Genomic DNA, 140216 nt, shown 5'->3' on the forward strand with positions numbered 1-140216 from the left:
TATATGGACTCTTTGCAGTCAGAACCAGGGGCCCCCGGGCACACCCTTTTTCCATTTTCCCTGGGAAAGAAAACTCAGCAGTCCAGGTTCCTGATGTCAGTTTGTAGGGCTCCCTTGGGTCTATCAGGGCAGCACAAGTTTGAGGTGGAGACAACTTCGGTGTGGGCTCCATCCTTCGATATAAGGATTTTTTGCAGTCAGGGCCAGGGGCCCCTGGGCACATCCGTTTTCCATTTTCCCTGGGAAAGAAAACTCAGCAGTCCAGGTTCCTGATGTCAGTTTGTAGGGCTCCCTTGGGTCTATCAGGGCAGCACAAGTTTGAGGTGGGGACAACTTCGGTGTGGGGTCCATCCTTCGATATAAGGATTTTTTGCAGTGAGGTCTCTGCCCAGGGCCGGGGCCCCCGGGCACATCCTTTTTCCATTTTCCCTGGGAAAGAAAACTCAGCAGTCCAGGTTCCTGATGTCAGTTTGTAGGGCTCCCTTGGGTCTATCAGGGCAGCACAAGTTTGAGGTGGGGACAACTTCGGTGTGGGGTCCATCCTTCGATATAAGGATTCTTTGCAGTCAGGGCCAGGGGCCCCCGGGCACATCCTTTTTCCATTTTCCCTGGGAAAGAAAACTCAGCAGTCCAGGTTCCTGATGTCAGTTTGTAGGGCTCCCTTGGGTGTATCAGGGCAGCACAAGTTTGAGGTGGGGACAACTTCGGTGTGGGGTCCATCCTTCGATATAAGGATTTTTTGCAGTCAGGGCCAGGGGCCCCTGGGCACATCCTTTTTCCATTTTCCCTGGGAAAGAAAACTCAGCAGTCCAGGTTCCTGATGTCAGTTTGTAGGGCTCCCTTGGGTCTATCAGGGCAGCACAAGTTTGAGGTGGGGACAACTTCGGTGTGGGGTCCATCCTTCGATATAAGGATTTTTTGCAGTCAGGGCCAGGGGGCCCCCGGCACATCCTTTTTCCATTTTCCCTGGGAAAGAAAACTCAGCAGTCCAGGTTCCTGATGTCAGTTTGTAGGGCTCCCTTGGGTCTATCAGGGCAGCACAAGTTTGAGGTGGGGACAACTTCGGTGTGGGGTCCATCCTTCGATATAAGGATTTTTTGCAGTCAGGGCCAGGGGCCCCTGGGCACATCCTTTTTCCATTTTCCCTGGGAAAGAAAACTCAGCAGTCCAGGTTCCTGATGTCAGTTTGTAGGGCTCCCTTGGGTCTATCAGGGCAGCACAAGTTTGAGGTGGGGACAACTTCGGTGTGGGGTCCATCCTTCGATATAAGGATTCTTTGCAATGAGGTCCCTACCCAGGTCCAGGGGCCCCTGGGCACATCCTTTTTCCATTTTCCCTGGGAAAGAAAACTCAGCAGTCCAGGTTCCTGATGTCAATTTGTAGGGCTCCCTTGGGTCTATCAGGGCAGCACAAGTTTGAGGTGGGGACAGCTTCGGTGTGGGGTCCATCCTTCGATATAAGGATTTTTTGCAGTCAGGGCCAGGGGCCCCCGGGCACATCCTTTTTCCATTTTCCCTGGGAAAGAAAACTCAGCAGTCCAGGTTCCTGATGTCAGTTTGTAGGGCTCCCTTGGGTCTATCAGGGCAGCACAATTTTGAGGTGGGGACAACTTCGGTGTGGGGTCCATCCTTCGATATAAGGATTTTTTGCAGTCAGGGCCAGGGGACCCTGGGCACATCCTTTTTCCATTTTCCCTGGGAAAGAAAACTCAGCAGTCCAGGTTCCTGATGTCAGTTTGTAGGGCTCCCTTGGGTCTATCAGGGCAGCACAAGTTTGAGGTGGGGACAACTACGGTGTGGGGTCCATCCTTCGATATAAGGATTCTTTGCAGTGAGGTCCCTACCCAGGTCCAGGGGCCCGTGGGCACATCATTTGGCCATTTTCCCTGGGAAAGAAAACTCACCAGTCCAGGTTCCTGATGTCAGTTTGTAGGGCTCCCTTGGGTCTATCAGGGCAGCACAAGTTTGAGGTGGGGACAACTTCGGTGTGGGGTCCATCCTTCGATATAAGGATTTTTTGCAGTGAGGTCCCTGCCCAGGGCCGCGGCCCCTGGGCACATCCTTTTTCCATTTTCCCTGGGAAAGAAAACTCAGCAGTCCAGGTTCCTGATGTCAGTTTGTAGGGCTCCCTTGGGTCTATCAGGGCAGCACAAGTTTGAGGTGGGGACAACTTCGGTGTGGGCTCCATCCTTCGATATAAGGATTTTTTGCAGTGATGGCCCTGCCCAGGGCCAGGGGCCCCTGGGCACATCCTTTGGCCATTTCCCCTGGGAAAGAAAACTCAGCAGTCCAGGTTCCTGATGTCAGTTTGTAGGGCTCCCTTGGGTTCTATCAGGGCAGCACAAGTTTGAGGTGGGGACAACTTCGGTGTGGGGTCCATTCTTCGATATAATGATTCTTTGCAGTGAGGTCGCAGCCCTGGGCCAGGGGCCCCTGGGCACATTCTTTTTCCATTTTCTCTGGGAAAGAATAGTCAGCAGTCCAGGTTCCTGATGTCAGTTTGTAGGGCTCCCTTGGGTCTATCAGGGCAGTACAAGTTTGAGGTGGGGACAGCTTCGGTGTGGGGTCCATCCTTTGATATAAGGATTATTTGCAGTCAGGGCTAGGTGCCCCTGGGCACATCCTTTTTCCATTTTCCCTGGGAAAGAAAACTCAGCAGTCCAGGTTCCTGATGTCAGTTTGTAGGGCTGCCTTGGGTCTATCAGGGCAGCACAAGTTTGAGGTGGGGACAACTTCGGTGTGGGGTCCATCCTTCGATATAAGGATTCCTTGCAGTGAGGACCCAGCCCAGGTCCAGGGGCCCCTGGGCACATCCTTTTTCCATTTTCCCTGGGAAAGAAAACTCAGCAGTCCAGGTTCCTGATGTCAGTTTGTAGGGCTCCCTTGGGTCTATAAGGGCAGCACAAGTTTGAGGTGGGGACAACTTCGGTGTGGGGTCCATCCTTCGATATAAGGATTTTTTGCAGTCAGGGCCAGGGGCCCCTGGGCACATCCTTTTTCCATTTTCCCTGGGAAAGAAAACTCTAGCAGTCCAGGTTCCTGATGTCAGTTTGTAGGGCTCCCTTGGGTGTATCAGGGCAGCACAAGTTTGAGGTGGGGACAACTTCAGTGTGGGGTCCATCCTTCGATATAAGGATTCTTTGCAGTCAGGGCCAGGGGCCCCCGGGCACATCCTTTTTCCATTTTCCCTGGGAAAGAAAACTCAGCAGTCCAGGTTCCTGATGTCAGTTTGTAGGGCTCCCTTGGGTGTATCAGGGCAGCACAAGTTTGAGGTGGGGACAACTTCGGTGTGGGGTCCATCCTTCGATATAAGGATTTTTTGCAGTGAGGTCCCTGCCCAGGGCCAGGGCCCCTGGGCACATCCTTTTTCCATTTTCCCTGGGAAAGAAAACTCAGCAGTCCAGGTTCCTGATGTCAGTTTGTAGGGCTCCCTTGGGTCTATCAGGGCAGCACAAGTTTGAGGTGGGGACAACTTCGGTGTGGGCTCCATCCTTCGATATAAGGATTTTTTGCAGTCAGGGCCAGGGGCCCCTGGGCACATCCTTTTTCCATTTTCCCTGGGAAAGAAAACTCAGCAGTCCAGGTTCCTGATGTCAGTTTGTAGGGCTCCCTTGGGTCTATCATGGCAGCACAAGTTTGAGGTGGGGACAACTTCGGTGTGGGGTCCATCCTTCGATATATGGACTCTTTGCAGTCAGAACCAGGGGCCCCCGGGCACACCCTTTTTCCATTTTCCCTGGGAAAGAAAACTCAGCAGTCCAGGTTCCTGATGTCAGTTTGTAGGGCTCCCTTGGGTCTATCAGGGCAGCACAAGTTTGAGGTGGAGACAACTTCGGTGTGGGCTCCATCCTTCGATATAAGGATTTTTTGCAGTCAGGGCCAGGGGCCCCTGGGCACATCCGTTTTCCATTTTCCCTGGGAAAGAAAACTCAGCAGTCCAGGTTCCTGATGTCAGTTTGTAGGGCTCCCTTGGGTCTATCAGGGCAGCACAAGTTTGAGGTGGGGACAACTTCGGTGTGGGGTCCATCCTTCGATATAAGGATTTTTTGCAGTGAGGTCTCTGCCCAGGGCCGGGGCCCCCGGGCACATCCTTTTTCCATTTTCCCTGGGAAAGAAAACTCAGCAGTCCAGGTTCCTGATGTCAGTTTGTAGGGCTCCCTTGGGTCTATCAGGGCAGCACAAGTTTGAGGTGGGGACAACTTCGGTGTGGGGTCCATCCTTCGATATAAGGATTCTTTGCAGTCAGGGCCAGGGGCCCCCGGGCACATCCTTTTTCCATTTTCCCTGGGAAAGAAAACTCAGCAGTCCAGGTTCCTGATGTCAGTTTGTAGGGCTCCCTTGGGTGTATCAGGGCAGCACAAGTTTGAGGTGGGGACAACTTCGGTGTGGGGTCCATCCTTCGATATAAGGATTTTTTGCAGTCAGGGCCAGGGGCCCCTGGGCACATCCTTTTTCCATTTTCCCTGGGAAAGAAAACTCAGCAGTCCAGGTTCCTGATGTCAGTTTGTAGGGCTCCCTTGGGTCTATCAGGGCAGCACAAGTTTGAGGTGGGGACAACTTCGGTGTGGGGTCCATCCTTCGATATAAGGATTTTTTGCAGTCAGGGCCAGGGGGCCCCCGGCACATCCTTTTTCCATTTTCCCTGGGAAAGAAAACTCAGCAGTCCAGGTTCCTGATGTCAGTTTGTAGGGCTCCCTTGGGTCTATCAGGGCAGCACAAGTTTGAGGTGGGGACAACTTCGGTGTGGGGTCCATCCTTCGATATAAGGATTTTTTGCAGTCAGGGCCAGGGGCCCCTGGGCACATCCTTTTTCCATTTTCCCTGGGAAAGAAAACTCAGCAGTCCAGGTTCCTGATGTCAGTTTGTAGGGCTCCCTTGGGTCTATCAGGGCAGCACAAGTTTGAGGTGGGGACAACTTCGGTGTGGGGTCCATCCTTCGATATAAGGATTCTTTGCAATGAGGTCCCTACCCAGGTCCAGGGGCCCCTGGGCACATCCTTTTTCCATTTTCCCTGGGAAAGAAAACTCAGCAGTCCAGGTTCCTGATGTCAATTTGTAGGGCTCCCTTGGGTCTATCAGGGCAGCACAAGTTTGAGGTGGGGACAGCTTCGGTGTGGGGTCCATCCTTCGATATAAGGATTTTTTGCAGTCAGGGCCAGGGGCCCCCGGGCACATCCTTTTTCCATTTTCCCTGGGAAAGAAAACTCAGCAGTCCAGGTTCCTGATGTCAGTTTGTAGGGCTCCCTTGGGTCTATCAGGGCAGCACAATTTTGAGGTGGGGACAACTTCGGTGTGGGGTCCATCCTTCGATATAAGGATTTTTTGCAGTCAGGGCCAGGGGACCCTGGGCACATCCTTTTTCCATTTTCCCTGGGAAAGAAAACTCAGCAGTCCAGGTTCCTGATGTCAGTTTGTAGGGCTCCCTTGGGTCTATCAGGGCAGCACAAGTTTGAGGTGGGGACAACTACGGTGTGGGGTCCATCCTTCGATATAAGGATTCTTTGCAGTGAGGTCCCTACCCAGGTCCAGGGGCCCGTGGGCACATCATTTGGCCATTTTCCCTGGGAAAGAAAACTCACCAGTCCAGGTTCCTGATGTCAGTTTGTAGGGCTCCCTTGGGTCTATCAGGGCAGCACAAGTTTGAGGTGGGGACAACTTCGGTGTGGGGTCCATCCTTCGATATAAGGATTTTTTGCAGTGAGGTCCCTGCCCAGGGCCGCGGCCCCTGGGCACATCCTTTTTCCATTTTCCCTGGGAAAGAAAACTCAGCAGTCCAGGTTCCTGATGTCAGTTTGTAGGGCTCCCTTGGGTTCTATCAGGGCAGCACAAGTTTGAGGTGGGGACAACTTCGGTGTGGGGTCCATTCTTCGATATAATGATTCTTTGCAGTGAGGTCGCAGCCCTGGGCCAGGGGCCCCTGGGCACATTCTTTTTCCATTTTCTCTGGGAAAGAATAGTCAGCAGTCCAGGTTCCTGATGTCAGTTTGTAGGGCTCCCTTGGGTCTATCAGGGCAGTACAAGTTTGAGGTGGGGACAGCTTCGGTGTGGGGTCCATCCTTTGATATAAGGATTATTTGCAGTCAGGGCTAGGTGCCCCTGGGCACATCCTTTTTCCATTTTCCCTGGGAAAGAAAACTCAGCAGTCCAGGTTCCTGATGTCAGTTTGTAGGGCTGCCTTGGGTCTATCAGGGCAGCACAAGTTTGAGGTGGGGACAACTTCGGTGTGGGGTCCATCCTTCGATATAAGGATTCCTTGCAGTGAGGACCCAGCCCAGGTCCAGGGGCCCCTGGGCACATCCTTTTTCCATTTTCCCTGGGAAAGAAAACTCAGCAGTCCAGGTTCCTGATGTCAGTTTGTAGGGCTCCCTTGGGTCTATAAGGGCAGCACAAGTTTGAGGTGGGGACAACTTCGGTGTGGGGTCCATCCTTCGATATAAGGATTTTTTGCAGTCAGGGCCAGGGGCCCCTGGGCACATCCTTTTTCCATTTTCCCTGGGAAAGAAAACTCAGCAGTCCAGGTTCCTGATGTCAGTTTGTAGGGCTCCCTTGGGTGTATCAGGGCAGCACAAGTTTGAGGTGGGGACAACTTCAGTGTGGGGTCCATCCTTCGATATAAGGATTCTTTGCAGTCAGGGCCAGGGGCCCCCGGGCACATCCTTTTTCCATTTTCCCTGGGAAAGAAAACTCAGCAGTCCAGGTTCCTGATGTCAGTTTGTAGGGCTCCCTTGGGTCTATCAGGGCAGCACAAGTTTGAGGTGGGGACAACTTCGGTGTGGGGTCCATCCTTCGATATAAGGATTTTTTGCAGTGAGGTCCCTGCCCAGGGCCAGGGCCCCTGGGCACATCCTTTTTCCATTTTCCCTGGGAAAGAAAACTCAGCAGTCCAGGTTCCTGATGTCAGTTTGTAGGGCTCCCTTGGGTGTATCAGGGCAGCACAAGTTTGAGGTGGGGACACTTCGGTGTGGGGTCCATCCTTCGATATAAGGATTTTTTGCAGTCAGGGACAGGGGCCCCTGGGCACATCCTTTTTCCATTTTCCCTGGGAAAGAAAACTCAGCAGTCCAGGTTCCTGATGTCAGCTTGTAGGGCTCCCTTGGGTCTATCAGGGCAGCACAAGTTTGAGGTGGGGACAACTTCGGTGTGGGGTCCATCCTTCGATATAAGGATTTTTTGCAGTCAGGGCCAGGGGGCCCCCGGCACATCCTTTTTCCATTTTCCCTGGGAAAGAAAACTCAGCAGTCCAGGTTCCTGATGTCAATTTGTAGGGCTCCCTTGGGTCTATCAGGGCAGCACAAGTTTGAGGTGGGGACAACTTCGGTGTGGGCTCCATCCTTCGATATAAGGATTTTTTGCAGTCAGGGCCAGGGGCCCCTGGGCACATCCTTTTTCCATTTTCCCTGGGAAAGAAAACTCAGCAGTCCAGGTTCCTGATGTCAGTTTGTAGGGCTCCCTTGGGTCTATCAGGGCAGCACAAGTTTGAGGTGGGGACAACTTCGGTGTGGGGTCCATCCTTCGATATATGGATTCTTTGCAGTCAGAACCAGGGGCCCCCGGGCACATCCTTTTTCCATTTTCCCTGGGAAAGAAAACTCAGCAGTCCAGGTTCCTGATGTCAGTTTGTAGGGCTCCCTTGGGTCTATCAGGGCAGCACAAGTTTGAGGTGGGGACAACTTCGGTGTGGGGTCCATCCTTCGATATAAGGATTTTTTGCAGTCAGGGACAGGGGCCCCTGGGCACATCCTTTTTCCATTTTCCCTGGGAAAGAAAACTCAGCAGTCCAGGTTCCTGATGTCAGTTTGTAGGGCTCCCTTGGGTCTATCAGGGCAGCACAAGTTTGAGGTGGGGACAACTTCGGTGTGGGCTCCATCCTTCGATATAAGGATTTTTTGCAGTGAGGGCCAGGGGGCCCCCGGCACATCCTTTTTCCATTTTCCCTGGGAAAGAAAACTCAGCAGTCCAGGTTCCTGATGTCAGTTTGTAGGGCTCCCTTGGGTCTATCAGGGCAGCACAAGTTTGAGGTGGGGACAACTTCGGTGTGGGCTCCATCCTTCGATATAAGGATTTTTTGCAGTCAGGGCCAGGGGCCCCTGGGCACATCCTTTTTCCATTTTCCCTGGGAAAGAAAACTCAGCAGTCCAGGTTCCTGATGTCAGTTTGTAGGGCTCCCTTGGGTCTATCAGGGCAGCACAAGTTTGAGGTGGGGACAACTTCGGTGTGGGGTCCATCCTTCGATATAAGGATTTTTTGCAGTGAGGTCCCTGCCCTGGGCCGGGGCCCCTGGGCACATCCTTTTTCCATTTTCCCTGGGAAAGAAAACTCAGCAGTCCAGGTTCCTGATGTCAGTTTGTAGGGCTCCCTTGGGTCTATCAGGGCAGCACAAGTTTGAGGTGGGGACAACTTCGGTGTGGGGTCCATCCTTCGATATAAGGATTTTTTGCAGTCAGGGACAGGGGCCCCTGGGCACATCCTTTTTCCATTTTCCCTGGGAAAGAAAACTCAGCAGTCCAGGTTCCTGATGTCAGTTTGTAGGGCTCCCTTGGTTCTATCAGGGCAGCACAAGTTTGAGGTGGGGACAACTTCGGTGTGGGGTCCATCCTTCGATATAAGGATTCTTTGCAATGAGGTCCCTACCCAGGTCCAGGGGCCCCTGGGCACATCCTTTTTCCATTTTCCCTGGGAAAGAAAACTCAGCAGTCCAGGTTCCTGATGTCAGTTTGTAGGGCTCCCTTGGGTCTATCCGGGCAGCACAAGTTTGAGGTGGGGACAACTTCGGTGTGGGGTCCATCCTTCGATATAAGGATTTTTTTCAGTGAGGTCCCTGCCCAGGGCCAGGGCCCCTGGGCACATCCTTTTTCCATTTTCCCTGGGAAAGAAAACTCAGCAGTCCAGGTTCCTGATGTCAGTTTGTAGGGCTCCCTTGGGTCTATCAGGGCAGCACAAGTTTGAGGTGGGGACAACTTCGGTGTGGGGTCCATCCTTCGATATAAGGATTCTTTGCAATGAGGTCCCTACCCAGGTCCAGGGGCCCCTGGGCACATCATTTGGCCATTTTCCCTGGGAAAGAAAACTCAGCAGTCCAGGTTCCTGATGTCAATTTGTAGGGCTCCCTTGGGTCTATCAGGGCAGCACAAGTTTGATGTGGGGACAGCTTCGGTGTGGGGTCCATCCTTCGATATAAGGATTTTTTGCAGTCAGGTCCAGGGGCCCCCGGGCACATCCTTTTTCCATTTTCCCTGGGAAAGAAAACTCAGCAGTCCAGGTTCCTGATGTCAGTTTGTAGGGCTCCCTTGGGTCTATCAGGGCAGCACAAGTTTGAGGTGGGGACAACTTCGGTGTGGGGTCCATCCTTCGATATAAGGATTCTTTGCAGTCAGGGCCAGGGGCCCCTGGGCACATCCTTTTTCCATTTTCCCTGGGAAAGAAAACTCAGCAGTCCAGGTTCCTGATGTCAGTTTGTAGGGCTCCCTTGGGTCTATCAGGGCAGCACAAGTTTGAGGTGGGGACAACTTCGGTGTGGGGTCCATCCTTCGATATAAGGATTCTTTGCAGTCAGGGCCAGGGGCCCCCGGCACATCCTTTTTCCATTTTCCCTGGGAAAGAAAACTCAGCAGTCCAGGTTCCTGATGTCAGTTTGTAGGGCTCCCTTGGGTCTATCAGGGCAGCACAAGTTTGAGGTGGGGACAACTTCGGTGTGGGCTCCATCCTTCGATATAAGGATTTTTTGCAGTCAGGGCCAGGGGCCCCTGGGCACATCCTTTTTCCATTTTCCCTGGGAAAGAAAACTCAGCAGTCCAGGTTCCTGATGTCAGTTTGTAGGGCTCCCTTGGGTCTATCAGGGCAGCACAAGTTTGAGGTGGGGACAACTTCGGTGCGGGGTCCATCCTTCGATATAAGGATTTTTTTCAGTCAGGGCCAAGGGCTCCCGGGCACAACCTTTGGCCATTTTCCCTGGGAAAGAAAACTCAGCAGTCCAGGTTCCTGATGTCAGTTTGTAGGGCTCCCTTGGGTCTATCAGGGCAGCACAAGTTTGAGGTGGGGACAACTTCGGTGTGGGGTCCATCCTTCGATATAAGGATTTTTTGCAGTCAGGGACAGGGGCCCCTGGGCACATCCTTTTTCCATTTTCCCTGGGAAAGAAAACTCAGCAGTCCAGGTTCCTGATGTCAGTTTGTAGGGCTCCCTTGGGTCTATCAGGGCAGCACAAGTTTGAGGTGGGGACAACTTCGGTGTGGGGTCCATCCTTCGATATAACGATTATTTGCAGTCAGGGCCAGGGGCCCCCGGCACATCCTTTTTCCATTTTCCCTGGGAAAGAAAACTCAGCAGTCCAGGTTCCTGATGTCAGTTTGTAGGGCTCCCTTGGGTGTATCAGGGCAGCACAAGTTTGAGGTGGGGACAACTTCGGTGTGGGGTCCATCCTTCGATATAAGGATTTTTTGCAGTCAGGGCCAGGGGCCCCCGGGCACATCCTTTTTCCATTTTCCCTGGGAAAGAAAACTCAGCAGTCCAGGTTCCTGATGTCAGTTTGTAGGGCTCCCTTGGGTCTATCAGGGCAGCACAAGTTTGAGGTGGGGACAACTTCGGTGTGGGGTCCATCCTTCGATATAAGGATTCTTTGCAATGAGGTCCCTACCCAGGTCCAGGGGCCCCTGGGCACATCCTTTTTCCATTTTCCCTGGGAAAGAAAACTCAGCAGTCTAGGTTCCTGATGTCAGTTTGTAGGGCTCCCTTGGGTCTATCAGGGCAGCACAAGTTTGAGGTGGGGACAACTTCGGTGTGGGGTCCATCCTTCGATATAAGGATTTTTTGCAGTGAGGTCCCTGCCCAGGGCCAGGGTCCCTGGGCACATCCTTTTTCCATTTTCCCTGGGAAAGAAAACTCAGCAGTCCAGGTTCCTGATGTCAGTTTGTAGGGCTCCCTTGGGTCTATCAGGGCAGCACAAGTTTGAGGTGGGGACAACTTCGGTGTGGGGTCCATCCTTCGATATAAGGATTTTTTGCAGTCAGGGCCAGGGGCCCCTGGGCACATCCTTTTTCCATTTTCCCTGGGAAAGAAAACTCAGCAGTCCAGGTTCCTGATGTCAGTTTGTAGGGCTCCCTTGGGTCTATCAGGGCAGCACAAGTTTGAGGTGGGGACAACTTCGGTGCGGGGTCCATCCTTCGATATAAGGATTTTTTTCAGTCAGGGCCAAGGGCTCCCGGGCACAACCATTGGCCATTTTCCCTGGGAAAGAAAACTCAGCAGTCCAGGTTCCTGATGTCAGTTTCTAGGGCTCCCTTGGGTGTATCAGGTCAGCACAAGTTTGAGGTGGGGACAACTTCGGTGTGGGGTCCATCCTTCGATATAAGGATTCTTTGCAGTGAGGTCCCTACCCAGGTCCAGGGGCCCCTGGGCACATCATTTGGCCATTTTTCCTGGGAAAGAAAACTCAGCAGTCCAGGTTCCTGATGTCAGTTTGTATGGCTCCCTTGGGTCTATCAGGGCAGCACAAGTTTGAGGTGGGGACAACTTCGGTGTGGGGTCCATCCTTCGATATAAGGATTTTTTGCAGTCATGGCCAGGGGCCCCTGGGCACATCATTTGGCCATTTTCCCTGGGAAAGAAAACTCAGCAGTCCAGGTTCCTGATGTCAGTTTGTAGGGCTCCCTTGGGTCTATCAGGGCAGCACAAGTTTGAGGTGGGGACAACTTCGGTGTGGGGTCCATCCTTCGATATAAGGATTTTTTTCAGTGAGGTCCCTGCACAGGGCCAGGGCCCCTGGGCACATCCTTTTTCCATTTTCCCTGGGAAAGAAAACTCAGCAGTCCAGGTTCCTGATGTCAGTTTGTAGGGCTCCCTTGGGTGTATCAGGGCAGCACAAGTTTGAGGTGGGGACAACTTTGGTGTGGGGTCCATCCTTCGATATAAGGATTCTTTGCAGTGAGGTCCCTACCCAGGTCCAGGGGCCCCTGGGCACATCCTTTTTCCATTTTCCCTGGGAAAGAAAACTCAGCAGTCCAGGTTCCTGATGTCAGTTTGTAGGGCTCCCTTGGGTCTATCAGGGCAGCACAAGTTTGAGGTGGGGACAACTTCGGTGTGGGGTCCATCCTTCGATATAAGGATTTTTTGCAGTCAGGGCCAGGGGCCCCTGGGCACATCCTTTTTCCATTTTCCCTGGGAAAGAAAACTCAGCAGTCCAGGTTCCTGATGTCAGTTTGTAGGGCTCCCTTGGGTGTATCAGGGCAGCACAAGTTTGAGGTGGGGACAACTTCGGTGTGGGGTCCATCCTTCGATATAAGGATTTTTTGCAGTCAGGGCCAGGGGCCCCTGGGCACATCCTTTTTCCATTTTCCCTGGGAAAGAAAACTCAGCAGTCCAGGTTCCTGATGTCAGTTTGTAGGGCTCCCTTGGGTCTATCAGGGCAGCACAAGTTTGAGGTGGGGACAACTTCGGTGTGGGGTCCATCCTTCGATATAAGGATTCTTTGCAATGAGGTCCCTACCCAGGTCCAGGGGCCCCTGGGCACATCCTTTTTCCATTTTCCCTGGGAAAGAAAACTCAGCAGTCCAGGTTCCTGATGTCAGTTTGTAGGGCTCCCTTGGGTCTATCAGGGCAGCACAAGTTTGAGGTGGGGACAACTTCGGTGTGGGCTCCATCCTTCGATATAAGGATTTTTTGCAGTGAGGTCCCTGCCCAGGGCCAGGGCCCCTGGGCACATCCTTTTTCCATTTTCCCTGGGAAAGAAAACTCAGCAGTCCAGGTTCCTGATGTCAGTTTGTAGGGCTCCCTTGGGTCTATCAGGGCAGCACAAGTTTGAGGTGGGGACAACTTCGGTGTGGGGTCCATCCTTCGATATAAGGATTTTTTGCAGTGAGGTCCCTGCCCAGGGCCAGGGCCCCTGGGCACAACCTTTTTCCATTTTCCCTGGGAAAGAAAACTCAGCAGTCCAGGTTCCTGATGTCAGTTTGTAGGGCTCCCTTGGGTCTATCAGGGCAGCACAAGTTTGAGGTGGGGACAACTTCGGTGTGGGGTCCATCCTTCGATATAAGGATTCTTTGCAATGAGGTCCCTACCCAGGTCCAGGGGCCCCTGGGCACATCCTTTTTCCATTTTCCCTGGGAAAGAAAACTCAGCAGTCCAGGTTCCTGATGTCAGTTTGTAGGGCTCCCTTGGGTCTATCAGGGCAGCACAAGTTTGAGGTGGGGACAACTTCGGTGTGGGCTCCATCCTTCGATATAAGGATTCTTTGCAGTGAGGTCCCTACCCAGGTCCAGGGGCCCCTGGGCACATCATTTGGCCATTTTCCCTGGGAAAGAAAACTCACCAGTCCAGGTTCCTGATGTCAGTTTGTATGGCTCCCTTGGGTCTATCAGGGCAGCACAAGTTTGAGGTGGGGACAACTTCGGTGTGGGGTCCATCCTTCGATATAAGGATTTTTTGCAGTCATGGCCAGGGGCCCCTGGGCACATCCTTTTTCCATTTTCCCTGGGAAAGAAAACTCAGCAGTCCAGGTTCCTGATGTCAGTTTGTAGGGCTCCCTTGGGTCTATCAGGGCAGCACAAGTTTGAGGTGGGGACAACTTCGGTGTGGGGTCCATCCTTCGATATAAGGATTTTTTGCAGTGAGGTCCCTGCCCAGGGCCAGGGCCCCTGGGCACATCCTTTTTCCATTTTCCCTGGGAAAGAAAACTCAGCAGTCCAGGTTCCTGATGTCAGTTTGTAGGGCTCCCTTGGGTGTATCAGGGCAGCGCAAATTTGAGGTGGGGACAACTTCGGTGTGGGTTCCATCCTTCGATATAAGGATTTTTTGCAGTCAGGGCCAGGGGCCCCTGGGCACATCCTTTTTCCATTTTCCCTGGGAAAGAAAACTCAGCAGTCCAGGTTCCTGATGTCAGTTTGTAGGGCTCCCTTGGGTCTATCAGGGCAGCACAAGTTTGAGGTGGGGACAACTTCGGTGTGGGGTCCATCCTTCGATATAAGGATTCTTTGCAATGAGGTCCCTACCCAGGTCCAGGGGCCCCTGGGCACATCATTTGGCCATTTTCCCTGGGAAAGAAAACTCACCAGTCCAGGTTCCTGATGTCAGTTTGTATGGCTCCCTTGGGTCTATCAGGGCAGCACAAGTTTGAGGTGGGGACAACTTCGGTGTGGGGTCCATCCTTCGATATAAGGATTTTTTGCAGTGAGGTCCCTGCCCAGGGCCGGGGCCCCTGGGCACATCCTTTTTCCATTTTCCCTGGGAAAGAAAACTCAGCAGTCCAGGTTCCTGATGTCAGTTTGTAGGGCTCCCTTGGGTCTATCAGGGCAGCACAAGTTTGAGGTGGGGACAACTTCGGTGTGGGGTCCATCCTTCGATATATGGATTCTTTGCAGTCAGAACCAGGGGCCCCCGGGCACATCCTTTTTCCTTTTTTCCTGGGAAAGAAAACTCAGCAGTCCAGGTTCCTGATGTCAGTTTGTAGGGCTCCCTTGGGTCTATCAGGGCAGCATATGTTTGAGGTGGCGACAACTTCGGTGTGGGTTCCATCCTTCGATATAAGGATTTTTTGCAGTCAGGGCCAGGGGCCCCTGGGCACATCCTTTTTCCATTTTCCCTGGGAAAGAAAACTCAGCAGTCCAGGTTCCTGATGTCAGTTTGTAGGGCTCCCTTGGGTCTATCAGGGCAGCACAAGTTTGAGGTGGGGACAACTTCGGTGTGGGGTCCATCCTTCGATATAATGATTTTTTGCAGTCAGGGCCAGGGGCCCCTGGGCACATCCTTTTTCCATTTTCCATGGGAAAGAAAACTCAGCAGTCCAGGTTCCTGATGTCAGTTTGTAGGGCTCCCTTGGGTCTATCAGGGCAGCACAAGTTTGAGGTGGGGACAACTTCGGTGTGGGGTCCATCCTTCGATATAAGGATTCCTTGCAGTGAGGCCCCAGCCCAGGTCCAGGGGCCCCTGGGCACATCCTTTTTCCATTTTCCCTGGGAAAGAAAACTCAGCAGTCCAGGTTCCTGATGTCAGTTTATAGGGCTCCCTTGGGTCTATCAGGGCAGCACAAGTTTGAGGTGGGGACAACTTCGGTGTGGGGTCCATCCTTCGATATAAGGATTTTTTGCAGTCAGGGACAGGGGCCCCTGGGCACATCCTTTTTCCATTTTCCCTGGGAAAGAAAACTCAGCAGTCCAGGTTCCTGATGTCAGTTTGTAGGGCTCCCTTGGGTCTATCAGGGCAGCACAAGTTTGAGGTGGGGACAACTTCGGTGTGGGGTCCATCCTTCGATATAAGGATTCTTTGCAATGAGGTCCCTACCCAGGTCCAGGGGCCCCTGGGCACATCATTTGGCCATTTTCCCTGGGAAAGAAAACTCACCAGTCCAGGTTCCTGATGTCAGTTTGTATGGCTCCCTTGGGTCTATCAGGGCAGCACAAGTTTGAGGTGGGGACAACTTCGGTGTGGGGTCCATCCTTCGATATAAGGATTTTTTGCAGTCATGGCCAGGGGCCCCCGGGCACATCCTTTTTCCATTTTCCCTGGGAAAGAAAACTCAGCAGTCCAGGTTCCTGATGTCAGTTTGTAGGGCTCCCTTGGGTCTATCAGGGCAGCACAAGTTTGAGGTGGGGACAACTTCGGTGTGGGGTCCATCCTTCGATATAAGGATTTTTTGCAGTCAGGGACAGGGGCCCCTGGGCACATCCTTTTTCCATTTTCCCTGGGAAAGAAAACTCAGCAGTCCAGGTTCCTGATGTCAGTTTGTAGGGCTCCCTTGGGTCTATCAGGGCAGCACAAGTTTGAGGTGGGGACAACTTCGGTGTGGGGTCCATCCTTCGATATAAGGATTTTTTGCAGTCAGGGCCAGGGGCCCCTGGGCACATCCTTTTTCCATTTTCCCTGGGAAAGAAAACTCAGCAGTCCAGGTTCCTGATGTCAGTTTGTAGGGCTCCCTTGGGTCTATCAGGGCAGCACAAGTTTGAGGTGGGGACAACTTCGGTGTGGGCTCCATCCTTCGATATAAGGATTTTTTGCAGTCAGGGCCAGGGGCCCCTGGGCACATCCTTTTTCCATTTTCCCTGGGAAAGAAAACTCAGCAGTCCAGGTTCCTGATGTCAGTTTGTAGGTCTCCCTTGGGTCTATCAGGGCAGCACAAGTTTGAGGTGGGGACAACTTCGGTGTGGGGTCCATCCTTCGATATAAGGATTCTTTGCAATGAGGTCCCTACCCAGGTCCAGGGGCCCCTGGGCACATCCTTTTTCCATTTTCCCTGGGAAAGAAAACTCAGCAGTCCAGGTTCCTGATGTCAGTTTGTAGGGCTCCCTTGGGTGTATCAGGGCAGCACAAGTTTGAGGTGGGGACAACTTCGGTGTGGGGTCCATCCTTCGATATAAGGATTTTTTGCAGTGAGGTCCCTGCCCAGGGCCAGGGCCCCTGGGCACATCCTTTTTCCATTTTCCCTGGGAAAGAAAACTCAGCAGTCCAGGTTCCTGATGTCAGTTTGTAGGGCTCCCTTGGGTCTATCAGGGCAGCACAAGTTTGAGGTGGGGACAACTTCGGTGTGGGGTCCATCCTTCGATATATGGATTCTTTGCAGTCAGAACCAGGGGCCCCCGGGCACATCCTTTTTCCATTTTCCCTGGGAAAGAAAACTCAGCAGTCCAGGTTCCTGATGTCAGTTTGTAGGGCTCCCTTGGGTCTATCAGGGCAGCATATGTTTGAGGTGGCGACAACTTCGGTGTGGGTTCCATCCTTCGATATAAGGATTTTTTGCAGTCAGGGCCAGGGGCCCCTGGGCACATCCTTTTTCCATTTTCCCTGGGAAAGAAAACTCAGCAGTCCAGGTTCCTGATGTCAGTTTGTAGGGCTCCCTTGGGTCTATCAGGGCAGCACAAGTTTGAGGTGGGGACAACTTCGGTGTGGGGTCCATCCTTCGATATAAGGATTTTTTGCAGTCAGGGCCAGGGGCCCCTGGGCACATCCTTTTTCCATTTTCCATGGGAAAGAAAACTCAGCAGTCCAGGTTCCTGATGTCAGTTTGTACGGCTCCCTTGGGTGTATCAGGGCAGCACAAGTTTGAGGTGGGGACAACTTCGGTGTGGGGTCCATCCTTCGATATAAGGATTCCTTGCAGTGAGGCCCCAGCCCAGGTCCAGGGGCCCCTGGGCACATCCTTTTTCCATTTTCCCTGGGAAAGAAAACTCAGCAGTCCAGGTTCCTGATGTCAGTTTATAGGGCTCCCTTGCGTCTATCAGGGCAGCACAAGTTTGAGGTGGGGACAACTTCGGTGTGGGGTCCATCCTTCGATATAAGGATTTTTTGCAGTCAGGGCCAGGGGCCCCTGGGCACATCCTTTTTCCATTTTCCCTGGGAAAGAAAACTCAGCAGTCCAGGTTCCTGATGTCAGTTTGTAGGGCTCCCTTGGGTGTATCAGGGCAGCACAAGTTTGAGGTGGGGACAACTTCGGTGTGGGGTCCATCCTTCGATATAAGGATTCTTTGCAATGAGGTCCCTACCCAGGTCCAGGGGCCCCTGGGCACATCATCTGGCCATTTTCCCTGGGAAAGAAAACTCAGCAGTCCAGGTTCCTGATGTCAGTTTGTATGGCTCCCTTGGGTCTATCAGGGCAGCACAAGTTTGAGGTGGGGACAACTTCGGTGTGGGGTCCATCCTTCGATATAAGGATTTTTTGCAGTGAGGTCCCTGCCCAGTGCCGGGGCCCCTGGGCACATCCTTTTTCCATTTTCCCTGGGAAAGAAAACTCAGCAGTCCAGGTTCCTGATGTCAGTTTGTAGGGCTCCCTTGGGTCTATCAGGGCAGCACAAGTTTGAGGTGGGGACAACTTCGGTGTGGGCTCCATCCTTCGATATAAGGATTTTTTGCAGTCATGGCCAGGGGCCCCTGGGCACATCCTTTTTCCATTTTCCCTGGGAAAGAAAACTCGGCAGTCCAGGTTCCTGATGTCAGTTTGTAGGGCTACATTGGGTGTATCAGGGCAGCACAAGTTTGAGGTGGGGACAACTTCGGTGTGGGGTCCATCCTTCGATATAAGGATTTTTTGCAGTGAGGTCCCTGCCCAGGGCCAGGGCCCCTGGGCACATCCTTTTTCCATTTTCCCTGGGAAAGAAAACTCAGCAGTCCAGGTTCCTGATGTCAGTTTGTAGGGCTCCCTTGGGTCTATCAGGGCAGCACAAGTTTGAGGTGGGGACAACTTCGGTGTGGGGTCCATCCTTCGATATATGGATTCTTTGCAGTCAGAACCAGGGGCCCCCGGGCACATCCTTTTTCCATTTTCCCTGGGAAAGAAAACTCAGCAGTCCAGGTTCCTGATGTCAGTTTGTAGGGCTCCCTTGGGTCTATCAGGGCAGCACAAGTTTGAGGTGGGGACAACTTCGGTGTGGGGTCCATCCTTCGATATAAGGATTTTTTGCAGTCAGGGCCAGGGGCCCCTGGGCACATCCTTTTTCCATTTTCCCTGGGAAAGAAAACTCAGCAGTCCAGGTTCCTGATGTCAGTTTGTAGGGCTCCCTTGGGTCTATCAGGGCAGCACAAGTTTGAGGTGGGGACAACTTCGGTGTGGGGTCCATCCTTCGATATAAGGATTTTTTGCAGTCAGGGACAGGGGCCCCTGGGCACATCCTTTTTCCATTTTCCCTGGGAAAGAAAACTCAGCAGTCCAGGTTCCTGATGTCAGTTTGTAGGGCTCCCTTGGGTCTATCAGGGCAGCACAAGTTTGAGGTGGGGACAACTTCGGTGTGGGGTCCATCCTTCGATATAACGATTCTTTGCAGTCAGGGCCAGGGGCCCCTGGGCACATCCTTTTTCCATTTTCCCTGGGAAAGAAAACTCAGCAGTCCAGGTTCCTGATGTCAGTTTGTAGGGCTCCCTTGGGTCTATCAGGGCAGCACAAGTTTGAGGTGGGGACAACTTCGGTGTGGGGTCCATCCTTCGATATAAGGATTTTTTGCAGTCAGGGCCAGGGGACCCTGGGCACATCCTTTTTCCATTTTCCCTGGGAAAGAAAACTCAGCAGTCCAGGTTCCTGATGTCAGTTTGTAGGGCTCCCTTGGGTCTATCAGGGCAGCACAAGTTTGAGGTGGGGACAACTTCGGTGTGGGGTCCATCCTTCGATATAAGGATTCTTTGCAATGAGGTCCCTACCCAGGTCCAGGGGCCCCTGGGCACATCCTTTTTCCATTTTCCCTGGGAAAGAAAACTCAGCAGTCCAGGTTCCTGATGTCAGTTTATAGGGCTCCCTTGGGTCTATCAGGGCAGCACAAGTTTGAGGTGGGGACAACTTCGGTGTGGGGTCCATCCTTCGATATAAGGATTTTTTGCAGTCAGGGACAGGGGCCCCTGGGCACATCCTTTTTCCATTTTCCCTGGGAAAGAAAACTCAGCAGTCCAGGTTCCTGATGTCAGTTTGTAGGGCTCCCTTGGGTCTATCAGGGCAGCACAAGTTTGAGGTGGGGACAACTTCGGTGTGGGGTCCATCCTTCGATATAAGGATTCTTTGCAATGAGGTCCCTACCCAGGTCCAGGGGCCCCTGGGCACATCATTTGGCCATTTTCCCTGGGAAAGAAAACTCACCAGTCCAGGTTCCTGATGTCAGTTTGTATGGCTCCCTTGGGTCTATCAGGGCAGCACAAGTTTGAGGTGGGGACAACTTCGGTGTGGGGTCCATCCTTCGATATAAGGATTTTTTGCAGTCATGGCCAGGGGCCCCCGGGCACATCCTTTTTCCATTTTCCCTGGGAAAGAAAACTCAGCAGTCCAGGTTCCTGATGTCAGTTTGTAGGGCTCCCTTGGGTCTATCAGGGCAGCACAAGTTTGAGGTGGGGACAACTTCGGTGTGGGGTCCATCCTTCGATATAAGGATTTTTAGCAGTCAGGGACAGGGGCCCCTGGGCACATCCTTTTTCCATTTTCCCTGGGAAAGAAAACTCAGCAGTCCAGGTTCCTGATGTCAGTTTGTAGGGCTCCCTTGGGTCTATCAGGGCAGCACAAGTTTGAGGTGGGGACAACTTCGGTGTGGGGTCCATCCTTCGATATAAGGATTTTTTGCAGTCAGGGCCAGGGGCCCCTGGGCACATCCTTTTTCCATTTTCCCTGGGAAAGAAAACTCAGCAGTCCAGGTTCCTGATGTCAGTTTGTAGGGCTCCCTTGGGTCTATCAGGGCAGCACAAGTTTGAGGTGGGGACAACTTCGGTGTGGGGTCCATCCTTCGATATAAGGATTTTTTGCAGTCAGGGCCAGGGGCCCCTGGGCACATCCTTTTTCCATTTTCCCTGGGAAAGAAAACTCAGCAGTCCAGGTTCCTGATGTCAGTTTGTAGGTCTCCCTTGGGTCTATCAGGGCAGCACAAGTTTGAGGTGGGGACAACTTCGGTGTGGGGTCCATCCTTCGATATAAGGATTCTTTGCAATGAGGTCCCTACCCAGGTCCAGGGGCCCCTGGGCACATCCTTTTTCCATTTTCCCTGGGAAAGAAAACTCAGCAGTCCAGGTTCCTGATGTCAGTTTGTAGGGCTCCCTTGGGTGTATCAGGGCAGCACAAGTTTGAGGTGGGGACAACTTCGGTGTGGGGTCCATCCTTCGATATAAGGATTTTTTGCAGTGAGGTCCCTGCCCAGGGCCAGGGCCCCTGGGCACATCCTTTTTCCATTTTCCCTGGGAAAGAAAACTCAGCAGTCCAGGTTCCTGATGTCAGTTTGTAGGGCTCCCTTGGGTCTATCAGGGCAGCACAAGTTTGAGGTGGGGACAACTTCGGTGTGGGGTCCATCCTTCGATATATGGATTCTTTGCAGTCAGAACCAGGGGCCCCCGGGCACATCCTTTTTCCATTTTCCCTGGGAAAGAAAACTCAGCAGTCCAGGTTCCTGATGTCAGTTTGTAGGGCTCCCTTGGGTCTATCAGGGCAGCATATGTTTGAGGTGGCGACAACTTCGGTGTGGGTTCCATCCTTCGATATAAGGATTTTTTGCAGTCAGGGCCAGGGGCCCCTGGGCACATCCTTTTTCCATTTTCCATGGGAAAGAAAACTCAGCAGTCCAGGTTCCTGATGTCAGTTTGTACGGCTCCCTTGGGTGTATCAGGGCAGCACAAGTTTGAGGTGGGGACAACTTCGGTGTGGGGTCCATCCTTCGATATAAGGATTCCTTGCAGTGAGGCCCCAGCCCAGGTCCAGGGGCCCCTGGGCACATCCTTTTTCCATTTTCCCTGGGAAAGAAAACTCAGCAGTCCAGGTTCCTGATGTCAGTTTATAGGGCTCCCTTGCGTCTATCAGGGCAGCACAAGTTTGAGGTGGGGACAACTTCGGTGTGGGGTCCATCCTTCGATATAAGGATTTTTTGCAGTCAGGGCCAGGGGCCCCTGGGCACATCCTTTTTCCATTTTCCCTGGGAAAGAAAACTCAGCAGTCCAGGTTCCTGATGTCAGTTTGTAGGGCTCCCTTGGGTCTATCAGGGCAGCACAAGTTTGAGGTGAGGACAACTTCGGTGCGGGGTCCATCCTTCGATATAAGGATTTTTTTCAGTCAGGGCCAAGGGCTCCCGGGCACAACCTTTGGCCATTTTCCCTGGCAAAGAAAACTCAGCAGTCCAGGTTCCTGATGTCAGTTTGTAGGGCTCCCTTGGGTGTATCAGGGCAGCACAAGTTTGAGGTGGGGACAACTTCGGTGTGGGGTCCATCCTTCGATATAAGGATTCTTTGCAATGAGGTCCCTACCCAGGTCCAGGGGCCCCTGGGCACATCATCTGGCCATTTTCCCTGGGAAAGAAAACTCAGCAGTCCAGGTTCCTGATGTCAGTTTGTATGGCTCCCTTGGGTCTATCAGGGCAGCACAAGTTTGAGGTGGGGACAACTTCGGTGTGGGGTCCATCCTTCGATATAAGGATTTTTTGCAGTGAGGTCCCTGCCCAGTGCCGGGGCCCCTGGGCACATCCTTTTTCCATTTTCCCTGGGAAAGAAAACTCAGCAGTCCAGGTTCCTGATGTCAGTTTGTAGGGCTCCCTTGGGTCTATCAGGGCAGCACAAGTTTGAGGTGGGGACAACTTCGGTGTGGGCTCCATCCTTCGATATAAGGATTTTTTGCAGTCATGGCCAGGGGCCCCTGGGCACATCCTTTTTCCATTTTCCCTGGGAAAGAAAACTCGGCAGTCCAGGTTCCTGATGTCAGTTTGTAGGGCTACATTGGGTGTATCAGGGCAGCACAAGTTTGAGGTGGGGACAACTTCGGTGTGGGGTCCATCCTTCGATATAAGGATTTTTTGCAGTGAGGTCCCTGCCCAGGGCCAGGGCCCCTGGGCACATCCTTTTTCCATTTTCCCTGGGAAAGAAAACTCAGCAGTCCAGGTTCCTGATGTCAGTTTGTAGGGCTCCCTTGGGTCTATCAGGGCAGCACAAGTTTGAGGTGGGGACAACTTCGGTGTGGGGTCCATCCTTCGATATATGGATTCTTTGCAGTCAGAACCAGGGGCCCCCGGGCACATCCTTTTTCCATTTTCCCTGGGAAAGAAAACTCAGCAGTCCAGGTTCCTGATGTCAGTTTGTAGGGCTCCCTTGGGTCTATCAGGGCAGCACAAGTTTGAGGTGGGGACAACTTCGGTGTGGGCTCCATCCTTCGATATAAGGATTTTTTGCAGTCAGGGCCAGGGGCCCCTGGGCACATCCTTTTTCCATTTTCCCTGGGAAAGAAAACTCAGCAGTCCAGGTTCCTGATGTCAGTTTGTAGGGCTCCCTTGGGTCTATCAGGGCAGCACAAGTTTGAGGTGGGGACAACTTCGGTGTGGGGTCCATCCTTCGATATAAGGATTTTTTGCAGTCAGGGACAGGGGCCCCTGGGCACATCCTTTTTCCATTTTCCCTGGGAAAGAAAACTCAGCAGTCCAGGTTCCTGATGTCAGTTTGTAGGGCTCCCTTGGGTCTATCAGGGCAGCACAAGTTTGAGGTGGGGACAACTTCGGTGTGGGGTCCATCCTTCGATATAACGATTCTTTGCAGTCAGGGCCAGGGGCCCCTGGGCACATCCTTTTTCCATTTTCCCTGGGAAAGAAAACTCAGCAGTCCAGGTTCCTGATGTCAGTTTGTAGGGCTCCCTTGGGTCTATCAGGGCAGCACAAGTTTGAGGTGGGGACAACTTCGGTGTGGGGTCCATCCTTCGATATAAGGATTTTTTGCAGTCAGGGCCAGGGGACCCTGGGCACATCCTTTTTCCATTTTCCCTGGGAAAGAAAACTCAGCAGTCCAGGTTCCTGATGTCAGTTTGTAGGGCTCCCTTGGGTCTATCAGGGCAGCACAAGTTTGAGGTGGGGACAACTTCGGTGTGGGGTCCATCCTTCGATATAAGGATTCTTTGCAATGAGGTCCCTACCCAGGTCCAGGGGCCCCTGGGCACATCCTTTTTCCATTTTCCCTGGGAAAGAAAACTCAGCAGTCCAGGTTCCTGATGTCAGTTTGTAGGGCTCCCTTGGGTCTATCAGGGCAGCACAAGTTTGAGGTGGGGACAACTTCGGTGTGGGGTCCATCCTTCGATATAAGGATTTTTTGCAGTCAGGGCCAGGGGCCCCTGGGCACATCCTTTTTCCATTTTCCCTGGGAAAGAAAACTCAGCAGTCCAGGTTCCTGATGTCAGTTTGTAGGTCTCCCTTGGGTCTATCAGGGCAGCACAAGTTTGAGGTGGGGACAACTTCGGTGTGGGGTCCATCCTTCGATATAAGGATTCTTTGCAATGAGGTCCCTACCCAGGTCCAGGGGCCCCTGGGCACATCCTTTTTCCATTTTCCCTGGGAAAGAAAACTCAGCAGTCCAGGTTCCTGATGTCAGTTTGTAGGGCTCCCTTGGGTGTATCAGGGCAGCACAAGTTTGAGGTGGGGACAACTTCGGTGTGGGGTCCATCCTTCGATATAAGGATTTTTTGCAGTGAGGTCCCTGCCCAGGGCCAGGGCCCCTGGGCACATCCTTTTTCCATTTTCCCTGGGAAAGAAAACTCAGCAGTCCAGGTTCCTGATGTCAGTTTGTAGGGCTCCCTTGGGTCTATCAGGGCAGCACAAGTTTGAGGTGGGGACAACTTCGGTGTGGGGTCCATCCTTCGATATATGGATTCTTTGCAGTCAGAACCAGGGGCCCCCGGGCACATCCTTTTTCCATTTTCCCTGGGAAAGAAAACTCAGCAGTCCAGGTTCCTGATGTCAGTTTGTAGGGCTCCCTTGGGTCTATCAGGGCAGCATATGTTTGAGGTGGCGACAACTTCGGTGTGGGTTCCATCCTTCGATATAAGGATTTTTTGCAGTCAGGGCCAGGGGCCCCTGGGCACATCCTTTTTCCATTTTCCATGGGAAAGAAAACTCAGCAGTCCAGGTTCCTGATGTCAGTTTGTACGGCTCCCTTGGGTGTATCAGGGCAGCACAAGTTTGAGGTGGGGACAACTTCGGTGTGGGGTCCATCCTTCGATATAAGGATTCCTTGCAGTGAGGCCCCAGCCCAGGTCCAGGGGCCCCTGGGCACATCCTTTTTCCATTTTCCCTGGGAAAGAAAACTCAGCAGTCCAGGTTCCTGATGTCAGTTTATAGGGCTCCCTTGCGTCTATCAGGGCAGCACAAGTTTGAGGTGGGGACAACTTCGGTGTGGGGTCCATCCTTCGATATAAGGATTTTTTGCAGTCAGGGCCAGGGGCCCCTGGGCACATCCTTTTTCCATTTTCCCTGGGAAAGAAAACTCAGCAGTCCAGGTTCCTGATGTCAGTTTGTAGGGCTCCCTTGGGTCTATCAGGGCAGCACAAGTTTGAGGTGAGGACAACTTCGGTGCGGGGTCCATCCTTCGATATAAGGATTTTTTTCAGTCAGGGCCAAGGGCTCCCGGGCACAACCTTTGGCCATTTTCCCTGGCAAAGAAAACTCAGCAGTCCAGGTTCCTGATGTCAGTTTGTAGGGCTCCCTTGGGTGTATCAGGGCAGCACAAGTTTGAGGTGGGGACAACTTCGGTGTGGGGTCCATCCTTCGATATAAGGATTCTTTGCAATGAGGTCCCTACCCAGGTCCAGGGGCCCCTGGGCACATCATCTGGCCATTTTCCCTGGGAAAGAAAACTCAGCAGTCCAGGTTCCTGATGTCAGTTTGTATGGCTCCCTTGGGTCTATCAGGGCAGCACAAGTTTGAGGTGGGGACAACTTCGGTGTGGGGTCCATCCTTCGATATAAGGATTTTTTGCAGTGAGGTCCCTGCCCAGTGCCGGGGCCCCTGGGCACATCCTTTTTCCATTTTCCCTGGGAAAGAAAACTCAGCAGTCCAGGTTCCTGATGTCAGTTTGTAGGGCTCCCTTGGGTCTATCAGGGCAGCACAAGTTTGAGGTGGGGACAACTTCGGTGTGGGCTCCATCCTTCGATATAAGGATTTTTTGCAGTCATGGCCAGGGGCCCCTGGGCACATCCTTTTTCCATTTTCCCTGGGAAAGAAAACTCGGCAGTCCAGGTTCCTGATGTCAGTTTGTAGGGCTACATTGGGTGTATCAGGGCAGCACAAGTTTGAGGTGGGGACAACTTCGGTGTGGGGTCCATCCTTCGATATAAGGATTTTTTGCAGTGAGGTCCCTGCCCAGGGCCAGGGCCCCTGGGCACATCCTTTTTCCATTTTCCCTGGGAAAGAAAACTCAGCAGTCCAGGTTCCTGATGTCAGTTTGTAGGGCTCCCTTGGGTCTATCAGGGCAGCACAAGTTTGAGGTGGGGACAACTTCGGTGTGGGGTCCATCCTTCGATATATGGATTCTTTGCAGTCAGAACCAGGGGCCCCCGGGCACATCCTTTTTCCATTTTCCCTGGGAAAGAAAACTCAGCAGTCCAGGTTCCTGATGTCAGTTTGTAGGGCTCCCTTGGGTCTATCAGGGCAGCACAAGTTTGAGGTGGGGACAACTTCGGTGTGGGGTCCATCCTTCGATATAAGGATTTTTTGCAGTCAGGGCCAGGGGCCCCTGGGCACATCCTTTTTCCATTTTCCCTGGGAAAGAAAACTCAGCAGTCCAGGTTCCTGATGTCAGTTTGTAGGGCTCCCTTGGGTCTATCAGGGCAGCACAAGTTTGAGGTGGGGACAACTTCGGTGTGGGGTCCATCCTTCGATATAAGGATTTTTTGCAGTCAGGGACAGGGGCCCCTGGGCACATCCTTTTTCCATTTTCCCTGGGAAAGAAAACTCAGCAGTCCAGGTTCCTGATGTCAGTTTGTAGGGCTCCCTTGGGTCTATCAGGGCAGCACAAGTTTGAGGTGGGGACAACTTCGGTGTGGGGTCCATCCTTCGATATAACGATTCTTTGCAGTCAGGGCCAGGGGCCCCTGGGCACATCCTTTTTCCATTTTCCCTGGGAAAGAAAACTCAGCAGTCCAGGTTCCTGATGTCAGTTTGTAGGGCTCCCTTGGGTCTATCAGGGCAGCACAAGTTTGAGGTGGGGACAACTTCGGTGTGGGGTCCATCCTTCGATATAAGGATTTTTTGCAGTCAGGGCCAGGGGACCCTGGGCACATCCTTTTTCCATTTTCCCTGGGAAAGAAAACTCAGCAGTCCAGGTTCCTGATGTCAGTTTGTAGGGCTCCCTTGGGTCTATCAGGGCAGCACAAGTTTGAGGTGGGGACAACTTCGGTGTGGGGTCCATCCTTCGATATAAGGATTCTTTGCAATGAGGTCCCTACCCAGGTCCAGGGGCCCCTGGGCACATCCTTTTTCCATTTTCCCTGGGAAAGAAAACTCAGCAGTCCAGGTTCCTGATGTCAGTTTGTAGGGCTCCCTTGGGTCTATCAGGGCAGCACAAGTTTGAGGTGGGGACAACTTCGGTGTGGGGTCCATCCTTCGATATAAGGATTTTTTGCAGTCAGGGCCAGGGGCCCCTGGGCACATCCTTTTTCCATTTTCCCTGGGAAAGAAAACTCAGCAGTCCAGGTTCCTGATGTCAGTTTGTAGGGCTCCCTTGGGTCTATCAGGGCAGCACAAGTTTGAGGTGGGGACAACTTCGGTGTGGGGTCCATCCTTCGATATAAGGATTTTTTGCAGTCAGGGCCAGGGGCCCCTGGGCACATCCTTTTTCCATTTTCCCTGGGAAAGAAAACTCAGCAGTCCAGGTTCCTGATGTCAGTTTGTAGGGCTCCCTTGGGTCTATCAGGGCAGCACAAGTTTGAGGTGAGGACAACTTCGGTGCGGGGTCCATCCTTCGATATAAGGATTTTTTTCAGTCAGGGCCAAGGGCTCCCGGGCACAACCTTTGGCCATTTTCCCTGGCAAAGAAAACTCAGCAGTCCAGGTTCCTGATGTCAGTTTGTAGGGCTCCCTTGGGTGTATCAGGGCAGCACAAGTTTGAGGTGGGGACAACTTCGGTGTGGGGTCCATCCTTCGATATAAGGATTCTTTGCAATGAGGTCCCTACCCAGGTCCAGGGGCCCCTGGGCACATCATCTGGCCATTTTCCCTGGGAAAGAAAACTCAGCAGTCCAGGTTCCTGATGTCAGTTTGTATGGCTCCCTTGGGTCTATCAGGGCAGCACAAGTTTGAGGTGGGGACAACTTCGGTGTGGGGTCCATCCTTCGATATAAGGATTTTTTGCAGTGAGGTCCCTGCCCAGTGCCGGGGCCCCTGGGCACATCCTTTTTCCATTTTCCCTGGGAAAGAAAACTCAGCAGTCCAGGTTCCTGATGTCAGTTTGTAGGGCTCCCTTGGGTCTATCAGGGCAGCACAAGTTTGAGGTGGGGACAACTTCGGTGTGGGCTCCATCCTTCGATATAAGGATTTTTTGCAGTCATGGCCAGGGGCCCCTGGGCACATCCTTTTTCCATTTTCCCTGGGAAAGAAAACTCGGCAGTCCAGGTTCCTGATGTCAGTTTGTAGGGCTACATTGGGTGTATCAGGGCAGCACAAGTTTGAGGTGGGGACAACTTCGGTGTGGGGTCCATCCTTCGATATAAGGATTTTTTGCAGTGAGGTCCCTGCCCAGGGCCAGGGCCCCTGGGCACATCCTTTTTCCATTTTCCCTGGGAAAGAAAACTCAGCAGTCCAGGTTCCTGATGTCAGTTTGTAGGGCTCCCTTGGGTCTATCAGGGCAGCACAAGTTTGAGGTGGGGACAACTTCGGTGTGGGGTCCATCCTTCGATATATGGATTCTTTGCAGTCAGAACCAGGGGCCCCCGGGCACATCCTTTTTCCATTTTCCCTGGGAAAGAAAACTCAGCAGTCCAGGTTCCTGATGTCAGTTTGTAGGGCTCCCTTGGGTCTATCAGGGCAGCACAAGTTTGAGGTGGGGACAACTTCGGTGTGGGGTCCATCCTTCGATATAAGGATTTTTTGCAGTCAGGGCCAGGGGCCCCTGGGCACATCCTTTTTCCATTTTCCCTGGGAAAGAAAACTCAGCAGTCCAGGTTCCTGATGTCAGTTTGTAGGGCTCCCTTGGGTCTATCAGGGCAGCACAAGTTTGAGGTGGGGACAACTTCGGTGTGGGGTCCATCCTTCGATATAAGGATTTTTTGCAGTCAGGGACAGGGGCCCCTGGGCACATCCTTTTTCCATTTTCCCTGGGAAAGAAAACTCAGCAGTCCAGGTTCCTGATGTCAGTTTGTAGGGCTCCCTTGGGTCTATCAGGGCAGCACAAGTTTGAGGTGGGGACAACTTCGGTGTGGGGTCCATCCTTCGATATAACGATTCTTTGCAGTCAGGGCCAGGGGCCCCTGGGCACATCCTTTTTCCATTTTCCCTGGGAAAGAAAACTCAGCAGTCCAGGTTCCTGATGTCAGTTTGTAGGGCTCCCTTGGGTCTATCAGGGCAGCACAAGTTTGAGGTGGGGACAACTTCGGTGTGGGGTCCATCCTTCGATATAAGGATTTTTTGCAGTCAGGGCCAGGGGACCCTGGGCACATCCTTTTTCCATTTTCCCTGGGAAAGAAAACTCAGCAGTCCAGGTTCCTGATGTCAGTTTGTAGGGCTCCCTTGGGTCTATCAGGGCAGCACAAGTTTGAGGTGGGGACAACTTCGGTGTGGGGTCCATCCTTCGATATAAGGATTCTTTGCAATGAGGTCCCTACCCAGGTCCAGGGGCCCCTGGGCACATCCTTTTTCCATTTTCCCTGGGAAAGAAAACTCAGCAGTCCAGGTTCCTGATGTCAGTTTGTAGGGCTCCCTTGGGTCTATCAGGGCAGCACAAGTTTGAGGTGGGGACAACTTCGGTGTGGGGTCCATCCTTCGATATAAGGATTTTTTGCAGTCAGGGCCAGGGGCCCCTGGGCACATCCTTTTTCCATTTTCCCTGGGAAAGAAAACTCAGCAGTCCAGGTTCCTGATGTCAGTTTGTAGGGCTCCCTTGGGTCTATCAGGGCAGCACAAGTTTGAGGTGGGGACAACTTCGGTGTGGGGTCCATCCTTCGATATAAGGATTTTTTGCAGTCAGGGCCAGGGGCCCCTGGGCACATCCTTTTTCCATTTTCCCTGGGAAAGAAAACTCAGCAGTCCAGGTTCCTGATGTCAGTTTGTAGGGCTCCCTTGGGTCTATCAGGGCAGCACAAGTTTGAGGTGGGGACAACTTCGGTGTGGGCTCCATCCTTCGATATAAGGATTTTTTGCAGTCAGGGCCAAGGGCTCCCGGGCACAACCTTTGGCCATTTTCCCTGGCAAAGAAAACTCAGCAGTCCAGGTTCCTGATGTCAGTTTGTAGGGCTCCCTTGGGTGTATCAGGGCAGCACAAGTTTGAGGTGGGGACAACTTCGGTGTGGGGTCCATCCTTCGATATAAGGATTCTTTGCAATGAGGTCCCTACCCAGGTCCAGGGGCCCCTGGGCACATCATCTGGCCATTTTCCCTGGGAAAGAAAACTCAGCAGTCCAGGTTCCTGATGTCAGTTTGTATGGCTCCCTTGGGTCTATCAGGGCAGCACAAGTTTGAGGTGGGGACAACTTCGGTGTGGGGTCCATCCTTCGATATAAGGATTTTTTGCAGTGAGGTCCCTGCCCAGTGCCGGGGCCCCTGGGCACATCCTTTTTCCATTTTCCCTGGGAAAGAAAACTCAGCAGTCCAGGTTCCTGATGTCAGTTTGTAGGGCTCCCTTGGGTCTATCAGGGCAGCACAAGTTTGAGGTGGGGACAACTTCGGTGTGGGCTCCATCCTTCGATATAAGGATTTTTTGCAGTCAGGGCCAGGGGCCCCTGGGCACATCCTTTTTCCATTTTCCCTGGGAAAGAAAACTCAGCAGTCCAGGTTCCTGATGTCAGTTTGTAGGGCTCCCTTGGGTCTATCAGGGCAGCACAAGTTTGAGGTGGGGACAACTTCGGTGTGGGCTCCATCCTTCGATATAAAGATTTTTTGTAGTGAGTCCCCAGCCCAGGGCCAGGGGCCCCTGGGCACATCCTTTTTCCATTTTCCCTGGGAAAGAAAACTCAGCAGTCCAGGTTCCTGATGTCAGTTTGTAGGGCTCCCTTGGGTCTATCAGGGCAGCGCAAGTTTGTGGTGGGGACAACTTCGGTGTGGGGTCCATCCTTCGATATAACGAGTTTTTGCAGTCAGGGCCAGGGGCCCCTGGGCACATCCTTTTTCCATTTTCCCTGGGAAAGAAAACTCAGCAGTCCAGGTTCCTGATGTCAGTTTGTAGGGCTCCCTTGGGTCTATCAGGGCAGCACAAGTTTGAGGTGGGGACAACTTCGGTGTGGGGTCCATCCTTCGATATAAGGATTTTTTGCAGTCAGGGCCAGGGGCCCCTGACCACATCCTTTTTCCATTTTCCCTGGGAAAGAAAACTCAGCAGTCCAGGTTCCTGATGTCAGTTTGTAGGGCTCCCTTGGGTCTATCAGGGCAGCACAAGTTTGAGGTGGGGACAACTTTGGTGTGGGCTCCATCCTTCAATATAAGGATTTTTTGTAGTGAGGCCCCAGCCCAGGACCAGGGGACCCCTGGGCACATCCTTTTTCCATTTTCCCTGGGACAGAAAACTCAGCAGTCCAGGTTGCTGATGTCAGTTTGTAGGATTCCCTTGGATGTATCAGGGAAGCACAAGTTTGAGGTGGGGACAACTTTTGTGTGGGGTCCATCCTTCGATATAAGGATTCTTTGCAGTCAGGGCCCAACCCAGGGCCAGGGGCCCCTGGGCACATCCTTTTTCCATTTTCCCTGGGAAAGAAAACTCAGCAGTCCAGGTTCCTGATGTCAGTTTGTAGGGCTCCCTTGGGTCTATCAGGGCAGCACAAGTTTGAGGTGGGGACAACTTCGGTGTGGGCTCCATCCTTCGATATAAGGATTTTTTGCAATCAGGGCCAGGGGCCCCTGGGCACATCCTTTTTCCATTTTCCCTGGGAAAGAAAATTAAGCAGTCCAGGTTCCTGATGTCAGTTTGTAGGGCTCCCTTGGGTCTATCAGGGCAGCACAAGTTTGATGTGGGGACAACTTCGGTGTGGGGTCCATCCTTCGATATAAGGATTTTTTGTAGTGAGGACCCAGCCCAGGGCCAGGGGCCCCTGGGCACATCCTTTTTCCATTTTCCCTGGGATAGAAAACTCAGCAGTCCAGGTTCCTGATGTCAGTTTGTAGGGCTCCCTTGGGTCTATCAGGGCAGCACAAGTTTGAGGTGGGGACAACTTCGGTGTGGGCTCCATCCTTCGATATAAGGATTTTTTGCAGTCAGGGCCAGGGGCCCCTGGGCACAACCTTTGTCCATTTTCCCTGGGAAAGAAAACTCAGCAGTCCAGGTTCCTGATGTCAGTTTGTAGGGCTCCCTTGGGTCTATCAGGGCAGCACAATTTTGAGGTGGAAAACACTTTGGTGTGGGGTCCATCCTTCGATATAAGGATTCTTTGCAGTCAGGGCCAGGGGCCCCTGGGCACATCCTTTTTCCATTTTCCCTGGGAAAGAAAACTCAGCAGTCCAGGTTCCTGATGTCAGTTTGTAGGGCTCCCTTGGGTCTATCAGGGCAGCACAAGTTTGAGGTGGGGACAACTTTGGTGTGGGCTCCATCCTTCGATATAAGGATTTTTTGTAGTGAGGCCCCAGCCCAGGACCAGGGGCCCCTGGGCACATCCTTTTTCCATTTTCCCTGGGAAAGAAAACTCAGCAGTCCAGGTTCCTGATGTCAGTTTGTAGGGCTCCCTTGGGTCTATCAGGGCAGCACAAGTTTGAGGTGGGGACAACTTTGGTGTGGGCTCCATCCTTCGATATAAGGATTTTTTGTAGTGAGGCCCCAGCCCAGGACCAGGGACCCCTGGGCACATCCTTTTTCCATTTTCCCTGGGAAAGAAAACTCAGCAGTCCAGGTTCCTGATGTCAGTTTGTAGGGTTCCCTTGGGTGTATCAGGGCAGCACAAGTTTGAGGTGGGGACAACTTCGGTGTGGGCTCCATCCTTCAATATAAGGATTTTTTGCAGTCAGGGCCAGGGGCCCGTGGGCCTATCCTTTTTCCATTTTCCCTGGGAAAGAAAACTCAGTAGTCCAGGTTCCTGATGTCAGTTTGTAGGGCTCCCTTGGGTCTATCAGGGCAGCACAAGTTGGAGGTGGGGACAACTTTGGTGTGGGGTCCATCCTTCGATATAAGGATTTTTTGCAGTCAGGGCCAGGGGCCCCTGGGCACATCCTTTTTCCATTTTCCCTGGGAAAGAAAACTCAGCAGTCCAGGTTCCTGATGTCAGTTTGTAGGGCTCCCTTGGGTCTATCAGGGCAGCACAAGTTTGAGGTGGAGGACACTTTGGTGTGGGGTCCATCCTTCGATATAAGGATTCTTTGCAGTCAGGGCCAGGGGCCCCTGGGCACATCCTTTTTCCATTTTCCCTGGGAAAGAAAACTCAGCAGTCCAGGTTCCTGATGTCAGTTTGTAGGGTTCCCTTGGGTCTATCAGGGCAGCACAAGTTTGAGGTGGGGACAACTTTGGTGTGGGCTCCATCCTTCAATATAAGGATTTTTTGTAGTGAGGCCCCAGCCCAGGACCAGGGGACCCCTGGGCACATCCTTTTTCCATTTTCCCTGGGACAGAAAACTCAGCAGTCCAGGTTCCTGATGTCAGTTTGTAGGGTTCCCTTGGATGTATCAGGGAAGCACAAGTTTGAGGTGGGGACAACTTTGGTGTGGGGTCCATCCTTCGATATAAGGATTCTTTGCAGTCAGGGCCCAACCCAGGGCCAGGGGCCCCTGGGCACATCCTTTTTCCATTTTCCCTGGGAAAGAAAACTCAGCAGTCCAGGTTCCTGATGTCAGTTTGTAGGGCTCCCTTGGGTCTATCAGGGCAGCACAAGTTTGAGGTGGGGACAACTTTGGTGTGGGGTCCATCCTTCGATATAAGGATTTTTTGCAGTCAGGGCCAGGGGCCCCTGGGCACATCCTTTTTCCATTTTCCCTGGGAAAGAAAACTCAGCAGTCCAGGTTCCTGATGTCAGTTTGTAGGGCTCCCTTGGGTCTATCAGGGCAGCACAAGTTTGAGGTGGGGACAACTTTGGTGCGGGCTCCATCCTTCGATATAAGGATTTTTTGTAGTGAGGCCCCAGCCCAAGTCCAGGGGCCCCTGGGCCTATCCTTTTTCCATTTTTCCTGGGAAAGAAAACTCAGCAGTCCAGGTTCCTGATGTCAGTTTGTAGGGCTCCCTTGGGTCTATCAGGGCAGCGCAAGTTTGTGGTGGGGACAACTACGGTGTGGGGTCCATCCTTCGATATAAGGATTTTTTGCAGTCAGGGCCAGGGGCTCCTGGGCACATCCTTTTTCCATTTTCCCTGGGAAAGAAAACTCAGCAGTCCAGGTTCCTGATGTCAGTTTGTAGGGCTCCCTTGGGTCTATCAGGGCAGCACAAGTTTGAGGTGGGGACAACTTCGGTGTGGGCTCCATCCTTCGATATAAGGATTTTTTGCAGTCAGGGCCAGGGGCCCCTGGGCACAACCTTTTTCCATTTTCCCTGGGAAAGAAAACTCAGCAGTCCAGGTTCCTGATGTCAGTTTGTAGGGCTCCCTTGGGTCTATCAGGGCAGCACAAGTTTGAGGTGGAGAACACTTTGGTGTGGGGTCCATCCTTCGATATAAGGATTTTTTGTAGTGAGGCCCCAGCCCAGGACCAGGGACCCCTGGGAACATCCTTTTTCCATTTTCCCTGGGAAAGAAAACTCAGCAGTCCAGGTTCCTGATGTCAGTTTGTAGGGTTCCCTTGGGTGTATCAGGGCAGCACAAGTTTGAGGTGGGGACAACTTCGGTGTGGGCTCCATCCTTCAATATAAGGATTTTTTGCAGTCAGGGCCAGGGGCCCCTGGGCCTATCCTTTTTCCATTTTCCCTGGGAAAGAAAACTCAATAGTCCAGGTTCCTGATGTCAGTTTGTAGGGCTCCCTTGGGTCTATCAGGGCAGCACAAGTTGGAGGTGGGGACAACTTTGGTGTGGGGTCCATCCTTCGATATAAGGATTTTTTGCAGTCAGGGCCAGGGGCCCCTGGGCACATCCTTTTTCCATTTTCCCTGGGAAAGAAAACTCAGCAGTCCAGGTTCCTGATGTCAGTTTGTAGGGTTCCCTTGGGTGTATCAGGGCAGCACAAGTTTGAGGTGGGGACAACTTCGGTGTGGGGTCCATCCTTCGATATAAGGATTTTTTGCAGTCAGGGCCAGGGGCCCCTGGGCACATCCTTTTTCCATTTTCCCTGGGAAAGAAAACTCAGCAGTCCAGGTTGCTGATGTCAGTTTGTAGGGTTCCCTTGGATATATCAGGGAAGCACAAGTTTGAGGTGGGGACAACTTTGGTGTGGGGTCCATCCTTCGATATAAGGATTCTTTGCAGTCAGGGCCCAACCCAGGGCCAGGGGCCCCTGGGCACATCCTTTTTCCATTTTCCCTGGGAAAGAAAACTCAGCAGTCCAGGTTCCTGATGTCAGTTTGTAGGGCTCCCTTGGGTCTATCAGGGCAGCACAAGTTTGAGGTGGGGACAACTTCGGTGTGGGCTCCATCCTTCGATATAAGGATTTTTTGTAGTGAGGCCCCAGCCCAGGGCCAGGGGCCCCTGGGCACATCCTTTTTCCATTTTCCCTGGGAAAGAAAACTCAGCAGTCCAGGTTCCTGATGTCAGTTTGTAGGGCTCCCTTGGGTCTATCAGGGCAGCGCAAGTTTGTGGTGGGGACAACTTCGGTGTGGGGTCCATCCTTCGATATAACGAGTTTTTGCAGTCAGGGCCAGGGGCCCCTGGGCACATCCTTTTTCCATTTTCCCTGGGAAAGAAAACTCAGCAGTCCAGGTTCCTGATGTCAGTTTGTAGGGCTCCCTTGGGTCTATCAGGGCAGCACAAGTTTGAGGTGGGGACAACTTCGGTGTGGGGTCCATCCTTCGATATAAGGATTTTTTGCAGTCAGGGCCAGGGGCCCCTGACCACATCCTTTTTCCATTTTCCCTGGGAAAGAAAACTCAGCAGTCCAGGTTCCTGATGTCAGTTTGTAGGGCTCCCTTGGGTCTATCAGGGCAGCACAAGTTTGAGGTGGGGACAACTTTGGTGTGGGCTCCATCCTTCAATATAAGGATTTTTTGTAGTGAGGCCCCAGCCCAGGACCAGGGGACCCCTGGGAACATCCTTTTTCCATTTTCCCTGGGACAGAAAACTCAGCAGTCCAGGTTGCTGATGTCAGTTTGTAGGGTTCCCTTGGATGTATCAGGGAAGCACAAGTTTGAGGTGGGGACAACTTTTGTGTGGGGTCCATCCTTCGATATAAGGATTCTTTGCAGTCAGGGCCCAACCCAGGGCCAGGGGCCCCTGGGCACATCCTTTTTCCATTTTCCCTGGGAAAGAAAACTCAGCAGTCCAGGTTCCTGATGTCAGTTTGTAGGGCTCCCTTGGGTCTATCAGGGCAGCACAAGTTTGAGGTGGGGACAACTTCGGAGTGGGCTCCATCCTTCGATATAAGGATTTTTTGCAATCAGGGCTAGGGGCCCCTGGGCACATCCTTTTTCCATTTTCCCTGGGAAAGAAAATTAAGCAGTCCAGGTTCCTGATGTCAGTTTGTAGGGCTCCCTTGGGTCTATCAGGGCAGCACAAGTTTGATGTGGGGACAACTTCGGTGTGGGGTCCATCCTTCGATATAAGGATTTTTTGCAGTCAGGGCCAGGGGCCCCTGGGCACAACCTTTTTCCATTTTCCCTGGGAAAGAAAACTCAGCAGTCCAGGTTCCTGATGTCAGTTTGTAGGGCTCCCTTGGGTCTATCAGGGCAGCACAATTTTGAGGTGGAAAACACTTTGGTGTGGGGTCCATCCTTCGATATAAGGATTCTTTGCAGTCAGGGCCAGGGGCCCCTGGGCACATCCTTTTTCCATTTTCCCTGGGAAAGAAAACTCAGCAGTCCAGGTTCCTGATGTCAGTTTGTAGGGCTCCCTTGGGTCTATCAGGGCAGCACAAGTTTGAGGTGGGGACAACTTTGGTGTGGGCTCCATCCTTCGATATAAGGATTTTTTGTAGTGAGGCCCCAGCCCAGGACCAGGGACCCCTGGGCACATCCTTTTTCCATTTTCCCTGGGAAAGAAAACTCAGCAGTCCAGGTTCCTGATGTCAGTTTGTAGGGCTCCCTTGGGTCTATCAGGGCAGCACAAGTTTGAGGTGGGGACAACTTTGGTGTGGGCTCCATCCTTCGATATAAGGATTTTTTGTAGTGAGGCCCCAGCCCAGGACCAGGGACCCCTGGGCACATCCTTTTTCCATTTTCCCTGGGAAAGAAAACTCAGCAGTCCAGGTTCCTGATGTCAGTTTGTAGGGTTCCCTTGGGTGTATCAGGGCAGCACAAGTTTGAGGTGGGGACAACTTCGGTGTGGGCTCCATCCTTCAATATAAGGATTTTTTGCAGTCAGGGCCAGGGGCCCGTGGGCCTATCCTTTTTCCATTTTCCCTGGGAAAGAAAACTCAGTAGTCCAGGTTCCTGATGTCAGTTTGTAGGGCTCCCTTGGGTCTATCAGGGCAGCACAAGTTGGAGGTGGGGACAACTTTGGTGTGGGGTCCATCCTTCGATATAAGGATTTTTTGCAGTCAGGGCCAGGGGCCCCTGGGCACATCCTTTTTCCATTTTCCCTGGGACAGAAAACTCAGCAGTCCAGGTTGCTGATGTCAGTTTGTAGGGTTCCCTTGGATGTATCAGGGAAGCACAAGTTTGAGGTGGGGACAACTTTGGTGTGGGGTCCATCCTTCGATATAAGGATTCTTTGCAGTCAGGGCCCAACCCAGGGCCAGGGGCCGCTGGGCACATCCTTTTTCCATTTTCCCTGGGAAAGAAAACTCAGCAGTCCAGGTTCCTGATGTCAGTTTGTAGGGCTCCCTTGGGTCTATCAGGGCAGCACAAGTTTGAGGTGGGGACAACTTTGGTGTGGGCTCCATCCTTCGATATAAGGATTTTTTGCAATCAGGGCTAGGGGCCCCTGGGCACATCCTTTTTCCATTTTCCCTGGGAAAGAAAATTAAGCAGTCCAGGTTCCTGATGTCAGTTTGTAGGGCTCCCTTGGGTCTATCAGGGCCGCACAAGTTTGATGTGGGGACAACTTCGGTGTGGGGTCCATCCTTCGATATAAGGATTTTTTGTAGTGAGGACCCAGCCCAGGGCCAGGGGCCCCTGGGCACATCCTTTTTCCATTTTCCCTGGGATAGAAAACTCAGCAGTCCAGGTTCCTGATGTCAGTTTGTAGGGCTCCCTTGGGTCTATCAGGGCAGCACAAGTTTGAGGTGGGGACAACTTCGGTGTGGGCTCCATCCTTCGATATAAGGATTTTTTGCAGTCAGGGCCAGGGGCCCCTGGGCACATCCTTTTTCCATTTTCCCTGGGAAAGAAAACTCAGCAGTCCAGGTTCCTGATGTCAGTTTGTAGGGTTCCCTTGGATGTATCAGGGAAGCACAAGTTTGAGGTGGGGACAACTTTGGTGTGGGGTCCATCCTTCGATATAAGGATTCTTTGCAGTCAGGGCCCAACCCAGGGCCAGGGGCCCCTGGGCACATCCTTTTTCCATTTTCCCTGGGAAAGAAAACTCAGCAGTCCAGGTTCCTGATGTCAGTTTGTAGGGCTCCCTTGGGTCTATCAGGGCAGCACAAGTTTGAGGTGGGGACAACTTTGGTGCGGGCTCCATCCTTCGATATAAGGATTTTTTGTAGTGAGGCCCCAGCCCAAGTCCAGGGGCCCCTGGGCCTATCCTTTTTCCATTTTTCCTGGGAAAGAAAACTCAGCAGTCCAGGTTCCTGATGTCAGTTTGTAGGGCTCCCTTGGGTCTATCAGGGCAGCGCAAGTTTGTGGTGGGGACAACTACGGTGTGGGGTCCATCCTTCGATATAAGGATTTTTTGCAGTCAGGGCCAGGGGCTCCTGGGCACATCCTTTTTCCATTTTCCCTGGGAAAGAAAACTCAGCAGTCCAGGTTCCTGATGTCAGTTTGTAGGGCTCCCTTGGGTCTATCAGGGCAGCACAAGTTTGAGGTGGGGACAACTTCGGTGTGGGCTCCATCCTTCGATATAAGGATTTTTTGCAGTCAGGGCCAGGGGCCCCTGGGCACAACCTTTTTCCATTTTCCCTGGGAAAGAAAACTCAGCAGTCCAGGTTCCTGATGTCAGTTTGTAGGGCTCCCTTGGGTCTATCAGGGCAGCACAAGTTTGAGGTGGAGAACACTTTGGTGTGGGGTCCATCCTTCGATATAAGGATTTTTTGTAGTGAGGCCGCAGCCCAGGACCAGGGACCCCTGGGAACATCCTTTTTCCATTTTCCCTGGGAAAGAAAACTCAGCAGTCCAGGTTCCTGATGTCAGTTTGTAGGGTTCCCTTGGGTGTATCAGGGCAGCACAAGTTTGAGGTGGGGACAACTTCGGTGTGGGCTCCATCGTTCAATAGAAGGATTTTTTGCAGTCAGGGCCAGGGGCCCCTGGGCCTATCCTTTTTCCATTTTCCCTGGGAAAGAAAACTCAATAGTCCAGGTTCCTGATGTCAGTTTGTAGGGCTCCCTTGGGTCTATCAGGGCAGCACAAGTTGGAGGTGGGGACAACTTTGGTGTGGGGTCCATCCTTCGATATAAGGATTTTTTGCAGTCAGGGCTAGGGGTCCCTGGGCACATCCTTTTTCCATTTTCCCTGGGAAAGAAAACTCAGCAGTCCAGGTTCCTGATGTCAGTTTGTAGGGCTCCCTTGGGTCTATCAGGGCAGCACAAGTTTGAGGTGGGGACAACTTCGGTGTGGGCTCCATCCTTCGATATAAGGATTTTTTGCAGTCAGGGCCAGGGGCCCCTGGGCACATCCTTTTTCCATTTTCCCTGGGAAAGAAAACTCAGCAGTCCAGGTTCCTGATGTCAGTTTGTAGGGTTCCCTTGGGTGTATCAGGGCAGCACAAGTTTGAGGTGGGGACAACTTCGGTGTGGGGTCCATCCTTCGATATAAGGATTTTTTGCAGTCAGGGCCAGGGGCCCCTGGGCACATCCTTTTTCCATTTTCCCTGGGAAAGAAAACTCAGCAGTCCAGGTTGCTGATGTCAGTTTGTAGGGTTCCCTTGGATATATCAGGGAAGCACAAGTTTGAGGTGGGGACAAATTTGGTGTGGGGTCCATCCTTCGATATAAGGATTTTTTGCAGTCAGGGCCCAACCCAGGGCCAGGGGCCCCTGGGCACATCCTTTTTCCATTTTCCCTGGGAAAGAAAACTCAGCAGTCCAGGTTCCTGATGTCAGTTTGTAGGGCTCCCTTGGGTCTATCAGGGCAGCACAAGTTTGAGGTGGGGACAACTTCGGTGTGGGCTCCATCCTTCGATATAAGGATTTTTTGTAGTGAGGCCCCAGCCCAGGGCCAGGGGCCCCTGGGCACATCCTTTTTCCATTTTCCCTGGGAAAGAAAACTCAGCAGTCCAGGTTCCTGATGTCAGTTTGTAGGGCTCCCTTGGGTCTATCAGGGCAGCGCAAGTTTGTGGTGGGGACAACTTCGGTGTGGGGTCCATCCTTCGATATAACGAGTTTTTGCAGTCAGGGCCAGGGGCCCCTGGGCACATCCTTTTTCCATTTTCCCTGGGAAAGAAAACTCAGCAGTCCAGGTTCCTGATGTCAGTTTGTAGGGCTCCCTTGGGTCTATCAGGGCAGCACAAGTTTGAGGTGGGGACAACTTTGGTGTGGGCTCCATCCTTCGATATAAGGATTTTTTGTAGTGAGGCCCCAGCCCAGGACCAGGGACCCCTGGGCACATCCTTTTTCCATTTTCCCTGGGAAAGAAAACTCAGCAGTCCAGGTTCCTGATGTCAGTTTGTAGGGTTCCCTTGGGTGTATCAGGGCAGCACAAGTTTGAGGTGGGGACAACTTCGGTGTGGGCTCCATCCTTCAATATAAGGATTTTTTGCAGTCAGGGCCAGGGGCCCGTGGGCCTATCCTTTTTCCATTTTCCCTGGGAAAGAAAACTCAGTAGTCCAGGTTCCTGATGTCAGTTTGTAGGGCTCCCTTGGGTCTATCAGGGCAGCACAAGTTGGAGGTGGGGACAACTTTGGTGTGGGGTCCATCCTTCGATATAAGGATTTTTTGCAGTCAGGGCCAGGGGCCCCTGGGCACATCCTTTTTCCATTTTCCCTGGGAAAGAAAACTCAGCAGTCCAGGTTCCTGATGTCAGTTTGTAGGGCTCCCTTGGGTCTATCAGGGCAGCACAAGTTTGAGGTGGAGGACACTTTGGTGTGGGGTCCATCCTTCGATATAAGGATTCTTTGCAGTCAGGGCCAGGGGCCCCTGGGCACATCCTTTTTCCATTTTCCCTGGGAAAGAAAACTCAGCAGTCCAGGTTCCTGATGTCAGTTTGTAGGGTTCCCTTGGGTCTATCAGGGCAGCACAAGTTTGAGGTGGGGACAACTTTGGTGTGGGCTCCATCCTTCAATATAAGGATTTTTTGTAGTGAGGCCCCAGCCCAGGACCAGGGGACCCCTGGGCACATCCTTTTTCCATTTTCCCTGGGACAGAAAACTCAGCAGTCCAGGTTCCTGATGTCAGTTTGTAGGGTTCCCTTGGATGTATCAGGGAAGCACAAGTTTGAGGTGGGGACAACTTTGGTGTGGGGTCCATCCTTCGATATAAGGATTCTTTGCAGTCAGGGCCCAACCCAGGGCCAGGGGCCCCTGGGCACATCCTTTTTCCATTTTCCCTGGGAAAGAAAACTCAGCAGTCCAGGTTCCTGATGTCAGTTTGTAGGGCTCCCTTGGGTCTATCAGGGCAGCACAAGTTTGAGGTGGGGACAACTTTGGTGTGGGGTCCATCCTTCGATATAAGGATTTTTTGCAGTCAGGGCCAGGGGCCCCTGGGCACATCCTTTTTCCATTTTCCCTGGGAAAGAAAACTCAGCAGTCCAGGTTCCTGATGTCAGTTTGTAGGGCTCCTTTGGGTCTATCAGGGCAGCACAAGTTTGAGGTGGGGACAACTTTGGTGCGGGCTCCATCCTTCGATATAAGGATTTTTTGTAGTGAGGCCCCAGCCCAAGTCCAGGGGCCCCTGGGCCTATCCTTTTTCCATTTTTCCTGGGAAAGAAAACTCAGCAGTCCAGGTTCCTGATGTCAGTTTGTAGGGCTCCCTTGGGTCTATCAGGGCAGCGCAAGTTTGTGGTGGGGACAACTACGGTGTGGGGTCCATCCTTCGATATAAGGATTTTTTGCAGTCAGGGCCAGGGGCTCCTGGGCACATCCTTTTTCCATTTTCCCTGGGAAAGAAAACTCAGCAGTCCAGGTTCCTGATGTCAGTTTGTAGGGCTCCCTTGGGTCTATCAGGGCAGCACAAGTTTGAGGTGGGGACAACTTCGGTGTGGGCTCCATCCTTCGATATAAGGATTTTTTGCAGTCAGGGCCAGGGGCCCCTGGGCACAACCTTTTTCCATTTTCCCTGGGAAAGAAAACTCAGCAGTCCAGGTTCCTGATGTCAGTTTGTAGGGCTCCCTTGGGTCTATCAGGGCAGCACAAGTTTGAGGTGGAGAACACTTTGGTGTGGGGTCCATCCTTCGATATAAGGATTTTTTGTAGTGAGGCCCCAGCCCAGGACCAGGGACCCCTGGGAACATCCTTTTTCCATTTTCCCTGGGAAAGAAAACTCAGCAGTCCAGGTTCCTGATGTCAGTTTGTAGGGTTCCCTTGGGTGTATCAGGGCAGCACAAGTTTGAGGTGGGGACAACTTCGGTGTGGGCTCCATCGTTCAATAGAAGGATTTTTTGCAGTCAGGGCCAGGGGCCCCTGGGCCTATCCTTTTTCCATTTTCCCTGGGAAAGAAAACTCAATAGTCCAGGTTCCTGATGTCAGTTTGTAGGGCTCCCTTGGGTCTATCAGGGCAGCACAAGTTGGAGGTGGGGACAACTTTGGTGTGGGGTCCATCCTTCGATATAAGGATTTTTTGCAGTCAGGGCCAGGGGTCCCTGGGCACATCCTTTTTCCATTTTCCCTGGGAAAGAAAACTCAGCAGTCCAGGTTCCTGATGTCAGTTTGTAGGGCTCCCTTGGGTCTATCAGGGCAGCACAAGTTTGAGGTGGGGACAACTTCGGTGTGGGCTCCATCCTTCGATATAAGGATTTTTTGCAGTCAGGGCCAGGGGCCCCTGGGCACATCCTTTTTCCATTTTCCCTGGGAAAGAAAACTCAGCAGTCCAGGTTCCTGATGTCAGTTTGTAGGGTTCCCTTGGGTGTATCAGGGCAGCACAAGTTTGAGGTGGGGACAACTTCGGTGTGGGGTCCATCCTTCGATATAAGGATTTTTTGCAGTCAGGGCCAGGGGCCCCTGGGCACATCCTTTTTCCATTTTCCCTGGGAAAGAAAACTCAGCAGTCCAGGTTGCTGATGTCAGTTTGTAGGGTTCCCTTGGATATATCAGGGAAGCACAAGTTTGAGGTGGGGACAACTTTGGTGTGGGGTCCATCCTTCGATATAAGGATTCTTTGCAGTCAGGGCCCAACCCAGGGCCAGGGGCCCCTGGGCACATCCTTTTTCCATTTTCCCTGGGAAAGAAAACTCAGCAGTCCAGGTTCCTGATGTCAGTTTGTAGGGCTCCCTTGGGTCTATCAGGGCAGCACAAGTTTGAGGTGGGGACAACTTCGGTGTGGGCTCCATCCTTCGATATAAGGATTTTTTGTAGTGAGGCCCCAGCCCAGGGCCAGGGGCCCCTGGGCACATCCTTTTTCCATTTTCCCTGGGAAAGAAAACTCAGCAGTCCAGGTTCCTGATGTCAGTTTGTAGGGCTCCCTTGGGTCTATCAGGGCAGCGCAAGTTTGTGGTGGGGACAACTTCGGTGTGGGGTCCATCCTTCGATATAACGAGTTTTTGCAGTCAGGGCCAGGGGCCCCTGGGCACATCCTTTTTCCATTTTCCCTGGGAAAGAAAACTCAGCAGTCCAGGTTCCTGATGTCAGTTTGTAGGGCTCCCTTGGGTCTATCAGGGCAGCACAAGTTTGAGGTGGGGACAACTTCGGTGTGGGGTCCATCCTTCGATATAAGGATTTTTTGCAGTCAGGGCCAGGGGCCCCTGACCACATCCTTTTTCCATTTTCCCTGGGAAAGAAAACTCAGCAGTCCAGGTTCCTGATGTCAGTTTGTAGGGCTCCCTTGGGTCTATCAGGGCAGCACAAGTTTGAGGTGGGGACAACTTTGGTGTGGGCTCCATCCTTCAATATAAGGATTTTTTGTAGTGAGGCCCCAGCCCAGGACCAGGGGACCCCTGGGAACATCCTTTTTCCATTTTCCCTGGGACAGAAAACTCAGCAGTCCAGGTTGCTGATGTCAGTTTGTAGGGTTCCCTTGGATGTATCAGGGAAGCACAAGTTTGAGGTGGGGACAACTTTTGTGTGGGGTCCATCCTTCGATATAAGGATTCTTTGCAGTCAGGGCCCAACCCAGGGCCAGGGGCCCCTGGGCACATCCTTTTTCCATTTTCCCTGGGAAAGAAAACTCAGCAGTCCAGGTTCCTGATGTCAGTTTGTAGGGCTCCCTTGGGTCTATCAGGGCAGCACAAGTTTGAGGTGGGGACAACTTCGGAGTGGGCTCCATCCTTCGATATAAGGATTTTTTGCAATCAGGGCTAGGGGCCCCTGGGCACATCCTTTTTCCATTTTCCCTGGGAAAGAAAATTAAGCAGTCCAGGTTCCTGATGTCAGTTTGTAGGGCTCCCTTGGGTCTATCAGGGCAGCACAAGTTTGATGTGGGGACAACTTCGGTGTGGGGTCCATCCTTCGATATAAGGATTTTTTGCAGTCAGGGCCAGGGGCCCCTGGGCACAACCTTTTTCCATTTTCCCTGGGAAAGAAAACTCAGCAGTCCAGGTTCCTGATGTCAGTTTGTAGGGCTCCCTTGGGTCTATCAGGGCAGCACAATTTTGAGGTGGAAAACACTTTGGTGTGGGGTCCATCCTTCGATATAAGGATTCTTTGCAGTCAGGGCCAGGGGCCCCTGGGCACATCCTTTTTCCATTTTCCCTGGGAAAGAAAACTCAGCAGTCCAGGTTCCTGATGTCAGTTTGTAGGGCTCCCTTGGGTCTATCAGGGCAGCACAAGTTTGAGGTGGGGACAACTTTGGTGTGGGCTCCATCCTTCGATATAAGGATTTTTTGTAGTGAGGCCCCAGCCCAGGACCAGGGACCCCTGGGCACATCCTTTTTCCATTTTCCCTGGGAAAGAAAACTCAGCAGTCCAGGTTCCTGATGTCAGTTTGTAGGGCTCCCTTGGGTCTATCAGGGCAGCACAAGTTTGAGGTGGGGACAACTTTGGTGTGGGCTCCATCCTTCGATATAAGGATTTTTTGTAGTGAGGCCCCAGCCCAGGACCAGGGACCCCTGGGCACATCCTTTTTCCATTTTCCCTGGGAAAGAAAACTCAGCAGTCCAGGTTCCTGATGTCAGTTTGTAGGGTTCCCTTGGGTGTATCAGGGCAGCACAAGTTTGAGGTGGGGACAACTTCGGTGTGGGCTCCATCCTTCAATATAAGGATTTTTTGCAGTCAGGGCCAGGGGCCCGTGGGCCTATCCTTTTTCCATTTTCCCTGGGAAAGAAAACTCAGTAGTCCAGGTTCCTGATGTCAGTTTGTAGGGCTCCCTTGGGTCTATCAGGGCAGCACAAGTTGGAGGTGGGGACAACTTTGGTGTGGGGTCCATCCTTCGATATAAGGATTTTTTGCAGTCAGGGCCAGGGGCCCCTGGGCACATCCTTTTTCCATTTTCCCTGGGACAGAAAACTCAGCAGTCCAGGTTGCTGATGTCAGTTTGTAGGGTTCCCTTGGATGTATCAGGGAAGCACAAGTTTGAGGTGGGGACAACTTTGGTGTGGGGTCCATCCTTCGATATAAGGATTCTTTGCAGTCAGGGCCCAACCCAGGGCCAGGGGCCGCTGGGCACATCCTTTTTCCATTTTCCCTGGGAAAGAAAACTCAGCAGTCCAGGTTCCTGATGTCAGTTTGTAGGGCTCCCTTGGGTCTATCAGGGCAGCACAAGTTTGAGGTGGGGACAACTTTGGTGTGGGCTCCATCCTTCGATATAAGGATTTTTTGCAATCAGGGCTAGGGGCCCCTGGGCACATCCTTTTTCCATTTTCCCTGGGAAAGAAAATTAAGCAGTCCAGGTTCCTGATGTCAGTTTGTAGGGCTCCCTTGGGTCTATCAGGGCCGCACAAGTTTGATGTGGGGACAACTTCGGTGTGGGGTCCATCCTTCGATATAAGGATTTTTTGTAGTGAGGACCCAGCCCAGGGCCAGGGGCCCCTGGGCACATCCTTTTTCCATTTTCCCTGGGATAGAAAACTCAGCAGTCCAGGTTCCTGATGTCAGTTTGTAGGGCTCCCTTGGGTCTATCAGGGCAGCACAAGTTTGAGGTGGGGACAACTTCGGTGTGGGCTCCATCCTTCGATATAAGGATTTTTTGCAGTCAGGGCCAGGGGCCCCTGGGCACAACCTTTTTCCATTTTCCCTGGGAAAGAAAACTCAGCAGTCCAGGTTCCTGATGTCAGTTTGTAGGGCTCCCTTGGGTCTATCAGGGCAGCACAATTTTGGGGTGGAAAACACTTTGGTGTGGGGTCCATCCTTCGATATAAGGATTCTTTGCAGTCAGGGCCAGGGGCCCCTGGGCACATCCTTTTTCCATTTTCCCTGGGAAAGAAAACTCAGCAGTCCAGGTTCCTGATGTCAGTTTGTAGGGCTCCCTTGGGTCTATCAGGGCAGCACAAGTTTGAGGTGGGGACAACTTTGGTGTGGGCTCCATCCTTCGATATAAGGATTTTTTGTAGTGAGGCCCCAGCCCAGGACCAGGGACCCCTGGGCACATCCTTTTTCCATTTTCCCTGGGAAAGAAAACTCAGCAGTCCAGGTTCCTGATGTCAGTTTGTAGGGCTCCCTTGGGTCTATCAGGGCAGCACAAGTTTGTGGTGGGGACAACTTTGGTGTGGGCTCCATCCTTCGATATAAGGATTTTTTGTAGTGAGGCCCCAGCCCAGGACCAGGGACCCCTGGGCACATCCTTTTTCCATTTTCCCTGGGAAAGAAAACTCAGCAGTCCAGGTTCCTGATGTCAGTTTGTAGGGTTCCCTTGGGTGTATCAGGGCAGCACAAGTTTGAGGTGGGGACAACTTCGGTGTGGGCTCCATCCTTCAATATAAGGATTTTTTGCAGTCAGGGCCAGGGGCCCGTGGGCCTATCCTTTTTCCATTTTCCCTGGGAAAGAAAACTCAGTAGTCCAGGTTCCTGATGTCAGTTTGTAGGGCTCCCTTGGGTGTATCAGGGCAGCACAAGTTGGAGGTGGGGACAACTTTGGTGTGGGGTCCATCCTTCGATATAAGGATTTTTTGCAGTCAGGGCCAGGGGCCCCTGGGCACATCCTTTTTCCATTTTCCCTGGGAAAGAAAACTCAGCAGTCCAGGTTCCTGATGTCAGTTTGTAGGGCTCCCTTGGGTCTATCAGGGCAGCACAAGTTTGAGGTGGAGAACACTTTGGTGTGGGGTCCATCCTTCGATATAAGGATTCTTTGCAGTCAGGGCCAGGGGCCCCTGGGCACATCCTTTTTCCATTTTCCCTGGGAAAGAAAACTCAGCAGTCCAGGTTCCTGATGTCAGTTTGTAGGGTTCCCTTGGATGTATCAGGGAAGCACAAGTTTGAGGTGGGGACAACTTTGGTGTGGGGTCCATCCTTCGATATAAGGATTCTTTGCAGTCAGGGCCCAACCCAGGGCCAGGGGCCCCTGGGCACATCCTTTTTCCATTTTCCCTGGGAAAGAAAACTCAGCAGTCCAGGTTCCTGATGTCAGTTTGTAGGGCTCCCTTGGGTCTATCAGGGCAGCACAAGTTTGAGGTGGGGACAACTTTGGTGCGGGCTCCATCCTTCGATATAAGGATTTTTTGTAGTGAGGCCCCAGCCCAAGTCCAGGGGCCCCTGGGCCTATCCTTTTTCCATTTTTCCTGGGAAAGAAAACTCAGCAGTCCAGGTTCCTGATGTCAGTTTGTAGGGCTCCCTTGGGTCTATCAGGGCAGCGCAAGTTTGTGGTGGGGACAACTACGGTGTGGGGTCCATCCTTCGATATAAGGATTTTTTGCAGTCAGGGCCAGGGGCTCCTGGGCACATCCTTTTTCCATTTTCCCTGGGAAAGAAAACTCAGCAGTCCAGGTTCCTGATGTCAGTTTGTAGGGCTCCCTTGGGTCTATCAGGGCAGCACAAGTTTGAGGTGGGGACAACTTCGGTGTGGGCTCCATCCTTCGATATAAGGATTTTTTGCAGTCAGGGCCAGGGGCCCCTGGGCACAACCTTTTTCCATTTTCCCTGGGAAAGAAAACTCAGCAGTCCAGGTTCCTGATGTCAGTTTGTAGGGCTCCCTTGGGTCTATCAGGGCAGCACAAGTTTGAGGTGGAGAACACTTTGGTGTGGGGTCCATCCTTCGATATAAGGATTTTTTGTAGTGAGGCCCCAGCCCAGGACCAGGGACCCCTGGGAACATCCTTTTTCCATTTTCCCTGGGAAAGAAAACTCAGCAGTCCAGGTTCCTGATGTCAGTTTGTAGGGTTCCCTTGGGTGTATCAGGGCAGCACAAGTTTGAGGTGGGGACAACTTCGGTGTGGGCTCCATCGTTCAATAGAAGGATTTTTTGCAGTCAGGGCCAGGGGCCCCTGGGCCTATCCTTTTTCCATTTTCCCTGGGAAAGAAAACTCAATAGTCCAGGTTCCTGATGTCAGTTTGTAGGGCTCCCTTGGGTCTATCAGGGCAGCACAAGTTGGAGGTGGGGACAACTTTGGTGTGGGGTCCATCCTTCGATATAAGGATTTTTTGCAGTCAGGGCTAGGGGTCCCTGGGCACATCCTTTTTCCATTTTCCCTGGGAAAGAAAACTCAGCAGTCCAGGTTCCTGATGTCAGTTTGTAGGGCTCCCTTGGGTCTATCAGGGCAGCACAAGTTTGAGGTGGGGACAACTTCGGTGTGGGCTCCATCCTTCGATATAAGGATTTTTTGCAGTCAGGGCCAGGGGCCCCTGGGCACATCCTTTTTCCATTTTCCCTGGGAAAGAAAACTCAGCAGTCCAGGTTCCTGATGTCAGTTTGTAGGGTTCCCTTGGGTGTATCAGGGCAGCACAAGTTTGAGGTGGGGACAACTTCGGTGTGGGGTCCATCCTTCGATATAAGGATTTTTTGCAGTCAGGGCCAGGGGCCCCTGGGCACATCCTTTTTCCATTTTCCCTGGGAAAGAAAACTCAGCAGTCCAGGTTGCTGATGTCAGTTTGTAGGGTTCCCTTGGATATATCAGGGAAGCACAAGTTTGAGGTGGGGACAACTTTGGTGTGGGGTCCATCCTTCGATATAAGGATTTTTTGCAGTCAGGGCCCAACCCAGGGCCAGGGGCCCCTGGGCACATCCTTTTTCCATTTTCCCTGGGAAAGAAAACTCAGCAGTCCAGGTTCCTGATGTCAGTTTGTAGGGCTCCCTTGGGTCTATCAGGGCAGCACAAGTTTGAGGTGGGGACAACTTCGGTGTGGGCTCCATCTTTCGATATAAGGATTTTTTGTAGTGAGGCCCCAGCCCAGGGCCAGGGGCCCCTGGGCACATCCTTTTTCCATTTTCCCTGGGAAAGAAAACTCAGCAGTCCAGGTTCCTGATGTCAGTTTGTAGGGCTCCCTTGGGTCTATCAGGGCAGCGCAAGTTTGTGGTGGGGACAACTTCGGTGTGGGGTCCATCCTTCGATATAACGAGTTTTTGCAGTCAGGGCCAGGGGCCCCTGGGCACATCCTTTTTCCATTTTCCCTGGGAAAGAAAACTCAGCAGTCCAGGTTCCTGATGTCAGTTTGTAGGGCTCCCTTGGGTCTATCAGGGCAGCACAAGTTTGAGGTGGGGACAACTTCGGTGTGGGGTCCATCCTTCGATATAAGGATTTTTTGCAGTCAGGGCCAGGGGCCCCTGACCACATCCTTTTTCCATTTTCCCTGGGAAAGAAAACTCAGCAGTCCAGGTTCCTGATGTCAGTTTGTAGGGCTCCCTTGGGTCTATCAGGGCAGCACAAGTTTGAGGTGGGGACAACTTTGGTGTGGGCTCCATCCTTCAATATAAGGATTTTTTGTAGTGAGGCCCCAGCCCAGGACCAGGGGACCCCTGGGAACATCCTTTTTCCATTTTCCCTGGGACAGAAAACTCAGCAGTCCAGGTTGCTGATGTCAGTTTGTAGGGTTCCCTTGGATGTATCAGGGAAGCACAAGTTTGAGGTGGGGACAACTTTTGTGTGGGGTCCATCCTTCGATATAAGGATTCTTTGCAGTCAGGGCCCAACCCAGGGCCAGGGGCCCCTGGGCACATCCTTTTTCCATTTTCCCTGGGAAAGAAAACTCAGCAGTCCAGGTTCCTGATGTCAGTTTGTAGGGCTCCCTTGGGTCTATCAGGGCAGCACAAGTTTGAGGTGGGGACAACTTCGGAGTGGGCTCCATCCTTCGATATAAGGATTTTTTGCAATCAGGGCTAGGGGCCCCTGGGCACATCCTTTTTCCATTTTCCCTGGGAAAGAAAATTAAGCAGTCCAGGTTCCTGATGTCAGTTTGTAGGGCTCCCTTGGGTCTATCAGGGCAGCACAAGTTTGATGTGGGGACAACTTCGGTGTGGGGTCCATCCTTCGATATAAGGATTTTTTGCAGTCAGGGCCAGGGGCCCCTGGGCACAACCTTTTTCCATTTTCCCTGGGAAAGAAAACTCAGCAGTCCAGGTTCCTGATGTCAGTTTGTAGGGCTCCCTTGGGTCTATCAGGGCAGCACAATTTTGAGGTGGAAAACACTTTGGTGTGGGGTCCATCCTTCGATATAAGGATTCTTTGCAGTCAGGGCCAGGGGCCCCTGGGCACATCCTTTTTCCATTTTCCCTGGGAAAGAAAACTCAGCAGTCCAGGTTCCTGATGTCAGTTTGTAGGGCTCCCTTGGGTCTATCAGGGCAGCACAAGTTTGAGGTGGGGACAACTTTGGTGTGGGCTCCATCCTTCGATATAAGGATTTTTTGTAGTGAGGCCCCAGCCCAGGACCAGGGACCCCTGGGCACATCCTTTTTCCATTTTCCCTGGGAAAGAAAACTCAGCAGTCCAGGTTCCTGATGTCAGTTTGTAGGGCTCCCTTGGGTCTATCAGGGCAGCACAAGTTTGAGGTGGGGACAACTTTGGTGTGGGCTCCATCCTTCGATATAAGGATTTTTTGTAGTGAGGCCCCAGCCCAGGACCAGGGACCCCTGGGCACATCCTTTTTCCATTTTCCCTGGGAAAGAAAACTCAGCAGTCCAGGTTCCTGATGTCAGTTTGTAGGGTTCCCTTGGGTGTATCAGGGCAGCACAAGTTTGAGGTGGGGACAACTTCGGTGTGGGCTCCATCCTTCAATATAAGGATTTTTTGCAGTCAGGGCCAGGGGCCCGTGGGCCTATCCTTTTTCCATTTTCCCTGGGAAAGAAAACTCAGTAGTCCAGGTTCCTGATGTCAGTTTGTAGGGCTCCCTTGGGTCTATCAGGGCAGCACAAGTTGGAGGTGGGGACAACTTTGGTGTGGGGTCCATCCTTCGATATAAGGATTTTTTGCAGTCAGGGCCAGGGGCCCCTGGGCACATCCTTTTTCCATTTTCCCTGGGACAGAAAACTCAGCAGTCCAGGTTGCTGATGTCAGTTTGTAGGGTTCCCTTGGATGTATCAGGGAAGCACAAGTTTGAGGTGGGGACAACTTTGGTGTGGGGTCCATCCTTCGATATAAGGATTCTTTGCAGTCAGGGCCCAACCCAGGGCCAGGGGCCGCTGGGCACATCCTTTTTCCATTTTCCCTGGGAAAGAAAACTCAGCAGTCCAGGTTCCTGATGTCAGTTTGTAGGGCTCCCTTGGGTCTATCAGGGCAGCACAAGTTTGAGGTGGGGACAACTTTGATGTGGGCTCCATCCTTCGATATAAGGATTTTTTGCAATCAGGGCTAGGGGCCCCTGGGCACATCCTTTTTCCATTTTCCCTGGGAAAGAAAATTAAGCAGTCCAGGTTCCTGATGTCAGTTTGTAGGGCTCCCTTGGGTCTATCAGGGCCGCACAAGTTTGATGTGGGGACAACTTCGGTGTGGGGTCCATCCTTCGATATAAGGATTTTTTGTAGTGAGGACCCAGCCCAGGGCCAGGGGCCCCTGGGCACATCCTTTTTCCATTTTCCCTGGGATAGAAAACTCAGCAGTCCAGGTTCCTGATGTCAGTTTGTAGGGCTCCCTTGGGTCTATCAGGGCAGCACAAGTTTGAGGTGGGGACAACTTCGGTGTGGGCTCCATCCTTCGATATAAGGATTTTTTGCAGTCAGGGCCAGGGGCCCCTGGGCACAACCTTTTTCCATTTTCCCTGGGAAAGAAAACTCAGCAGTCCAGGTTCCTGATGTCAGTTTGTAGGGCTCCCTTGGGTCTATCAGGGCAGCAGAATTTTGGGGTGGAAAACACTTTGGTGTGGGGTCCATCCTTCGATATAAGGATTCTTTGCAGTCAGGGCCAGGGGCCCCTGGGCACATCCTTTTTCCATTTTCCCTGGGAAAGAAAACTCAGCAGTCCAGGTTCCTGATGTCAGTTTGTAGGGCTCCCTTGGGTCTATCAGGGCAGCACAAGTTTGAGGTGGGGACAACTTTGGTGTGGGCTCCATCCTTCGATATAAGGATTTTTTGTAGTGAGGCCCCAGCCCAGGACCAGGGACCCCTGGGCACATCCTTTTTCCATTTTCCCTGGGAAAGAAAACTCAGTAGTCCAGGTTCCTGATGTCAGTTTGTAGGGCTCCCTTGGGTCTATCAGGGCAGCACAAGTTGGAGGTGGGGACAACTTTGGTGTGGGCTCCATCCTTCGATATAAGGATTTTTTGTAGTGAGGCCCCAGCCCAGGACCAGGGACCCCTGGGCACATCCTTTTTCCATTTTCCCTGGGAAAGAAAACTCAGCAGTCCAGGTTCCTGATGTCAGTTTGTAGGGTTCCCTTGGGTGTATCAGGGCAGCACAAGTTTGAGGTGGGGACAACTTCGGTGTGGGCTCCATCCTTCAATATAAGGATTTTTTGCAGTCAGGGCCAGGGGCCCGTGGGCCTATCCTTTTTCCATTTTCCCTGGGAAAGAAAACTCAGTAGTCCAGGTTCCTGATGTCAGTTTGTAGGGCTCCCTTGGGTGTATCAGGGCAGCACAAGTTGGAGGTGGGGACAACTTTGGTGTGGGGTCCATCCTTCGATATAAGGATTTTTTGCAGTCAGGGCCAGGGGCCCCTGGGCACATCCTTTTTCCATTTTCCCTGGGAAAGAAAACTCAGCAGTCCAGGTTCCTGATGTCAGTTTGTAGGGCTCCCTTGGGTCTATCAGGGCAGCACAAGTTTGAGGTGGAGAACACTTTGGTGTGGGGTCCATCCTTCGATATAAGGATTCTTTGCAGTCAGGGCCAGGGGCCCCTGGGCACATCCTTTTTCCATTTTCCCTGGGAAAGAAAACTCAGCAGTCCAGGTTCCTGATGTCAGTTTGTAGGGTTCCCTTGGATGTATCAGGGAAGCACAAGTTTGAGGTGGGGACAACTTTGGTGTGGGGTCCATCCTTCGATATAAGGATTCTTTGCAGTCAGGGCCCAACCCAGGGCCAGGGGCCCCTGGGCACATCCTTTTTCCATTTTCCCTGGGAAAGAAAACTCAGCAGTCCAGGTTCCTGATGTCAGTTTGTAGGGCTCCCTTGGGTCTATCAGGGCAGCACAAGTTTGAGGTGGGGACAACTTCGGTGTGGGGTCCATCCTTCGATATAAGGATTCTTTGCAATCAGGGCCAGGGGCCCCTGGGCACAACCTTTTTCCATTTTCCCTGGGAAAGAAAACTCAGCAGTCCAGGTTCCTGATGTCAGTTTGTAGGGCTCCCTTGGGTCTATCAGGGCAGCACAAGTTTGATGTGGGGACAACTTTGGTGCGGGCTTCATCCTTCGATATAAGGATTTTTTGTAGTGAGGCCCCAGCCCAAGTCCAGGGGCCCCTGGGCCTATCCTTTTTCCATTTTCCCTGGGAAAGAAAACTCAGCAGTCCAGGTTCCTGATGTCAGTTTGTAGGGCTCCCTTGGGTCTATCAGGGCAGCGCAAGTTTGTGGTGGGGACAACTACGGTGTGGGGTCCATCCTTCGATATAAGGATTTTTTGCAGTCAGGGCCAGGGGCTCCTGGGCACATCCTTTTTCCATTTTCCCTGGGAAAGAAAACTCAGCAGTCCAGGTTCCTGATGTCAGTTTGTAGGGCTCCCTTGGGTCTATCAGGGCAGCACAAGTTTGAGGTGGGGACAACTTCGGTGTGGGCTCCATCCTTCGATATAAGGATTTTTTGCAGTCAGGGCCAGGGGCCCCTGGGCACAACCTTTTTCCATTTTCCCTGGGAAAGAAAACTCAGCAGTCCAGGTTCCCGATGTCAGTTTGTAGGGCTCCCTTGGGTCTATCAGGGTAGCACAAGTTTGAGGTGGGGACAACTTCGGTGTGGGGTCCATCCTTCGATATAAGGATTTTTTGCAGTCAGGGCCAGGGGCCCCTGGGCACATCCTTTTTCCATTTTCCCTGGGAAAGAAAACTCAGCAGTCCAGGTTCCTGATGTCAGTTTGTAGGGCTCCCTTGGGTCTATCAGGGCAGCACAAGTTTGAGGTGGGGACAACTTTGGTGTGGGGTCCATCCTTCGATATAAGGATTTTTTGCAGTCAGGGCCAGGGGCCCCTGGGCACATCCTTTTTCCATTTTCCCTGGGAAAGAAAACTCAGCAGTCCAGGTTCCTGATGTCAGTTTGTAGGGCTCCCTTGGGTCTATCAGGGCAGCACAAGTTTGAGGTGGGGACAACTTCGGTGTGGGGTCCATCCTTCGATATAAGGATTTTTTGCAGTCAGGGCCAGGGGCCCCTGGGCACATCCTTTTTCCATTTTCCCTGGGAAAGAAAACTCAGCAGTCCAGGTTCCTGATGTCAGTTTGTAGGGCTCCCTTGGGTCTATCAGGGCAGCACAAGTTTGAGGTGGGGACAACTTTGGTGCGGGCTCCATCCTTCGATATAAGGATTTTTTGTAGTGAGGCCCCAGCCCAAGTCCAGGGGCCCCTGGGCCTATCCTTTTTCCATTTTCCCTGGGAAAGAAAACTCAGCAGTCCAGGTTCCTGATGTCAGTTTGTAGGGCTCCCTTGGGTCTATCAGGGCAGCGCAAGTTTGTGGTGGGGACAACTACGGTGTGGGGTGCATCCTTCGATATAAGGATTTTTTGCAGTCAGGGCCAGGGGCTCCTGGGCACATCCTTTTTCCATTTTCCCTGGGAAAGAAAACTCAGCAGTCCAGGTTCCTGATGTCAGTTTGTAGGGCTCCCTTGGGTCTATCAGGGCAGCACAAGATTGAGGTGGGGACAACTTTGGTGTGGGGTCCATCCTTCGATATAAGGATTTTTTGCAGTCAGGGCCAGGGGCCCCTGGGCACATCCTTTTTCCATTTTCCCTGGGAAAGAAAACTCAGCAGTCCAGGTTCCTGATGTCAGTTTGTAGGGCTCCCTTGGGTGTATCAGTGCAGCACAAGTTTGAGGTGGGGACAACTTCGGTGTGGGGTCCATCCTTCGATATAAGGAGTTTTTGCAGTCAGGGCCAAGGGCCCCTGGGCACATCCTTTTTCCATTTTCCCTGGGAAAGAAAACTCAGCAGTCCAGGTTCCTGATGTCAGTTTGTAGGGCTCCCTTGGGTGTATCAGGGCAGCACAAGTTTGAGGTGGGGACAACTTCGGTGTGGGGTCCATCCTTCGATATAAGGATTTTTTGCAGTCAGGGCCAGGGGCCCCTGGGCACATCCTTTTTCCATTTTCCCTGGGAAAGAAAACTCAGCAGTCCAGGTTCCTGATGTCAGTTTGTAGGGCTCCCTTGGGTGTATCAGGGCAGCACAAGTTTGAGGTGGGGACAACTTTGGTGTGGGCTCCATCCTTCAATATAAGGATTTTTTGTAGTGAGGCCCCAGCCCAGGACCAGGGGACCCCTGGGCACATCCTTTTTCCATTTTCCCTGGGAAAGAAAACTCAGCAGTCCAGGTTGCTGATGTCAGTTTGTAGGGTTCCCTTGGATGTATCAGGGAAGCACAAGTTTGAGGTGGGGACAACTTTGGTGTGGGGTCCATCCTTCGATATAAGGATTTTTTGCAGTCAGGGCCCAACCCAGGGCCAGGGGCCCCTGGGCACATCCTTTTTCCATTTTCCCTGGGAAAGAAAACTCAGCAGTCCAGGTTCCTGATGTCAGTTTGTAGGGCTCCCTTGGGTCTATCAGGGCAGCACAAGTTTGAGGTGGGGACAACTTCGGTGTGGGCTCCATCCTTCGATATAAGGATTTTTTGTAGTGAGGCCCCAGCCCAGGACCAGGGATCCCTGGGCACATCCTTTTTCCATTTTCCCTGGGAAAGAAAACTCAGCAGTCCAGGTTCCTGATGTCAGTTTGTAGGGTTCCCTTGGGTGTATCAGGGCAGCACAAGTTTGAGGTGGGGACAACTTCGGTGTGGGCTCCATCCTTCAATATAAGGATTTTTTGCAGTCAGGGCCAGGGGCCCCTGGGCCTATCCTTTTTCCATTTTCCCTGGGAAAGAAAACTCAGTAGTCCAGGTTCCTGATGTCAGTTTGTAGGGCTCCCTTGGGTCTATCAGGGCAGCACAAGTTGGAGGTGGGGACAACTTTGGTGTGGGGTCCATCCTTCGATATAAGGATTTTTTGCAGTCAGGGCCAGGGGCCCCTGGGCACATCCTTTTTCCATTTTCCCTGGGAAAGAAAACTCAGCAGTCCAGGTTCCTGATGTCAGTTTGTAGGGTTCCCTTGGATGTATCAGGGAAGCACAAGTTTGAGGTGGGGACAACTTTGGTGTGGGGTCCATCCTTCGATATAAGGATTCTTTGCAGTCAGGGCCCAACCCAGGGCCAGGGGCCCCTGGGCACATCCTTTTTCCATTTTCCCTGGGAAAGAAAACTCAGCAGTCCAGGTTCCTGATGTCAGTTTGTAGGGCTCCCTTGGGTCTATCAGGGCAGCACAAGTTTGAGGTGGGGACAACTTCGGTGTGGGGTCCATCCTTCGATATAAGGATTCTTTGCAATCAGGGCCAGGGGCCCCTGGGCACAACCTTTTTCCATTTTCCCTGGGAAAGAAAACTCAGCAGTCCAGGTTCCTGATGTCAGTTTGTAGGGCTCCCTTGGGTCTATCAGGGCAGCACAAGTTTGAGGTGGGGACAACTTTGGTGTGGGGTCCATCCTTCGATATAAGGATTTTTTGCAGTCAGGGCCAGGGGCCCCTGACCACATCCTTTTTCCATTTTCCCTGGGAAAGAAAACTCAGCAGTCCAGGTTCCTGATGTCAGTTTGTAGGGCTCCCTTGGGTCTATCAGGGCAGCACAAGTTTGAGGTGGGGACAACTTTGGTGTGGGCTCCATCCTTCAATATAAGGATTTTTTGTAGTGAGGCCCCAGCCCAGGACCAGGGGACCCCTGGGAACATCCTTTTTCCATTTTCCCTGGGACAGAAAACTCAGCAGTCCAGGTTGCTGATGTCAGTTTGTAGGGTTCCCTTGGATGTATCAGGGAAGCACAAGTTTGAGGTGGGGACAACTTTTGTGTGGGGTCCATCCTTCGATATAAGGATTCTTTGCAGTCAGGGCCCAACCCAGGGCCAGGGGCCCCTGGGCACATCCTTTTTCCATTTTCCCTGGGAAAGAAAACTCAGCAGTCCAGGTTCCTGATGTCAGTTTGTAGGGCTCCCTTGGGTCTATCAGGGCAGCACAAGTTTGAGGTGGGGACAACTTCGGAGTGGGCTCCATCCTTCGATATAAGGATTTTTTGCAATCAGGGCTAGGGGCCCCTGGGCACATCCTTTTTCCATTTTCCCTGGGAAAGAAAATTAAGCAGTCCAGGTTCCTGATGTCAGTTTGTAGGGCTCCCTTGGGTCTATCAGGGCAGCACAAGTTTGATGTGGGGACAACTTCGGTGTGGGGTCCATCCTTCGATATAAGGATTTTTTGCAGTCAGGGCCAGGGGCCCCTGGGCACAACCTTTTTCCATTTTCCCTGGGAAAGAAAACTCAGCAGTCCAGGTTCCTGATGTCAGTTTGTAGGGCTCCCTTGGGTCTATCAGGGCAGCACAATTTTGAGGTGGAAAACACTTTGGTGTGGGGTCCATCCTTCGATATAAGGATTCTTTGCAGTCAGGGCCAGGGGCCCCTGGGCACATCCTTTTTCCATTTTCCCTGGGAAAGAAAACTCAGCAGTCCAGGTTCCTGATGTCAGTTTGTAGGGCTCCCTTGGGTCTATCAGGGCAGCACAAGTTTGAGGTGGGGACAACTTTGGTGTGGGCTCCATCCTTCGATATAAGGATTTTTTGTAGTGAGGCCCCAGCCCAGGACCAGGGACCCCTGGGCACATCCTTTTTCCATTTTCCCTGGGAAAGAAAACTCAGCAGTCCAGGTTCCTGATGTCAGTTTGTAGGGCTCCCTTGGGTCTATCAGGGCAGCACAAGTTTGAGGTGGGGACAACTTTGGTGTGGGCTCCATCCTTCGATATAAGGATTTTTTGTAGTGAGGCCCCAGCCCAGGACCAGGGACCCCTGGGCACATCCTTTTTCCATTTTCCCTGGGAAAGAAAACTCAGCAGTCCAGGTTCCTGATGTCAGTTTGTAGGGTTCCCTTGGGTGTATCAGGGCAGCACAAGTTTGAGGTGGGGACAACTTCGGTGTGGGCTCCATCCTTCAATATAAGGATTTTTTGCAGTCAGGGCCAGGGGCCCGTGGGCCTATCCTTTTTCCATTTTCCCTGGGAAAGAAAACTCAGTAGTCCAGGTTCCTGATGTCAGTTTGTAGGGCTCCCTTGGGTCTATCAGGGCAGCACAAGTTGGAGGTGGGGACAACTTTGGTGTGGGGTCCATCCTTCGATATAAGGATTTTTTGCAGTCAGGGCCAGGGGCCCCTGGGCACATCCTTTTTCCATTTTCCCTGGGACAGAAAACTCAGCAGTCCAGGTTGCTGATGTCAGTTTGTAGGGTTCCCTTGGATGTATCAGGGAAGCACAAGTTTGAGGTGGGGACAACTTTGGTGTGGGGTCCATCCTTCGATATAAGGATTCTTTGCAGTCAGGGCCCAACCCAGGGCCAGGGGCCGCTGGGCACATCCTTTTTCCATTTTCCCTGGGAAAGAAAACTCAGCAGTCCAGGTTCCTGATGTCAGTTTGTAGGGCTCCCTTGGGTCTATCAGGGCAGCACAAGTTTGAGGTGGGGACAACTTTGATGTGGGCTCCATCCTTCGATATAAGGATTTTTTGCAATCAGGGCTAGGGGCCCCTGGGCACATCCTTTTTCCATTTTCCCTGGGAAAGAAAATTAAGCAGTCCAGGTTCCTGATGTCAGTTTGTAGGGCTCCCTTGGGTCTATCAGGGCCGCACAAGTTTGATGTGGGGACAACTTCGGTGTGGGGTCCATCCTTCGATATAAGGATTTTTTGTAGTGAGGACCCAGCCCAGGGCCAGGGGCCCCTGGGCACATCCTTTTTCCATTTTCCCTGGGATAGAAAACTCAGCAGTCCAGGTTCCTGATGTCAGTTTGTAGGGCTCCCTTGGGTCTATCAGGGCAGCACAAGTTTGAGGTGGGGACAACTTCGGTGTGGGCTCCATCCTTCGATATAAGGATTTTTTGCAGTCAGGGCCAGGGGCCCCTGGGCACAACCTTTTTCCATTTTCCCTGGGAAAGAAAACTCAGCAGTCCAGGTTCCTGATGTCAGTTTGTAGGGCTCCCTTGGGTCTATCAGGGCAGCAGAATTTTGGGGTGGAAAACACTTTGGTGTGGGGTCCATCCTTCGATATAAGGATTCTTTGCAGTCAGGGCCAGGGGCCCCTGGGCACATCCTTTTTCCATTTTCCCTGGGAAAGAAAACTCAGCAGTCCAGGTTCCTGATGTCAGTTTGTAGGGCTCCCTTGGGTCTATCAGGGCAGCACAAGTTTGAGGTGGGGACAACTTTGGTGTGGGCTCCATCCTTCGATATAAGGATTTTTTGTAGTGAGGCCCCAGCCCAGGACCAGGGACCCCTGGGCACATCCTTTTTCCATTTTCCCTGGGAAAGAAAACTCAGCAGTCCAGGTTCCTGATGTCAGTTTGTAGGGCTCCCTTGGGTCTATCAGGGCAGCACAAGTTTGTGGTGGGGACAACTTTGGTGTGGGCTCCATCCTTCGATATAAGGATTTTTTGTAGTGAGGCCCCAGCCCAGGACCAGGGACCCCTGGGCACATCCTTTTTCCATTTTCCCTGGGAAAGAAAACTCAGCAGTCCAGGTTCCTGATGTCAGTTTGTAGGGTTCCCTTGGGTGTATCAGGGCAGCACAAGTTTGAGGTGGGGACAACTTCGGTGTGGGCTCCATCCTTCAATATAAGGATTTTTTGCAGTCAGGGCCAGGGGCCCGTGGGCCTATCCTTTTTCCATTTTCCCTGGGAAAGAAAACTCAGTAGTCCAGGTTCCTGATGTCAGTTTGTAGGGCTCCCTTGGGTGTATCAGGGCAGCACAAGTTGGAGGTGGGGACAACTTTGGTGTGGGGTCCATCCTTCGATATAAGGATTTTTTGCAGTCAGGGCCAGGGGCCCCTGGGCACATCCTTTTTCCATTTTCCCTGGGAAAGAAAACTCAGCAGTCCAGGTTCCTGATGTCAGTTTGTAGGGCTCCCTTGGGTCTATCAGGGCAGCACAAGTTTGAGGTGGAGAACACTTTGGTGTGGGGTCCATCCTTCGATATAAGGATTCTTTGCAGTCAGGGCCCAACCCAGGGCCAGGGGCCCCTGGGCACATCCTTTTTCCATTTTCCCTGGGAAAGAAAACTCAGCAGTCCAGGTTCCTGATGTCAGTTTGTAGGGCTCCCTTGGGTCTATCAGGGCAGCACAAGTTTGAGGTGGGGACAACTTCGGTGTGGGGTCCATCCTTCGATATAAGGATTCTTTGCAATCAGGGCCAGGGGCCCCTGGGCACAACCTTTTTCCATTTTCCCTGGGAAAGAAAACTCAGCAGTCCAGGTTCCTGATGTCAGTTTGTAGGGCTCCCTTGGGTCTATCAGGGCAGCACAAGTTTGATGTGGGGACAACTTTGGTGCGGGCTTCATCCTTCGATATAAGGATTTTTTGTAGTGAGGCCCCAGCCCAAGTCCAGGGGCCCCTGGGCCTATCCTTTTTCCATTTTCCCTGGGAAAGAAAACTCAGCAGTCCAGGTTCCTGATGTCAGTTTGTAGGGCTCCCTTGGGTCTATCAGGGCAGCGCAAGTTTGTGGTGGGGACAACTACGGTGTGGGGTCCATCCTTCGATATAAGGATTTTTTGCAGTCAGGGCCAGGGGCTCCTGGGCACATCCTTTTTCCATTTTCCCTGGGAAAGAAAACTCAGCAGTCCAGGTTCCTGATGTCAGTTTGTAGGGCTCCCTTGGGTCTATCAGGGCAGCACAAGTTTGAGGTGGGGACAACTTCGGTGTGGGCTCCATCCTTCGATATAAGGATTTTTTGCAGTCAGGGCCAGGGGCCCCTGGGCACAACCTTTTTCCATTTTCCCTGGGAAAGAAAACTCAGCAGTCCAGGTTCCCGATGTCAGTTTGTAGGGCTCCCTTGGGTCTATCAGGGTAGCACAAGTTTGAGGTGGGGACAACTTCGGTGTGGGGTCCATCCTTCGATATAAGGATTTTTTGCAGTCAGGGCCAGGGGCCCCTGGGCACATCCTTTTTCCATTTTCCCTGGGAAAGAAAACTCAGCAGTCCAGGTTCCTGATGTCAGTTTGTAGGGCTCCCTTGGGTCTATCAGGGCAGCACAAGTTTGAGGTGGGGACAACTTTGGTGTGGGGTCCATCCTTCGATATAAGGATTTTTTGCAGTCAGGGCCAGGGGCCCCTGGGCACATCCTTTTTCCATTTTCCCTGGGAAAGAAAACTCAGCAGTCCAGGTTCCTGATGTCAGTTTGTAGGGCTCCCTTGGGTCTATCAGGGCAGCACAAGTTTGAGGTGGGGACAACTTCGGTGTGGGGTCCATCCTTCGATATAAGGATTTTTTGCAGTCAGGGCCAGGGGCCCCTGGGCACATCCTTTTTCCATTTTCCCTGGGAAAGAAAACTCAGCAGTCCAGGTTCCTGATGTCAGTTTGTAGGGCTCCCTTGGGTCTATCAGGGCAGCACAAGTTTGAGGTGGGGACAACTTTGGTGCGGGCTCCATCCTTCGATATAAGGATTTTTTGTAGTGAGGCCCCAGCCCAAGTCCAGGGGCCCCTGGGCCTATCCTTTTTCCATTTTCCCTGGGAAAGAAAACTCAGCAGTCCAGGTTCCTGATGTCAGTTTGTAGGGCTCCCTTGGGTCTATCAGGGCAGCGCAAGTTTGTGGTGGGGACAACTACGGTGTGGGGTGCATCCTTCGATATAAGGATTTTTTGCAGTCAGGGCCAGGGGCTCCTGGGCACATCCTTTTTCCATTTTCCCTGGGAAAGAAAACTCAGCAGTCCAGGTTCCTGATGTCAGTTTGTAGGGCTCCCTTGGGTCTATCAGGGCAGCACAAGTTTGAGGTGGGGACAACTTCGGTGTGGGCTCCATCCTTCGATATAAGGATTTTTTGCAGTCAGGGCCAGGGGCCCCTGGGCACAACCTTTTTCCATTTTCCCTGGGAAAGAAAACTCAGCAGTCCAGGTTCCTGATGTCAGTTTGTAGGGCTCCCTTGGGTCTATCAGGGCAGCACAAGTTTGAGGTGGGGACAACTTCAGTGTGGGGTCCATCCTTCGATATAAGGATTTTTTGCAGTCAGGGCCAGGGGCCCCTGGGCACATCCTTTTTCCATTTTCCCTGGGAAAGAAAACTCAGCAGTCCAGGTTCCTGATGTCAGTTTGTAGGGTTCCCTTGGATGTATCAGGGAAGCACAAGTTTGAGGTGGGGACAACTTTGGTGTGGGGTCCATCCTTCGATATAAGGATTTTTTGCAGTCAGGGCCAGGGGCCCCTGGGCACATCCTTTTTCCATTTTCCCTGGGAAAGAAAACTCAGCAGTCCAGGTTCCTGATGTCAGTTTGTAGGGCTCCCTTGGGTCTATCAGGGCAGCACAAGATTGAGGTGGGGACAACTTTGGTGTGGGGTCCATCCTTCGATATAAGGATTTTTTGCAGTCAGGGCCAGGGGCCCCTGGGCACATCCTTTTTCCATTTTCCCTGGGAAAGAAAACTCAGCAGTCCAGGTTCCTGATGTCAGTTTGTAGGGCTCCCTTGGGTGTATCAGTGCAGCACAAGTTTGAGGTGGGGACAACTTCGGTGTGGGGTCCATCCTTCGATATAAGGAGTTTTTGCAGTCAGGGCCAAGGGCCCCTGGGCACATCCTTTTTCCATTTTCCCTGGGAAAGAAAACTCAGCAGTCCAGGTTCCTGATGTCAGTTTGTAGGGCTCCCTTGGGTGTATCAGGGCAGCACAAGTTTGAGGTGGGGACAACTTCGGTGTGGGGTCCATCCTTCGATATAAGGATTTTTTGCAGTCAGGGCCAGGGGCCCCTGGGCACATCCTTTTTCCATTTTCCCTGGGAAAGAAAACTCAGCAGTCCAGGTTCCTGATGTCAGTTTGTAGGGCTCCCTTGGGTGTATCAGGGCAGCACAAGTTTGAGGTGGGGACAACTTCGGTGTGGGGTCCATCCTTCGATATAAGGATTTTTTGCAGTCAGGGCCAGGGGCCCAGGGCCAGGGGCCCCTGGGCACATCCTTTTTCCATTTTCCCTGGGAAAGAAAACTCAGCAGTCCAGGTTCCTGCTGTCAGTTTGTAGGGCTCCCTTGGGTCTATCAGGGCAGCACAAGTTTGAGGTGGGGACAACTTCGGTGTGGGGTCCATCCTTCGATATAAGGATTTTTTGCAGTCAGGGCCAGGGGCCCCTGGGCACATCCTTTTTCCATTTTCCCTGGGAAAGAAAACTCAGCAGTCCAGGTTCCTGATGTCAGTTTGTAGGGCTCCCTTGGGTCTATCAGGGCAGCACAAGTTTGAGGTGGGGACAACTTTGGTGTGGGCTCCATCCTTCAATATAAGGATTTTTTGTAGTGAGGCCCCAGCCCAGGACCAGGGGACCCCTGGGCACATCCTTTTTCCATTTTCCCTGGGAAAGAAAACTCAGCAGTCCAGGTTGCTGATGTCAGTTTGTAGGGTTCCCTTGGATGTATCAGGGAAGCACAAGTTTGAGGTGGGGACAACTTTGGTGTGGGGTCCATCCTTCGATATAAGGATTTTTTGCAGTCAGGGCCCAACCCAGGGCCAGGGGCCCCTGGGCACATCCTTTTTCCATTTTCCCTGGGAAAGAAAACTCAGCAGTCCAGGTTCCTGATGTCAGTTTGTAGGGCTCCCTTGGGTCTATCAGGGCAGCACAAGTTTGAGGTGGGGACAACTTCGGTGTGGGCTCCATCCTTCGATATAAGGATTTTTTGTAGTGAGGCCCCAGCCCAGGACCAGGGATCCCTGGGCACATCCTTTTTCCATTTTCCCTGGGAAAGAAAACTCAGCAGTCCAGGTTCCTGATGTCAGTTTGTAGGGTTCCCTTGGGTGTATCAGGGCAGCACAAGTTTGAGGTGGGGACAACTTCGGTGTGGGCTCCATCCTTCAATATAAGGATTTTTTGCAGTCAGGGCCAGGGGCCCCTGGGCCTATCCTTTTTCCATTTTCCCTGGGAAAGAAAACTCAGTAGTCCAGGTTCCTGATGTCAGTTTGTAGGGCTCCCTTGGGTCTATCAGGGCAGCACAAGTTGGAGGTGGGGACAACTTTGGTGTGGGGTCCATCCTTCGATATAAGGATTTTTTGCAGTCAGGGCCAGGGGCCCCTGGGCACATCCTTTTTCCATTTTCCCTGGGAAAGAAAACTCAGCAGTCCAGGTTCCTGATGTCAGTTTGTAGGGTTCCCTTGGATGTATCAGGGAAGCACAAGTTTGAGGTGGGGACAACTTTGGTGTGGGGTCCATCCTTCGATATAAGGATTCTTTGCAGTCAGGGCCCAACCCAGGGCCAGGGGCCCCTGGGCACATCCTTTTTCCATTTTCCCTGGGAAAGAAAACTCAGCAGTCCAGGTTCCTGATGTCAGTTTGTAGGGCTCCCTTGGGTCTATCAGGGCAGCACAAGTTTGAGGTGGGGACAACTTCGGTGTGGGGTCCATCCTTCGATATAAGGATTCTTTGCAATCAGGGCCAGGGGCCCCTGGGCACAACCTTTTTCCATTTTCCCTGGGAAAGAAAACTCAGCAGTCCAGGTTCCTGATGTCAGTTTGTAGGGCTCCCTTGGGTCTATCAGGGCAGCACAAGTTTGAGGTGGGGACAACTTTGGTGTGGGGTCCATCCTTCGATATAAGGATTTTTTGCAGTCAGGGCCAGGGGCCCCTGGGCACATCCTTTTTCCATTTTCCCTGGGAAAGAAAACTCAGCAGTCCAGGTTCCTGATGTCAGTTTGTAGGGCTCCCTTGGGTCTATCAGGGCAGCACAAGTTTGAGGTGGGGACAACTTTGGTGCGGGCTCCATCCTTCGATATAAGGATTTTTTGTAGTGAGGCCCCAGCCCAGGACCAGGGACCCCTGGGCACATCCTTTTTCCATTTTCCCTGGGACAGAAAACTCAGCAGTCCAGGTTGCTGATGTCAGTTTGTAGGGTTCCCTTGGATGTATCAGGGCAGCACAAGTTTGAGGTGGGGACAACTTTGGTGTGGGGTCCATCCTTCGATATAAGGATTCTGTGCAGTCAGGGCCCAACCCAGGGCCAGGGGCCCCTGGGCACATCCTTTTTCCATTTTCCCTGGGAAAGAAAATTAAGCAGTCCAGGTTCCTGATGTCAGTTTGTAGGGTTCCCTTGGGTCTATCAGGGCAGCACAAGTTTGATGTGGGGACAACTTCGGTGTGGGGTCCATCCTTCGATATAAGGATTTTTTGTAGTGAGGCCCCAGCCCAAGTCCAGGGGCCCCTGGGCACATCCTTTTTCCATTTTCCCTGGGAAAGAAAACTCAGCAGTCCAGGTTCCTGATGTCAGTTTGTAGGGCTCCCTTGGGTCTATCAGGGCAGCGCAAGTTTGTGGTGGGCACAACTACGGTGTGGGGTCCATCCTTCGATATAAGGATTTTTTGCAGTCAGGGCCAGGGGCTCCTGGGCACATCCTTTTTCCATTTTCCCTGGGAAAGAAAACTCAGCAGTCCAGGTTCCTGATGTCAGTTTGTAGGGCTCCTTGGGTCTATCAGGGCAGCACAAGTTTGAGGTGGGGACAACTTCGGTGTGGGCTCCATCCTTCGATATAAGGATTTTTTGCAGTCAGGGCCAGGGGCCCCTGGGCACATCCTTTTTCCATTTTCCCTGGGAAAGAAAACTCAGCAGTCCAGGTTCCCGATGTCAGTTTGTAGGGCTCCCTTGGGTCTATCAGGGTAGCACAAGTTTGAGGTGGGGACAACTTCGGTGTGGGGTCCATCCTTCGATATAAGGATTCTTTGCAGTCAGGGCCAGGGGCCCCTGGGCACATCCTTTTTCCATTTTCCCTGGGAAAGAAAACTCAGCAGTCCAGGTTCCTGATGTCAGTTTGTAGGGCTCCCTTGGGTCTATCAGGGCAGCACAAGTTTGAGGTGGGGACAACTTCGTTGTGGGCTCCATCCTTCGATATAAGGATTTTTTGCAGTGAGGCCCAAGCCCAGGGCCATGGGCCCCTGGTCACAACCGTTTTCCATTTTCCCTGGGAAAGAAAACTCAGCAGTCCAGGTTCCTGATGTCAGTTTGTAGGGCTCCCTTGGGTCTATCAGGGCAGCACAAGTTTGAGGTGGGGACAACTTCGCTGTGGGCTCCATCCTTCGATATAAGGATTTTTTGCAGTCATGGCCAGGGGCCCCTGGGCACATCCTTTTTCCATTTTCCCTGGGAAAGAAAACTCAGCAGTCCAGGTTCCTGATGTCAGTTTGTAGGGCTCCCTTGGGTCTATCAGGGCAGCACAAGTTTGAGTTGGGGACAACTTCGGTGTGGGGTCCATCCTTCGATATAAGGATTCTTTGCAGTGAGGCCCCAGCACAGGTCCAGGGGCCCCTGGCACACCCTTTTTCCATTTTCCCTGGGAAAGAAAACTCAGCAGTCCAGGTTCCTGATGTCAGTTTGTAGGGCTCCCTTGGGTCTATCAGGGCAGCACAAGTTTGAGGTGGGGACAACTTCGGTGTGGGCTCCATCCTTCGATATAAGGATTTTTTGCAGTCAGGGCCAGGGGCCCCTGGGCACATCCTTTTTCCATTTTCCCTGGGAAAGAAAACTCAGCAGTCCAGGTTCCTGATGTCAGTTTGTAGGGCTCCCTTGGGTCTATCAGGGCAGCACAAGTTTGAGGTGGGGACAACTTCAGTGTGGGGTCCATCCTTCGATATAAGGATTTTTTGCAGTCAGGGCCAGGGGCCCCTGGGCACATCCTTTTTCCATTTTCCCTGGGAAAGAAAACTCAGCAGTCCAGGTTCCTGATGTCAGTTTGTAGGGCTCCCTTGGGTCTATCAGGGCAGCACAAGTTTGAGGTGGGGACAACTTCGGTGTGGGGTCCATCCTTCGATATAAGGATTCTTTGCAGTGAGGTCCCAGCCCAGGGCCAGGGGCCCCTGGGCACATCCTTTTTCCATTTTCCCTGGGAAAGAAAACTCAGCAGTCCAGGTTCCTGATGTCAGTTTGTAGGGCTCCCTTGGGTCTATCAGGGCAGCACAAGTTTGAGGTGGGGACAACTTCGCTGTGGGCTCCATCCTTCGATATAAGGATTTTTTGCAGTCATGGCCAGGGGCCCCTGGGCACATCCTTTTTCCATTTTCCCTGGGAAAGAAAACTCAGCAGTCCAGGTTCCTGATGTCAGTTTGTAGGGCTCCCTTGGGTCTATCAGGGCAGCACAAGTTTGAGTTGGGGACAACTTCGGTGTGGGGTCCATCCTTCGATATAAGGATTCTTTGCAGTGAGGCCCCAGCACAGGTCCAGGGGCCCCTGGCACACCCTTTTTCCATTTTCCCTGGGAAAGAAAACTCAGCAGTCCAGGTTCCTGATGTCAGTTTGTAGGGCTCCCTTGGGTCTATCAGGGCAGCACAAGTTTGAGGTGGGGACAACTTCGGTGTGGGCTCCATCCTTCGATATAAGGATTTTTTGCAGTCAGGGCCAGGGGCCCCTGGGCACATCCTTTTTCCATTTTCCCTGGGAAAGAAAACTCAGCAGTCCAGGTTCCTGATGTCAGTTTGTAGGGCTCCCTTGGGTCTATCAGGGCAGCACAAGTTTGAGGTGGGGACAACTTCAGTGTGGGGTCCATCCTTCGATATAAGGATTTTTTGCAGTCAGGGCCAGGGGCCCCTGGGCACATCCTTTTTCCATTTTCCCTGGGAAAGAAAACTCAGCAGTCCAGGTTCCTGATGTCAGTTTGTAGGGCTCCCTTGGGTCTATCAGGGCAGCACAAGTTTGAGGTGGGGACAACTTCGGTGTGGGGTCCATCCTTCGATATAAGGATTCTTTGCAGTGAGGCCCCAGCCCAGGGCCAGGGGCCCCTGGGCACATCCTTTTTCCATTTTCCCTGGGAAAGAAAACTCAGCAGTCCAGGTTGCTGATGTCAGTTTGTAGGGTTCCCTTGGATGTATCAGGGAAGCACAAGTTTGAGGTGGGGACAACTTTGGTGTGGGGTCCATCCTTCGATATAAGGATTCTTTGCAGTCAGGGCCCAACCCAGGGCCAGGGGCCCCTGGGCACATCCTTTTTCCATTTTCCCTGGGAAAGAAAACTCAGCAGTCCAGGTTCCTGATGTCAGTTTGTAGGGCTCCCTTGGGTGTATCAGGGCAGCACAAGTTTGAGGTGGGGACAACTTCGGTGTGGGCTCCATCCTTCGATATAAGGATTCTTTGCAATCAGGGCTAGGGGCCCCTGGGCACATCCTTTTTCCATTTTCCCTGGGAAAGAAAATTAAGCAGTCCAGGTTCCTGATGTCAGTTTGTAGGGCTCCCTTGGGTCTATCAGGGCAGCACAAGTTTGAGGTGGGGACAACTTTGGTGTGGGCTCCATCCTTCGATATAAGGATTTTTTGTAGTGAGGCCCCAGCCCAGGACCAGGGACCCCTGGGCACATCCTTTTTCCATTTTCCCTGGGAAAGAAAACTCAGCAGTCCAGGTTCCTGATGTCAGTTTGTAGGGTTCCCTTGGGTGTATCAGGGCAGCACAAGTTTGAGGTGGGGACAACTTCGGTGTGGGCTCCATCCTTCAATATAAGGATTTTTTGTAGTCAGGGCCAGGGGCCCCTGGGCCTATCCTTTTTCCATTTTCCCTGGGAAAGAAAACTCAGTAGTCCAGGTTCCTGATGTCAGTTTGTAGGGCTCCCTTGGGTCTATCAGGGCAGCACAAGTTTGAGGTGGAGAACACTTTGGTGTGGGGTCCATCCTTCGATATAAGGATTCTTTGCAGTCAGGGCCAGGGGCCCCTGGGCACATCCTTTTTCCATTTTCCCTGGGAAAGAAAACTCAGCAGTCCAGGTTCTTGATGTCAGTTTGTAGGGTTCCCTTGGATGTATCAGGGAAGCACAAGTTTGAGGTGGGGACAACTTTGGTGTGGGGTCCATCCTTCGATATAAGGATTCTTTGCAGTCAGGGCCCAACCCAGGGCCAGGGGCCCCTGGGCACATCCTTTTTCCATTTTCCCTGGGAAAGAAAACTCAGCAGTCCAGGTTCCTGATGTCAGTTTGTAGGGCTCCCTTGGGTCTATCAGGGCAGCACAAGTTTGAGGTGGGGACATCTTCGGTGTGGGGTCCATCCTTCGATATAAGGATTCTTTGCAATCAGGGCCAGGGGCCCCTGGGCACATCCTTTTTCCATTTTCCCTGGGAAAGAAAACTCAGCAGTCCAGGTTCCTGATGTCAGTTTGTAGGGCTCCCTTGGGTCTATCAGGGCAGCACAAGTTTGAGGTGGGGACAACTTTGGTGTGGGGTCCATCCTTCGATATAAGGATTTTTTGCAGTCAGGGCCAGGGGCCCCTGGGCACATCCTTTTTCCATTTTCCCTGGGAAAGAAAACTCAGCAGTCCAGGTTCCTGATGTCAGTTTGTAGGGCTCCCTTGGGTCTATCAGGGCAGCACAAGTTTGAGGTGGGGACAACTTCGGTGTGGGGTCCATCCTTCGATATAAGGATTCTTTGCAGTCAGGGCCAGGGGCCCCTGGGCACATCCTTTTTCCATTTTCCCTGGGAAAGAAAACTCAGCAGTCCAGGTTCCTGATGTCAGTTTGTAGGGTTCCCTTGGATGTATCAGGGAAGCACAAGTTTGAGGTGGGGACAACTTTGGTGTGGGGTCCATCCTTCGATATAAGGATTCTTTGCAGTCAGGGCCCAACCCAGGGCCAGGGGCCCCTGGGCACATCCTTTTTCCATTTTCCCTGGGTAAGAAAACTCAGCAGTCCAGGTTCCTGATGTCAGTTTGTAGGGCTCCCTTGGGTCTATCAGGGCAGCACAAGTTTGAGGTGGGGACAACTTCGGTGTGGGCTCCATCCTTCGATATAAGGATTTTTTGCAATCAGGGCTAGGGGCCCCTGGGCACATCCTTTTTCCATTTTCCCTGGGAAAGGAAATTAAGCAGTCCAGGTTCCTGATGTCAGTTTGTAGGGTTCCCTTGGGTCTATCAGGGCCGCACAAGTTTGATGTGGGGACAACTTCGGTGTGGGGTCCATCCTTCGATATAAGGATTTTTTGTAGTGAAGCCCCAGCCCAGGGCCAGGGCCCCCTGGGCACATCCTTTTTCCATTTTCCCTGGGAAAGAAAACTCAGCAGTCCAGGTTCCTGATGTCAGTTTGTAGGGCTCCCTTGGGTCTATCAGGGCAGCACAAGTTTGAGGTGGGGACAACTTTGGTGCGGGCTCCATCCTTCGATATAAGGATTTTTTGTAGTGAGGCCCCAGCCCAGGACCAGGGACCCCTGGGCACATCCTTTTTCCATTTTCCCTGGGAAAGAAAACTCAGCAGTCCAGGTTGCTGATGTCAGTTTGTAGGGTTCCCTTGGAAGTATCAGGGAAGCACAAGTTTGAGGTGGGGACAACTTTGGTGTGGGCTCCATCCTTCGATATAAGGATTCTTTGCAGTCAGGGCCCAACCCAGGGCCAGGGGCCCCTGGGCACATCCTTTTTCCATTTTCCCTGGGAAAGAAAATTAAGCAGTCCAGGTTCCTGATGTCAGTTTGTAGGGTTCCCTTGGGTCTATCAGGGCAGCACAAGTTTGATGTGGGGACAACTTCGGTGTGGGGTCCATCCTTCGATATAAGGATTCTTTGCAGTGAGGCCCCAGCCCAGGTCCAGGGGCCCCTGGGCACATCCTTTTTCCATTTTCCCTGGGAAAGAAAACTCAGCAGTCCAGGTTCCTGATGTCAGTTTGTAGGGCTCCTTTGGGTCTATCAGGGCAGCGCAAGTTTGTGGTGGGGACAACTACGGTGTGGGGTCCATCCTTCGATATAAAGATTTTTTGCAGTCAGGGCCAGGGGCTCCTGGGCACATCCTTTTTCCATTTTCCCTGGGAAAGAAAACTCAGCAGTCCAGGTTCCTGATGTCAGTTTGTAGGGCTCCCTTGGGTCTATCAGGGTAGCACAAGTTTGAGGTGGGGACAACTTCGGTGTGGGGTCCATCCTTCGATATAAGGATTCTTTGCAGTCAGGGCCAGGGGCCCCTGGGCACATCCTTTTTCCATTTTCCCTGGGAAAGAAAACTCAGCAGTCCAGGTTCCTGATGTCAGTTTGTAGGGCTCCCTTGGGTGTATCAGGGCAGCACAAGTTTGAGGTGGGGACAACTTCGCTGTGGGCTCCATCCTTCGATATAAGGATTTTTTGCAGTCATGGCCAGGGGCCCCTGGGCACATCCTTTTTCCATTTTCCCTGGGAAAGAAAACTCAGCAGTCCAGGTTCCTGATGTCAGTTTGTAGGGCTGCCTTGGGTCTATCAGGGCAGCACAAGTTTGAGGTGGGGACAGCTTCAGTGTGGGGTCCATCCTTCGATATAAGGATTATTTGCAGTCAGGGCCAGGGGCCCCTGGGCACATCCTTTTTCCATTTTCCCTGGGAAAGAAAACTCAGCAGCCCAGGTTCCTGATGTCAGTTTGTAGGGCTCCCTTGGGTCTATCAGGGCAGCACAAGTTTGAGGTGGAGAACACTTTGGTGTGGGGTCCATCCTTCGATATAAGGATTTTTTGTAGTGAGGCCCCAGCCCAGGACCAGGGACCCCTGGGAACATCCTTTTTCCATTTTCCCTGGGAAAGAAAACTCAGCAGTCCAGGTTCCTGATGTCAGTTTGTAGGGTTCCCTTGGGTCTATCAGGGCAGCACAAGTTTGAGGTGGGGACAACTTCGGTGTGGGCTCCATCCTTCAATATAAGGATTTTTTGCAGTCAGGGCCAGGGGCCCCTGGGCCTATCCTTTTTCCATTTTCCCTGGGAAAGAAAACTCAATAGTCCAGGTTCCTGATGTCAGTTTGTAGGGCTCCCTTGGGTCTATCAGGGCAGCACAAGTTTGAGGTGGGGACAACTTTGGTGTGGGCTCCATCCTTCAATATAAGGATTCTTTGCAGTCAGGGCCCAACCCAGGGCCTGGGGCCCCTGGGCACATCCTTTTTCCATTTTCCCTGGGAAAGAAAACTCAGCAGTCCAGGTTCCTGATGTCAGTTTGTAGGGCTCCCTTGGGTCTATCAGGGCAGCACAAGTTTGAGGTGGGGACAACTTCGGTGTGGGCTCCATCCTTCGATATAAGGATTTTTTGTAGTGAGGCCCCAGCCCAGGGCCAGGGGCCCCTGGGCACATCCTTTTTCCATTTTCCCTGGGAAAGAAAACTCAGCAGTCCAGGTTCCTGATGTCAGTTTGTAGGGCTCCCTTGGGTCTATCAGGGCAGCGCAAGTTTGTGGTGGGGACAACTTCGGTGTGGGGTCCATCCTTCGATATAAGGATTCTTTGCAGTCAGGGCCAGGGGCCCCTGGGCACATCCTTTTTCCATTTTCCCTGGGAAAGAAAACTCAGCAGTCCAGGTTCCTGATGTCAGTTTGTAGGGCTCCCTTGGGTCTATCAGGGCAGCACAAGTTTGAGGTGGGGACAACTTTGGTGTGGGCTCCATCCTTCGATATAAGGATTTTTTGTAGTGAGGCCCCAGCCCAGGACCAGGGACCCCTGGGCACATCCTTTTTCCATTTTCCCTGGGAAAGAAAACTCAGCAGTCCAGGTTCCTGATGTCAGTTTGTAGGGCTCCCTTGGGTCTATCAGGGCAGCACAAGTTTGAGGTGGGGACAACTTTGGTGTGGGCTCCATCCTTCGATATAAGGATTTTTTGTAGTGAGGCCCCAGCCCAGGACCAGGGACCCCTGGGCACATCCTTTTTCCATTTTCCCTGGGAAAGAAAACTCAGCAGTCCAGGTTCCTGATGTCAGTTTGTAGGGTTCCCTTGGGTGTATCAGGGCAGCACAAGTTTGAGGTGGGGACAACTTCGGTGTGGGCTCCATCCTTCAATATAAGGATTTTTTGCAGTCAGGGCCAGGGGCCCGTGGGCCTATCCTTTTTCCATTTTCCCTGGGAAAGAAAACTCAGTAGTCCAGGTTCCTGATGTCAGTTTGTAGGGCTCCCTTGGGTCTATCAGGGCAGCACAAGTTGGAGGTGGGGACAACTTTGGTGTGGGGTCCATCCTTCGATATAAGGATTTTTTGCAGTCAGGGCCAGGGGCCCCTGGGCACATCCTTTTTCCATTTTCCCTGGGACAGAAAACTCAGCAGTCCAGGTTGCTGATGTCAGTTTGTAGGGTTCCCTTGGATGTATCAGGGAAGCACAAGTTTGAGGTGGGGACAACTTTGGTGTGGGGTCCATCCTTCGATATAAGGATTCTTTGCAGTCAGGGCCCAACCCAGGGCCAGGGGCCGCTGGGCACATCCTTTTTCCATTTTCCCTGGGAAAGAAAACTCAGCAGTCCAGGTTCCTGATGTCAGTTTGTAGGGCTCCCTTGGGTCTATCAGGGCAGCACAAGTTTGAGGTGGGGACAACTTTGGTGTGGGCTCCATCCTTCGATATAAGGATTTTTTGCAATCAGGGCTAGGGGCCCCTGGGCACATCCTTTTTCCATTTTCCCTGGGAAAGAAAATTAAGCAGTCCAGGTTCCTGATGTCAGTTTGTAGGGCTCCCTTGGGTCTATCAGGGCCGCACAAGTTTGATGTGGGGACAACTTCGGTGTGGGGTCCATCCTTCGATATAAGGATTTTTTGTAGTGAGGACCCAGCCCAGGGCCAGGGGCCCCTGGGCACATCCTTTTTCCATTTTCCCTGGGATAGAAAACTCAGCAGTCCAGGTTCCTGATGTCAGTTTGTAGGGCTCCCTTGGGTCTATCAGGGCAGCACAAGTTTGAGGTGGGGACAACTTCGGTGTGGGCTCCATCCTTCGATATAAGGATTTTTTGCAGTCAGGGCCAGGGGCCCCTGGGCACAACCTTTTTCCATTTTCCCTGGGAAAGAAAACTCAGCAGTCCAGGTTCCTGATGTCAGTTTGTAGGGCTCCCTTGGGTCTATCAGGGCAGCACAATTTTGGGGTGGAAAACACTTTGGTGTGGGGTCCATCCTTCGATATAAGGATTCTTTGCAGTCAGGGCCAGGGGCCCCTGGGCACATCCTTTTTCCATTTTCCCTGGGAAAGAAAACTCAGCAGTCCAGGTTCCTGATGTCAGTTTGTAGGGCTCCCTTGGGTCTATCAGGGCAGCACAAGTTTGAGGTGGGGACAACTTTGGTGTGGGCTCCATCCTTCGATATAAGGATTTTTTGTAGTGAGGCCCCAGCCCAGGACCAGGGACCCCTGGGCACATCCTTTTTCCATTTTCCCTGGGAAAGAAAACTCAGCAGTCCAGGTTCCTGATGTCAGTTTGTAGGGCTCCCTTGGGTCTATCAGGGCAGCACAAGTTTGTGGTGGGGACAACTTTGGTGTGGGCTCCATCCTTCGATATAAGGATTTTTTGTAGTGAGGCCCCAGCCCAGGACCAGGGACCCCTGGGCACATCCTTTTTCCATTTTCCCTGGGAAAGAAAACTCAGCAGTCCAGGTTCCTGATGTCAGTTTGTAGGGTTCCCTTGGGTGTATCAGGGCAGCACAAGTTTGAGGTGGGGACAACTTCGGTGTGGGCTCCATCCTTCAATATAAGGATTTTTTGCAGTCAGGGCCAGGGGCCCGTGGGCCTATCCTTTTTCCATTTTCCCTGGGAAAGAAAACTCAGTAGTCCAGGTTCCTGATGTCAGTTTGTAGGGCTCCCTTGGGTGTATCAGGGCAGCACAAGTTGGAGGTGGGGACAACTTTGGTGTGGGGTCCATCCTTCGATATAAGGATTTTTTGCAGTCAGGGCCAGGGGCCCCTGGGCACATCCTTTTTCCATTTTCCCTGGGAAAGAAAACTCAGCAGTCCAGGTTCCTGATGTCAGTTTGTAGGGCTCCCTTGGGTCTATCAGGGCAGCACAAGTTTGAGGTGGAGAACACTTTGGTGTGGGGTCCATCCTTCGATATAAGGATTCTTTGCAGTCAGGGCCAGGGGCCCCTGGGCACATCCTTTTTCCATTTTCCCTGGGAAAGAAAACTCAGCAGTCCAGGTTCCTGATGTCAGTTTGTAGGGTTCCCTTGGATGTATCAGGGAAGCACAAGTTTGAGGTGGGGACAACTTTGGTGTGGGGTCCATCCTTCGATATAAGGATTCTTTGCAGTCAGGGCCCAACCCAGGGCCAGGGGCCCCTGGGCACATCCTTTTTCCATTTTCCCTGGGAAAGAAAACTCAGCAGTCCAGGTTCCTGATGTCAGTTTGTAGGGCTCCCTTGGGTCTATCAGGGCAGCACAAGTTTGAGGTGGGGACAACTTCGGTGTGGGGTCCATCCTTCGATATAAGGATTCTTTGCAATCAGGGCCAGGGGCCCCTGGGCACAACCTTTTTCCATTTTCCCTGGGAAAGAAAACTCAGCAGTCCAGGTTCCTGATGTCAGTTTGTAGGGCTCCCTTGGGTCTATCAGGGCAGCACAAGTTTGATGTGGGGACAACTTTGGTGCGGGCTTCATCCTTCGATATAAGGATTTTTTGTAGTGAGGCCCCAGCCCAAGTCCAGGGGCCCCTGGGCCTATCCTTTTTCCATTTTCCCTGGGAAAGAAAACTCAGCAGTCCAGGTTCCTGATGTCAGTTTGTAGGGCTCCCTTGGGTCTATCAGGGCAGCGCAAGTTTGTGGTGGGGACAACTACGGTGTGGGGTCCATCCTTCGATATAAGGATTTTTTGCAGTCAGGGCCAGGGGCTCCTGGGCACATCCTTTTTCCATTTTCCCTGGGAAAGAAAACTCAGCAGTCCAGGTTCCTGATGTCAGTTTGTAGGGCTCCCTTGGGTCTATCAGGGCAGCACAAGTTTGAGGTGGGGACAACTTCGGTGTGGGCTCCATCCTTCGATATAAGGATTTTTTGCAGTCAGGGCCAGGGGCCCCTGGGCACAACCTTTTTCCATTTTCCCTGGGAAAGAAAACTCAGCAGTCCAGGTTCCCGATGTCAGTTTGTAGGGCTCCCTTGGGTCAATCAGGGTAGCACAAGTTTGAGGTGGGGACAACTTCGGTGTGGGGTCCATCCTTCGATATAAGGATTTTTTGCAGTCAGGGCCAGGGGCCCCTGGGCACATCCTTTTTCCATTTTCCCTGGGAAAGAAAACTCAGCAGTCCAGGTTCCTGATGTCAGTTTGTAGGGCTCCCTTGGGTCTATCAGGGCAGCACAAGTTTGAGGTGGGGACAACTTTGGTGTGGGGTCCATCCTTCGATATAAGGATTTTTTGCAGTCAGGGCCAGGGGCCCCTGGGCACATCCTTTTTCCATTTTCCCTGGGAAAGAAAACTCAGCAGTCCAGGTTCCTGATGTCAGTTTGTAGGGCTCCCTTGGGTCTATCAGGGCAGCACAAGTTTGAGGTGGGGACAACTTCGGTGTGGGGTCCATCCTTCGATATAAGGATTTTTTGCAGTCAGGGCCAGGGGCCCCTGGGCACATCCTTTTTCCATTTTCCCTGGGAAAGAAAACTCAGCAGTCCAGGTTCCTGATGTCAGTTTGTAGGGCTCCCTTGGGTCTATCAGGGCAGCACAAGTTTGAGGTGGGGACAACTTTGGTGCGGGCTCCATCCTTCGATATAAGGATTTTTTGTAGTGAGGCCCCAGCCCAAGTCCAGGGGCCCCTGGGCCTATCCTTTTTCCATTTTCCCTGGGAAAGAAAACTCAGCAGTCCAGGTTCCTGATGTCAGTTTGTAGGGCTCCCTTGGGTCTATCAGGGCAGCGCAAGTTTGTGGTGGGGACAACTACGGTGTGGGGTGCATCCTTCGATATAAGGATTTTTTGCAGTCAGGGCCAGGGGCTCCTGGGCACATCCTTTTTCCATTTTCCCTGGGAAAGAAAACTCAGCAGTCCAGGTTCCTGATGTCAGTTTGTAGGGCTCCCTTGGGTCTATCAGGGCAGCACAAGTTTGAGGTGGGGACAACTTCGGTGTGGGCTCCATCCTTCGATATAAGGATTTTTTGCAGTCAGGGCCAGGGGCCCCTGGGCACAACCTTTTTCCATTTTCCCTGGGAAAGAAAACTCAGCAGTCCAGGTTCCTGATGTCAGTTTGTAGGGCTCCCTTGGGTCTATCAGGGCAGCACAAGTTTGAGGTGGGGACAACTTCAGTGTGGGGTCCATCCTTCGATATAAGGATTTTTTGCAGTCAGGGCCAGGGGCCCCTGGGCACATCCTTTTTCCATTTTCCCTGGGAAAGAAAACTCAGCAGTCCAGGTTCCTGATGTCAGTTTGTAGGGTTCCCTTGGATGTATCAGGGAAGCACAAGTTTGAGGTGGGGACAACTTTGGTGTGGGGTCCATCCTTCGATATAAGGATTTTTTGCAGTCAGGGCCAGGGGCCCCTGGGCACATCCTTTTTCCATTTTCCCTGGGAAAGAAAACTCAGCAGTCCAGGTTCCTGATGTCAGTTTGTAGGGCTCCCTTGGGTCTATCAGGGCAGCACAAGATTGAGGTGGGGACAACTTTGGTGTGGGGTCCATCCTTCGATATAAGGATTTTTTGCAGTCAGGGCCAGGGGCCCCTGGGCACATCCTTTTTCCATTTTCCCTGGGAAAGAAAACTCAGCAGTCCAGGTTCCTGCTGTCAGTTTGTAGGGCTCCCTTGGGTCTATCAGGGCAGCACAAGTTTGAGGTGGGGACAACTTCGGTGTGGGCTCCATCCTTCGATATAAGGATTTTTTGCAGTCAGGGCCAGGGGCCCCTGGGCACATCCTTTTTCCATTTTCCCTGGGAAAGAAAACTCAGCAGTCCAGGTTCCTGATGTCAGTTTGTAGGGCTCCCTTGGGTCTATCAGGGCAGCACAAGTTTGAGGTGGGGACAACTTTGGTGTGGGCTCCATCCTTCAATATAAGGATTTTTTGTAGTGAGGCCCCAGCCCAGGACCAGGGGACCCCTGGGCACATCCTTTTTCCATTTTCCCTGGGAAAGAAAACTCAGCAGTCCAGGTTGCTGATGTCAGTTTGTAGGGTTCCCTTGGATGTATCAGGGAAGCACAAGTTTGAGGTGGGGACAACTTTGGTGTGGGGTCCATCCTTCGATATAAGGATTTTTTGCAGTCAGGGCCCAACCCAGGGCCAGGGGCCCCTGGGCACATCCTTTTTCCATTTTCCCTGGGAAAGAAAACTCAGCAGTCCAGGTTCCTGATGTCAGTTTGTAGGGCTCCCTTGGGTCTATCAGGGCAGCACAAGTTTGAGGTGGGGACAACTTCGGTGTGGGCTCCATCCTTCGATATAAGGATTTTTTGTAGTGAGGCCCCAGCCCAGGACCAGGGATCCCTGGGCACATCCTTTTTCCATTTTCCCTGGGAAAGAAAACTCAGCAGTCCAGGTTCCTGATGTCAGTTTGTAGGGTTCCCTTGGGTGTATCAGGGCAGCACAAGTTTGAGGTGGGGACAACTTCGGTGTGGGCTCCATCCTTCAATATAAGGATTTTTTGCAGTCAGGGCCAGGGGCCCCTGGGCCTATCCTTTTTCCATTTTCCCTGGGAAAGAAAACTCAGTAGTCCAGGTTCCTGATGTCAGTTTGTAGGGCTCCCTTGGGTCTATCAGGGCAGCACAAGTTGGAGGTGGGGACAACTTTGGTGTGGGGTCCATCCTTCGATATAAGGATTTTTTGCAGTCAGGGCCAGGGGCCCCTGGGCACATCCTTTTTCCATTTTCCCTGGGAAAGAAAACTCAGCAGTCCAGGTTCCTGATGTCAGTTTGTAGGGTTCCCTTGGATGTATCAGGGAAGCACAAGTTTGAGGTGGGGACAACTTTGGTGTGGGGTCCATCCTTCGATATAAGGATTCTTTGCAGTCAGGGCCCAACCCAGGGCCAGGGGCCCCTGGGCACATCCTTTTTCCATTTTCCCTGGGAAAGAAAACTCAGCAGTCCAGGTTCCTGATGTCAGTTTGTAGGGCTCCCTTGGGTCTATCAGGGCAGCACAAGTTTGAGGTGGGGACAACTTCGGTGTGGGGTCCATCCTTCGATATAAGGATTCTTTGCAATCAGGGCCAGGGGCCCCTGGGCACAACCTTTTTCCATTTTCCCTGGGAAAGAAAACTCAGCAGTCCAGGTTCCTGATGTCAGTTTGTAGGGCTCCCTTGGGTCTATCAGGGCAGCACAAGTTTGAGGTGGGGACAACTTTGGTGTGGGGTCCATCCTTCGATATAAGGATTTTTTGCAGTCAGGGCCAGGGGCCCCTGGGCACATCCTTTTTCCATTTTCCCTGGGAAAGAAAACTCAGCAGTCCAGGTTCCTGATGTCAGTTTGTAGGGCTCCCTTGGGTCTATCAGGGCAGCACAAGTTTGAGGTGGGGACAACTTTGGTGCGGGCTCCATCCTTCGATATAAGGATTTTTTGTAGTGAGGCCCCAGCCCAGGACCAGGGACCCCTGGGCACATCCTTTTTCCATTTTCCCTGGGAAAGAAAACTCAGCAGTCCAGGTTGCTGATGTCAGTTTGTAGGGCTCCCTTGGAAGTATCAGGGAAGCACAAGTTTGAGGTGGGGACAACTTTGGTGTGGGCTCCATCCTTCGATATAAGGATTCTTTGCAGTCAGGGCCCAACCCAGGGCCAGGGGCCCCTGGGCACATCCTTTTTCCATTTTCCCTGGGAAAGAAAATTAAGCAGTCCAGGTTCCTGATGTCAGTTTGTAGGGTTCCCTTGGGTCTATCAGGGCAGCACAAGTTTGATGTGGGGACAACTTCGGTGTGGGGTCCATCCTTCGATATAAGGATTCTTTGCAGTGAGGCCCCAGCCCAGGTCCAGGGGCCCCTGGGCACATCCTTTTTCCATTTTCCCTGGGAAAGAAAACTCAGCAGTCCAGGTTCCTGATGTCAGTTTGTAGGGCTCCTTTGGGTCTATCAGGGCAGCGCAAGTTTGTGGTGGGGACAACTACGGTGTGGGGTCCATCCTTCGATATAAAGATTTTTTGCAGTCAGGGCCAGGGGCTCCTGGGCACATCCTTTTTCCATTTTCCCTGGGAAAGAAAACTCAGCAGTCCAGGTTCCTGATGTCAGTTTGTAGGGCTCCCTTGGGTCTATCAGGGTAGCACAAGTTTGAGGTGGGGACAACTTCGGTGTGGGGTCCATCCTTCGATATAAGGATTCTTTGCAGTCAGGGCCAGGGGCCCCTGGGCACATCCTTTTTCCATTTTCCCTGGGAAAGAAAACTCAGCAGTCCAGGTTCCTGATGTCAGTTTGTAGGGCTCCCTTGGGTGTATCAGGGCAGCACAAGTTTGAGGTGGGGACAACTTCGCTGTGGGCTCCATCCTTCGATATAAGGATTTTTTGCAGTCATGGCCAGGGGCCCCTGGGCACATCCTTTTTCCATTTTCCCTGGGAAAGAAAACTCAGCAGTCCAGGTTCCTGATGTCAGTTTGTAGGGCTGCCTTGGGTCTATCAGGGCAGCACAAGTTTGAGGTGGGGACAGCTTCAGTGTGGGGTCCATCCTTCGATATAAGGATTATTTGCAGTCAGGGCCAGGGGCCCCTGGGCACATCCTTTTTCCATTTTCCCTGGGAAAGAAAACTCAGCAGCCCAGGTTCCTGATGTCAGTTTGTAGGGCTCCCTTGGGTCTATCAGGGCAGCACAAGTTTGAGGTGGAGAACACTTTGGTGTGGGGTCCATCCTTCGATATAAGGATTTTTTGTAGTGAGGCCCCAGCCCAGGACCAGGGACCCCTGGGAACATCCTTTTTCCATTTTCCCTGGGAAAGAAAACTCAGCAGTCCAGGTTCCTGATGTCAGTTTGTAGGGTTCCCTTGGGTCTATCAGGGCAGCACAAGTTTGAGGTGGGGACAACTTCGGTGTGGGCTCCATCCTTCAATATAAGGATTTTTTGCAGTCAGGGCCAGGGGCCCCTGGGCCTATCCTTTTTCCATTTTCCCTGGGAAAGAAAACTCAATAGTCCAGGTTCCTGATGTCAGTTTGTAGGGCTCCCTTGGGTCTATCAGGGCAGCACAAGTTTGAGGTGGGGACAACTTTGGTGTGGGCTCCATCCTTCAATATAAGGATTCTTTGCAGTCAGGGCCCAACCCAGGGCCTGGGGCCCCTGGGCACATCCTTTTTCCATTTTCCCTGGGAAAGAAAACTCAGCAGTCCAGGTTCCTGATGTCAGTTTGTAGGGCTCCCTTGGGTCTATCAGGGCAGCACAAGTTTGAGGTGGGGACAACTTCGGTGTGGGCTCCATCCTTCGATATAAGGATTTTTTGTAGTGAGGCCCCAGCCCAGGGCCAGGGGCCCCTGGGCACATCCTTTTTCCATTTTCCCTGGGAAAGAAAACTCAGCAGTCCAGGTTCCTGATGTCAGTTTGTAGGGCTCCCTTGGGTCTATCAGGGCAGCGCAAGTTTGTGGTGGGGACAACTTCGGTGTGGGGTCCATCCTTCGATATAAGGATTCTTTGCAGTCAGGGCCAGGGGCCCCTGGGCACATCCTTTTTCCATTTTCCCTGGGAAAGAAAACTCAGCAGTCCAGGTTCCTGATGTCAGTTTGTAGGGCTCCCTTGGGTCTATCAGGGCAGCACAAGTTTGAGGTGGGGACAACTTTGGTGTGGGCTCCATCCTTCGATATAAGGATTTTTTGTAGTGAGGCCCCAGCCCAGGACCAGGGACCCCTGGGCACATCCTTTTTCCATTTTCCCTGGGAAAGAAAACTCAGCAGTCCAGGTTCCTGATGTCAGTTTGTAGGGCTCCCTTGGGTCTATCAGGGCAGCACAAGTTTGAGGTGGGGACAACTTTGGTGTGGGCTCCATCCTTCGATATAAGGATTTTTTGTAGTGAGGCCCCAGCCCAGGACCAGGGACCCCTGGGCACATCCTTTTTCCATTTTCCCTGGGAAAGAAAACTCAGCAGTCCAGGTTCCTGATGTCAGTTTGTAGGGTTCCCTTGGGTGTATCAGGGCAGCACAAGTTTGAGGTGGGGACAACTTCGGTGTGGGCTCCATCCTTCAATATAAGGATTTTTTGCAGTCAGGGCCAGGGGCCCGTGGGCCTATCCTTTTTCCATTTTCCCTGGGAAAGAAAACTCAGTAGTCCAGGTTCCTGATGTCAGTTTGTAGGGCTCCCTTGGGTCTATCAGGGCAGCACAAGTTGGAGGTGGGGACAACTTTGGTGTGGGGTCCATCCTTCGATATAAGGATTTTTTGCAGTCAGGGCCAGGGGCCCCTGGGCACATCCTTTTTCCATTTTCCCTGGGACAGAAAACTCAGCAGTCCAGGTTGCTGATGTCAGTTTGTAGGGTTCCCTTGGATGTATCAGGGAAGCACAAGTTTGAGGTGGGGACAACTTTGGTGTGGGGTCCATCCTTCGATATAAGGATTCTTTGCAGTCAGGGCCCAACCCAGGGCCAGGGGCCGCTGGGCACATCCTTTTTCCATTTTCCCTGGGAAAGAAAACTCAGCAGTCCAGGTTCCTGATGTCAGTTTGTAGGGCTCCCTTGGGTCTATCAGGGCAGCACAAGTTTGAGGTGGGGACAACTTTGGTGTGGGCTCCATCCTTCGATATAAGGATTTTTTGCAATCAGGGCTAGGGGCCCCTGGGCACATCCTTTTTCCATTTTCCCTGGGAAAGAAAATTAAGCAGTCCAGGTTCCTGATGTCAGTTTGTAGGGCTCCCTTGGGTCTATCAGGGCCGCACAAGTTTGATGTGGGGACAACTTCGGTGTGGGGTCCATCCTTCGATATAAGGATTTTTTGTAGTGAGGACCCAGCCCAGGGCCAGGGGCCCCTGGGCACATCCTTTTTCCATTTTCCCTGGGATAGAAAACTCAGCAGTCCAGGTTCCTGATGTCAGTTTGTAGGGCTCCCTTGGGTCTATCAGGGCAGCACAAGTTTGAGGTGGGGACAACTTCGGTGTGGGCTCCATCCTTCGATATAAGGATTTTTTGCAGTCAGGGCCAGGGGCCCCTGGGCACAACCTTTTTCCATTTTCCCTGGGAAAGAAAACTCAGCAGTCCAGGTTCCTGATGTCAGTTTGTAGGGCTCCCTTGGGTCTATCAGGGCAGCACAATTTTGGGGTGGAAAACACTTTGGTGTGGGGTCCATCCTTCGATATAAGGATTCTTTGCAGTCAGGGCCAGGGGCCCCTGGGCACATCCTTTTTCCATTTTCCCTGGGAAAGAAAACTCAGCAGTCCAGGTTCCTGATGTCAGTTTGTAGGGCTCCCTTGGGTCTATCAGGGCAGCACAAGTTTGAGGTGGGGACAACTTTGGTGTGGGCTCCATCCTTCGATATAAGGATTTTTTGTAGTGAGGCCCCAGCCCAGGACCAGGGACCCCTGGGCACATCCTTTTTCCATTTTCCCTGGGAAAGAAAACTCAGCAGTCCAGGTTCCTGATGTCAGTTTGTAGGGCTCCCTTGGGTCTATCAGGGCAGCACAAGTTTGTGGTGGGGACAACTTTGGTGTGGGCTCCATCCTTCGATATAAGGATTTTTTGTAGTGAGGCCCCAGCCCAGGACCAGGGACCCCTGGGCACATCCTTTTTCCATTTTCCCTGGGAAAGAAAACTCAGCAGTCCAGGTTCCTGATGTCAGTTTGTAGGGTTCCCTTGGGTGTATCAGGGCAGCACAAGTTTGAGGTGGGGACAACTTCGGTGTGGGCTCCATCCTTCAATATAAGGATTTTTTGCAGTCAGGGCCAGGGGCCCGTGGGCCTATCCTTTTTCCATTTTCCCTGGGAAAGAAAACTCAGTAGTCCAGGTTCCTGATGTCAGTTTGTAGGGCTCCCTTGGGTGTATCAGGGCAGCACAAGTTGGAGGTGGGGACAACTTTGGTGTGGGGTCCATCCTTCGATATAAGGATTTTTTGCAGTCAGGGCCAGGGGCCCCTGGGCACATCCTTTTTCCATTTTCCCTGGGAAAGAAAACTCAGCAGTCCAGGTTCCTGATGTCAGTTTGTAGGGCTCCCTTGGGTCTATCAGGGCAGCACAAGTTTGAGGTGGAGAACACTTTGGTGTGGGGTCCATCCTTCGATATAAGGATTCTTTGCAGTCAGGGCCAGGGGCCCCTGGGCACATCCTTTTTCCATTTTCCCTGGGAAAGAAAACTCAGCAGTCCAGGTTCCTGATGTCAGTTTGTAGGGTTCCCTTGGATGTATCAGGGAAGCACAAGTTTGAGGTGGGGACAACTTTGGTGTGGGGTCCATCCTTCGATATAAGGATTCTTTGCAGTCAGGGCCCAACCCAGGGCCAGGGGCCCCTGGGCACATCCTTTTTCCATTTTCCCTGGGAAAGAAAACTCAGCAGTCCAGGTTCCTGATGTCAGTTTGTAGGGCTCCCTTGGGTCTATCAGGGCAGCACAAGTTTGAGGTGGGGACAACTTCGGTGTGGGGTCCATCCTTCGATATAAGGATTCTTTGCAATCAGGGCCAGGGGCCCCTGGGCACAACCTTTTTCCATTTTCCCTGGGAAAGAAAACTCAGCAGTCCAGGTTCCTGATGTCAGTTTGTAGGGCTCCCTTGGGTCTATCAGGGCAGCACAAGTTTGATGTGGGGACAACTTTGGTGCGGGCTTCATCCTTCGATATAAGGATTTTTTGTAGTGAGGCCCCAGCCCAAGTCCAGGGGCCCCTGGGCCTATCCTTTTTCCATTTTCCCTGGGAAAGAAAACTCAGCAGTCCAGGTTCCTGATGTCAGTTTGTAGGGCTCCCTTGGGTCTATCAGGGCAGCGCAAGTTTGTGGTGGGGACAACTACGGTGTGGGGTCCATCCTTCGATATAAGGATTTTTTGCAGTCAGGGCCAGGGGCTCCTGGGCACATCCTTTTTCCATTTTCCCTGGGAAAGAAAACTCAGCAGTCCAGGTTCCTGATGTCAGTTTGTAGGGCTCCCTTGGGTCTATCAGGGCAGCACAAGTTTGAGGTGGGGACAACTTCGGTGTGGGCTCCATCCTTCGATATAAGGATTTTTTGCAGTCAGGGCCAGGGGCCCCTGGGCACAACCTTTTTCCATTTTCCCTGGGAAAGAAAACTCAGCAGTCCAGGTTCCCGATGTCAGTTTGTAGGGCTCCCTTGGGTCTATCAGGGTAGCACAAGTTTGAGGTGGGGACAACTTCGGTGTGGGGTCCATCCTTCGATATAAGGATTTTTTGCAGTCAGGGCCAGGGGCCCCTGGGCACATCCTTTTTCCATTTTCCCTGGGAAAGAAAACTCAGCAGTCCAGGTTCCTGATGTCAGTTTGTAGGGCTCCCTTGGGTCTATCAGGGCAGCACAAGTTTGAGGTGGGGACAACTTTGGTGTGGGGTCCATCCTTCGATATAAGGATTTTTTGCAGTCAGGGCCAGGGGCCCCTGGGCACATCCTTTTTCCATTTTCCCTGGGAAAGAAAACTCAGCAGTCCAGGTTCCTGATGTCAGTTTGTAGGGCTCCCTTGGGTCTATCAGGGCAGCACAAGTTTGAGGTGGGGACAACTTCGGTGTGGGGTCCATCCTTCGATATAAGGATTTTTTGCAGTCAGGGCCAGGGGCCCCTGGGCACATCCTTTTTCCATTTTCCCTGGGAAAGAAAACTCAGCAGTCCAGGTTCCTGATGTCAGTTTGTAGGGCTCCCTTGGGTCTATCAGGGCAGCACAAGTTTGAGGTGGGGACAACTTTGGTGCGGGCTCCATCCTTCGATATAAGGATTTTTTGTAGTGAGGCCCCAGCCCAAGTCCAGGGGCCCCTGGGCCTATCCTTTTTCCATTTTCCCTGGGAAAGAAAACTCAGCAGTCCAGGTTCCTGATGTCAGTTTGTAGGGCTCCCTTGGGTCTATCAGGGCAGCGCAAGTTTGTGGTGGGGACAACTACGGTGTGGGGTGCATCCTTCGATATAAGGATTTTTTGCAGTCAGGGCCAGGGGCTCCTGGGCACATCCTTTTTCCATTTTCCCTGGGAAAGAAAACTCAGCAGTCCAGGTTCCTGATGTCAGTTTGTAGGGCTCCCTTGGGTCTATCAGGGCAGCACAAGTTTGAGGTGGGGACAACTTCGGTGTGGGCTCCATCCTTCGATATAAGGATTTTTTGCAGTCAGGGCCAGGGGCCCCTGGGCACAACCTTTTTCCATTTTCCCTGGGAAAGAAAACTCAGCAGTCCAGGTTCCTGATGTCAGTTTGTAGGGCTCCCTTGGGTCTATCAGGGCAGCACAAGTTTGAGGTGGGGACAACTTCAGTGTGGGGTCCATCCTTCGATATAAGGATTTTTTGCAGTCAGGGCCAGGGGCCCCTGGGCACATCCTTTTTCCATTTTCCCTGGGAAAGAAAACTCAGCAGTCCAGGTTCCTGATGTCAGTTTGTAGGGTTCCCTTGGATGTATCAGGGAAGCACAAGTTTGAGGTGGGGACAACTTTGGTGTGGGGTCCATCCTTCGATATAAGGATTTTTTGCAGTCAGGGCCAGGGGCCCCTGGGCACATCCTTTTTCCATTTTCCCTGGGAAAGAAAACTCAGCAGTCCAGGTTCCTGATGTCAGTTTGTAGGGCTCCCTTGGGTCTATCAGGGCAGCACAAGATTGAGGTGGGGACAACTTTGGTGTGGGGTCCATCCTTCGATATAAGGATTTTTTGCAGTCAGGGCCAGGGGCCCCTGGGCACATCCTTTTTCCATTTTCCCTGGGAAAGAAAACTCAGCAGTCCAGGTTCCTGCTGTCAGTTTGTAGGGCTCCCTTGGGTCTATCAGGGCAGCACAAGTTTGAGGTGGGGACAACTTCGGTGTGGGGTCCATCCTTCGATATAAGGATTTTTTGCAGTCAGGGCCAGGGGCCCCTGGGCACATCCTTTTTCCATTTTCCCTGGGAAAGAAAACTCAGCAGTCCAGGTTCCTGATGTCAGTTTGTAGGGCTCCCTTGGGTCTATCAGGGCAGCACAAGTTTGAGGTGGGGACAACTTTGGTGTGGGCTCCATCCTTCAATATAAGGATTTTTTGTAGTGAGGCCCCAGCCCAGGACCAGGGGACCCCTGGGCACATCCTTTTTCCATTTTCCCTGGGAAAGAAAACTCAGCAGTCCAGGTTGCTGATGTCAGTTTGTAGGGTTCCCTTGGATGTATCAGGGAAGCACAAGTTTGAGGTGGGGACAACTTTGGTGTGGGGTCCATCCTTCGATATAAGGATTTTTTGCAGTCAGGGCCCAACCCAGGGCCAGGGGCCCCTGGGCACATCCTTTTTCCATTTTCCCTGGGAAAGAAAACTCAGCAGTCCAGGTTCCTGATGTCAGTTTGTAGGGCTCCCTTGGGTCTATCAGGGCAGCACAAGTTTGAGGTGGGGACAACTTCGGTGTGGGCTCCATCCTTCGATATAAGGATTTTTTGTAGTGAGGCCCCAGCCCAGGACCAGGGATCCCTGGGCACATCCTTTTTCCATTTTCCCTGGGAAAGAAAACTCAGCAGTCCAGGTTCCTGATGTCAGTTTGTAGGGTTCCCTTGGGTGTATCAGGGCAGCACAAGTTTGAGGTGGGGACAACTTCGGTGTGGGCTCCATCCTTCAATATAAGGATTTTTTGCAGTCAGGGCCAGGGGCCCCTGGGCCTATCCTTTTTCCATTTTCCCTGGGAAAGAAAACTCAGTAGTCCAGGTTCCTGATGTCAGTTTGTAGGGCTCCCTTGGGTCTATCAGGGCAGCACAAGTTGGAGGTGGGGACAACTTTGGTGTGGGGTCCATCCTTCGATATAAGGATTTTTTGCAGTCAGGGCCAGGGGCCCCTGGGCACATCCTTTTTCCATTTTCCCTGGGAAAGAAAACTCAGCAGTCCAGGTTCCTGATGTCAGTTTGTAGGGTTCCCTTGGATGTATCAGGGAAGCACAAGTTTGAGGTGGGGACAACTTTGGTGTGGGGTCCATCCTTCGATATAAGGATTCTTTGCAGTCAGGGCCCAACCCAGGGCCAGGGGCCCCTGGGCACATCCTTTTTCCATTTTCCCTGGGAAAGAAAACTCAGCAGTCCAGGTTCCTGATGTCAGTTTGTAGGGCTCCCTTGGGTCTATCAGGGCAGCACAAGTTTGAGGTGGGGACAACTTCGGTGTGGGGTCCATCCTTCGATATAAGGATTCTTTGCAATCAGGGCCAGGGGCCCCTGGGCACAACCTTTTTCCATTTTCCCTGGGAAAGAAAACTCAGCAGTCCAGGTTCCTGATGTCAGTTTGTAGGGCTCCCTTGGGTCTATCAGGGCAGCACAAGTTTGAGGTGGGGACAACTTTGGTGTGGGGTCCATCCTTCGATATAAGGATTTTTTGCAGTCAGGGCCAGGGGCCCCTGGGCACATCCTTTTTCCATTTTCCCTGGGAAAGAAAACTCAGCAGTCCAGGTTCCTGATGTCAGTTTGTAGGGCTCCCTTGGGTCTATCAGGGCAGCACAAGTTTGAGGTGGGGACAACTTTGGTGCGGGCTCCATCCTTCGATATAAGGATTTTTTGTAGTGAGGCCCCAGCCCAGGACCAGGGACCCCTGGGCACATCCTTTTTCCATTTTCCCTGGGACAGAAAACTCAGCAGTCCAGGTTGCTGATGTCAGTTTGTAGGGTTCCCTTGGATGTATCAGGGCAGCACAAGTTTGAGGTGGGGACAACTTTGGTGTGGGGTCCATCCTTCGATATAAGGATTCTGTGCAGTCAGGGCCCAACCCAGGGCCAGGGGCCCCTGGGCACATCCTTTTTCCATTTTCCCTGGGAAAGAAAATTAAGCAGTCCAGGTTCCTGATGTCAGTTTGTAGGGTTCCCTTGGGTCTATCAGGGCAGCACAAGTTTGATGTGGGGACAACTTCGGTGTGGGGTCCATCCTTCGATATAAGGATTTTTTGTAGTGAGGCCCCAGCCCAAGTCCAGGGGCCCCTGGGCACATCCTTTTTCCATTTTCCCTGGGAAAGAAAACTCAGCAGTCCAGGTTCCTGATGTCAGTTTGTAGGGCTCCCTTGGGTCTATCAGGGCAGCGCAAGTTTGTGGTGGGGACAACTACGGTGTGGGGTCCATCCTTCGATATAAGGATTTTTTGCAGTCAGGGCCAGGGGCTCCTGGGCACATCCTTTTTCCATTTTCCCTGGGAAAGAAAACTCAGCAGTCCAGGTTCCTGATGTCAGTTTGTAGGGCTCCCTTGGGTCTATCAGGGCAGCACAAGTTTGAGGTGGGGACAACTTCGGTGTGGGCTCCATCCTTCGATATAAGGATTTTTTGCAGTCAGGGCCAGGGGCCCCTGGGCACATCCTTTTTCCATTTTCCCTGGGAAAGAAAACTCAGCAGTCCAGGTTCCCGATGTCAGTTTGTAGGGCTCCCTTGGGTCTATCAGGGTAGCACAAGTTTGAGGTGGGGACAACTTCGGTGTGGGGTCCATCCTTCGATATAAGGATTCTTTGCAGTCAGGGCCAGGGGCCCCTGGGCACATCCTTTTTCCATTTTCCCTGGGAAAGAAAACTCAGCAGTCCAGGTTCCTGATGTCAGTTTGTAGGGCTCCCTTGGGTCTATCAGGGCAGCACAAGTTTGAGGTGGGGACAACTTCGTTGTGGGCTCCATCCTTCGATATAAGGATTTTTTGCAGTGAGGCCCAAGCCCAGGGCCATGGGCCCCTGGTCACAACCGTTTTCCATTTTCCCTGGGAAAGAAAACTCAGCAGTCCAGGTTCCTGATGTCAGTTTGTAGGGCTCCCTTGGGTCTATCAGGGCAGCACAAGTTTGAGGTGGGGACAACTTCGCTGTGGGCTCCATCCTTCGATATAAGGATTTTTTGCAGTCATGGCCAGGGGCCCCTGGGCACATCCTTTTTCCATTTTCCCTGGGAAAGAAAACTCAGCAGTCCAGGTTCCTGATGTCAGTTTGTAGGGCTCCCTTGGGTCTATCAGGGCAGCACAAGTTTGAGTTGGGGACAACTTCGGTGTGGGGTCCATCCTTCGATATAAGGATTCTTTGCAGTGAGGCCCCAGCACAGGTCCAGGGGCCCCTGGCACACCCTTTTTCCATTTTCCCTGGGAAAGAAAACTCAGCAGTCCAGGTTCCTGATGTCAGTTTGTAGGGCTCCCTTGGGTCTATCAGGGCAGCACAAGTTTGAGGTGGGGACAACTTCGGTGTGGGCTCCATCCTTCGATATAAGGATTTTTTGCAGTCAGGGCCAGGGGCCCCTGGGCACATCCTTTTTCCATTTTCCCTGGGAAAGAAAACTCAGCAGTCCAGGTTCCTGATGTCAGTTTGTAGGGCTCCCTTGGGTCTATCAGGGCAGCACAAGTTTGAGGTGGGGACAACTTCAGTGTGGGGTCCATCCTTCGATATAAGGATTTTTTGCAGTCAGGGCCAGGGGCCCCTGGGCACATCCTTTTTCCATTTTCCCTGGGAAAGAAAACTCAGCAGTCCAGGTTCCTGATGTCAGTTTGTAGGGCTCCCTTGGGTCTATCAGGGCAGCACAAGTTTGAGGTGGGGACAACTTCGGTGTGGGGTCCATCCTTCGATATAAGGATTCTTTGCAGTGAGGTCCCAGCCCAGGGCCAGGGGCCCCTGGGCACATCCTTTTTCCATTTTCCCTGGGAAAGAAAACTCAGCAGTCCAGGTTCCTGATGTCAGTTTGTAGGGCTCCCTTGGGTCTATCAGGGCAGCACAAGTTTGAGGTGGGGACAACTTCGCTGTGGGCTCCATCCTTCGATATAAGGATTTTTTGCAGTCATGGCCAGGGGCCCCTGGGCACATCCTTTTTCCATTTTCCCTGGGAAAGAAAACTCAGCAGTCCAGGTTCCTGATGTCAGTTTGTAGGGCTCCCTTGGGTCTATCAGGGCAGCACAAGTTTGAGTTGGGGACAACTTCGGTGTGGGGTCCATCCTTCGATATAAGGATTCTTTGCAGTGAGGCCCCAGCACAGGTCCAGGGGCCCCTGGCACACCCTTTTTCCATTTTCCCTGGGAAAGAAAACTCAGCAGTCCAGGTTCCTGATGTCAGTTTGTAGGGCTCCCTTGGGTCTATCAGGGCAGCACAAGTTTGAGGTGGGGACAACTTCGGTGTGGGCTCCATCCTTCGATATAAGGATTTTTTGCAGTCAGGGCCAGGGGCCCCTGGGCACATCCTTTTTCCATTTTCCCTGGGAAAGAAAACTCAGCAGTCCAGGTTCCTGATGTCAGTTTGTAGGGCTCCCTTGGGTCTATCAGGGCAGCACAAGTTTGAGGTGGGGACAACTTCAGTGTGGGGTCCATCCTTCGATATAAGGATTTTTTGCAGTCAGGGCCAGGGGCCCCTGGGCACATCCTTTTTCCATTTTCCCTGGGAAAGAAAACTCAGCAGTCCAGGTTCCTGATGTCAGTTTGTAGGGCTCCCTTGGGTCTATCAGGGCAGCACAAGTTTGAGGTGGGGACAACTTCGGTGTGGGGTCCATCCTTCGATATAAGGATTCTTTGCAGTGAGGCCCCAGCCCAGGGCCAGGGGCCCCTGGGCACATCCTTTTTCCATTTTCCCTGGGAAAGAAAACTCAGCAGTCCAGGTTGCTGATGTCAGTTTGTAGGGTTCCCTTGGATGTATCAGGGAAGCACAAGTTTGAGGTGGGGACAACTTTGGTGTGGGGTCCATCCTTCGATATAAGGATTCTTTGCAGTCAGGGCCCAACCCAGGGCCAGGGGCCCCTGGGCACATCCTTTTTCCATTTTCCCTGGGAAAGAAAACTCAGCAGTCCAGGTTCCTGATGTCAGTTTGTAGGGCTCCCTTGGGTGTATCAGGGCAGCACAAGTTTGAGGTGGGGACAACTTCGGTGTGGGCTCCATCCTTCGATATAAGGATTCTTTGCAATCAGGGCTAGGGGCCCCTGGGCACATCCTTTTTCCATTTTCCCTGGGAAAGAAAATTAAGCAGTCCAGGTTCCTGATGTCAGTTTGTAGGGCTCCCTTGGGTCTATCAGGGCAGCACAAGTTTGAGGTGGGGACAACTTTGGTGTGGGCTCCATCCTTCGATATAAGGATTTTTTGTAGTGAGGCCCCAGCCCAGGACCAGGGACCCCTGGGCACATCCTTTTTCCATTTTCCCTGGGAAAGAAAACTCAGCAGTCCAGGTTCCTGATGTCAGTTTGTAGGGTTCCCTTGGGTGTATCAGGGCAGCACAAGTTTGAGGTGGGGACAACTTCGGTGTGGGCTCCATCCTTCAATATAAGGATTTTTTGTAGTCAGGGCCAGGGGCCCCTGGGCCTATCCTTTTTCCATTTTCCCTGGGAAAGAAAACTCAGTAGTCCAGGTTCCTGATGTCAGTTTGTAGGGCTCCCTTGGGTCTATCAGGGCAGCACAAGTTTGAGGTGGAGAACACTTTGGTGTGGGGTCCATCCTTCGATATAAGGATTCTTTGCAGTCAGGGCCAGGGGCCCCTGGGCACATCCTTTTTCCATTTTCCCTGGGAAAGAAAACTCAGCAGTCCAGGTTCTTGATGTCAGTTTGTAGGGTTCCCTTGGATGTATCAGGGAAGCACAAGTTTGAGGTGGGGACAACTTTGGTGTGGGGTCCATCCTTCGATATAAGGATTCTTTGCAGTCAGGGCCCAACCCAGGGCCCGGGGCCCCTGGGCACATCCTTTTTCCATTTTCCCTGGGAAAGAAAACTCAGCAGTCCAGGTTCCTGATGTCAGTTTGTAGGGCTCCCTTGGGTCTATCAGGGCAGCACAAGTTTGAGGTGGGGACATCTTCGGTGTGGGGTCCATCCTTCGATATAAGGATTCTTTGCAATCAGGGCCAGGGGCCCCTGGGCACATCCTTTTTCCATTTTCCCTGGGAAAGAAAACTCAGCAGTCCAGGTTCCTGATGTCAGTTTGTAGGGCTCCCTTGGGTCTATCAGGGCAGCACAAGTTTGAGGTGGGGACAACTTTGGTGTGGGGTCCATCCTTCGATATAAGGATTTTTTGCAGTCAGGGCCAGGGGCCCCTGGGCACATCCTTTTTCCATTTTCCCTGGGAAAGAAAACTCAGCAGTCCAGGTTCCTGATGTCAGTTTGTAGGGCTCCCTTGGGTCTATCAGGGCAGCACAAGTTTGAGGTGGGGACAACTTTGGTGCGGGCTCCATCCTTCGATATAAGGATTTTTTGTAGTGAGGCCCCAGCCCAGGACCAGGGACCCCTGGGCACATCCTTTTTCCATTTTCCCTGGGACAGAAAACTCAGCAGTCCAGGTTCCTGATGTCAGTTTGTAGGGTTCCCTTGGATGTATCAGGGAAGCACAAGTTTGAGGTGGGGACAACTTTGGTGTGGGGTCCATCCTTCGATATAAGGATTCTTTGCAGTCAGGGCCCAACCCAGGGCCAGGGGCCCCTGGGCACATCCTTTTTCCATTTTCCCTGGGAAAGAAAATTAAGCAGTCCAGGTTCCTGATGTCAGTTTGTAGGGTTCCCTTGGGTCTATCAGGGTAGCACAAGTTTGATGTGGGGAAAACTTCGGTGTGGGGTCCATCCTTCGATATAAGGATTTTTTGTAGTGAGGCCCCAGCCCAAGTCCAGGGGCCCCTGGGCACATCCTTTTTCCATTTTCCCTGGGAAAGAAAACTCAGCAGTCCAGGTTCCTGGTGTCAGTTTGTAGGGCTCCCTTGGGTCTATCAGGGCAGCGCAAGTTTGTGGTGGGGACAACTACGGTGTGGGGTCCATCCTTCGATATAAGGATTTTTTGCAGTCAGGGCCAGGGGCTCCTGGGCACATCCTTTTTCCATTTTCCCTGGGAAAGAAAACTCAGCAGTCCAGGTTCCTGATGTCAGTTTGTAGGGCTCCCTTGGGTCTATCAGGGCAGCACAAGTTTGAGGTGGGGACAACTTCGGTGTGGGCTCCATCCTTCGATATAAGGATTTTTTGCAGTCAGGGCCAGGGGCCCCTGGGCACAACCTTTTTCCATTTTCCCTGGGAAAGAAAACTCAGCAGTCCAGGTTCCCGATGTCAGTTTGTAGGGCTCCCTTGGGTCTATCAGGGTAGCACAAGTTTGAGGTGGGGACAACTTCGGTGTGGGGTCCATCCTTCGATATAAGGATTCTTTGCAGTCAGGGCCAGGGGCCCCTGGGCACATCCTTTTTCCATTTTCCCTGGGAAAGAAAACTCAGCAGTCCAGGTTCCTGATGTCAGTTTGTAGGGTTCCCTTGGATGTATCAGGGAAGCACAAGTTTGAGGTGGGGACAACTTTGGTGTGGGGTCCATCCTTCGATATAAGGATTCTTTGCAGTCAGGGCCCAACCCAGGGCCAGGGGCCCCTGGGCACATCCTTTTTCCATTTTCCCTGGGTAAGAAAACTCAGCAGTCCAGGTTCCTGATGTCAGTTTGTAGGGCTCCCTTGGGTCTATCAGGGCAGCACAAGTTTGAGGTGGGGACAACTTCGGTGTGGGCTCCATCCTTCGATATAAGGATTTTTTGCAATCAGGGCTAGGGGCCCCTGGGCACATCCTTTTTCCATTTTCCCTGGGAAAGGAAATTAAGCAGTCCAGGTTCCTGATGTCAGTTTGTAGGGTTCCCTTGGGTCTATCAGGGCCGCACAAGTTTGATGTGGGGACAACTTCGGTGTGGGGTCCATCCTTCGATATAAGGATTTTTTGTAGTGAAGCCCCAGCCCAGGGCCAGGGGCCCCTGGGCACATCCTTTTTCCATTTTCCCTGGGAAAGAAAACTCAGCAGTCCAGGTTCCTGATGTCAGTTTGTAGGGCTCCCTTGGGTCTATCAGGGCAGCACAAGTTTGAGGTGGGGACAACTTTGGTGCGGGCTCCATCCTTCGATATAAGGATTTTTTGTAGTGAGGCCCCAGCCCAGGACCAGGGACCCCTGGGCACATCCTTTTTCCATTTTCCCTGGGAAAGAAAACTCAGCAGTCCAGGTTGCTGATGTCAGTTTGTAGGGTTCCCTTGGAAGTATCAGGGAAGCACAAGTTTGAGGTGGGGACAACTTTGGTGTGGGCTCCATCCTTCGATATAAGGATTCTTTGCAGTCAGGGCCCAACCCAGGGCCAGGGGCCCCTGGGCACATCCTTTTTCCATTTTCCCTGGGAAAGAAAATTAAGCAGTCCAGGTTCCTGATGTCAGTTTGTAGGGTTCCCTTGGGTCTATCAGGGCAGCACAAGTTTGATGTGGGGACAACTTCGGTGTGGGGTCCATCCTTCGATATAAGGATTCTTTGCAGTGAGGCCCCAGCCCAGGTCCAGGGGCCCCTGGGCACATCCTTTTTCCATTTTCCCTGGGAAAGAAAACTCAGCAGTCCAGGTTCCTGATGTCAGTTTGTAGGGCTCCTTTGGGTCTATCAGGGCAGCGCAAGTTTGTGGTGGGGACAACTACGGTGTGGGGTCCATCCTTCGATATAAAGATTTTTTGCAGTCAGGGCCAGGGGCTCCTGGGCACATCCTTTTTCCATTTTCCCTGGGAAAGAAAACTCAGCAGTCCAGGTTCCTGATGTCAGTTTGTAGGGCTCCCTTGGGTCTATCAGGGTAGCACAAGTTTGAGGTGGGGACAACTTCGGTGTGGGGTCCATCCTTCGATATAAGGATTCTTTGCAGTCAGGGCCAGGGGCCCCTGGGCACATCCTTTTTCCATTTTCCCTGGGAAAGAAAACTCAGCAGTCCAGGTTCCTGATGTCAGTTTGTAGGGCTCCCTTGGGTGTATCAGGGCAGCACAAGTTTGAGGTGGGGACAACTTCGCTGTGGGCTCCATCCTTCGATATAAGGATTTTTTGCAGTCATGGCCAGGGGCCCCTGGGCACATCCTTTTTCCATTTTCCCTGGGAAAGAAAACTCAGCAGTCCAGCTTCCTGATGTCAGTTTGTAGGGCTGCCTTGGGTCTATCAGGGCAGCACAAGTTTGAGGTGGGGACAGCTTCAGTGTGGGGTCCATCCTTCGATATAAGGATTATTTGCAGTCAGGGCCAGGGGCCCCTGGGCACATCCTTTTTCCATTTTCCCTGGGAAAGAAAACTCAGCAGCCCAGGTTCCTGATGTCAGTTTGTAGGGCTCCCTTGGGTCTATCAGGGCAGCACAAGTTTGAGGTGGAGAACACTTTGGTGTGGGGTCCATCCTTCGATATAAGGATTTTTTGTAGTGAGGCCCCAGCCCAGGACCAGGGACCCCTGGGAACATCCTTTTTCCATTTTCCCTGGGAAAGAAAACTCAGCAGTCCAGGTTCCTGATGTCAGTTTGTAGGGTTCCCTTGGGTCTATCAGGGCAGCACAAGTTTGAGGTGGGGACAACTTCGGTGTGGGCTCCATCCTTCAATATAAGGATTTTTTGCAGTCAGGGCCAGGGGCCCCTGGGCCTATCCTTTTTCCATTTTCCCTGGGAAAGAAAACTCAATAGTCCAGGTTCCTGATGTCAGTTTGTAGGGCTCCCTTGGGTCTATCAGGGCAGCACAAGTTTGAGGTGGGGACAACTTTGGTGTGGGCTCCATCCTTCAATATAAGGATTCTTTGCAGTCAGGGCCCAACCCAGGGCCTGGGGCCCCTGGGCACATCCTTTTTCCATTTTCCCTGGGAAAGAAAACTCAGCAGTCCAGGTTCCTGATGTCAGTTTGTAGGGCTCCCTTGGGTCTATCAGGGCAGCACAAGTTTGAGGTGGGGACAACTTCGGTGTGGGCTCCATCCTTCGATATAAGGATTTTTTGTAGTGAGGCCCCAGCCCAGGGCCAGGGGCCCCTGGGCACATCCTTTTTCCATTTTCCCTGGGAAAGAAAACTCAGCAGTCCAGGTTCCTGATGTCAGTTTGTAGGGCTCCCTTGGGTCTATCAGGGCAGCGCAAGTTTGTGGTGGGGACAACTTCGGTGTGGGGTCCATCCTTCGATATAAGGATTTTTTGCAGTCAGGGCCAGGGGCCCCTGGGCACATCCTTTTTCCATTTTCCCTGGGAAAGAAAACTCAGCAGTCCAGGTTCCTGATGTCAGTTTGTAGGGCTCCCTTGGGTCTATCAGGGCAGCACAAGTTTGAGGTGGGGACAACTTCGGTGTGGGGTCCATCCTTCGATATAAGGATTTTTTGCAGTCAGGGCCAGGGGCCCCTGACCACATCCTTTTTCCATTTTCCCTGGGAAAGAAAACTCAGCAGTCCAGGTTCCTGATGTCAGTTTGTAGGGCTCCCTTGGGTCTATCAGGGCAGCACAAGTTTGAGATGGGGACAACTTTGGTGTGGGCTCCATCCTTCAATATAAGGATTTTTTGTAGTGAGGCCCCAGCCCAGGACCAGGGGACCCCTGGGCACATCCTTTTTCCATTTTCCCTGGGAAAGAAAACTCAGCAGTCCAGGTTGCTGATGTCAGTTTGTAGGGTTCCCTTGGATGTATCAGGGAAGCACAAGTTTGAGGTGGGGACAACTTTGGTGTGGGGTCCATCCTTCGATATAAGGATTCTTTGCAGTCAGGGCCCAACCCAGGGCCAGGGGCCCCTGGGCACATCCTTTTTCCATTTTCCCTGGGAAAGAAAACTCAGCAGTCCAGGTTCCTGATGTCAGTTTGTAGGGTTCCCTTGGGTCTATCAGGGCAGCACAAGTTTGAGGTGGGGACAACTTCGGTGTGGGGTCCATCCTTCGATATAAGGATTTTTTGTAGTGAGGACCCAGCCCAGGGCCAGGGGCCCCTGGGCACATCCTTTTTCCATTTTCCCTGGGATAGAAAACTCAGCAGTCCAGGTTCCTGATGTCAGTTTGTAGGGCTCCCTTGGGTCTATCAGGGCAGCACAAGTTTGAGGTGGGGACAACTTCGGTGTGGGCTCCATCCTTCGATATAAGGATTTTTTGCAGTCAGGGCCAGGGGCCCCTGGGCACATCCTTTTTCCATTTTCCCTGGGAAAGAAAACTCAGCAGTCCAGGTTCCTGATGTCAGTTTGTAGGGCTCCCTTGGGTCTATCAGGGCAGCACAAGTTGGAGGTGGAGAACACTTTGGTGTGGGGTCCATCCTTCGATATAAGGATTCTTTGCAGTCAGGGCCAGGGGCCCCTGGGCACATCCTTTTTCCATTTTCCCTGGGAAAGAAAACTCAGCAGTCCAGGTTCCTGATGTCAGTTTGTAGGGCTCCCTTGGGTCTATCAGGGCAGCACAAGTTTGAGGTGGGGACAACTTTGGTGTGGGCTCCATCCTTCGATATAAGGATTTTTTGTAGTGAGGCCCCAGCCCAGGACCAGGGACCCCTGGGCACATCCTTTTTCCATTTTCCCTGGGAAAGAAAACTCAGCAGTCCAGGTTCCTGATGTCAGTTTGTAGGGCTCCCTTGGGTCTATCAGGGCAGCACAAGTTTGAGGTGGGGACAACTTTGGTGTGGGCTCCATCCTTCAATATAAGGATTTTTTGCAGTCAGGGCCAGGGGCCCCTGGGCCTATCCTTTTTCCATTTTCCCTGGGAAAGAAAACTCAGTAGTCCAGGTTCCTGATGTCAGTTTGTAGGGCTCCCTTGGGTCTATCAGGGCAGCACAAGTTGGAGGTGGGGACAACTTTGGTGTGGGGTCCATCCTTCGATATAAGGATTTTTTGCAGTCAGGGCCAGGGGCCCCTGGGCACATCCTTTTTCCATTTTCCCTGGGAAAGAAAACTCAGCAGTCCAGGTTCCTGATGTCAGTTTGTAGGGCTCCCTTGGGTCTATCAGGGCAGCACAAGTTTGAGGTGGAGAACACTTTGGTGTGGGGTCCATCCTTCGATATAAGGATTCTTTGCAGTCAGGGCCAGGGGCCCCTGGGCACATCCTTTTTCCATTTTCCCTGGGAAAGAAAACTCAGCAGTCCAGGTTCCTGATGTCAGTTTGTAGGGTTCCCTTGGATGTATCAGGGAAGCACAAGTTTGAGGTGGGGACAACTTTGGTGTGGGGTCCATCCTTCGATATAAGGATTCTTTGCAGTCAGGGCCCAACCCAGGGCCAGGGGCCCCTGGGCACATCCTTTTTCCATTTTCCCTGGGAAAGAAAACTCAGCAGTCCAGGTTCCTGATGTCAGTTTGTAGGGCTCCCTTGGGTCTATCAGGGCAGCACAAGTTTGAGGTGGGGACAACTTCGGTGTGGGGTCCATCCTTCGATATAAGGATTTTTTGTAGTGAGGCCCCAGCCCAAGTCCAGGGGCCCCTGGGCACATCCTTTTTCCATTTTCCCTGGGAAAGAAAACTCAGCAGTCCAGGTTCCTGATGTCAGTTTGTAGGGCTCCCTTGGGTCTATCAGGGCAGCGCAAGTTTGTGGTGGGGACAACTACGGTGTGGGGTCCATCCTTCGATATAAGGATTTTTTGCAGTCAGGGCCAGGGGCTCCTGGGCACATCCTTTTTCCATTTTCCCTGGGAAAGAAAACTCAGCAGTCCAGGTTCCTGATGTCAGTTTGTAGGGCTCCCTTGGGTCTATCAGGGCAGCACAAGTTTGAGGTGGGGACAACTTCGGTGTGGGCTCCATCCTTCGATATAAGGATTTTTTGCAGTCAGGGCCAGGGGCCCCTGGGCACAACCTTTTTCCATTTTCCCTGGGAAAGAAAACTCAGCAGTCCAGGTTCCCGATGTCAGTTTGTAGGGCTCCCTTGGGTCTATCAGGGTAGCACAAGTTTGAGGTGGGGACAACTTCGGTGTGGGGTCCATCCTTCGATATAAGGATTCTTTGCAGTCAGGGCCAGGGGCCCCTGGGCACATCCTTTTTCCATTTTCCCTGGGAAAGAAAACTCAGCAGTCCAGGTTCCTGATGTCAGTTTGTAGGGCTCCCTTGGGTCTATCAGGGCAGCACAAGTTTGAGGTGGGGACAACTTCGTTGTGGGCTCCATCCTTCGATATAAGGATTTTTTGCAGTGAGGCCCAAGCCCAGGGCCATGGGCCCCTGGTCACAACCGTTTTCCATTTTCCCTGGGAAAGAAAACTCAGCAGTCCAGGTTCCTGATGTCAGTTTGTAGGGCTCCCTTGGGTCTATCAGGGCAGCACAAGTTTGAGGTGGGGACAACTTCGCTGTGGGCTCCATCCTTCGATATAAGGATTTTTTGCAGTCATGGCCAGGGGCCCCTGGGCACATCCTTTTTCCATTTTCCCTGGGAAAGAAAACTCAGCAGTCCAGGTTCCTGATGTCAGTTTGTAGGGCTGCCTTGGGTCTATCAGGGCAGCACAAGTTTGAGGTGGGGACAGCTTCAGTGTGGGCTCCATCCTTCGATATAAGGATTATTTGCAGTCAGGGCCAGGGGCCCCTGGGCACATCCTTTTTCCATTTTCCCTGGGAAAGAAAACTCAGCAGCCCAGGTTCCTGATGTCAGTTTGTAGGGCTCCCTTGGGTCTATCAGGGCAGCACAAGTTTGAGGTGGGGACAACTTTGGTGTGGGGTCCATCCTTCGATATAAGGATTTTTTGTAGTGAGGCCCCAGCCCAGGGCCAGGGGCCCCTGGGCACATCCTTTGGCCATTTTCCCTGGGAATGAAATCTCAGCAGTCCAGGTTCCTGATGTCAGTTTGTAGGGCTCCCTTGGGTCTATCAGGGCAGCACGAGTTTGAGGTGGGTGCTCTTTGGGCCTGGGTTATATTTTTCTATGTTCATATTTTCTGCACTCAGTTGTCCACGCATGGACGCAAGGTTCTGTGCGCTAATTCCAGATCTTTTCCCTAGGAAAGCACGCTCGCCAGTCTTGGTTCCTGAAGTCAGTTTGCGATTTGTGCTTGGGATCATCAAAGCAACCCCTCATCGACATGAAAGCAGCTTGGGTCCACAACACATCCTTCTCCATTCAGATTTTCAAGGGGCAACCCTTTTTTCGTGGCCCCTGGCTCTTGGGCTCTGTCGCTGGCCCTATTCTGTGTGAAACATGGCTCACTCTCTACACTTCCTGATGTCAGTGTCAAGGAGGTGCTGGCAGCAGTTTTTCTCCTGGATAAATCCTGTGCCATTCAGAACAAAAAGATGTAGAAAGTCACTTGGGGCCACAGGCCTTGTGACCCGACCTCTGCCCATTTTCCGTGTAAAACCAACCTCACTCTCCCTGTGTGTTGATGTGTGTTTACTGGAGGCGTGCTGCTCTCCAAAGGCAGTGAGAGTTCCTGGTGGTGGCAGATGTGGTCTGCGAGAAATCATTCACTGTTTGCAATTTTGGTAGCACAATTCCTGTTTGGCCAGGGGAAAGATTGTTAATTATCTTGGCAATGAAAATCTGGCACCCCATTGTTTAAGGGTCTGGCAAAGGCCTGCGTAGGGAAGGGAACACCCCACAGGACCTTTCTTCACCTCATCCCCCACTCCTAGGTGTAGCAGCTCCCCGTGTGAGCAGCTGCTTTCAGTGCAGCTACCTGGGCACACCTGCACAGGGAGCTGCTAATCCAGAGGGGCTAACAGGGGTATCCCAAGTGTCCCTCCAGGAGCTATGGCTGGAACATCCAGCAGGGACCGGGGAGCAGCCGGACCCACCCGGGCACGAGCATCCCTTTGAGAAAATGCCGAGGGAAGAGCCCTCTTGCCAAGGGGCAGCACCTGAGCAGGCCGGGCAGCATGTGGGGTTCCACGGGAGAGCTTTCAACTTTCCCCTTTTATTGTGTCAGTCCCTCCTTAGAACCCCCAGACCTTCCACAGCGCTCCCAGAAAAATGAGGGGTTATGGAGAGAAAAGGGGTTTAAATTGTGGGAAAAAGCTTCCTTTTCCATTATTTCTTGTGTTCAAATCATGAAGGAATCCATTTCCCCTGCAATTTGTAATGCATGGTGTATTCAATATATATTCAAGTACTGTTTATAGAAAGATTTTTTTTTTTTGTTTTTGTTTTTATTTGGTTAGAGGCAGGGCATTAATGGAAAAAATATGAATATACATTTTATTTTGATATCGTTCTAAATATGGAAATATATATTCAATGTATACAGATATATATAAAAATATAAAATAGAAATAAAAATAGTATTAGGAAGAGATAGACTATAAATAACACCATACATCAATCTACATTTAAAATGTAAATTTGACTATAAATGCTAAAAATAGAAATAAATTTAAATGGAGTTTAAATAAAGGGTTTTTTAAAAAGATTTTTACTTGGATAGAGTCAGGTTTTTATTTTAATCAATATAAACCTTTTAGAACTCTAAATCTAACTATAGAAATATGTAAGCAATCTATTAAGATATGTATAAAAATATAAAATATAATAAAATATAATAAATGGAATAAATGTAAGGAATTATGAAAATACAATTATATATCAATATACATTATAAATCCGAATGTGAATATAAATGTGAAAAATGTAAAAATAAACTCTGTTGAAATGCAGTTTAAGAAGAAAGGTTTTTTCTTTCGGTTCCTATCGGGTCCGAGGCAGGGTTTTTGTTCCGTTCTTTCCCGCGCGGATCTTTGGGGCATTCGCTGCTGACGGCGCAGTGCTGCCGCCGTGTGGGCAGAGAGCGGCACTGCAGCCCGCCGCCCGCGGCCGCCATCTTAGGAGTGGCGAGGACGTTGAAATTCGAGGACCCATGTCTGTTTTTTACACTGCCTGAATTGCCCGCACCGCCGGCGCCCCGCAACGGGATTTTCCGCGGCGTTTCTGGTATCGTGCACACGGGCCGTGGGGTCAGCAGCGCCACAAGCGTGCGGATTTTTGGCGGGAGCCGACAGGCATCGGCAAAAGACGCCTGTCACCATCACGGTCCCCACGGGCCGCCATCTTGTCGCGGACTCACTTGACAAGTGCTGCCGCCTTGTGGACAAAGGGCGGTACTGCAGCCCCGCAGCCAGCGTGACCCCAAAACCACCGAGACGGCCCCGGGACCCCCAAAATTCCTTTCGGGACCCCAAAAACACCCCTGGGACCCCCAAAATTCCCTTCGGGACCCAGAACACCCCCTGGGACCCCCAAAATTCCCTTCAGAACCCAGAAAACCCCCCTGGGACCACCAAAATTCCCTTCAGGACCCCGAAAACCCCCCTGGGACCCCCAAAATTCCCAGCAGGGTCCCCGAAATTCATCCTGGGAAGCCCCAAAACTCTTTGAGACCCCAAAATTCCCTTCAAGATGCCAAAATTCCTCATGGGACCCCCCAAAACCCCACTGAGACCCCCAAAATTCCCATCAGGGTCACCAAAATTATTTCTGGGACTCCCAAAAACTTGGTGAGACCCCAAAATTCTTTTCAGGACCCCAAAACCTCACCCAGGACCCAAAAAATTCTACTCCGGACCCCCAAAATTCCCCCCAAAAACCCCCAGAGACCCTCAAAATTCTCCCCAGGACTCCAAAAACCCCCTTGGACGCTCAAAATTCCCTTCGGGACGCCAAACGCCCCCCCTGGGACTCCCAAAATTCCATTCGGGCCCCCAAAAACCCCACTGGGACCCCCAAAATTCCCATCAGGGTCCCCAAAATTCCTTCTGGGACCTCCCAAAAACTTCGTGAGACACCAAAACTTCCTTCAGGACCCCAAAAGTCCTCATGGGACCCTCCAAAAAGTCCCAGAGACCCCAAAATTCTCTTCAGTAACCAAACTCCCCCCTGGGACTCCCAAAATTCTACACGGGACCCCCAAAATTCCTCCCAAAAACCGCCTGGGACCCCCAAAATTCTCCCCAGGACTCCAAAACCCCCCCTGGGACAAAAAAAACCTATCAGGGACCCCGAAATTCCACCTGGGACCCCCAAAAACCCCCTGAGACCCCTAAAATTCCCTTCAGGACCCCAACCCACCCCCGTGGGATCCCCAAAATTCTACCCGGGACCCCCAAAATTCCTCCCAAAAACCCCCTGGGACTCCCAAAATTCCCATTAGGACCCCAAAACCCCCCCTGGGACCCCCAAAATTCCCTTCAAAACCCCAAACCCTCCCCCAGGACCCACAAAATTCTACTCGGGACCCCCAAAATTCCTCCCAAAAAACCCCTGAGACCCCTAAAATTCTCCCCAGGACTCCAAAACTCCCCCTGGGACAGCCAAAATTCCCTTTGCGACCCCAAAACCCCCCGTGGGACCCACAAAATTCTACCCGGGACTCCCAAAATTCCTCCCAAAACCCCCCTAGAACTCCCAAAATTCCCTTCGGGACCCCAAAACCCCCCTGGGACCCCCAAAATTCCCTTCAGGACCCCAAAATTCCTCCTGGGACCCCACAAATACTTCCAGAGACCCCCAAAATTACCTTCAGAACCCCAAACCCGCCCCAAGACCCACAAAATTCTACTCGGGACCCCCAAAATTCCTCCCAAAACACCCCTGAGACCATCAAAATTCTCCCCAGGACTCCAAAACCCCCCCTGGGACTCCCAAAATTCCCTTCAGGACCCCAAAATTCCTTCTGGGACCGCCCCCCACAAACTCCCAGAGACCCAAAAATTCCCTTCAGGACCCCAAACCCTCCCCAGGACACACAAAATTCTACCCGGGACCCCCAAAATTCCTCCCAAAAAACCACTGAGACCCCTAAAATTCTCCCCAGGACACCACAAGCCCCCCTGGGACACCCAAAATTCCCATCAGGGTCCCTGAAATTCCTCCTGGGAGACCCAAAACCCCACTGAGACCCCCAAAATTCCCTTCGGGACCCCAAAACCCTCCACCGGGAGCCCCAAAATTCCCATCTGGGTCCCCAAAATTCCTCATGGGAGCCCCCAAAAACTTCCTGAGACCCCAAAATTCTCTTCAGGACCCCAAACCCCCCCACCCCCAGGACCCCGAAAATTCTACTCGGGACCCCCAAAATTCCTCCCAAAAACTCCCTGAGACCCTCAAAATTCTCCCCAGGACTCCAAAACCCCCCCTGGGACCCAAAAAAACCTATCAGGGACCCCGAAATTCCACCTGGGACCCCCAAAAACCCCCTGAGACCCCTAAAATTCCCTTCAGGACCCCAACCCACCACCGTCGGATCCCCAAAATTCTACCCGGGACCCCCAAAATTCCTCCCAAAAACCCCCTGGGACCATCAAAATTCCCTTCAGGACCACAAAACCCCCCCTGGGACTCCCAAAATTCCCATTAGGACCCCAAAACCCCCCCTGGGACTCCCAAAATTCCCTTCGGGACCCCAAAACCCATCTGGGAGCCCCAAAATTCCCTTCAGGACCCCAAAATTCCTTCTGGGACCGCCCCCCACACACTCCCAGAGACCCAAAAATTCCCTTCAGGACCCCAAACCCCCCCTGGGACCCAAAAAATTCTACCCGGGACCCCAAAAATTCCTCCCAAAAAACGCCTGACACCATCAAAACTCTCCCCAGGACTCCAAAACCCCCCGTGGGACCCCCAAAATTCCCATCACGGTCCCCAAAATTCCCTCCTGGGATGCCCCAAAAACTCCCTGAGACCCAAAAATTCCTTTCAGGACCTCAAAACCTCTCCCAGGACCCACAAAATTCTCCCCAGGACTCCAAAACTCCCCCTGGGATGGCCAAAATTCCCTTTGCGACCCCAAAAGCCCCCCTGGGACACCCAAAATTCTACCCGGGACTCCCAAAATTCCTCCCAAAAACCCCCTGGGACGCCCAAAATTCCCTTTGGGACCACAAAACACACACTTGGACCCCCAAAATTCCCTTCAGGACCCCAAAATTCCTCCTGGGACCCCCCAAAAACTTGGTGAGACCCCCAAAATTCTCTTCAGAACCCCAAACCCCCCCTGGGACCCAAAAAATTCTACCCGGGACCCCCAAAATTCCTCCCAAAAAATCCCTGAGACCCTCAAAATTCTCCCCAGGACTCCAAAACCCCCCCTGGAACGCCTAAAATTCCCTTTGGGACACCAAAAACCCCCCTCGGGGAACCTAAAAATTCCCATCAGGGTCCCCGAAATTCCTCCAGGGACCCCCCAAAACTCCTTGAGACCCCCAAAGTTCCCTTCAGGTCCCCAAACCCACCCCCAGAACCCCCAAAATTCTACTCGGGACCCCAGAAATTCCTCCCAAAAAAACCCTGAGACCATCAAAATTCTCCCCAGGACTACAATCCCCCCCCCGGGACTCCCAAAATTCCCTTCGGGACCCCAAAACACCCCTGGGATCCCCAGAATTCCCATCAGGGTCCCCGAAATATCTCCTGGGATCCCCCAAAAACTCCCAGAGACTCCAAAATTCCCTTCAGGACCATAAACCCCCCCCCAGGACCCCCAAAATTCTCCCCAGGACTCCAAAACCCCCCATCAGGGTCCCACAAAATTCCCTTCAGGACCCCAAACCCTCCCCAGGACACACAAAATTCTACCCGGGACCCCCAAAATTCCTCCCAAAAAACCCCTGAGACCCCTAAAATTCTCCCCAGGACACCACAAGCCCCCCTGGGACACCCAAAATTCCCATCAGGGTCCCTGAAATTCCTCCTGGGAGACCCAAAACCCCACTGAGACCCCCAAAATTCCCTTCGGGACCCCAAAACCCTCCACCGGGAGCCCCAAAATTCCCATCTGGGTCCCCAAAATTCTTTCTGGGACCCCCCAAAAACTTCCTGAGACCCCAAAATTCACTTCAGGACCCCAAACCCCCCCACCCCCAGGACCCCGAAAATTCTACTCGGGACCCCCAAAATTCCTCCCAAAAACTCCCTGAGACCCTCAAAATTCTCCCCAGGACTCCAAAACCCCCCCTGGGACAAAAAAAACCTATCAGGGACCCCGAAATTCCACCTGGGACCCCCAAAAACCCCCTGAGACCCCTAAAATTCCCTTCAGGACCCCAACCCACCGCCGTGGGATCCCCAAAATTCTACCCGGGACCCCCAAAATTCCTCCCAAAAAACCCCTGGGACGCCCAAAATTCCCTTCAGGACCACAAAACCCCCCCTGGGACTCCCAAAATTCCCATTAGGACCCCAAAACCCCCCCGGGACTCCCAAAATTCCCTTCAAAACCCCAAACCCTCCCCCAGGACCCACAAAATTCTACTCGGGACCCCCAAAATTCCTCCCAAAAAAACCCTGAGACCCTCAAAATTCTCCCCAGGACTCCAAAACTCCCCCTGGGACAGCCAAAATTCCCTTTGCGACCCCAAAACCCCCCGTGGGACCCACAAAATTCTACCCGGGACTCCCAAAATTCCTCCCAAAACCCCCCTAGAACTCCCAAAATTCCCTTCGGGACCCCAAAACCCCGCCTGGGACCCCCACAATTCCCTTCAGGACCCCAAAATTCCTCCTGGGACCCCCAAATACTTCCAGAGACCCCCAAAATTCCCTTCAGAACCCCAAACCCGCCCCAAGACCCACAAAATTCTACTCGGGACCCCCAAAATTCCTCCCAAAAAACCCCTGAGACCCACAAAATTCTCCCCAGGACTCCAAAACCCCCCTTGGGACTCCCAAAATTCCCTTCAGAACCCCAAACCCACCCCCAGGACCCCCAAAATTATAATCGGGACCACCGAAATTCCTCCCAAAAAACCCCTGAGACCATCAAAATTCTCCCCAGGACTCCAAAACCCCCCGTGGGACCCACAAAATTCTACCTGGGACTCCCAGAATTCCTCCCAAAACCCCCCTGGGACTCCCAAAATTCCCTTCGGGACCCCAAAACCCACCTGGGACCCAAAATTCCCTTCAGGACCCCAAAATTCCTTCTGGGACCGCCCCCCACAAACTCCCAGAGACCCAAAAATTCCCTTCAGGACCCCAAACCCCCCCTGGGACCCAAAAAATTCTACCCAGGACCCCAAAAATTCCTCCCAAAAAACACCTGACACCATCAAAACTCTCCCCAGGACTCCAAAACCCCCCGTGGGACCCCCAAAATTCCCATCACGGTCCCCAAAATTCCCTCCTGGGATGCCCCAAAAACTCCCTGAGACCCAAAAATTCCTTTCAGGACCTCAAAACCTCCCCCAGGACCCACAAAATTCTCCCCAGGACTCCAAAACTCCCCCTGGGATGGCCAAAATTCCCTTTGCGACCCCAAAAGCCCCCCTGGGACACCCAAAATTCTACCCGGGACTCCCAAAATTCCTCCCAAAAACCCCCTGGGACGCCCAAAATTCCCTTTGGGTCCACAAAACACACACTTGGACCCCCAAAATTCCCTTCAGGACCCCAAAATTCCTCCTGGGACCCCCCAAAAACTTGGTGAGACCCCCAAAATTCTCTTCAGAACCCCAAACCCCCCCTGGGACCCAAAAAATTCTACCCGGGACCCCCAAAATTCCTCCCAAAAAATCCCTGAGACCCTCAAAATTCTCCCCAGGACTCCAAAACTCCCCCTGGGACGCCTAAAATTCTCTTTGGGACACCAAAAACCCCCCTCGGGGAACCTAAAAATTCCCATCAGGGTCCCCGAAATTCCTCCAGGGACCCCCCAAAACTCCTTGAGACCCCCAAAGTTCCCTTCAGGTCCCCAAACCCACCCCCAGAACCCCCAAAATTCTACTCGGGACCCCAGAAATTCCTCCCAAAAAAACCCTGAGACCATCAAAATTCTCCCCAGGACTACAATCCCCCCCCTGGGACTCCCAAAATTCCCTTCGGGACCCCAAAACACCCCTGGGATCCCCAGAATTCCCATCAGGGTCCCCGAAATATCTCCTGGGACCCCCCAAAAACTCCCAGAGACTCCAAAATTCCCTTCAGGACCATAAACCCCCCCCCAGGACCCCCAAAATTCTCCCCAGGACTCCAAAACCCCCCATCAGGGTCCCACAAAATTCCCTTCAGGACCCCAAACCCTCCCCAGGACACACAAAATTCTACCCGGGACCCCCAAAATTCCTCCCAAAAAAACCCTGAGACCCCTAAATTCTCCCCAGGACAACACAAGCCCCCCTGGGACACCCAAAATTCCCATCAGGGTCCCTGAAATTCCTCCTGGGAGACCCAAAACCCCACTGAGACCCCCAAAATTCCCTTCGGGACCCCAAAACCCTCCACCGGGAGCCCCAAAATTCCCATCTGGGTCCCCAAAATTCTTTCTGGGACCCCCCAAAAACTTCCTGAGACCCCAAAATTCACTTCAGGACCCCAAACCCCCCCACCCCCAGGACCCCGAAAATTCTACTCGGGACCCCCAAAATTCCTCCCAAAAACTCCCTGAGACCCTCAAAATTCTCCCCAGGACTCCAAAACCCCCCCTGGGACCCAAAAAAACCTATCAGGGACCCCGAAATTCCACCTGGGACCCCCAAAAACCCCCTGAGACCCCTAAAATTCCCTTCAGGACCCCAACCCACCCCCGTGGGATCCCCAAAATTCTACCCGGGACCCCCAAAATTCCTCCCAAAAAAACCCTGAGACCCTCAAAATTCTCCCCAGGACTCCAAAACTCCCCCTATGACTCCCAAATTTCCCTTCGGGACCTCAAAACTTCCCCCAGGACCCACAAAATTCTACTCGGGACCCCAAAATTCCTCCCAAAAAACCCCCCCTGGGACGCCCAGAATTCCCTTTGGGACCCCCAAAACCCCCACTGGGGGCCTCAAAATTCCCTTCAGAACCCCAAACCCTCCCCAGGACCCACAAAATTCTAGTCGGGACCCCCAAAATTCCTCCCAAAACCCCCCTGAGACCCTCAAAATTCTCCCCAGGACTCCAAAACCCCCCCTGGGACTCCCAAAATTCCCTTTGGGACCCCAAAACTTCCACTGGGACCCGCCAAATTCCCATCAGAGTCCCCAAAATTCTTTCTGGGAGACCCAAAAACTTCGTGAGACCCCAAAATTCCCTTCAGAACCCCAAAACCTCTCCCAGGACCCACAAAATTCTCTCCGGGACCCCCAAAATTCCTCCCAAAACCCCTCCCCAGGACCCCCAAAATTCTCCCCAGGACTCCAATACCCCCCCTGGGACACCCAAAATTCCCTTCAGGACACCAAAACACCCCCTGGGACTTCCAAAATTCCCTTTGGGACCCCAAAACCCCCCCCGGGACCCCCAAAATTTCCATCAGGGTCCTTGAAATTCCTCCTGGGAGACCCAAAACCCCACTGAGACCCCCAAAATTCCCTTTGGGACCCCAAAACCCCCTGCCCGGGAGCCCCAAAATTCTCATCAGGGTCCCCAAAATTCTTTCTGGGACCCCCAAAAACTTCGTGAGACTCCAAAATTCCCTTCAGGACCCCAAACCCACCTCCTGGGACTCCCAAAATTCTCTTCAGGACACCAAAACCCCCCCTGGGACTCCCAAAATTCCCTTTGGGACCACAAAACCCCCCCTGGGACCCCCAAATTTCCCTTCAGGACCCCTGTGGGAACTCATAATGTCTCTCAGACATTTTTAGTGGTTCCAGGCCTTGGTCAGAAGCATTTGGGACCCTGGCAGGCAGCTGAAAAACAGCTGTGATTTTGAGTTTGAGCCATGGAATGATTTACCAACTTTGGAGGTGGAACAAGCAGTCACAAAAGGTTAGATAGTATAGTAAAAGTAATTACAAAGTAGAGGGGAAATTTTTTTAGTATTGTACAGGGGGGTTTTAGCACCTGTACAGGGGGGTTTTCACTTTGTACATGGAGGTCAGAAGTTCTAAGATGGAGGAAAGTGGGCTGATCCTGTTCTTCCTCCTTCTTTTTCCTTACCTCCATGTTCTTGGTGATGTTGGCACTCGCAGATTGGTTTAGAGTAGAAAAACACTTGGCAACGTAGGTAGTAGGTACTGGGGAATAATTGTAAACATGTAATACGTAATATATCTTATAAAAGATAGCAGCAGCCCTGGGCGGGGGGAGAGACGAAGAAGACAGCAGATAGAGAGGATGTCAGGGTGTGTGTGTGCCTCTGCCCAGGCCGCTGATCAAACAGCCGCAGTCCAAGAACATAATCTGTTAGATAACTAGCAATAAACTGCCTTGAGACCGAACAGCTAAAGCCTGCGGAGTTTTTCTTTGGAAGCACGGGTTGGAGGAGGAATTTCACCACCATATGAGACCCCAGAGAAAGGCTGGGGCTCTCACAGACCCCAAATTCCTCCTGGGACCCCCCACAAACTCCCAGAGACCCCCAAAATTCCCTTCGGGACCCCAAACCCCCCCCAGGACCCTCAAAATTCTAGTCGGGACCCCCAAAATTCCTCCCAAAAACCCCCTGAGACCATCAAAATTGCCTTCGGGACTCCAAAACCCCTCCTGGAATGCCCAGAATTCCATTTGGGACCCCAAAAACCCCCCTAGGGCCTCCAAAATTCCCATCAGGGTCCCCGAAATCCCTCCTGGGACCCCCCCAAGATTACTTGAGACCCCAAATTTCCCTTCAGGACTCCAAAATTTCTACTGGAACCCCCCAAAAACTCCCAGAGACCCCCAAAATTCCCTTCAGAACCCCAAACCCTCCCCAGGACCCACAAAATTCCACTCGGGACCCCCAAAATTCTACCCAAAAACCCCCTGAGACCCTCAAATTTCTCCCCAGGACTCCAAAACTCCCCCTGGGACGCCCAAAATTCCCTTTGGGACCCCAAACCCCCCCCTGGGACCCCCAAAATTCCTATCAGGGTCCCCGAAATTCCTCCTGGGACACCCCAAAACCCCCTGAGACCCCCAAAATTCCCTTCAGGACCTAAACCCTCCCCAGGACCCACAAAATTCTCTTTGGGACCCCAAAATTCCTCCCAAAAACCTCCTGAGATCCCCAAAATTCTCCCCAGGACTCCAAAACCCCCCCTGGGACGCCCAAAATTCCCTTTGGGACCCCAAAACCCCCCCTGGGACCCCCAAAATTCTCATCAAGGTCCCCAAAATTCCTTCTGGGATCCCCCAAAAACCCCTGAGACCCTAAAATTCCCTTCCGAAACCCAAAACCTCCCCCAGGACCCCCAAAATTCTACTCGGGACCACCAAAATTTCTCCCAAAAACCCCTGAGACCCTCAAAATTTTCCCCAGGACTCCAAAACCCCCCCAGGAGGCCCAAAATTCCCTTCAGGACCCCAAAACCCCCCTGGGACTTCCAAATTCTCCTTTAGGACCCCTGAAATTCCTCCTGGGACCCCAAAAACTCCCTGAGAACCCCCCAAAAACCTCTCCAGGACCTCAAAACCACCCCGGGACCCCCAAAATTCCCATCAGGATCCCCAAAATTCCTCCTGGGACCCCCCCAAAACTCCCTGAGACCCCAAAATTCCCTTCAGGACCCCCAAACCCCCCATGGGACCCCCAAAATTCCCTTCGGGACCCCAGAACACCCCCTGGACCCCCAAAATTCTACTCGTCACCCCAAAACACCTTCTGGGACCTCCAAATTTCTCTTTAGGACCCCTGAAATTTTTCCTGGGTCCCCAAAAACTCCCTGAGACCCCCCCAAAAACCTCTCCAGGACCTCAAAACACCCCCTGGGACCCCCAAAATTCCCATCAAGGTCCCCAAAATTCCTTCTGGGACCCCCCAAAAACTCTCTGAGACCCCCTAAATTCCCTTCATGACTCCCCAAAAACCCCCTGACACCCCAAAATTCCTCCTGGGATGCTGCAAAGACCTTCCAGAGCCCCCCAGGCCCCCCCCAATTTTGGGGCTCCCCCCCAATTCGGGTTTCCCCCCGATTTTTAGGTCCCCAGGCTGGTGGCTCATGAGGACGACCCCAACTCGGACCCCGAACGCCCCCCGGATTCAGCCCTCCATGTGTCCTTGGTATCAGAGGCTGGAATTGCAGAGTTGCCACTTTACCCCCAGACGTAATTTTTGATGTGGTTGTGCCACTTTAACAGTATTTGAAATCTGTTTGTGCTCTTGCAGCAGCATTTCCGAACCACAATGGAAATTTAGCCCTTCTGCCTGGGGCTGCTCACAGAATCGTGGAATCCCAGAAGGGTTTGGATGGGAAGGCACCTTTATTTAAAGCTTGTCCCGTTCCACCCCTGCCATGGGCAGGGACACCTTCCACCATGCCAGGGTGCTCCAAGCCCTGTCCAGCCTGGCTTTGGACACTTCCAGGGATCCGGGGGCAGCCACAGCTTCTGTGGGCAACCTGTGCTGGACAGCAGCTTTGAAAGGCAGAGTGAAGTACAGCTGTGATTTTTGTGCTGCCCCTAACTTTGTATTGCCTGGCAAATGTGCCTTTGGGGTTTTTTGGGGTTTTTTGGGGTTTTTTTTTTAGTTTTTTTGGGTGTTTTTTTTTTTAATTTTTTGTGACTAAAAAGCTACCTTGTGTTCCTGGAATGTTGCATTCTACCTCTGTTGTTTTCCCAGTCAGTCTGGATCCTCTGCTTACATTTTTTCCTTCACTTATTAGATGTCATGGATGTGCTGGCTGTTCTGATGGAGGGCAGTGATGGCTTAGATGAAGGAATTGGGTGATCTTTAAATGAAGACGTGATTATCCAAACATTTCCCTTCAGTGCTGTTGTCCCTGCTGCATGAGCAGCCAGGAATATGCTGTTGTTTCAGTCTGAAAATGGAACAGGTACAGGGGTTTTTTTATGTTTTATGTGTCATTTCTAGCAGTGGAGTGAAAGCGGCATCATTTCTACCCTCTTGTAATAATTTTTTACCATTTATCATTTTTTACCTTGAGGCATTTTATTATCTTCCCTGCAAGCAGCAGGAGGTGCAGATTCACGGTGCTTTGTGCTCAGGAGGGGCATTGAAGCTCTGTAGGTGCTTCTGCCCTTTTTCCCTGACCCTGAAGAGAAGGGACACTGTCCCTGCATGGACAGTCTTGGTGTGGAAGTAGCTGGCCTCAGTAACAGCGTTTTAAGGGCAGAGCGTGGCGATCAGGAGAGGAAGGTGGTTCCCGTGCCTGTGGGCAGCTCTTCCCGAGAGCAGGGAGAGGGGACTGCCTTGTTAAGTAGGAAGTGGGTGCGTTTCCCAAGGAAAACTTCAGAAATTAAGCTCCAGGGGCAAACACTGTGAGGTTCTACCACCTCCTTGAGGACATCCTTAAAACCACAGGGGCATCAGCAGGGCTTGGAGCAGGACTGGCCAACCCCAGAGCACCTCACGAAGCCCTCTGTGTGTCTGTGGCAGTCGAGTAGCACCTGGGGGGTGCTGAAAGTCCCAGTTCTGAGAGAAAATTCTGTTTAACTCGTACACGTTGGCTGGGTGTGTCCCCCCAGTACAGCTCGGTTCTTCTCTGAGGCGGTGCCTGGCAGGGTCTCTCCCTGTTAAGGGCTGGGCGTGTTTTTGGCACAACACAGTGAAGGTGGATTATTTGCTTAAGCAAGAGCTGATGATGTCTGGAGGGTTTTTCAGGTACCTCAGCGGCCAGGAGCACCTGTCTAGGTCACTAGGAACACTTTTTGATCTCGATCAGTTCTTTTCTGCGTGAGGCTCTGTCGGCTGCTGGCAAGGCCCAAAGTAAGGAAGGTTGCCCCAGTGTCCGTGCTCATGTCAATAGTTTAATTTATTTGGCTTTTCTAGGAGCAGACATCGTGGAGGACCTTGGTGCTGTTTTCACTGGCCTCCTGCACTCTCTGAGAGAACCCCTTGCTCCCTGCGTGACGTTCCAGCTCTGTGACAAAGCTGCTAAGTATCCTCAGCTCTACCAGTTTAACCAATACTATAGACTCTGGATGCCCAAGCAGTCCCAGGCACCTGTGGTATGGAATCCCTGAAGTCACTGAATTCTTGAGCCAGTATTCCTATAAAATCCTCGCAGTCGACAGAGGTAACATTTCCATCAGAAACAGCGTTTTTATTGAGGAGGTAATTCTGCATCTCTTGTTGATCGTGCTGGGGACACATGTTTGCTCCAGGGCTTTTCTCTGATGGCACAAGAGGTCTCTGTGGTGTTTGGGAGGCGATGCCAGGGCTCAGGGCTCATACAGAGACTCCTCACCGGGCACAGCAGAGCCTGGTGTGTGCTGTGGCCTCTGTTTACAGCGCCCGGAGTTCCCCCGGGTGGGTGGAGGATCACAGGCCCCTGGGCTGGGTTTGGTGAGTTTTTCTCAGCTCAGCAGTGTGAACACTCCAGATGCCCCTGGGGACACTGCTGGACAGCATCCATCCACTCTCTCCATCCACTCATTTGTACCCAGGAATGTAGGAAACTCTGACTGGGGACGGGCAGTAGTTCTGAAAATCATGCCCTAGCCTTTTTCTTCAGGAATGAACCAAGCGAGTGCCCTGAAACCAGCGGAGCAGCTGCAGGAGCTGAAGGGAACAGAAAGGGCTCCCCGGCACCTTTTGCCTCCGTTCTCTGCCATTCCCCAAAAGGCGTCGCAGTCCCTGAAGAGGTGTCTGTCATGCAGCCTGCCAAAATAAAGACCTGTAAAATCCTAGCTCTGCCTTTTGTTTAACGTGTTCTTACTTCCTATTTATGTCATCACAGAAAGCAAGGAAAGAAGAAATGTGTCTGGTTCCCACTATTGCTCCGTGCAGGCATTTTTAAAGGCTGCTGTACTTCTGTCCTCTTTTTCCACTCCAAGCTTGACTTTTGCCCTCCTTTTTTGAGGTCTGCTGCTTTGGGTGTCCCAGGCAGGGCTGGGTTCCTCAGCAGGGGTCTTAGGAGTTGGTGCAGATTCTGCTTTTTGCCATAGTGTATCAAAGTGTGCCAGCAAAAGGACTGTTTTCTCCAGGGGAAAGCTTTCTCTCAAAGACCATCAATGCATGTATGTGTTTTAATCGTGTAACCAGGTGGATTAAGAAAAGCCGACACCTGTAGCAGATTTTTGTTGGATCTGTGTCTGTGAGAAGTCGGCTGTGTGCTGGAGAGGGAGAGACCAAGAGACGCTGTTGGAGAGTGGATACAGTGCCAGGTGTGAGCTGTTAGCATGATGAGGGCTCAGAGCAGCCACAGGTGTGAGCTGTTAAGTTGATGAGGGCTCAGAGCAGCCACAGGTGTGAGCTGTCAGGATGATGACGAGAGGCGGGGTCCCTCCGGGGGGGAGGTTAATTAAGGGCGAGGCTTTGCCCCAGCCCGTTTTTGCATGGAGCTGCTGGAGAAGAGGAGTTTATGGGGAGCTCCCGGGACTGTCTCATGGAAGGACGGTGAGTGCTTTGGACTGGGTCCGGGGGATCACCTGGACATATCCTTTGCCACTTTCCCTGGGAAAGAAAACTCAGCAGTCCAGGTTCCTGATGTCAGTTTGTAGGGCTCCCTTGGGACTATCAAGGCAGCACAAGGTTGAGGTGAGGACAACTTAGGTGTGGGGACCATCATTTGATATAAGGACTTTTTGCTGTCAGTCCCAGCCCAGTGTGGGGGGCCCCTGGGCACATCCTTTTTCCATTTTCCCTGGGAAAGAAAACTCAGCAGTCCAGGTTCCTGATGTCAGTTTGTAGGGCTCCCTTGGGTCTATCAGGGTAGCACAAGTTTGAGATGGGGACAACTTCGGTGTGGGGTCCATCCTTCGATATAAGGATTTTTTGCAGTCAGGGCCAGGGGCTGCTGGGCACATCCTTTTTCCATTTTCCCTGGGAAAGAAAACTCAGCAGTCCAGGTTCCTGATGTCAGTTTGTAGGGCTCCCTTGGGTCTATCAGGGCAGCACAAGTTTGAGGTGGGGACAACTTCGGTGTGGGGTCCATCCTTCAATATAAGGATTCTTTGCAGTGAGGTCCCTGACCAGGGCCAGGGGCCCCTGGGCACATCCTTTGGCCATTTTCCCTGGGAAAGAAAACTCAGCAGTCCAGGTTCCCTATGTCAGTTTGTAGGGTTCCCTTGGGTGTATCAGGGCAGCACAAGTTTGAGGTGGGGACAACTTTGGTGTGGGGTCCATCCTTCGATATAAGGATTTTTTGCAGTCAGGGCCAGGGGCCCCTGGGCACATCCTTTTTCCTTTTTCCCTGGGAAAGAAAACTCAGCAGTCCAGGTTCCTGATGTCAGTTTGTAGGGTTCCCTTGGGTGTATCAGGGCAGCACAAGTTTGAGGTGGGGACAACTTCGGTGTGGGGTCCATCCTTCGATATAAGGATTTTTTGCAGTCAGGGCCAGAAGCCCCTGGGCCTATCCTTTTTCCATTTTCCCTGGGAAAGAAAACTCAGCAGTCCAGGTTCCTGATGTCAGTTTGTAGGGCTCCCTTGGGTCTATCAGGGCAGCACAAGTTTGAGGTGGGGACAACTTCGGTGTGGGGTCCATCCTTCAATATAAGGATTTTTTGTAGTGAGGCCCCAGCCCAGGACCAGGGACCCCTGGGCACATCCTTTTTCCATTTTCCCTGGGAAAGAAAACTCAGCAGTCCAGGTTCCTGATGTCAGTTTGTAGGGTTCCCTTGGGTGTATCAGGGCAGCACAAGTTTGAGGTGGGGACAACTTCGGTGTGGGGTCCATCCTTCGATATAAGGATTCTTTGCAGTGTGGCCCCAGCCCATAGCTAGAGGCCCCTGGGCACATCCTTTTTCCATTTTCCCTGGGAAAGAAAACTCAGCAGTCCAGGTTCCTGATGTCAGTTTGTAGGGCTCCCTTGGGTGTATCAGGGCAGCACAAGTTTGAGGTGGGGACAACTTCGGTGTGGGGTCCATCCTTCAATATAAGGATTTTTTGTAGTGAGGCCCCAGCCCAGGACCAGGGACCCCTGGGCACATCCTTTTTCCATTTTCCCTGGGAAAGAAAACTCAGCAGTCCAGGTTCCTGATGTCAGTTTGTAGGGCTCCCTTGGGTCTATCAGGGCAGCACAAGTTTGAGGTGGGGACAACTTTGGTGTGGGCTCCATCTTTCGATATAAGGATTCTTTGCAGTCAGGGCCAGGTTTCCCTGGGCACATCCTTTTTCCATTTTCCCTGGGAAAGAAAACTCAGCAGTCCAGGTTCCTGATGTCAGTTTGTAGGGCTCCCTTGGGTCTATCAGGGCAGCACAAGTTTGAGGTGGAGAACACTTTGGTGTGGGGTCCATCCTTCGATATAAGGATTCTTTGCAGTCAGGGCCAGGGGCCCCTGGGCACATCCTTTTTCCATTTTCCCTGGGAAAGAAAACTCAGCAGTCCAGGTTCCTGATGTCAGTTTGTAGGGCTCCCGTGGGTCTATCAGGGCAGCACAAGTTTGAGGTGGGGACAACTTCGGTGTGGGCTCCATCCTTCGATATAAGGATTTTTTGCAGTCAGGGCCAGGGGCCCCTGGGCACATCCTTTTTCCATTTTCCCTGGGAAAGAAAACTCAGCAGTCCAGGTTCCTGATGTCAGTTTGTAGGGCTCCCTTGGGTCTATCAGGGCAGCACAAGTTTGTGGTGGAGAACACTTTGGTGTGGGGTCCATCCTTCGATATAAGGATTCTTTGCAGTCAGGGCCAGGGGCCCCTGGGCACATCCTTTTTCCATTTTCCCTGGGAAAGAAAACTCAGCAGTCCAGGTTCCTGATGTCAGTTTGTAGGGCTCCCTTGGGTCTATCAGGGCAGCACAAGTTTGAGGTGGGGACAACTTTGGTGTGGGCTCCATCCTTCGATATAAGGATTTTTTGTAGTGAGGCCCCAGCCCAGGACCAGGGACCCCTGGGCATATCCTTTTTCCATTTTCCCTGGGAAAGAAAACTCAGCAGTCCAGGTTCCTGATGTCAGTTTGTAGGGCTCCCTTGGGTGTATCAGGGCAGCACAAGTTTGAGGTGGGGACAACTTCGGTGTGGGCTCCATCCTTCGATATAAGGATTTTTTGTAGTGAGGCCCCAGCCCAGGACCAGGGACCCCTGGGCACATCCTTTTTCCTTTTTCCCTGGGAAAGAAAACTCAGCAGTCCAGGTTCCTGATGTCAGTTTGTAGGGTTCTCTTGGGTGTATCAGGGCAGCACAAGTTTGAGGTGGGGACAACTTCGGTGTGGGGTCCATCCTTCGATATAAGGATTCTTTGCAGTGTGGCCCCAGCCCATGGCTAGAGGCCCCTGGGCACATCCTTTTTCCATTTTCCCTGGGAAAGAAAACTCAGCAGTCCAGGTTCCTGATGTCAGTTTGTAGGGCTCCCTTGGGTGTATCAGGGCAGCACAAGTTTGAGGTGGGGACAACTTTGGTGTGGGCTCCATCTTTCGATATAAGGATTTTTTGCAGTCAGGGCCAGGGGCCCCTGGGCACATCCTTTTTCCATTTTCCCTGGGAAAGAAAACTCAGCAGTCCAGGTTCCTGATGTCAGTTTGTAGGGCTCCCTTGGGCCTATCAGGGCAGCACAAGTTTGAGGTGGGGACAACTTTGATGTGGGCTCCATCTTTCGATATAAGGATTTTTTGCAGTCAGGGCCAGGGTCCCCTGGGCACATCCTTTTTCCATTTTCCCTGGGAAAGAAAACTCAGCAGTCCAGGTTCCTGATGTCAGTTTGTAGGGCTCCCTTGGGTCTATCAGGGCAGCACAAGTTTGAGGTGGACAACACTTTGGTGTGGGGTCCATCCTTCGATATAAGGATTTTTTGCAGTCAGGGCCAGGGGCCCCTGGGCACATCCTTTTTCCATTTTCCCTGGGAAAGAAAACTCAGCAGTCCAGGTTCCTGATGTCAGTTTGTAGGGTTCCCTTGGGTGTATCAGGGCAGCACAAGTTTGAGGTGGGGACAACTTCGGTGTGGGGTCCATCCTTCGATATAAGGATTCTTTGCAGTGTGGCCCCAGCCCATAGCTAGAGGCCCCTGGGCACATCCTTTTTCCATTTTCCCTGGGAAAGAAAACTCAGCAGTCCAGGTTCCTGATGTCAGTTTGTAGGGCTCCCTTGGGTGTATCAGGGCAGCACAAGTTTGAGGTGGGGACAACTTCGGTGTGGGGTCCATCCTTCAATATAAGGATTTTTTGTAGTGAGGCCCCAGCCCAGGACCAGGGACCCCTGGGCACATCCTTTTTCCATTTTCCCTGGGAAAGAAAACTCAGCAGTCCAGGTTCCTGATGTCAGTTTGTAGGGCTCCCTTGGGTCTATCAGGGCAGCACAAGTTTGAGGTGGGGACAACTTTGGTGTGGGCTCCATCTTTCGATATAAGGATTCTTTGCAGTCAGGGCCAGGTTTCCCTGGGCACATCCTTTTTCCATTTTCCCTGGGAAAGAAAACTCAGCAGTCCAGGTTCCTGATGTCAGTTTGTAGGGCTCCCTTGGGTCTATCAGGGCAGCACAAGTTTGAGGTGGAGAACACTTTGGTGTGGGGTCCATCCTTCGATATAAGGATTCTTTGCAGTCAGGGCCAGGGGCCCCTGGGCACATCCTTTTTCCATTTTCCCTGGGAAAGAAAACTCAGCAGTCCAGGTTCCTGATGTCAGTTTGTAGGGCTCCCGTGGGTCTATCAGGGCAGCACAAGTTTGAGGTGGGGACAACTTCGGTGTGGGCTCCATCCTTCGATATAAGGATTTTTTGCAGTCAGGGCCAGGGGCCCCTGGGCACATCCTTTTTCCATTTTCCCTGGGAAAGAAAACTCAGCAGTCCAGGTTCCTGATGTCAGTTTGTAGGGCTCCCTTGGGTCTATCAGGGCAGCACAAGTTTGTGGTGGAGAACACTTTGGTGTGGGGTCCATCCTTCGATATAAGGATTCTTTGCAGTCAGGGCCAGGGGCCCCTGGGCACATCCTTTTTCCATTTTCCCTGGGAAAGAAAACTCAGCAGTCCAGGTTCCTGATGTCAGTTTGTAGGGCTCCCTTGGGTCTATCAGGGCAGCACAAGTTTGAGGTGGGGACAACTTTGGTGTGGGCTCCATCCTTCGATATAAGGATTTTTTGTAGTGAGGCCCCAGCCCAGGACCAGGGACCCCTGGGCATATCCTTTTTCCATTTTCCCTGGGAAAGAAAACTCAGCAGTCCAGGTTCCTGATGTCAGTTTGTAGGGCTCCCTTGGGTGTATCAGGGCAGCACAAGTTTGAGGTGGGGACAACTTCGGTGTGGGCTCCATCCTTCGATATAAGGATTTTTTGTAGTGAGGCCCCAGCCCAGGACCAGGGACCCCTGGGCACATCCTTTTTCCTTTTTCCCTGGGAAAGAAAACTCAGCAGTCCAGGTTCCTGATGTCAGTTTGTAGGGTTCTCTTGGGTGTATCAGGGCAGCACAAGTTTGAGGTGGGGACAACTTCGGTGTGGGGTCCATCCTTCGATATAAGGATTCTTTGCAGTGTGGCCCCAGCCCATGGCTAGAGGCCCCTGGGCACATCCTTTTTCCATTTTCCCTGGGAAAGAAAACTCAGCAGTCCAGGTTCCTGATGTCAGTTTGTAGGGCTCCCTTGGGTGTATCAGGGCAGCACAAGTTTGAGGTGGGGACAACTTTGGTGTGGGCTCCATCTTTCGATATAAGGATTTTTTGCAGTCAGGGCCAGGGGCCCCTGGGCACATCCTTTTTCCATTTTCCCTGGGAAAGAAAACTCAGCAGTCCAGGTTCCTGATGTCAGTTTGTAGGGCTCCCTTGGGCCTATCAGGGCAGCACAAGTTTGAGGTGGGGACAACTTTGATGTGGGCTCCATCTTTCGATATAAGGATTTTTTGCAGTCAGGGCCAGGGTCCCCTGGGCACATCCTTTTTCCATTTTCCCTGGGAAAGAAAACTCAGCAGTCCAGGTTCCTGATGTCAGTTTGTAGGGCTCCCTTGGGTCTATCAGGGCAGCACAAGTTTGAGGTGGACAACACTTTGGTGTGGGGTCCATCCTTCGATATAAGGATTTTTTGCAGTCAGGGCCAGGGGCCCCTGGGCACATCCTTTTTCCATTTTCCCTGGGAAAGAAAACTCAGCAGTCCAGGTTCCTGATGTCAGTTTGTAGGGCTCCCTTGGGTCTATCAGGGCAGCACAAGTTTGAGGTGGGGACAACTTTGGTGTGGGCTCCATCCTTCGATATAAGGATTTTTTGTAGTGAGGCCCCAGCCCAGGACCAGGGACCCCTGGGCACATCCTTTTTCCATTTTCCCTGGGAAAGAAAACTCAGCAGTCCAGGTTCCTGATGTCAGTTTGTAGGGTTCCCTTGGGTGTATCAGGGCAGCACAAGTTTGAGGTGGGGACAACTTCGGTGTGGGCTCCATCCTTCGATATAAGGATTTTTTGCAGTCAGGGCCAGGGGCCCCTGGGCCTATCCTTTTTCCATTTTCCCTGGGAAAGAAAACTCAGCAGTCGAGGTTCCTGATGTCACTTTGTAGGGCTCCCTTGGGTCTATCAGGGCAGCACAAGTTTGTGGTGGAGAACACTTTGGTGTGGGGTCCATCCTTCGATATAAGGATTCTTTGCAGTCAGGGCCAGGGGCCCCTGGGCACATCCTTTTTCCATTTTCCCTGGGAAAGAAAACTCAGCAGTCCAGGTTCCTGATGTCAGTTTGTAGGGCTCCCTTGGGTCTATCAGGGCAGCACAAGTTTGAGGTGGGGACAACTTTGGTGTGGGCTCCATCCTTCGATATAAGGATTTTTTGTAGTGAGGCCCCAGCCCAGGACCAGGGACCCCTGGGCACATCCTTTTTCCATTTTCCCTGGGAAAGAAAACTCAGCAGTCCAGGTTCCTGATGTCAGTTTGTAGGGTTCCCTTGGGTGTATCAGGGCAGCACAAGTTTGAGGTGGGGACAACTTCGGTGTGGGGTCCATCCTTCGATATAAGGATTTTTTGCAGTCAGGGCCAGGGGCCCCTGGGCCTATCCTTTTTCCATTTTCCCTGGGAAAGAAAACTCAGCAGTCCAGGTTCCTGATGTCAGTTTGTAGGGCTCCCTTGGGTCTATCAGGGCAGCACAAGTTTGAGGTGGGGACAACTTTGGTGTGGGGTCCATCATTCGATATAAGGATTTTTTGCAGTCAGGGCCAGGGGCCCCTGGGCACACCCTTTTTCCATTTTCCCTGGGAAAGAAAACTCAGCAGTCCAGGTTCCTGATGTCAGTTTGTAGGGCTCCCTTGGGTCTATCAGGGCAGCACAAGTTTGAGGTGGGGACAACTTTGGTGTGGGCTCCATCCCTCGATATAAGGATTTTTTGTAGTGAGGCCCCAGCCCAGGACCAGGGACCCCTGGGCATATACTTTTTCCATTTTCCCTGGGAAAGAAAACTCAGCAGTCCAGGTTCCTGATGTCAGTTTGTAGGGCTCCCTTGGGTCTATCAGGGCAGCACAAGTTTGAGGTGGAGAACACTTTGGTGTGGGGTCCATCCTTCGATATAAGGATTCTTTGCAGTCAGGGCCAGGGGCCCCTGGGCACATCCTTTTTCCATTTTCCCTGGGAAAGAAAACTCAGCAGTCCAGGTTCCTGATGTCAGTTTGTAGGGCTCCCTTGGGTCTATCAGGGCAGCACAAGTTTGAGGTGGGGACAACTTTGGTGTGGGCTCCATCCTTCGATATAAGGATTTTTTGAAGTCAGTGCTAGGGGCCCCTGGGCACATCCTTTTTCCATTTTCCCTGGGAAAGAAAACTCAGCAGTCCAGGTTCCTGATGTCAGTTTGTAGGGCTCCCTTGGGTGTATCAGGTCAGCACAATTTTGAGGTGGAGAACACTTTGGTGTGGGGTCCATCCTTCAATATAAGGATTCTTTGCAGTCAGGGCCACGGCCCCCTGGGCACATCCTTTTTCCATTTTCCCTGGGAAAGAAAACTCAGCAGTCCAGGTTCCTGATGTCAGTTTGTAGGGCTCCCTTGGGTCTATCAGGGCAGCACAAGTTTGAGGTGGGGAAAACTTCGGTGTGGGCTCCATCCTTCGATATAAGGATTTTTTGCAGTCAGGGCCAGGGGCCCCTGGGCACAACCTTTTTCCATTTTCCCTGGGAAAGAAAACTCAGCAGTCCAGGTTCCTGATGTCACTTTGTAGGGCTCCCTTGGGTCTATCAGGGCAGCACAAGTTTGTGGTGGAGAACACTTTGGTGTGGGGTCCATCCTTCGATATAAGGATTCTTTGCAGTCAGGGCCAGGGGCCCCTGGGCACATCCTTTTTCCATTTTCCCTGGGAAAGAAAACTCAGCAGTCCAGGTTCCTGATGTCAGTTTGTAGGGCTCCCTTGGGTCTATCAGGGCAGCACAAGTTTGAGGTGGGGACAACTTTGGTGTGGGCTACATCCTTCGATATAAGGATTTTTTGAAGTCAGTGCTAGGGGCCCCTGGGCACATCCTTTTTCCATTTTCCCTGGGAAAGAAAACTCAGCAGTCCAGGTTCCTGATGTCAGTTTGTAGGGCTCCCTTGGGTCTATCAGGGCAGCACAAGTTTGAGGTGGGGACTACTTTGGTGTGGGCTCCATCCTTCGATATAAGGATTTTTTGTAGTGAGGCCCCAGCCCAGGACCAGGGACCCCTGGGCACATCCTTTTTCCATTTTCCCTGGGAAAGAAAACTCAGCAGTCCAGGTTCCTGATGTCAGTTTGTAGGGTTCCCTTGGGTGTATCAGGGCAGCACAAGTTTGAGGTGGGGACAACTTCGGTGTGGGGTCCATCCTTCGATATAAGGATTTTTTGCAGTCAGGGCCAGGGGCCCCTGGGCCTATCCTTTTTCCATTTTCCCTGGGAAAGAAAACTCAGCAGTCCAGGTTCCTGATGTCAGTTTGTAGGGCTCCCTTGGGTCTATCAGGGCAGCACAAGTTTGAGGTGGGGACAACTTTGGTGTGGGGTCCATCTTTCGATATAAGGATTTTTTGCAGTCAGGGCCAGGGGCCCCTGGGCACATCCTTTTTCCATTTTCCCTGGGAAAGAAAACTCAGCAGTCCAGGTTCCTGATGTCAGTTTGTAGGGCTCCCGTGGGTGTATCAGGGCAGCACAAGTTTGAGGTGGGGACAACTTCGGTGTGGGCTCCATCCTTCGATATAAGGATTTTTTGCAGTCAGGGCCAGGGGCCCCTGGGCACATCCTTTTTCCATTTTCCCTGGGAAAGAAAACTCAGCAGTCCAGGTTCCTGATGTCAGTTTGTAGGGCTCCCTTGGGTCTATCAGGGCAGCACAAGTTTGAGGTGGGGACAACTTTGGTGTGGGCTCCATCCTTCGATATAAGGATTTTTTGTAGTGAGGCCCCAGCCCAGGACCAGGGACCCCTGGGCATATCCTTTTTCCATTTTCCCTGGGAAAGAAAACTCAGCAGTCCAGGTTCCTGATGTCAGTTTGTAGGGCTCCCTTGGGTCTATCAGGGCAGCACAAGTTTGAGGTGGAGAACACTTTGGTGTGGGGTCCATCCTTCGATATAAGGATTCTTTGCAGTCAGGGCCAGGGGCCCCTGGGCACATCCTTTTTCCATTTTCCCTGGGAAAGAAAACTCAGCAGTCCAGGTTCCTGATGTCAGTTTGTAGGGCTCCCTTGGGTCTATCAGGGCAGCACAAGTTTGAGGTGGGGACAATTTTGGTGTGGGCTCCATCCTTCGATATAAGGATTTTTTGTAGTGAGGCCCCAGCCCAGGACCAGGGACCCCTGGGCATATCCTTTTTCCATTTTCCCTGGGAAAGAAAACTCAGCAGTCCAGGTTCCTGATGTCAGTTTGTAGGGTTCCCTTGGGTGTATCAGGGCAGCACAAGTTTGAGGTGGGGACAACTTCGGTGTGGGCTCCATCCTTCGATATAAGGATTCTTTGCAGTCAGGGCCAGGGGCCCCTGGGCACATCCTTTTTCCATTTTCCCTGGGAAAGAAAACTCAGCAGTCCAGGTTCCTGATGTCAGTTTGTAGGGTTCCCTTGGGTGTATCAGGGCAGCACAAGTTTGAGGTGGGGACAACTTTGGTGTGGGCTCCATCCTTCGATATAAGGATTCTTTGCAGTCTGGCCCCAGCCCATGGCTAGAGGCCCCTGGGCACATCCTTTTTCCATTTTCCCTGGGAAAGAAAACTCAGCAGTCCAGGTTCCTGATGTCAGTTTGTAGGGCTCCCTTGGGTCTATCAGGGCAGCACAAGTTTGAGATGGGGACAACTTTGGTGTGGGCTCCATCCTTCGATATAAGGATTTTTTGTAGTGAGGCCCCAGCCCAGGACCAGGGACCCCTGGGCACATCCTTTTTCCATTTTCCCTGGGAAAGAAAACTCAGCAGTCCAGGTTCCTGATGTCAGTTTGTAGGGTTCCCTTGGGTGTATCAGGGCAGCACAAGTTTGAGGTGGGGACAACTTCGGTGTGGGGTCCATCCTTCGATATAAGGATTTTTTGTAGTGAGGCCCCAGCCCAGGACCAGGGACCCTTGGGCATATCCTTTTTCCATTTTCCCTGGGAAAGAAAACTCAGCAGTCCAGGTTCCTGATGTCAGTTTGTAGGGTTCCCTTGGGTGTATCAGGGCAGCACAATTTTGAGGTGGGGACAACTTTGGTGTGGGCTCCATCTTTCGATATAAGGATTTTTTGCAGTCAGGGCCAGGGGCCCCTGGGCACATCCTTTTTCCATTTTCCCTGGGAAAGAAAACTCAGCAGTCCAGGTTCCTGATGTCAGTTTGTAGGGCTCCCTTGGGTCTATCAGGGCAGCACAAGTTTGAGGTGGAGAACACTTTGGTGTGGGGTCCATCCTTCGATATAAGGATTTTTTGCAGTCAGGGCCAGGGGCCCCTGGGCACATCCTTTTTCCATTTTCCCTGGGAAAGAAAACTCAGCAGTCCAGGTTCCTGATGTCAGTTTGTAGGGCTCCCTTGGGTCTATCAGGGCAGCACAAGTTTGAGGTGGGGACAACTTTGGTGTGGGCTCCATCCTTCGATATAAGGATTTTTTGTCGTGAGGCCCCAGCCCAGGACCAGGGACCCCTGGGCATATCCTTTTTCCATTTTCCCTGGGAAAGAAAACTCAGCAGTCCAGGTTCCTGATGTCAGTTTGTAGGGCTCCCTTGGGTCTATCAGGGCAGCACAAGTTTGAGGTGGAGAACACTTTGGTGTGGGGTCCATCCTTCGATATAAGGATTCTTTGCAGTCAGGGCCAGGGGCCCCTGGGCACATCCTTTTTCCATTTTCCCTGGTAAAGAAAACTCAGCAGTCCAGGTTCCTGATGTCAGTTTGTAGGGCTCCCTTGGGTGTATCAGGGCAGCACAAGTTTGAGGTGGGGACAACTTTGGTGTGGGCTCCATCCTTCGATATAAGGATTTTTTGTAGTGAGGCCCCAGCCCAGGACCAGGGACCCCTGGGCACATCCTTTTTCCATTTTCCCTGGGAAAGAAAACTCAGCAGTCCAGGTTCCTGATGTCAGTTTGTAGGGCTCCCTTGGGCCTATCAGGGCAGCACAATTTTGAGGTGGGGACAACTTTGGTGTGGGCTCCATCTTTCGATATAAGGATTTTTTGCAGTCAGGGCCAGGGGCCCCTGGGCACATCCTTTTTCCATTTTCCCTGGGAAAGAAAACTCAGCAGTCCAGGTTCCTGATGTCAGTTTGTAGGGCTCCCTTGGGTCTATCAGGGCAGCACAAGTTTGAGGTGGAGAACACTTTGGTGTGGGGTCCATCCTTCGATATAAGGATTTTTTGCAGTCAGGGCCAGGGGCCCCTGGGCACATCCTTTTTCCATTTTCCCTGGGAAAGAAAACTCAGCAGTCCAGGTTCCTGATGTCAGTTTGTAGGGCTCCCTTGGGTCTATCAGGGCAGCACAAGTTTGAGGTGGGGACAACTTTGGTGTGGGCTCCATCCTTCGATATAAGGATTTTTTGTAGTGAGGCCCCAGCCCAGGACCAGGGACCCCTGGGCACATACTTTTTCCATTTTCCCTGGGAAAGAAAACTCAGCAGTCCAGGATTCCTGATGTCAGTTTGTAGGGCTCCCTTGGGCCTATCAGGGCAGCACAATTTTGAGGTGGGGACAACTTTGGTGTGGGCTCCATCTTTCGATATAAGGATTTTTTGCAGTCAGGGCCAGGGGCCCCTGGGCACATCCTTTTTCCATTTTCCCTGGGAAAGAAAACTCAGCAGTCCAGGTTCCTGATGTCAGTTTGTAGGGCTCCCTTGGGTCTATCAGGGCAGCACAAGTTTGAGGTGGAGAACACTTTGGTGTGGGGTCCATCCTTCGATATAAGGATTTTTTGCAGTCAGGGCCAGGGGCCCCTGGGCACATCCTTTTTCCATTTTCCCTGGGAAAGAAAACTCAGCAGTCCAGGTTCCTGATGTCAGTTTGTAGGGCTCCCTTGGGTCTATCAGGGCAGCACAAGTTTGAGGTGGGGACAACTTTGGTGTGGGCTCCATCCTTCGATATAAGGATTTTTTGTAGTGAGGCCCCAGCCCAGGACCAGGGACCCCTGGGCATATCCTTTTTCCATTTTCCCTGGGAAAGAAAACTCAGCAGTCCAGGTTCCTGATGTCAGTTTGTAGGGCTCCCTTGGGTCTATCAGGGCAGCACAAGTTTGAGGTGGAGAACACTTTGGTGTGGGGTCCATCCTTCGATATAAGGATTCTTTGCAGTCAGGGCCAGGGGCCCCTGGGCACATCCTTTTTCCATTTTCCCTGGGAAAGAAAACTCAGCAGTCCAGGTTCCTGATGTCAGTTTGTAGGGCTCCCTTGGGTCTATCAGGGCAGCACAAGTTTGAGGTGGGGACAACTTTGGTGTGGGCTCCATCCTTCGATATAAGGTTTTTTTGCAGTCAGTGCTAGGGGCCCCTGGGCACATCCTTTTTCCATTTTCCCTGGGAAAGAAAACTCAGCAGTCCAGGTTCCTGATGTCAGTTTGTAGGGCTCCCTTGGGTGTATCAGGTCAGCACAATTTTGAGGTGGAGAACACTTTGGTGTGGGGTCCATCCTTCGATATAAGGATTCTTTGCAGTCAGGGCCACGGCCCCCTGGGCACATCCTTTTTCCATTTTCCCTGGGAAAGAAAACTCAGCAGTCCAGGTTCCTGATGTCAGTTTGTAGGGCTCCCTTGGGTCTATCAGGGCAGCACAAGTTTGAGGTGGGGACAACTTCGGTGTGGGCTCCATCCTTCGATATAAGGATTTTTTGCAGTCAGGGCCAGGGGCCCCTGGGCACAACCTTTTTCCATTTTCCCTGGGAAAGAAAACTCAGCAGTCCAGGTTCCTGATGTCAGTTTGTAGGGCTCCCTTGGGTCTATCAGGGCAGCACAAGTTTGTGGTGGAGAACACTTTGGTGTGGGGTCCATCTTTCGATATAAGGATTCTTTGCAGTCAGGGCCAGGGGCCCCTGGGCACATCCTTTTTCCATTTTCCCTGGGAAAGAAAACTCAGCAGTCCAGGTTCCTGATGTCAGTTTGTAGGGCTCCCTTGGGTCTATCAGGGCAGCACAAGTTTGAGGTGGGGACAACTTTGGTGTGGGCTCCATCCTTCGATATAAGGATTTTTTGTAGTGAGGCCCCAGCCCAGGACCAGGGACCCCTGGGCATATCCTTTTTCCATTTTCCCTGGGAAAGAAAACTCAGCAGTCCAGGTTCCTGATGTCAGTTTGTAGGGTTCCCTTGGGTCTATCAGGGCAGCACAAGTTTGAGGTGGGGACAACTTCGGTGTGGGCTCCATCCTTCGATATAAGGATTCTTTGCAGTCTGGCCCCAGCCCATGGCTAGAGGCCCCTGGGCACATCCTTTTTCCATTTTCCCTGGGAAAGAAAACTCAGCAGTCCAGGTTCCTGATGTCAGTTTGTAGGGCTCCCTTGGGTCTATCAGGGCAGCACAAGTTTGAGGTGGGGACAACTTCGGTGTGGGCTCCATCCTTCGATATAAGGATTTTTTGTAGTGAGGCCCCAGCCCAGGACCAGGGACCCCTGGGCATATCCTTTTTCCATTTTCCCTGGGAAAGAAAACTCAGCAGTCCAGGTTGCTGATGTCAGTTTGTAGGGTTCCCTTGGGTGTATCAGGGCAGCACAAGTTTGAGGTGGGGACAACTTTGGTGTGGGCTCCATCCTTCGATATAAGGATTCTTTGCAGTGTGGCCCCAGCCCATAGCTAGAGGCCCCTGGGCACATCCTTTTTCCATTTTCCCTGGGAAAGAAAACTCAGCAGTCCAGGTTCCTGATGTCAGTTTGTAGGGCTCCCTTGGGTCTATCAGGGCAGCACAAGTTTGAGGTGGGGACAACTTTGGTGTGGGCTCCATCCTTCGATATAAGGATTTTTTGCAGTCAGGGCCAGGGGCCCCTGGGCACATCCTTTTTCCATTTTCCCTGGGAAAGAAAACTCAGCAGTCCAGGTTCCTGATGTCAGTTTGTAGGGCTCCCTTGGGTCTATCAGGGCAGCACAAGTTTGTGGTGGAGAACACTTTGGTGTGGGGTCCATCCTTCGATATAAGGATTCTTTGCAGTCAGGGCCAGGGGCCCCTGGGCACATCCTTTTTCCATTTTCCCTGGGAAAGAAAACTCAGCAGTCCAGGTTCCTGATGTCAGTTTGTAGGGTTCCCTTGGGTGTATCAGGGCAGCACAAGTTTGAGGTGGGGACAACTTCGGTGTGGGGTCCATCCTTCGATATAAGGATTCTTTGCAGTCAGGGCCAGGGGCCCCTGGGCACACCCTTTTTCCATTTTCCCTGGGAAAGAAAACTCAGCAGTCCAGGTTCCTGATGTCAGTTTGTAGGGCTCCCTTGGGTCTATCAGGGCAGCACAAGTTTGAGGTGGGGACAACTTCGGTGTGGGCTCCATCCTTCGATATAAGGATTTTTTGCAGTCAGTGCTAGGGACCCCTGGGCACATCCTTTTTCCATTTTCCCTGGGAAAGAAAACTCAGCAGTCCAGGTTCCTGATGTCAGTTTGTAGGGCTCCCTTGGGTGTATCAGGGCAGCACAACTTTGAGGTGGGGACAACTTTGGTGTCGGGTCAATCCTTCGATATAAGGATTTTTTGCAGTGAGGCCCCGGCCCAGGGCCAGGGCCGCCTGGGCACATCCTTTTTCCATTTTCCCTGGGAAAGAAAACTCAGCAGTCCAGGTTCCTGATGTCAGTTTGTAGGGCTCCCTTGGGTCTATCAGGGCAGCACAAGTTTGTGGTGGAGAACACTTTGGTTTGGGGTCCATCCTTCGATATAAGGATTTTTTGTAGTGAGGCCCCAGCCCAGGACCAGGGACCCCTGGGCACATCCTTTTTCCATTTTCCCTGGGAAAGAAAACTCAGCAGTCCAGGTTCCTGATGTCAGTTTGTAGGGTTCCCTTGGGTGTATCAGGGCAGCACAAGTTTGAGGTGGGGACAACTTCGGTGTGGGCTCCATCCTTCGATATAAGGATTTTTTGCAGTCAGGGCCAGGGGCCCCTGGGCCTATCCTTTTTCCATTTTCCCTGGGAAAGAAAACTCAGCAGTCCAGGTTCCTGATGTCAGTTTGTAGGGCTGCCTTGGGTCTATCAGGGCAGCACAAGTTTGAGGTGGGGACAACTTTGGTGTGGGGTCCATCCTTCGATATAAGGATTCTTTGCAGTCAGGGACCAGCCCAGTGCCAGAGGCCCCTGGGCACACCCTTTGGCCATTTTCCCTGGGAAAGAAAACTCAGCAGTCCAGGTTCCTGATGTCAGTTTGTAGGGCTCCCTTGGGTCTATCAGGGCAGCACAAGTTTGAGGTGGGGACAACTTTGGTGTGGGGTGCATCCTTCGATATAAGGATTCTTTGCAGTCAGGGCCAGGGGCCCCTGGGCACATCCTTTTTCCATTTTCCCTGGGAAAGAAAACTCAGCAGTCCAGGTTCCTGATGTCACTTTGTAGGGCCTCCTTGGGTGTATCAGGGCAGCACAAGTTTGACGTGGGGACAACTTCGGTGTGGGGTGCATCCTTCGATATAAGGATTCTTTGCAGTCAGGGCCAGGGGCCGCTGGGCACATCCTTTTTCCATTTTCCCTGGGAAAGAAAACTCAGCAGTCCAGGTTCCTGATGTCAGTTTGTAGGGTTCCCTTGGGTCTATCAGGGCAGCACAAGTTTGAGGTGGGGACAACTTTGGTGTGGGGTCCATCCTTCGATATAAGGATTCTTTGTATTGAGGTCCCAGCCCAGGGCCAGGGGCCCATGGGCACATCCTTTTTCCATTTTCCCTGGGAAAGAAAACTCAGCAGTCCAGGTTCCTGATGTCAGTTTGTAGGGCTCCCTTGGGTCTATCAGGGCAGCACAAGTTTGAGGTGGGGACAACTTCGGTGTGGGGTCCATCCTTCGATATAAGGATTCTTTGCACTCAGGGCCAGGGGCCCCTGGGCACATCCTTTTTCCATTTTCCCTGGGAAAGAAAACTCAGCAGTCCAGGTTCCTGATGTCAGTTTGTAGGGCTCCCTTGGGTCTATCAGGGCAGCACAAGTTTGAGGTGGGGACAACTTCGGTGTGGGGTCCATCCTTCGATATAAGGATTCTTTGCAGTGAGGTCCCAGCCCAGGGCCAGGGGCCCCCGGGCACATCCTTTGGCAGTTTTCCCTGGGAAAGAAAACTCAGCAGTCCAGGTTCCTGATGTCAGTTTGTAGGGCTCCCTTGGGTCTATCAGGGCAGCACAAGTTTGAGGTGGGGACAACTTTGGTGTGGGGTCCATCCTTCGATATAAGGATTTTTTGCAGTCAGCGCCAGGGGCCCCTGGGCACATCCTTTTTCCATTTTCCCTGGGAAAGAAAACTCAGCAGTCCAGGTTCCTGATGTCAGTTTGTAGGGCTCCCTTGGGTCTATCAGGGCAGCACAAGTTTGAGGTGGGGACAACTTTGGTGTGGGCTCCATCCTTCGATATAAGGATTTTTTGTAGTGAGGCCCCAGCCCAGGACCAGGGACCCCTGGGCACATCCTTTTTCCATTTTCCCTGGGAAAGAAAACTCAGCAGTCCAGGATTCCTGATGTCAGTTTGTAGGGCTCCCTTGGGCCTATCAGGGCAGCACAATTTTGAGGTGGGGACAACTTTGGTGTGGGCTCCATCTTTCGATATAAGGATTTTTTGCAGTCAGGGCCAGGGGCCCCTGGGCACATCCTTTTTCCATTTTCCCTGGGAAAGAAAACTCAGCAGTCCAGGTTCCTGATGTCAGTTTGTAGGGCTCCCTTGGGTCTATCAGGGCAGCACAAGTTTGAGGTGGAGAACACTTTGGTGTGGGGTCCATCCTTCGATATAAGGATTTTTTGCAGTCAGGGCCAGGGGCCCCTGGGCACATCCTTTTTCCATTTTCCCTGGGAAAGAAAACTCAGCAGTCCAGGTTCCTGATGTCAGTTTGTAGGGCTCCCTTGGGTCTATCAGGGCAGCACAAGTTTGAGGTGGGGACAACTTTGGTGTGGGCTCCATCCTTCGATATAAGGATTTTTTGTAGTGAGGCCCCAGCCCAGGACCAGGGACCCCTGGGCATATCCTTTTTCCATTTTCCCTGGGAAAGAAAACTCAGCAGTCCAGGTTCCTGATGTCAGTTTGTAGGGCTCCCTTGGGTCTATCAGGGCAGCACAAGTTTGAGGTGGAGAACACTTTGGTGTGGGGTCCATCCTTCGATATAAGGATTCTTTGCAGTCAGGGCCAGGGGCCCCTGGGCACATCCTTTTTCCATTTTCCCTGGGAAAGAAAACTCAGCAGTCCAGGTTCCTGATGTCAGTTTGTAGGGCTCCCTTGGGTCTATCAGGGCAGCACAAGTTTGAGGTGGGGACAACTTTGGTGTGGGCTCCATCCTTCGATATAAGGATTTTTTGCAGTCAGGGCCAGGGGCCCCTGGGCACATCCTTTTTCCATTTTCCCTGGGAAAGAAAACTCAGCAGTCCAGGTTCCTGATGTCAGTTTGTAGGGCTCCCTTGGGTCTATCAGGGCAGCACAAGTTTGTGGTGGAGAACACTTTGGTGTGGGGTCCATCCTTCGATATAAGGATTCTTTGCAGTCAGGGCCAGGGGCCCCTGGGCACATCCTTTTTCCATTTTCCCTGGGAAAGAAAACTCAGCAGTCCAGGTTCCTGATGTCAGTTTGTAGGGTTCCCTTGGGTGTATCAGGGCAGCACAAGTTTGAGGTGGGGACAACTTCGGTGTGGGGTCCATCCTTCGATATAAGGATTCTTTGCAGTCAGGGCCAGGGGCCCCTGGGCACACCCTTTTTCCATTTTCCCTGGGAAAGAAAACTCAGCAGTCCAGGTTCCTGATGTCAGTTTGTAGGGCTCCCTTGGGTCTATCAGGGCAGCACAAGTTTGAGGTGGGGACAACTTCGGTGTGGGCTCCATCCTTCGATATAAGGATTTTTTGCAGTCAGTGCTAGGGACCCCTGGGCACATCCTTTTTCCATTTTCCCTGGGAAAGAAAACTCAGCAGTCCAGGTTCCTGATGTCAGTTTGTAGGGCTCCCTTGGGTGTATCAGGGCAGCACAACTTTGAGGTGGGGACAACTTTGGTGTCGGGTCAATCCTTCGATATAAGGATTTTTTGCAGTGAGGCCCCGGCCCAGGGCCAGGGCCGCCTGGGCACATCCTTTTTCCATTTTCCCTGGGAAAGAAAACTCAGCAGTCCAGGTTCCTGATGTCAGTTTGTAGGGCTCCCTTGGGTCTATCAGGGCAGCACAAGTTTGTGGTGGAGAACACTTTGGTTTGGGGTCCATCCTTCGATATAAGGATTTTTTGTAGTGAGGCCCCAGCCCAGGACCAGGGACCCCTGGGCACATCCTTTTTCCATTTTCCCTGGGAAAGAAAACTCAGCAGTCCAGGTTCCTGATGTCAGTTTGTAGGGTTCCCTTGGGTGTATCAGGGCAGCACAAGTTTGAGGTGGGGACAACTTCGGTGTGGGCTCCATCCTTCGATATAAGGATTTTTTGCAGTCAGGGCCAGGGGCCCCTGGGCCTATCCTTTTTCCATTTTCCCTGGGAAAGAAAACTCAGCAGTCCAGGTTCCTGATGTCAGTTTGTAGGGCTGCCTTGGGTCTATCAGGGCAGCACAAGTTTGAGGTGGGGACAACTTTGGTGTGGGGTCCATCCTTCGATATAAGGATTCTTTGCAGTCAGAAACCAGCCCAGTGCCAGAGGCCCCTGGGCACATCCTTTGGCCATTTTCCCTGGGAAAGAAAACTCAGCAGTCCAGGTTCCTGATGTCAGTTTGTAGGGCTCCCTTGGGTCTATCAGGGCAGCACAAGTTTGAGGTGGGGACAACTTTGGTGTGGGGTGCATCCTTCGATATAAGGATTCTTTGCAGTCAGGGCCAGGGGCCCCTGGGCACATCCTTTTTCCATTTTCCCTGGGAAAGAAAACTCAGCAGTCCAGGTTCCTGATGTCACTTTGTAGGGCCTCCTTGGGTGTATCAGGGCAGCACAAGTTTGACGTGGGGACAACTTCGGTGTGGGGTGCATCCTTCGATATAAGGATTCTTTGCAGTCAGGGCCAGGGGCCGCTGGGCACATCCTTTTTCCATTTTCCCTGGGAAAGAAAACTCAGCAGTCCAGGTTCCTGATGTCAGTTTGTAGGGTTCCCTTGGGTCTATCAGGGCAGCACAAGTTTGAGGTGGGGACAACTTTGGTGTGGGGTCCATCCTTCGATATAAGGATTCTTTGTATTGAGGTCCCAGCCCAGGGCTAGGGGTCCATGGGCACATCCTTTTTCCATTTTCCCTGGGAAAGAAAACTCAGCAGTCCAGGTTCCTGATGTCAGTTTGTAGGGCTCCCTTGGGTCTATCAGGGCAGCACAAGTTTGAGGTGGGGACAACTTCGGTGTGGGGTCCATCCTTCGATATAAGGATTCTTTGCAGTCAGGGCCAGGGGCCCCTGGGCACATCCTTTTTCCATTTTCCGTGGGAAAGAAAACTCAGCAGTCCAGGTTCCTGATGTCAGTTTGTAGGGCTCCCTTGGGTCTATCAGGGCAGCACAAGTTTGAGGTGGGGACAACTTCGGTGTGGGGTCCATCCTTCGATATAAGGATTCTTTGCAGTGAGGTCCCAGCCCAGGGCCAGGGGCCCCCGGGCACATCCTTTGGCAGTTTTCCCTGGGAAAGAAAACTCAGCAGTCCAGGTTCCTGATGTCAGTTTGTAGGGCTCCCTTGGGTCTATCAGGGCAGCACAAGTTTGAGGTGGGGACAACTTTGGTGTGGGGTCCATCCTTCGATATAAGGATTTTTTGCAGTCAGCGCCAGGGGCCCCTGGGCACATCCTTTTTCCATTTTCCCTGGGAAAGAAAACTCAGCAGTCCAGGTTCCTGATGTCAGTTTGTAGGGCTGCCTTGGGTCTATCAGGGCAGCACAAGTTTGAGGTGGGGACAACTTAGGTGTGGGGTCCATCCTTCGATATAAGGATTTTTTGCAGTCAGGGCCAGGGGCCCCTGGGCACAACCTTTTTCCATTTTCCCTGGGAAAGAAAACTCAGCAGTCCAGGTTCCTGATGTCACTTTGTAGGGCTCCCTTGGGTCTATCAGGGCAGCACAAGTTTGAGGTGGGGACAACTTTGGTGTGGGGTCCATCCTTCGATATATGGATTCTTTGCAGTCAGGGCCAGGGGCCCCTGGGCACATCCTTTTTCCATTTTCCCTGGGAAAGAAAACTCAGCAGTCCAGGTTCCTGATGTCAGTTTGTAGGGCTCCCTTGGGTGTATCAGGGCAGCAGAAGTTTGAGGTGGGGACAACTTTGGTGTGGGGTCCATCCTTCGATATAAGGATTTTTTGCAGTCAGGGCCAGGGGCCCCTGGGCACATCCTTTTTCCATTTTCCCTGGGAAAGAAAACTCAGCAGTCCAGGTTCCTGATGTCAGTTTGTAGGGCTCCCTTGGGTCTATCAGGGCAGCACAAGTTTGAGGTGGGGACAACTTCGGTGTGGGGTCCATCCTTCGATATAAGGATTCTTTGCAGTCAGGGACCAGCCCAGTGCCAGAGGCCCCTGGGCACATCCTTTGGCCATTTTCCCTGGGAAAGAAAAGTCAGCAGTCCAGGTTCCTGATGTCAGTTTGTAGGGCTCCCTTGGGTCTATCAGGGCAGCACAAGTTTGAGGTGGGGACAACTTTGGTGTGGGGTGCATCCTTCGATATAAGGATTCTTTGCAGTCAGGGCCAGGGGCCCCTGGGCACATCCTTTTTCCATTTTCCCTGGGAAAGAAAACTCAGCAGTCCAGGTTCCTGATGTCACTTTGTAGGGCCTCCTTGGGTGTATCAGGGCAGCACAAGTTTGACGTGGGGACAACTTCGGTGTGGGGTGCATCCTTCGATATAAGGATTCTTTGCAGTCAGGGCCAGGGGCCGCTGGGCACATCCTTTTTCCATTTTCCCTGGGAAAGAAAACTCAGCAGTCCAGGTTCCTGATGTCAGTTTGTAGGGTTCCCTTGGGTCTATCAGGGCAGCACAAGTTTGAGGTGGGGACAACTTTGGTGTGGGGTCCATCCTTCGATATAAGGATTCTTTGTATTGAGGTCCCAGCCCAGGGCCAGGGGCCCATGGGCACATCCTTTTTCCATTTTCCCTGGGAAAGAAAACTCAGCAGTCCAGGTTCCTGATGTCAGTTTGTAGGGCTCCCTTGGGTCTATCAGGGCAGCACAAGTTTGAGGTGGGGACAACTTTGGTGTGGGGTCCATCCTTCGATATAAGGATTTTTTGCAGTCAGGGCCAGGGGCCCCTGGGCACATCCTTTTTCCATTTTCCCTGGGAAAGAAAACTCAGCAGTCCAGGTTCCTGATGTCAGTTTGTAGGGCTGCCTTGGGTCTATCAGGGCAGCACAAGTTTGAGGTGGGGACAACTTAGGTGTGGGGTCCATCCTTCGATATAAGGATTTTTTGCAGTCAGGGCCAGGGGCCCCTGGGCACAACCTTTTTCCATTTTCCCTGGGAAAGAAAACTCAGCAGTCCAGGTTCCTGATGTCAGTTTGTAGGGCTCCCTTGGGTCTATCAGGGCAGCACAAGTTTGAGGTGGGGACAACTTCGGTGTGGGGTCCATCCTTCGATATATGGATTCTTTGCAGTCAGGGCCAGGGGCCCCTGGGCACATCCTTTTTCCATTTTCCCTGGGAAAGAAAACTCAGCAGTCCAGGTTCCTGATGTCAGTTTGTAGGGCTCCCTTGGGTGTATCAGGGCAGCAGAAGTTTGAGGTGGGGACAACTTTGGTGTGGGGTCCATCCTTCGATATAAGGATTTTTTGCAGTCAGGGCCAGGGGCCCCTGGGCACATCCTTTTTCCATTTTCCCTGGGAAAGAAAACTCAGCAGTCCAGGTTCCTGATGTCAGTTTGTAGGGCTCCCTTGGGTCTATCAGGGCAGCACAAGTTTGAGGTGGGGACAACTTCGGTGTGGGGTCCATCCTTCGATATAAGGGTTCTTTGCAGTGAGGTCCCAGCCCAGGGCCAGGGGCACCTGGGCACATCCTTTTTCCATTTTCCCTGGGAAAGAAAACTCAGCAGTCCAGGTTCCTGATGTCAGTTTGTAGGGCTCCCTTGGGTCTATCAGGGCAGCACAAGTTTGAGATGGGGACAACTTTGGTGTGGGGTCCATCCTTCGATAAAAGGATTCTTTGCAGTCAGGGCCAGGGGCCCCTGGGCACATCCTTTTTCCATTTTCCCTGGGAAAGAAAACTCAGCAGTCCAGGTTCCTGATGTCAGTTTGTAGGGCTCCCTTGGGTCTATCAGGGCAGCACAAGTTTGAGGTGGGGACAACTTCGGTGTGGGGTCCATCCTTCGATATAAGGATTCTTTGCAGTCAGGGCCAGGGGCCCCTGGGCACATCCTTTGGCAGTTTTCCCTGGGAAAGAAAACTCAGCAGTCCAGGTTCCTGATGTCAGTTTGTAGGGCTCCCTTGGGTCTATCAGTGCAGCACAAGTTTGAGGTGGGGACAACTTCGGTGTGGGGTCCATCCTTCGATATAAGGATGTTTTGCAGTCAGGGCCAGGGGCCTCTGGGCACAACCTTTTTCCATTTTCCCTGGGAAAGAAAACTCAGCACTCCAGGTTCCTGATGTCAGTTTGTAGGGCTCCCTTGGGTCTATCAGGGCAGCACAAGTTTGAGGTGGGGACAACTTCAGTGTGGGGTCCATCCTTCGATATAACGATTCTTTGTAGTGAGGTCCCAGCCCAGGGCCAGGGGCCCCTGGGCACATCCTTTTTCCATTTTCCCTGGGAAAGAAAACTCAGCAGTCCAGGTTCCTGATGTCAGTTTGTAGGGCTCCCTTGGGTCTCTCAGGGCAGCACAAGTTTGAGGTGGGGACAACTTCGGTGTGGGGTCCATCCTTTGATATAAGGATTTTTTGCAGTCAGGGCCCAGCCCAGTGCCAGAGGCCCCTGGGCACATCCTTTGGCCATTTTCCCTGGGAAAGAAAACTCAGCAGTCCAGGTTCCTGATGTCAGTTTGTAGGGCTCCCTTGGGTCTCTCAGGGCAGCACAATTTTGAGGTGGGGACAACTTCGGTGTGGGGTGCATCCTTCGATATAAGGATTCTTTGCAGTCAGGCCCAGCCCTGGGCCGGGGGCCCCTGGGCACATCCTTTTTCCATTTTCCCTGGGAAAGAAAACTCAGCAGTCCAGGTTCCTGATGTCAGTTGGTAGGGCTCCCTTGGGTGTATCAGGGCAGCACAAGTTTGAGGTGGGGACAACTTTGGTGTGGGGTCCATCCTTCGATATAAGGATTTTTTGCAGTCAGGGCCAGGGGCCCCTGGGCACATCCTTTTTCCATTTTCCCTGGGAAAGAAAACTCAGCAGTCCAGGTTCCTGATGTCAGTTTGTAGGGCTCCCTTGGGTCTATCAGTGCAGCACAATTTTGAGGTGGGGACAACTTCGGTGTAGGGTCCATCCTTCGATATAAGGATTCTTTGCAGTCAGGCCCAGCCCAGGGCTGGGGGCCCCTGGGCACATCCTTTTTCCATTTTCCCTGGGAAAGAAAACTCAGCAGTCCAGGTTCCTGATGTCAGTTTGTAGGGCTCCCTTGGGTCTATCAGGGCAGCACAAGTTTGAGGTGGGGACAACTTCGGTGTGGGGTCCATCCTTCGATATAAGGATTTTTTGCAGTCAGGGCCAGGGGCCCCTGGGCACATCCTTTTTCCATTTTCCCTGGGAAAGAAAACTCAGCAGTCCAGGTTCCTGATGTCAGTTTGTAGGGCTCCCTTGGGTCTATCAGGGCAGCACAAGTTTGAGGTGGGGACAACTTTGGTGTGGGGTCCATCCTTCGATATAAGGATTTTTTGCAGTCAGGGCCAGGGACCCCTGGGCACAACCTTTTTCCATTTTCCCTGGGAAAGAAAACTCAGCAGTCCAGGTTCCTGATGTCAGTTTGTAGGGCTCCCTTGGGTCTATCAGGGCAGCACAAGTTTGAGGTGGGGACAACTTCGGTGTGGGCTCCATCCTTCGATATAAGGATTCTTTGCAGTCAGGGCCAGGGGCCCCTGGGCACATCCTTTTTCCATTTTCCCTGGGAAAGAAAACTCAGCAGTCCAGGTTCCTGATGTCAGTTTGTAGGGTTCCCTTGGGTATATCAGGGCAGCACAAGTTTGAGGTGGGGACAACTTCGGTGTGGGCTCCATCCTTCGATATAAGGATTCTTTGCAGTGTGGCCCCAGCCCATGGCTAGAGGCCCCTGGGCACATCCTTTTTCCATTTTCCCTGGGAAAGAAAACTCAGCAGTCCAGGTTCCTGATGTCAGTTTGTAGGGCTCCCTTGGGTCTATCAGGGCAGCACAAGTTTGAGGTGGGGACAACTTTGGTGTGGGCTCCATCTTTCGATATAAGGATTTTTTGCAGTCAGGGCCAGGGGCCCCTGGGCACATCCTTTTTCCATTTTCCCTGGGAAAGAAAACTCAGCAGTCCAGGTTCCTGATGTCAGTTTGTAGGGCTCCCTTGGGTCTATCAGGGCAGCACAAGTTTGAGGTGGAGAACACTTTGGTGTGGGGTCCATCCTTCGATATAAGGATTCTTTGCAGTCAGGGCCAGGGGCCCCTGGGCACATCCTTTTTCCATTTTCCCTGGGAAAGAAAACTCAGCAGTCCAGGTTCCTGATGTCACTTTGTAGGGCTCCCTTGGGTCTATCAGTGCAGCACAATTTTGCGGTGGGGACAACTTTGGTGTGGGGTCCATCCTTCGATATAAGGATTCTTTGCAGTCAGGGCCCAACCCAGGGCCAGGGGCCCCTGGGCACATCCTTTTTCCATTTTCCCTGGGAAAGAAAACTCAGCAGTCCAGGTTCCTGATGTCAGTTTGTAGGGCTCCCTTGGGTCTATCAGGGCAGCACAAGTTTGAGGTGGGGACAACTTCGGTGTGGGGTCCATCCTTCGATATAAGGATTTTTTGCAGTCAGGGCCAGGGGCCCCTGGGCACA

This window comes from Lonchura striata, chromosome 20 (genome assembly GCF_050655825.1).
Source record: "Lonchura striata isolate lonStrDom1 chromosome 20, ASM5065582v1, whole genome shotgun sequence".
Lineage (NCBI taxonomy): Eukaryota > Metazoa > Chordata > Aves > Passeriformes > Estrildidae > Lonchura > Lonchura striata.